Genomic DNA, 144,179 nt, shown 5'->3' with positions numbered 1-144,179 from the left:
GTGTTGAGAAGCATTTGATGACCAGCATGAAACACTGACAATATTGAAACATGAGTGGCTCATGTGCAAAAGAACTCCTGAGTGTACAGTATGTCATTAGGTGTGTTGTTTTTGTGTACAGTTTTTTCCCTCAACATAGGCTAGGCTCATTCTGAAAACGTGCCTTATATACAATTCTGGAGATTGCAAATTATGAAACCAGAGTAAAATGTATGGCTGCATTTCATCTTTAAAACAAACGCTATAGGGCAGTATGTACCATTGCACGCTTACCAGCTGACCGCTTAGCTCTGTATGGATGGCTTTTCCGCTGTTACCAGTTTGTCCAGTGGCTTGTTGCTTATGTCAGAGGATTTGAGATGCAGAGTGGAGTTGATCGTGTACACAGGGTTCGAGTCTGGTGAAAAACGCTTCCAAAAATCAGGTAAGAAAAAAACAGATGCCAAAACGTAAAACAAGCAAATAAATAACAGGGTGAGAATGTGGTGACATCTGAAAACGTGGTAAAAATCAGGCTGCTTCGAGGGCTTTTCTTTTTTTGGATTGCTTTTCAAAACACTATCGGTTGGGTTTAGGGAAGGGTGTGGGTGGGTCAGTCGGTGCTTTTGAAAACACTATCGGTTGGCTTTAGGAAAGGGGTTGGTTGAGGTTACTGGGTTGGTCAGTCAGTCAGTCAGTCAGTCGACAGCAGCCTCTGGTGGATTTATGCAAGAAGAGCAGGCACTCTCTTCTTTGGAGAAATTTGGAGTTGGGTCTGTCTACGGACTGCAAGACAGGAGCGTAACATGAAGGGCCGTAAATTGTGGTATGTTAGAGGCGTAACTTGAAGTTATGGAGACCCACATGTCAAAACTATGTTGTCGGCAAGATGGCACTGTACATCAGTTATTAACGTCTAGACCCACTCCACACCTAAACCCAACCATCACAGTTATTAATGTCTATACCACAACCCTACACCCAACCATAATCGTTATTAACGTCTATACCTTCCCCAAACCTAAACCCAACCAACACAGTTATTAATGTCTATACCTACCACAACCCTAAATCCAGTCATCATCATTAATAACGTCTATACCTACCACAACCCTAAACCCAACCATCAATTATTAACGTCTACATTTACCCAAATCCTAAACCCAACCATCACAGTTATTAACATCTATAACAACCACAACCCTAAACCCAACTATCACAGTTATCAACATCTATACCTTCCCCAAACCTAAACCCAACCAACACAGTTATTAACGTCTACACCTACCACAACCCCCAAATCCAATCATCAGTTATTAATGTTGAAGGACTCGGATTTATATATTCCAATCTGTCTCATAATGGATCAACGATTTATCCTTTTTGCATCATCCTGTTTCTCATTATCTTTATTAAATATGATTATTTGATTATTTAAATGAGTATTTAACTTTGAAATGATTTTAACTAATGAATAAGTTACCACACTGCTGTATGTAAGAATGTTCAGTGCATTTGCCTGTCTCTGTGTAAGTTTTTCAGGAGCCACCAAACTAGGTCAGAGGTCACGGAGACCTCGAGTGGAACTGAGTGCTGAGGACTGGAAGCAACTGTTTCTATTGTTATTTCTAGTAGTTAATACTAAAAAGTCAAAAGTGATTTTGCTGTTTTTACGGTTAATTCTTTTAAAGTGATTCTACTTTTTATTTAAGATAGACTTTGTGTAATAAGGATATTATAACTGCCAGAATGTAGATTATACCGGTTTTTAACCAGTTTTGATAAAGACGGCTGAGAGTACACTCAGCCTTGGATAAGAAACAGATTATACTTTAAGTGTGTGTGTTCTATTTGATTGTGGATCCGTTTCACAGGTCTGGAGTCAGCTCTAAACAGTCTAGTGGATGTCTGACGTTTATGCTTGAGATATTGTTCAGAATTGTACGCACGCACCCCATGTGGAAATTTTCTTATTCTATCTGTGTTTTAACCAATCAGGTTAGAACACCTATATGTGTGATGCAATTAATGACCTTATGTGAGAGTATAATTGTTATTGATTTGTGATTGTAAGCAAAGTGGCCTAGGAACTCATTGCGAGTGTTGAAGCTGGCTTCTGCTGATGAAACTGCAAACTATCTTCAGTAAACTTTATTTATTTATTTAAATCTCTGACTCCGGCTCTTCTTCATCTGACAGACTGGTCATTCTTTGGGTTAAACTGTATACCATCCTTACAATGTCTATACATTTAGCAAACCTAAACCCAACCATGACAGTTATTAACGTACAGTACAGCAGCGAGTTACTTGACGCGCTCATCATTGTACTGTTATTTACAACCACAGTGGGTGACACAGAGTAGGCTGACTGTCATGACAAAACAGATGAAGTCAGCGAGTGGCATGGTGGGGTTGCTAAGTGAATGAATATAATAATATATCAAATGAATTGGTTGTGGATACATTTGGAAACTCATAAAAACATTTGCTGAAAATGTTCTCTGGTAAGTAATTCCGCTTTCTTGCCAACAGCATCTCATTGTGACATCTCGCATGGTTCAATGGGATCTCAATAACTGCAAGTTATGCCTCTAACTTACTACAAGTTTCACCCCTTCATGCAGTCTGCAGAAAAATACACTTGGAAACGTGAGATCTCAAAAAGCATACACAGCAGCCTCTGGTGGATTTGCAAAAACAAAAACAAAAACACAGCTCTTGGGATATATTTGGCAATCTCCAGAAATTTATATAGGGGTACGTAATCAGAATGAGCCTGGGTTGTTTTTTCCTTATAATGGAAGGGGTATTCCCCCAAAAGCTAAACCAAAACCTGTCCATTGATTCACAGACCAAAACCTATTTTTACAATTTTCTACAATACAGCAGTGTTACTACTATTAATAAAAAATTTTTTACGCTTTATACTGTACATATAAATTACAAAAATATTTTATTAGACCTAGTAAAACCGCCATGATTCACCAGTTGAGAATTTAATCTATATTTAACAAAACTGAACTGTCAGAGCTGTGTTCTGCTGTGTCAATAATGTCAAACATTTGACCCAAATCAAACAAGCTTTATATTTGAAGTTGTGAATATTTAAGACTACTAGACTTTGAAGATTTGTGATGTTATGAATACATTTCTAGGAATTTTCTGCTGTCAGAAGACTGGGTTGCCCACACAGGTCAAAGTGCCTTCAGGGCAGAACATATCATGTTCCGCTCAATGTTTGTTTTAACATTTTTTTTTCAGTTTTTTATGGATCTAGACCAGTCATTATACAGTATCCATTTGGCAATGATGAGGTAAATGCAGAAAGAGAACACAATAAGGAGTGCATTAGCACTGCTGGAGAGCTATGTACTTTCATTCAGCATATTCTGAGAATCAAACAGAACTTTCAAAAGCACCGAAGGACCTTCCTGAAAAGTACACAGGTCAGTGCTTATTGTTCAGGCGACAATTGTCTGTACAGCAGCCTATTATGTTGTTTGCCAATTATTTTAATCTTTTTAAGGCACTGACATCTTCCAGGAGTTCTGCTTAGTGCAGCCAAATAAAACCACCTATGCAAAGGTAAGGCTGAGAATTGCTGAAAGAACACTGATTTGGGATGATAACAGCTTTGGGTCATCTGGCGGTCTCTCCCTCCGAGAGCCCCCATCAACTGGGTGCAGCCTATTGCAAACAGACCGTCTGTTCAGAAATTTCAAATCAAAGATGTAAAAGAGGAAAATCTGAACTGAGAACATTAGTAGCTTCTCTGAAATTCTTAATATGTGCAATCTTGCCTGCCTTGCAAAAAAAGGTCATAATCAAGTGCACATAATTGAAGTTAAGGGAACTCTTAAGAGCTGGTTAAGCTTTACCAGAGTACTTGAAACCAAGAAATTGCCTCACACTTGCTGAGTACTGCTAACCTTTGTTTCCACACATTATAAAACAGCCAATTATTAACAATTAAACAGTAAAGTACAAAGGATGTGTGAATAAAATATTACATAATAAAAGTAATTTTATGCACTTGTTGCGTGACCTTACCAATATATTAGGCAGAAGATGTAACAAAAATGTTATGAAAACATACCTGAAAACTACAAAATTGTTTACTCCTGATTTACAAGTCACCATTTATTTATGGCATTTTACTGTTTAGATTGTGTCAAAGCATAGATGAATAAAAAAGAATAAAAAAGCATAACTATATTTTAGATTGTAGAACAATCTATCATCGAGCAGGCAGGAGGGTAGTGGTAGAATGCAGGTTCACAAATGTAAGTTTGTGTTGGATTGTATTTTAACGTTAGCTGTGCGTTACGTGACAAATCATTCTGAACACATCAGTATTCACTGTTAGACTGTTATCTTATTCTTAAATGTATGGAGCACATTTGTTGTTGTGTTTATGTTTTAGAAAAGGAAAAAAGATTGCATATGCTTCATCTTTAGAAGACTTATAATTTTTCTGTCTCCGGAGTGTGTTTGCTGACTGCCTCCTGTCAACAACAGATCAGTCGGTATGACCTGTAATACAGGCTAATAATTATCTCTGTGTGACACCAAAATAACAAGCAATGCCCAGCTCTCCTTTATGACATGACCCATTCTATAGCACAAACATGTCCAGATGTACAGGAAGGAAGCCTTTACACATCCTATCAGAGATGTAAATGTCTGAATGAAGGGACATTGTACTACTGTTCAAATGACAAGGTTTTACACTGTTTGAAATACACTGATCAAAGATCAAAAATATTGATAACATCTCATTCACTAATGTAACCCTCATTAAATGATGGAGAGAATGGATATGCTAGGTTAATGACAGTTTTACAAGATATACTTAAGAAAACCATTGAGCCTGAATAGTAAGGAATGGTCAATAGATATTACAGGACACTTACCATGCAAAACCAACTTTTGGAAGCTGTTTGAACAGAAATCTGTGTAGGAATAGTGTGTACTACACAGCCATGTCAGAGTTGTCATCCAAAACCCAGACTCTGGGTTTCTCATTATGTACCCCTATATACAGATGAAGTCAGAATTATTAGCCACCCTTTGAATTTTTTTTTTCTTTTTTAAATATTTCCCAAATGATGTTTAACAGAGCAAGGATATTTTCACAGTATCTCTGATAATATTTTTTCTTCTGGAGAAAGTCTTATTTGTTTTATTTCAGCTAGAATAAAAGTAGGTTTTATTTTTTAAAAGCCATTTTAAGGTCAAAATTATTAGCCCCTTTAAGCTATATTTTTCTTCGATAGTCTATAGAACAAACCATTGATATACAATAACTTGCCTAATTACCCTAACCTGCCTAGTTAAACTAATTAACCTAGTTAAGTCTTTAAATGTCATTTTAAGCTGTATAGAAGTGTCTTGAAAAATATCTAGTCAAATATTATTTACTGTCATCATAGCAAAGATAAAAGAAATCAGTTATTAGAAATGAGTTATTAAAACTATGATGTGTAGAAATGAAGAACTCTTCTCTCCATTAAACAGAAAAAATAAACAGGAGGGCTAATAATTCTGACTTCAACTATATATTTCTAGAGAGAGCAAAATTCGTTCCAGGAGCTACGGTTTTTGCAGTTTTGCGAATCTGCCAGAGGCTGCTGTGTGTGCTTTCTCCAATTTCAAATTTCTCACTCACGCCTGCTGTTCTTGCATAAATCCACCAGAGGCCGCTGTCGACTGATTGACTGACTGATTGACCAACCCAACCAATAGTGTTTTAAAAAGCACAAATTGACCTGTCTACAAAGAAAAAGAAAAGCCCCCTAATTTTTTAAGACATTTTTAGATTTTACCACATTCTCACCGTTATTTACTTGTGTATTTTATAAAAATAAACATCATTCCACGCCGTAGCGTTCGTTTTAAAGACGAAATTCAGCCATACACACTTCTGGCTACATAATTCGCGATCTCCAGAAATGTATATAGGGCAACGTTTTCAGAATGAGCCTAAATGTTGATTTTCGAGCCACTCTACTTTACCAGTGTCTGTGTTGCTGTCTGTCATTGTGCAGTATTTTTAAGGAAACTGGGTTTCCTTCTGAAGAAAACATGTTTGAATAGTACTTTGAATGAGCAGGGAGATTCAGCTCACTTGCATTTAAGGAAGCAGGTGGAAAAACAGCAAAATCTCACTCTGTCATTAAAATTGACATATTCAGCAGGGTATAATGAGTTATCTGACAGGTATTTTGAGCTGAAACTTTACAGACACATTCTGGAGACATTCTAAAGGCTTATAAATCTTGTAAAAACAGGCATAATTGAAACCTTTTAACAAGTAAAATCTGCATGTGAGGGCACTCCGCAGCACACCATAGATTTCAAGTTTGGTTGAGGATCCATGACATTGCTCAGCATTCAGCTGGTCAAAAGGTGCTTTTAAAAACACTATTGGTTGGGTTTTGGGAAGGAGAAGGGTGGGTCAGTGGATCGGTCAGTCAGTCAGTCAGTCAGGCGTCAGCGGCCTCTGGTGGATTTAGGCAGGTGCAAATGGCACTCGCGAGAGAAATTTTAGATCAGTAAAAGCACACACAGCAGCCTCTGATGGATTCCCGAAAACAAAAACTGCAAATAAACATACCTCCTGGGATTATTTGGACCCTTTAAAATGGGATACCGGAAAAATAATCAGGAAAAGGAAGCTGCAGAGACCTCATCCAATGAAAAAGGAGATAACAAGCAAATCTACAGGCGAGTTCTCTTGCTGGTGAACCTCAATTAGAGAACTCTTCAGAAGAACAGAATGACTACTGCACACATCTTAAGGTGGAGGGTGACAGTCTATCCTACAATCTCTCTCGAACATAGGAGAACACAACACTGATTGGGCAAATCCTCAGGTCTTACCAAGAACAGAATCACTCATTGAAAAAGAGCCTAGCTCCACATTGAGCAAGTAATGTTCTGCAGAAATGGCTGACCGCTGCTCTGGGTGTGTTCAGTATGTGTGTGCACTTGGATGGGTCATCATCCTTGGCCACATGTCATGACATTCCCTTCCAATCCTTTTCCACTCTGGATGGGGAAAGAGCAGCACAGCTTGAGCTTGAAGATAATAGCCTACCTGTCATAGCTGCAATAGACATCTGACCCTCACCAAGTGCCTCATATTAGATGCTCAAGGTGCCGACATAATCTGGCAGCTCGATGGGGTGCACCATTGAAGTGGGGTGAGGTGTCTGGCCTGTGGGCCATTGCCCAGCAGAAAAGTTCAAACTGTGATCCTCAGATCTCCACGAGAATTTCTCACTGATGTGACAGAAAATGGCACACAGATTTTTACAAACTTTAAAAGCTAAAGATAGTCGGGCAGAAAGCATCCACAAACATCTTGGCATTCTCTAACTCCAGACATGTGAGGCAGCAATCATCAATTCTGGGGAGAGTAAACCACTGCACCCATGAAGCATATGGAAAAACACCTTTAAAAAGATGCTAATGACATGTGTTATGAATGTTGTTGTAGAGTAAAGCAGCACTGAAGGGCTTATGCTGTACAATACATGCTGCCATCATCTATTAAAGTATGGAGTACAGTGTCAGGAAAAAGTAGTATTACAATCTTAATTCACTTCTTTTACAAAAAGTAACTAAATGTGTTACTTTTTAAAGAGGGTAATTTGAGTGTTGTTATTTTTTACTCATTTTTGAAAGAGTAAGCTAGGCATAAAATTATAATATATTACTCTTCTTACCCAGTGTAATGTCATGTAATCTTTGATGAACGAACTATTTAGCTGTTTATCCTCCCAGCACACACCCTTGTTCCACAAAAATATCATATCACAATGTTTTCTGGGGAAATCTCGATTCACGATTTTTATCCCGATTCTTTTTCAAGTTGTTTTTTTAAGACTATTTTGCAAATTACAAAGGTACAATACAACCAAACTAATGTCCCCATATAAACATATACTCTTACCGTGTATGTTTAAGAATAGTTTAATCAGGGCTCTGAACCAGTTCAAGGAACGGAAACGAAAAACGGAAATAAATGACATTTTGCATGAACAGACACAAGAAAATGAAAACAAGATCAACTTTAGTCGTTATGAACAGAAACATTTACGGTTAATAAATAACATTATTTTATCGTTCTCTTTATTAGGGTATATGAATTTGGGAGATAAAAAGCATTCATTTAAATCATGTGTACAAATGCGATAGTGAGGCATACAACTTGAAATGCCCGCGAAGCAGACGTCAAAAGCAAGAGTCGTTTCTGATGCTTGTCTTAAAGGTTACCGAAAACCTGCTCTTTCATGTACAAAGGTATGTTTCGGTGATTGCTATTGAAACGTGTATTTATACAAAATGAATTATTGATTGTCGATTGTTTTTAGATGGGTCTCCATAAAGAAAATCCTTTGGTTAATATTTCTCTTATGACAAAACATCTGATAAATCGATCTGTAATATTAAAGGGTGAGGGGCAGATCATAAACATGATAGATAAAGTTTTGAATTATATGATTTATTATTAAACCACCCAAGCATTTTCCATTCGGAGAATTACAGTATTTAATAGCTTAGTCATTATAAACAATCCATTAATAAAATACATTATTTACAAGGCTACTCAAAAAATAAACGAATATGCAATATGATCCGCATCATGATCACAGTAAAATGAGGTAAGCGCTCATTTTAATATATATATAACCAAAAGCAAGTTTATATTATAAATATTTCATTAACAATATTTATCGAAAATTCATTTAATTTTATCCCTCGAATATATATTTTTTAGCTGCACCATTAAGAAATCAGGGCACTCTGGAGCCCTGCAATACTTTGTAATAAAATAACGTTATTAACCGGTATTTTTTTCTCTGTTTTTATTCTATTTCTCTGCTCGGAGCGAACCGAATGTTTTTTTTTTTTTCTTTTCATTTTTGAGCCCTGCTATATACAGAGTTCTTACACCTTTTCCAACTTCAAATTCCAGCACTTTTCAAGCACTTTCAAGATGCATTTTTATGCTTTTCCAGCACATAACAACCAGGGTAAATTACGTTTATATATACTGTATGTACTTTTTCACAATTAAATCCATTATGCCATTTTAAACAAACACAATATGACATTTCAACCTAAATTTATTGAGATGCTAAAAAAAGCTAAATAAATAAATAAAAAAGGTTCAGTTATTGGATGAAGTATCTTTTGGTCTCTTTCTACCTAAAGTTGATGTCTCAAAAAATAGCTTACAGTCAGATTTTGTTTGGGTGTAGTACCAAACTTTCATGACCAGTCGTTCATGATATTTCATTTGCATTGCTATTCAAAACTCATGTAACAAATTAAATCCTTGCCACACAGCCCGAGAATATTCTTGCTGCAAATTAATGAACTGTTCCTATGTCAACTGTTTTGAAAATCAGTCACCAAATATGGAAACCACAGTTTGCAAGCTTTTACAAATATTACTTTTTATTATTTTTTTATTATTTTATTTATTTACTTTATATTACTTTAGGTTAGGACTAATTAAGGTACTGTTGTAACTTTATGCAAATGTCCCACCTGTCAAAGTTAAGGGGTTAAAGGAAAACATGTTTAATGGTTGAAAATGTATCACCTCTCTGTAAGTAGTCTTGACATTCTATATAACCTATATATAAATGACAAATAATCAAGGGCAAGGAAGTGCCCTTTAAAATGTTGAGTTTGGAAAAAATGAATAAAAATAAAACAGTCCAAAAATAAAACTGCACTGAAAAAATATAGTGCATAAATAATAACTAGCTTATTCAGAATTAGGCCAAACATAAAAAACCTAATATTTGCAAACGTTATCTTAATAGAGTGGAGGAACTATGACGTCACCTCGTAGGCGATTCGGCTGCTAGTATAAAACTGGTTCCCTCTATAAAATCCCCATAGGATTTTCCCATAGGCTTTTCGAATATTGCAAATAATAAGCTCTGTGTTCAAACACAGTTTATTACACTTACACGTTCTGTCCAACCGACTAATCCTCACACAAAAATACAACTTTTATTACTTTTGGGTCTTAAATGTGAATGCAAGAATTGAAAAGCTAACATCAGGCTATAAACAGACGCCTGTGACGTCAGCACAGCAGTCCTGCTAACTTTTCAAGCTTATTTTCAGAAATATGCGCCATGACAAAGATTTACTCTCTCGGTTTATTATATTATAATCCCCGCTATATATTATAATTAAATACAAATACGCGAAAACACATAGACCTGCGTGCCTTTTGGATAGTTTTTTACGTGGGAAATACATTTTGTTTTGTTTTGCTTTACGGTTGTTGTAAAAGTTTTTAAACTATGTTTTAATGTGCCTACATGGTATTATCTTAAGACATATTTAAATCAGTGTATCGCTCGTGTGCCCACAGCTGGCTTACCTTAGATGACAGAAATGAGGCATGAGGGACAAGTCTATACACCTGCAAGTTCCATCATGGACACAGAACTACATCAATATTCTTTTTTTGTCACGAAGTACAGCGAAAGCAGCCTATACAATCACATATTTTTTTTACTTTGTTTACTGCAGCAAGATGACATGACGACTGTTTTAAACTGTTCCTGAGAGCTGCGTTTGGCGTTTTAGGTGAAAATATGCATTTTACGTGAATGTATCCTAAATCTGCGCATCCGGTGAATGAATTTCGAGCCCTGCAATTTATTGAAAACACTATATTAAAAATCAAGTATTTTCCAGCACCTGTACGAACCCTGCTTATATTGCGATACAACGATTTTTCTGAAAAAGTGGATCGTGCAGTAATTTTTATTGTCCATGATCAAATATCATGTTATCGCACAGCCCTATAACAAACTTAACATTTACTTTATACTTAACAATACAGTTTTTTCTAAACTGAGTTTATAGTCCAGTGAATCAATACTTTGACCTACTATTGATAGTAATCTATTTTCTAATATTATTTAACTTCCTCCTACTTCCAGCTGAAAAATTACTTTACAAATAAGTAGATATCTCAACTTAACACCTGAACACTGTCTAACTACTCTACAACATAACTAATGAGAGTCACAGATAATACTGTTTTGGTGGTCCAATCAGCCTGCCAAATCTTGACTGTTTTCTCACAACTCACATTTGGTGGTACTATTCCTTTTATTGGCGATGCCACCGGGTTTCGCACTTGTGATGGTGCAAGTATCCTTTCTGTCTCTGTAGCTGTGCTGGTCAACGGTTAATAATCGCTCACGTCTTCAGACCGTTGAGGTGGAAAGGTCAGTTCTCTGGTTGAAACACCTGTAGGTGTTTCCATCTTCTGTCTGAATTATGATTGACCTAGGGTTAATATGTTCTCTCACGACGACTGCTGGTTGCCAGTTATCTTCGACACTTACTCTTACTTTCTCTCCTTCCATAAGCAGTGGTAGCCGTTTTGCTCCTCGGTCAAAGAACTGCTTCTGTTTCAGCTGCCTCTGTTTGATGCTGAGGTGCACATTATCAAACAGCTGTTTCTTTAGTAGCTGTGCTGATGTTGGCAGTCTGGCTCTCAGTCTTCAACCCATGAGCAGTTGGGCAGGGGAAAGTTTCACTCCATCCAATGAGTTCCTATATTCTAATAAAGCAATATATGGATCCCTCTGGCTCTCTTGTGCTTTTTCCAGTAAGCTCTTTACTGTCTGTATTGCTCGCTAACTTTGTCCATTAGACTAGGGGTATCCAGGGCTAGATGTGGTATATAAACACTCCCATCTCTCAGCACTGCCAAATTGTGGACCATTGTCAGACACAACTTCATCTGGGATTCCATGTCTTGCAAACACTGATTTGAGGGCTGTTATTACTTGTCGGCTGGTTGTACCAGTGAGTTTAGCAATTTCAGGGTATTTTGAGTACAGCAGCTAATCATTTTGCTCATAGTGAAACAGATCTACTCCAACCTTGACCCAGGCTCTCTCTGGAATGTCATGGCAAATGAGCGGCTCTTTTGTGTTACACCTCCTGAATGTGTTATAAACAGCACACGTTAACACAACCTCTTCAATCTCTTTAGCCATATTAGGCCAGAATTTAATGTCTCTTCCCCTTTATTTACATTTGACCACTCCAAGATGAGCTTCATGGACTTTCGCCAACATGTCTGCTCTCCGGCTGTGTGGAACAACAAGTTGTGTGTTCTGTAAAAGTAGCCCATTAACACATGTACTGTAAGTTCCTCTCTGAAAGTCCAATATTTTCAGATTTCTGCTGGTACATGTCTTATTTCTGCTGGCTATCCTTCTTGGACCCTTTCTATGACCATCTGCAGTTCTTCATCTGCTACTGTTTGTGCTCTGAATATGTTCAGTTTTTCTTCAGTGAATGGTAGTTGAGCTGCAAGCAGATGCACGTGTAGTTCATCCTCCAGGAGTGGTTCTATTTTCTCCTCCAGGTAAGCTTGACTCATTGTGTCTGCAACGTAGAGCTTTTTTCCAGGCTTGCAGCTGACACACAGATCATACGTTCGAAGACTCATTAGCATCCTCTGGAGTCTCGGTGAAGCCTTCTGGAGTGATTTCTTAAACACAGTTTCTAGCGGTTTGTGGTCTGTTTCCACATGCACTTTTTTTCTATAAACATATTGTTTGAACTTCTCACATCCATACACAATAGCTAAAAGTTCCTTTTCGATCTGTGCGTATCTTCTCTGACAGTCAGTCATCGCTCTGGAGCCATAAGCCACAGCTTGCTTAAATGGATAATGTTACATCCTTTCCACATCAAAATACTTAAGCACTGGAGCTTCGCTGACAAACATCTTCAGTTTTTCAAAGCTGAATCTTTTCTCCTGCTGGCTCACTTGATCTGATTTCTATACTTCCCATAAGCATGACATCAGCTTCTTCTGCTTGATCAATCCATGCACCTTTCTCTCTGTTTTTCAGGGCTTGAACTGATGTTTCAGTGATCTGCACACGCGACTGAAGTGATTCTTTAATTTGCATTGATTGCATATTTTCCCATATGCTGGACACTTCTTTGGTTCATGAACGCAGCCACACCTTTTACATTTACCTTTCTCTTTGTCACTCTCTTTCTGTCAATCAGCTGCTTTCTTTACTTTGATAACTTTTATCTTGTGCATTGCCACATCTGCTTCCTAATGCAGTGCTTTCATATGATTTTGCATTTCTTCACTTACTCGACAGATGTCCACAGCTTTTGTCAGATCTAAATCTGTCTCCCTGAGCAGCCTAGCTCTCACAGCATCATTTATTATGCCACAGACTATGCAGTCTTTTATCAGCTCATCAGTTAGTTGCACAAACTCACAGTCCTTCGTTTTGTTCTTTAGGTCTGTCACATATGCATCAATTGTTTCATTTTGTCCTTGAACGCTGGTAAAGTATACATGTCTCAAATACGTAATGCTCTTCCGGGGCTCACAATAGTCTCTGAACATGTCTTTTAGCCCATCGTATCACACCTTCATCAAAAACCATCGCATTAAACACCTTTATCACTTTGTCTCCAGCAACATGAAGGAACATTGCACATTTTACCTTCTTACTCTTCTCAGCAATGCCCGTTGCGATCATATAGAGATCAAACTTTTGAATCCACTATCGCCAGTTTTCTGCCAGATTTCCATCAAAGCTCAGACTATTTGGAGGCTTTAACTGCTCCATTTTTGACTTCTGACACCATGTAATGTCATGTAATCTTTGATGAACAGACTTAGAGACAGTCTGCTGTAACTATTTAGCTGTTTATTCTCCCAGCACACACACTTGTTCTACACTAGGAGAACCCATAACAGTGGTACCATACTCCACCTTGTGGTTGGAGTCAACCAAGCACATACATTACACCCAGCAGTGAAGGAGTAGCCTGGTATGCAGATTCCACTCACCAAAATGCATTGGCTATTTTCTTACTCTTTAAAACTGACTGGTCTCCTAAGCAGATCCATTAATTTCGTCAGTGACAATACATTGCAGTGGATAACAGAAAGGAACCTTGAGTACATGCAAAAAAAAAAAAAATACAATTATATTGTTAATTATAATGTAATTGTCCATGCATTCAAGTGTTTACAAATACAGATAAAACATGCAGACATACACTACCTGACAAAAGTCTCAGTTGTAAAAGCAACAAATAATAATTTGACTTCTAGTAGATCATTTGGAAAAGTGGCAGAAGGTAGATTTTTCTGATGAATCATCTGTTGAACTGCATCCCAATCATCACAAATAGAAATCAGTCAAGTTTAGTGAAGGAAAAATCATGGTTTGGGTTTACATTCAGTATGGGGGCATGCGAGAGATTCAATTAAATTAAATTCACCTTTATTTGTATAGAGCTTTTACAATGTAGATTGTGTCAAAGCAGCTTCACATAAAAGATCATAGTAAATAGAAACAGTGTCAGTGCAATTTTCAGAGTTTAAGTTCAGTTCAGTTTAGCTCAGTTCAGTGCGGTTTAATAGTCACTACTGAGAGTCCAAACACTGAAGAGCAAATCTACAGCTCTACAGATCCCAAACCATGCAAGCTAGTGGCGACAGTGGCGAGGAAAAAAAAACTTCACCAATTGGCGAAAGTGAAGAAAAAAAAAAAAACAGAGAGATCTGCTGAGTTTATGGCAACATCAACAGCCTGAGGTATTAAGACATTTGTGCTGCCTATTATATTACAAACTACAGGAGAGGGCAAATTCTTCAGCAGAATAGCGCTCCTTCTCATACCTCAGCCTTCACATCAAAGTTCCTGAAAGCAAAGAAGGTCAAGGTGCTCCAGGATTGGCCAGCCCAGTCACCAGACATGAACATTATTGAGCATGTCTGGTGCAAAATGAAGGAGGCATTGAAGATGAATTCAAAGAATCTTGATTAACTCTGGGAGTCCTGCAAGAATGCTTTCTTTGCAATTCCAGATGACTTTATTAATAAGTTATTTGAGTCATTGCAGAGATGTATGGATGCAGTCCTCCAAGCTCATGGGAGTCATACACAATATTAATTCTTTTTCCATGGCACCATGACTTTATATTGTATACTGTAAATTTCTGTTACGTGACAAGACTTTGTCTAAGCAAAGTCAGACCTTACTGTCCTAATTAAATAATTAAAAATCAAGGCATGATTTTATTTTATTTTGGCAAAATAAATGTAATCTAGAAGCCTTTGCCTTTCGTATAAGCCACTTCTGATACCAAATGATCAACTAGAAGTCAAGTTATTTGTTGTTTCTAAAACTTGGATAGCCAACAACACTTTCATCAGGCAGTGTATAATACAATTTAATATAAAAACTCAGAGTTTTAAATTTGCCTATTCACAAAAGCACCACGAGCAAAAATGTGTAAACACAGAATAGATGAGTTTTTATTCACCCGTGTGAGTAGTACAGTAGTACGTGTGAGTAGTACATGTCTACATGTTTATTATCGGTTTGAGGTACTTCGTAAGCTGCTGAAGTCACGTCATTTTCACAAATGCTCAGCCTTTTCTTGAACTATCATGGATTTTCTGACAAATAGGTTGATGTGTAGCAATTAGAGTGATGTACGCTACTATATTCCACTGATGGATGATGTAACCTGTCAAGAAAAGTCAGCAATGAGCATTCAGTGAGAGACCACTTGCCCTGTGGAAGCAATCTGAAATATTACAGGAGATGGAGGTTTGTGGCTATTCTTATCAATCTTTGGTAAATTTCTCTGGTAGAGTAAACATAACTCAAATATGTGAAAACAAATTCCTGGTAGGTCAAATTCAGAATATATCAGAAAAATGTAGCATACAATTAAGTGTTTGGCTTGCCACTGACATGAGTCAAACATAAAAACGGGTCTACATGCATATGAGAAAATTTCCACTCTCTTAAGCAAGGTCATATCTGTATCTCTTTGTTCCTGTTCAGTGCCTGATTTTATTGTTGATACAATTGGCCATGCATTTGATGGCCTGCATTTGATATATTTAATTCCAACCTTGTATAATATCTTAAAAAACACACATTTTACACAATACAATACACATTGTGTATTTTTAAGGAAGCCTACAGTATCTTCATTCGATTGGTGAAAAAACATGAGCACATGATAATAGAAAAAAATTATTTGAATTAAAAATCATTAAACTGCTGGCAGTGGCTGGCAACTTTAAAATAAAAATAACAATAATAATAACAATGGTGTTGGGGAAACAAGCCTTGTATTTCAGAAGTGGCCCCTTTACCAAGGGGACTCTTTAATTTCACGTTGTAGAACCAATCACCAATAGATTTGGCCAGTATAAGTTTTTAAATAGGCTTTTACTTCAGGTAAATTCAATAATTTCTTCAATAATTTCCAATGTCAGGGGAGCTATTTTGAAATCTCTATGTGCACTATACTGTAAAAAGGGAGCAGCATGATGGTGCAGTGGGTCGCACTGTCACCTCACAGCAAGAAGGTCCCTGGTTTGAGCCCCGACTAGGTCAGTTAGCATTTCTGTGTGGAGTTTACATGTGGACTTCCCTACAAGGCCAAAGACATGTGCAAAAGGTGAATTGGGTAAGCTAAATTTTCTGTAGTGTATGTGTGTATGTCCTGGGGGTTGAGCATTGGGCTAACAACCCACCTTGTAAAAAAAATGGTGCGACTAAATATAACTTCGATATAAATGGCCCTGGGAGTAAGTATACTGTAAAAAGAACTTCTTGGTCAGATACAGATCTATTCCTCTTTTATCTCTACTCACAGAATGCACTATCCATCCTCCATTCTTGCTTATCTGTTATCCTCCTCTTAAAAAGTTTTTCTCCAGAAGTTATTCTTCTCCATACTTTATTAAGTCCTTGTTTTTAATCAAATTTCTGACATTTCACACTAACAATTGTACATTCTTTAGCCAGTGTTGCACACTTTTGCATCTGTAACATGCCATTCTTTGACTTTGCATTTCTGACCTCGTATACACCTTCAGTGCATTGAGCTTGCATATATTTAACATCTTTATAGGCTGTATCAATTGCTGAAGCCATTTCTTTCAATATTTCAATGCCTTTTCAAATGCTGAATCCGTCTCTGCCAAGAGTATACAGGACATTGAAAACTGTCATCATTATGCCACATCCAAGTCTCTCTCAAAGCATTTCTGTCACTTTTTCTCCATAATTATAATCATGAGCCAATTTTCCCAACAGTGCCACATATTCAAACAGTTTCTCCCCTTCTATTGATCTTGAATTAAACCCCAATTGTTGTATAATTTCACTGAGCTTTGGCATGAAATCCTCTTTCAGAAATTCCCCTATTCACCATGTCTTTGTTCTGAGTTTCACATGGAGGCTCAGTAAATACACATTGTATGTTTGACCAAGCTCAACAATATAGTTTTTGCTTTACATGGCTGTATTATTTCTTACTTCTGTAATCTCATTTACCTAAAAGAAATGAAAATTCCAAAGTATTCTTTCCAAGCCTAAGACTATCAAATGGTGCAACTGCTCTTACTTTACCATCTTCTTTTCCAAGATCAAGTTTGTTAATTTCCACTTTCAAAAACTAATTTCTTTTTCAAAGCTACACTCACAGCTAATTTATTAGGTACACCTGTCCAACGTTAACCCAAATTTCTAATCAGCCAATCACATGGCAGCAACTCAATGCATTTAGGCATGAAGACATGGTCAAGATGATCTGCTGCAGTTCAAACCGAACATCAGAATGGAGAAGAAAGGTGATTTAAATGACTTTGAATGTGGCATGGTTATTGGTTCCAGATGGGCTGGAGTATTTCTGAAACTGCTGATCTACTGGAATTTCCACATACAATCATCTCTAGGGTTTACAGAGAATGGTGCAAAAATGGGAAAATATCCAATGAGCTGCATTTCTGTGGGCGCAAATGCCTTGATGATGCCAGAGTTAAAGGAGAATGGCCAGACTGGTTCGAGCTGATAGAAAGACAACAGTAACTCAACACGTCCAACCTTGAGGCGGATTGGCTACAGCAGCAAAAGACCACACCGGGTGCCACTCCTGTCAGCTAAGAACAGGAAACTGAGGCTACAATTCGCACAGGCTCACCAAAATTAGACAATAGAGGATTAGAAAAACGTCTGATGAGTCTCGATTTCTGCTGCGACATTTGGATAGTAGGGTCAGAATTTGGCATCAACAACTTGAAAGCATTGATCCATCCTGAGTTGTATGAACATTTTAGGCTCTTGGTGGTGGTGTAATGGTGTTGGGCATATTTTCTTGGCACACTTTGGGCCCATTAGTAGCAACTGAGCATTGTGTCAATGCCACAGCCTATCTGAGTATTATTGCTGACCATGTCCATCCCTTTATGAACACAGTGTACTCATCTTCTGATGACTACTTCCAGCAGGATAATGCTGGAAGTAAAGCGCGTATCATGTCAGGCTGCTTTCTTAAATATGACAATGAGTTCACTGTACTCAAATGGCCTCCACAATCACCAGCTCTCAATCCAATAGAGCACTTTTGGTACGTGGTGGTACGGGAGATTTGCATCATGGATGTGCAGTCAACAAATCTGCAGCAACTGCGTGATGCTAGTATGTCAATATGGACCAAAATATTAGAGGAATATTTCCACTACCTTGTTGAATCTATGCCCTGAAGGATTAAGTTAGTTCTGAAGGCAAAAGGGGGTCCAACTCAGTACTAGTAAGGTTTACCTAATAAAGTGACAGATGAGTGTATATTTCCCATTCTTCACCTCGTGCCTAAAATAACTTCCAATAGAAAAATCAGTCGATTCAAAAATTACTATGGAATTCATACAGCAACAAATAGATATGTATAATCCAAAACCAGGCCCCATGAATGTATATACTTCACAAGCCTTCATGCCTTTCAAGACAATACAAACGATATGAACAAAAATGACATTTTATTCTCTCTATAGTGATTGATGTGAAGGCCAAACATTGTATAGTGACCCTCCCTCAGCTGGTGACAAAAAGAATTTGTCTTTTGCATGACGCCCATTCAGTTGCACACACACATTGTATACCATTTGCTGCAGCACCCGCAGGATACAATTGGAGGTTAGATGCCTTGCTCAAGGGCTCCTCAGTCATTCGAGAGCACTGTTCATTATTTTCCCATGACTCTGTAATTATTAAGCCACAATTGCACCCAGCATTCAACATTACATTTAACATTTTACTTTGGGCATTGGATTATTATTGATTTGAGCATCTTTTCCAATGTTGGTTTGACTGACTTTTTCATTTTTAAAAATAAATATAACATGAGTCAGACTGCTAAATGTAGGCTGTCACAAAGATATGGATTTTTCACTTTAAAGAAATTGAGCCCGTGGCTATATGAAAAAAAATGTGTGGTTGCCTTGGTCACAACTGCAAACAATACAATAATGATTATTTATTTCAGAGCTGTCTTCTTTGCTACAATGGACCAGCTCAGGTAATAAAGTAAATATACAGTATACAGAAAGTAAATACTTGAAATAGGCATTTAATCACAAATCACTCATTACAATAACGTATTCTTTTCAGAAAGAGATGAATTCTAAGTGTACTTTTCCTTTTGTGCATAAAAATATATGAGTTTCTTATAGTTTAAACTTGTGTGGCCTGCTGGAGAGCACTCCACCTATTTCATGTGTCAGCGTCCGAGACTACAAATCCCACAATGCATTGCACTAATCACCAGATCCAGCTGATACTCATTTACTATATATATATATATATATATATATATATATATATATATATATATATATATATATATATATATATATATATATATATATATATATATATATATATAACCCACTCACACACACATATCAGTGTTGAGTCTTGTTGCTGTTGCTCCAATTCAAAGAGTTATATTGTCTTTGCCTTCTCTGTATTTTTGAACTCTGGACTGTTTATTGCGTTTTTGATTGTTTGCTACCTGTCCTGACCTGTTATGTCTGTCCTGACCCCCTAGGCCTGTAATTAAAATTACACTTTGGATTATCTCTTGTTTCGGCTTTGCTGGTGTTCAACCCCTGCCTGTTTCAAAACAAGAACCTCTAATAAACTTTCCTATCCAGCCGAAATCACCATACATAACGCAAATTCAGTGGTATAGATTATATTTCTGCAGGTGGGAAACAAAACCAATGAGGACTATGTCAAGGACTCTATTTCCCTTGCAAATCTTACTCTTATGGACAAGGTATGTCTTGATAAAGTTTCATGTCGATGATGAAGCATTCTGTTGGACGATCTCACTAAACATTGTAGGATTATATTCAATTCAATTCACATTTATTTTTATGGTGCTTTTACAATGTAGATTGTGTCAAAGCATCGTCACATAGATGATTATAGTAAATTGATACTGTGTCAGTCCAGTTTTCAGAGTTTAAGTTCAGTTCAGTTTGGTTTAATATTCACTGCTGAGAGTCCAAACACTGAAGAGCAAATCCATAGATGCGCAGCTCTACAGGTCCCGAAGTATGCAAGCCAGTGGCGACAGCGGCGGGGAAAAAACTTTACCAACTGGCAAAAGTGAAGATATAAAAAACCTCAAGAGAAACCAGGCTCAGTTGGGCACGACCATTTCTCCTATGGCCAAACATCTTGTGCAGAGCTGCAGTCAAGGCGCTGGAAAAGCTGGATGTCAGCGAGACTCGTCTGTCCCGGAGTGTCATAGGAATCAGTCTCATGCTCTCTTCTCCTCCATGACCACCACAGCAGCTGCTCAGGATGCGGCCTGGTCCAGGATTATGGAAACCTTGGGATCATGTAGTCACGGGTCTTGGATCGAATGAGTGGCGCTGCATAGTCTCTTGATGAGCCTCGGGATGAGGATCCCCAGGTGAAAATAGAGGATAAATAGAATAATTAGCGTAGCTTCTGTTCATCGTGTATATAAACAAGATGCAAAAACCTGCGTGGAGCACATTCATGCATCATACCGTTGTGTGATGCATTGAGTGTGTGCTTTACTAAAGAGATGGGTCTTTAAACTAGTTTTGAACTGCGAGAGTGTGCCTGAGCCTCGGACAATATCAGGAAGGCTATTCCAGAGTTTAGGAGCCATAAATGAGAAGGCTCGACCACCTTTACTTGACTTTGCTATTCTAGGTACTACCAGAAGCCCTGAGTTTTGAGATCTTAAAGAGCGGGCTGGATTGAACTGTGGGATTCCACATTTTGTTGGGTATCATGGATGAGGACCATTAATATGCATTATACAGCAAGACCTGCCAATGGGTTTTGTCACTCATGACATCACAGTTTCGATGCTGGGTTTACCTGTGTTTTTGTCCATGGCTCCCAAATTGAGTCAGAAATTGATTTTAATTCATCATATAGGTACCTGGGTGTTTATCTAAACAACAAGCTTGATTGCCAGGTTCTGTTGTGGGGTGTGCGCCCAAAATAGAAGAGATTGCACATGATCGAATGCTGGACAAATTTGTCAATATGATGAACCAAGATAATCATCCCCTTCTTGATACAGTCCGAGTGTGTGCATGTTCTTTTAGTGCAAGATTAATTCAATTCCGGTGTTACAGAGAAAGATACAGGAAGTAATTTTTATCTACAGTAATCAAATTGTATAACCCAAGTCATACTAAATGAATTGTGGTGAATTGAAATAGTTATTAGATATGGACAAGTGTTTACCTGTTGTTTTTGGAACTAAGGTGTGTTGCATAAATGTAATTTTATTATTGTTTTTATACATATGTAACTTATTTTATCTATTTTTAGTATGGGGAGTTCTGCTGTGAAATGTGAATTTCCCTTTGGGGATTAATTAAGTCAAACAAACAAACAAACAAATGGTACTCCCATGGCCTGGCTGCTCCAGCACTCACTCCCATTGGTCTGGAGCCTTGTTTATTGGTCAATGCACAGGCTTCTTGTAGGTTTTCACTTGGATCCAGCAGCTCTTGCAAGTATAGGTCATCCATTGCAACATTCGCCCGGCCTGCAGCTTCTCATGCTAATCCTGCGACTCTGGCGAGTATGCAATGATTGCCATGTCCATGTCTCCTGACCCAAGCTCGCTCTCTTCCCCCATGTTGCAGGTCCCCCTTCCGCTACAAGGACCTGGTCCTTCATCCCTGTTTACCCATCTTTGCTTCTCCCTCCGGGACATGTTCATTGTTGGAGCATCTGGAAGCTGCTTCTAGAGGGGGGCTATGTTGAGATTGCCAGCAGCAGTTCCCTCGTGGCAGGGCCCTCCCTTGTGGAGAGCACTCCACCGATTACCTGTCATATATACAATATAAAATCTGTTGTTGTTTTTTTGTGGGTTTCAAATAATGAACATGTAAAAATTATATAAAAAGGTTTCTTGAAGGGTTATGATTGGGGGTAGGGTTAGTGGATGAAAATAATTTTTTATCTCTGTATAAAAGCAATGAAAGTCCAAGAAAACCCCCTTACAAATACAGCTGTTCAAACATGTTTGTATGTGTGTGTGTGTGTGTGTGAGAGAGAGAGAGAGAGAGAGAGAGAGAGAGAGAGAGAGAGAGAGAGAGAGAGAGAGATGTGGCAGTTCTTAGTGAGAAAACTGTGATTATTATAGTAATGCCAGGGGTTGAGACGCATAATAACTGTGGCCATCGTCCAATCCGATCCACTTGACGCCGCGCTCGATACAGCCTGACTCAAACACGCCGAACTGTGTCCAAAAGTGGACCTGATCGAGCTGCGCTATCCACACTGCACCTGCTCTGGAGAATCCTGGCACGATGACGTTCAGAAACACCACTGTGGATTTATTCTCGCAGTTTTACATCTTGCAGAATTTTTCCACGTTTTTTAATTTCTCCCTGGACTCGATGTACGACAGAGGATCGAATTACGAGTCTGAATCCCACAGACCGACCATCAGAGCGCTGCTCATCGTCGCGTATTCCGTTATCATCATCATCTCGCTTTTCGGAAACGTGGTTGTTTGTCACGTTGTTATTAAGAATAAACGGATGCACTCAGTGACAAGTTTGTTCATTATGAATTTAGCCATTGCTGACATTCTCATAACTCTCCTCAACACGCCTTTTACTCTGGTAAGTTTTACACGAGCTCACTTATTCTCTTATCATTAAGAAAGCAACATATCGATACTGTATCTGTTAAAATATTATTATTATAGATTTACTCTGGTTGGTTTTTATGACATTCAAATAGACAAAAGTCTTTTATGATGAACACACTCAGTTGTTCTTTTAAAAGTAATTATTATTATTGTTGACGATGTTTTTTATTCAAAACACTCGCAAATAATCCACATAATTTGTCAGACCATCAAAATGACCCCTCTAACACCCTGTGACTGTTTTTGAAAATATCATTATTAACACATTCACACACATGTTCATTCCTGCTTCAAGTATTTTAATCATTTACATCACTTAGTCTTTAATGCACAATTTTAATAAAAATGAGTTTAAGATCTAATTTTAAAGCAGGTTTTATGGACATACTTTTTCACTTAACCACAGTAGTTATTAAATAAAGCAGTCTATTAATACATGTATCTAATTAAACTATTAGAAAATAAGAGGGGCTCTCCTGCACACATTCTCTGGTGTGTGTGTTCTCTATCTTTTATTTTGAACTATTCAGTAAAGACAACAGGGAGCAGAAGCATGATTCATCCCTCGGCGAACGTGTGTGGGGGTGTGCATGTGCACACTCTTCAATTCAATTCATGCATCTGGATGCACAGCCATCTGAATACATATGTGTCTTCTTAGGTTCGGTTTGTTTACAGCACATGGGTGTTTGGGAAGGCGATGTGCCATGTGAGCCGCTTTGCACAGTATTGTTCTGTCCATGTCTCTGTTCTCACACTGGTCGCCATTGCCATTGACAGACACCAGGTAAGTGTTCTCAGACGTTTGTAGAATTTTATCAATGAAACCTTTAGGCTGAGTAAAATTTCACAGGGTCATTGTAAACACCTGCTAAATGGATTCACTGTTTCACATTTGCATTCCTCATTATTTACCCAGCTAACGAATAACAATTATGCATTCATACACTGATGTTCTGTTAACTCATAAACCATGATTTATCTTTTAATTTGCAGTGTCAGTGTGATTAATTGGAGGAACACTGGACCAAATTGCATAACATTGCATAAACTGCAAAACATACTAACACGTTAATCCTGATTAGAATTTAATTCTAAAGGGAAACATTATTGTATCTCTTTTTCACTCTATTTCACTATTCATATTTTCCTCCTACATGCTGAAATGCCTGTTAAAACAATGCATGCCATGCTTGGTAGATTACTTAGAAATGATCAATTCTGATCACAAATTACAGCTTCGAAAGCAAAATCTAAACAATGTAATCTGACTACATTTTGATTTCCATTAGAACAAATCTAGCTCTCTGCAACTCTCACTAGCTCTCTGCAACTTTCACATAGTTGCCCACTGACCTAAGCAGGGCTGCACCCAGTCAGTACCTGGATGAAAGACCACATAGGAAAGCTAGCTGCCGGAAGTGGTGTTAGTGTGGCCAGCAGGGGGTGCTCAACCTGGGGTCTGTGTGGGTCCTAACGCCCCAGTATATTGATGAGGAGCTCAGTGAGCGCTGTCTTTCAGATGAGACGTTAAACCAAGGTCTTGACTCTCTGTGATCGTTAAACCCAACCAAACCCAGGATGTCCTTCGAAAAAGAGTAGGGGTTTAACCCCCTGCATCCTGGCCAAATTTGCCCGCTGGCATCTGTTTATCATGGCCTCCTAAATATCCTCATATCATAATTGGCTTCATCAGTCTGTCTCCTTTGCACCAATCAGCTGGTATGGTGTGTGGTCTGGCGCAACATGGCTGCCGTCGTGTCATCCAGGTGGATGCTGCACACAGGTGGTGGATAAAGAAATTACCACAAAAATGTGTAAAGTGATTTGAGTGTCCAATTATTGTCCAGTGTTTTAGTATATAAAAAATTGGTCAGTAATATAAGAAGAAATTAAAATAATGTAAAAATATAACACTAAAAACTTATATTTTGTTTGATTTTTATGTGACTTTAACACAAATGTGTTAGAAAATTATTGACATATTAACTTCAAATTTTGGGCGACGCGGTGGCACAGTGGATAGCACATTTGCCTCACAGCAAGAAGGTTGCTGGTTCGAGCCTCGGCTGGGTCAGTTGGCATTTCTGTGTGGAGTTTGCATGTTCTCCCCGTGTTTGCGTGGGTTTCCTCCAGGCACTCCGGTTTCCCCCACAAGTCCAAAAACATGTGGTACAGGTGAATTGGGTATGCTAAAACTGACCGTAGTGTATGACTGTGTGTATGGATGTTTCCCAGTGGTGGGTTCAAACATTTTACGCTTTGAAATAAATGGTTTGATCCAACAAATACAACCTTATTGTAGTATCCTAGGTAATTTAGATAATTTGCAATAATAGATTGTCTGATTTCAGAACCTATAATTAGTAAATACCACTAGAAATGACGAAGACACAATTTCATGAATATAAATATAAAATGCAATTATGTAATCAATAAAAAAGTAGCTGTAATCTGTGTACTTTCAAATTTAATATAATCAAATTTCAAGTATGCGACACGGTGGCTCAGTGGTTAGCACAGTTGCCTCACAGCAAGAAGGTCACTGGTTGGAGTCCTGGCTAGGCCAGCTGGCATTTCTGTGTGGAGTTTGCATGTTCTCCCCTGTTTGCGTGGGTTTCCTCCGGGTGCTCTGGTTTCCCCCAATATCCAAAGTCATGCGTTACAGGTGAATTGAATAAACTAAATTGGCTGTAAAATTTCAAGTACTTAATTTTTAGAATCTGCTTGCATTCAAATTGCAACAGTTAACACCCAGCACATGAATATGAGGCATGTGATTGGCTGGTGGTTGATAAGCATTAACATTCTAACACGGCATCCTTTCACGCTACACACGTTTGACACCTCAATCCAGGGTTAACACTGCATCAGCTTTGGAGTGGAGTTTTATAACAGTGGAGGGAAGTTTATAACTGATAAAAATCAGTGTTAAGTGTTCCTTTTCTCAGGTATAAAAGTTTGACGTTTGAAAAGCCCTAACAAAACCAATGCACATTTATGACCAGTGCTTTGTTGCTGTCCATCAGGTAGTGATGCATCCAATGAAGCAGCGGATGTCTCGGCTTCAGGGCATTGCCTGGATCGGCGTCATCTGGGTCATGGGCTCCTGCTTCTCTCTACCTCACGCCATCTACCAAAAACTGCTGCGCTTTGAATTTGGGTATGCACGGTCTTTTCTTCTTACTGACAATTAAAATCACGTAAAAAGGACATTTTTTTGTCATTGGATGGAATTTAAAGTGGAAATATTATTGTTAAGATGAGACATATTTACAGTGTAGGGCACAAGAAACCACAGATAAATTTTAAAAAAGCAGGACACCAGGATGCCTTCTAGTCACTGGAAGTGTCTGCATTCATGCCTGAATGGAGAGAGATAAGGGCCTCCGGGAGATAAGTTTTATGCCTAGTGAAGCTTTCTGTTATATTAAACCCATGATTGTAATCTCAGAAATGTTTCTCCAAAAAATAATATGATTTTAAAGTTCAACCAAAAATGAAATGGAATTTCATTAATTTGTTCTCAGTTCATTTCAAAACCATATGGACTTTGGTTTTACTTTAAAGCGGTGGTGCAGAGTTTTTTTTAAAGCTTGGTTATGTTTCTGGGGTAAAAAACAATGTGTGGTCGTGATTTATTTGTTATTAAAAAAATCTTACCTTAATAGCTTACCTTAATTTTATTCTACTACTCAGCTGCATGAAACGACTGTCATATTTCCTCTTTCCTCTGAAGGCCTAAGCAAGCTCTTGGTCAGCAAACTTAATGTGTTGTGATTCGCGAATCTGCTCCACATCACCAGAAAACATCATAGCCATATCAGTCTGAGCCTGAATCAAACAGAAAATAAGGAACTTAGGAATAACCCATGCAAACACCACTCTAGTAAGATGTTTAACTTATCTAACTTATTAACTCAAGTTAATTATTTCAAATGTATAACGAACAGAAAGTGTCCACATTGGGAGAGATTGCACACAGTGGGTGAAGATTATGGGTGTTTACAAGGATTTGACGAATAAATTTGTTTGTACTGTAGCCAAATTGTTACGGTGCCATTGTTAGTTTTTAATGGTGCCAAACAACATTTCCTGTTGTTTACATCCTTGTTTACGTCCTTGCTACAACATACCGTTAATGCTAGATACTATGCATGTAATAGATCAAATAAAAATACTTACAGGTTGTGGCTTACAATCCACAGCTGCTTTTTTATTATTGAAGCTGCTCCTTCTTTGAGAAATTTTTGGCCGAATCCAGCACTGAACTGGGAGAGATTCTGGAAGCTGTCCTATGTCAAATGCTAGAGCTAAATCTTTTATGTAATGCTCTGGAACATAATTAAAATTAAATTGTCAGCACTTCTGTCTTTGTGTCATGTCCTTAGGAAGCCCAAATACTGAAACAGAACAAGCTCTGTGGAAATAGCAGCATTGGACGGCATTTACTTTTCTCTGCTACTAATGTTACAATGCTTCTGTGACCACGCCCCTTTCCTGCATGTTTCCTGGGTTGTAAGCTGAAGGGTTTATGACATCATTAACCCGGATACATTTTTTGTAGTTTCTCAAACTTCGTCCAATCTAGACTTTGCTAAGCTAACTCTGTAAAATTCAACGCTCCCTCAGCATTGAACTTTGAGCATCTTACATTTAAAGATGTTGTATGTTCACACAGCTTCATTACACAAAATCTAAAGTTTAAATTATAATATCGTATTGGACCACCCCTTTAAAATTAAAATATTACTGTACTGTCTATCCATTGAAAGCCTAAGTATACAAAACTGAGATCCTAAAATGTTCTAAATTAAAAACATGGACCCTTGCTGCACGTTTAAGTTATTAACTTTGTTGGTCTTCGTCTTTAACAATCTAAAAGGATCATGTCACACCTCAACAGCACCTTGCATGTTTGCCTATAGCAGTAGTTCGCAGGTCAGTGACGAGGGGTCGCTTGGTGATTTCCAAAACTTAATTGAACTATTAGAATTACCATATTTTATTCATAAACCACAGAAGATAGTTAGATTAAAGAAATGACCACAACAACAACATACAAATAAAAATCCTGGGGTGTTTAGATTTATCCACACAGCAATACTGTCAGCTGCAGAAGATTTTATGGGGCCAGGTTATACTTTCTGACAACCTTTATGGCACTCTAATACTTTAAAAATAAGATATTTGAGGTTAATATTAAAATAAAAACAACCCAGCACTGGGAAACCAGCCAATTTAGCTTATTTAATTAATCTATACCACATGTCTTTGGACTGTGGTGGAAACCGGAGCACCCGGAGGAAATCCACACAAACACGGGGAAACATGTAAACTCCACACAGAAATGCCAACTGGCTCAGCCAGGACTTGAACCAGTGACCTTCTTGCTGTGAGGCAACAGCGCTACCCTCTACCCCACCGTGTCACCCCATATATTAAAATTAAATTAATAAATGAGTATAAAAATATATATATGGTTATTGTTGCATTTTTGTGTTTTCAATATGCTCATGTTTATATAGGCATAAAGTTGTGTGTGCAATGTTTTTGTATTTATAGCCACCTTCAGGGGGGTCAGGGCTGAAAAGTTTGGGAACCCCTGGCCTATAAAGCCATCGTCAGGCTCTACACCTTTACCTAAATTCACTTTATACTTGTGTGTCCTCCTTATGATTGCACTCTGCAGTTGAACGATGAATCAAAGCTGCACAAAATGACTTTCAAAGACTTTCACCTTTACTGACTTGCCTAACTCAACCCGCACAGCTGAATATTTAGCCATTTTCGAAAAAACAGCCAGAGAAATACTTTTTTTCATCAATACTTGACCTTCTAACATGAGCACTGGCTGCTACATTTCTTTTTGATGTGTATGTTCCCTTACTTATACTGCAAATAAAAAAAAGAAGCAAAAAAACTTGCTAAGTGCTCTGCATAAGACTGACTGGGACTCGTCAAAGTACTTGCATAATATATCCTTTATAACCTTTTGTATATTTCATGTTTGCCTTCATAGTTAATGTAAGGACAAAAACCTCTCAGACTTAATTACAAATAACTTAATTTGTGTTTTGAGAAATATCTTACAGTGTTTGTTGGAAATGACATGAAGCATCACAGCGTTTTCATTTTGCACGAACGATCCCTTTAGATGACTTCTGTTCTTATCTCTTCCAGCAATAACAGAGTGCGGATGGTTTGCTGGCCCAGTTTTCCTCATCCCTCCGATCTCTTCTGGAAGTATCTGGATCTTGCCTCATTTGTCCTCCTCTACGTATTGCCTTTAGCGATTATCTCCATATCATATCTTGTGGTGGCCAAGAAGGTTTGGTTCCAGAATGCTGTTGGTGACGTTACACTGGCTCAGTCAGCCGCTCAGCGCAGGAGGAAGAAAACCACTTTGAAGATGCTGATTGCAGTGGTGGCCGTGTTTGCCGTCTGCTGGTTTCCTCTAAACTGCTACATCGTGCTGCTGTCAAGTAAAGTAATCCAGGCTAACAATGCTGTGTATTTTACTTTCCACTGGCTGGCCATGAGCTCTACCTGCTATAACCCTTTTATATACTGCTGGCTCAATCACAGCTTTCGAGCAGAACTCCGAGCTCTGCCTTTGATTGGACGTATAGCCAAAGGCAATGCCATCCAGCAATCCTAAAGAAGCACACAAGATTCTGATGTTCCCTTTTTCTCTTTCAGAATTATATTGTTTAGGTTTTTTTAAAGTGGAAATTCACATGTGAAATGCTGTAGCAGCTCATCTCTCATACCCCACAAGTGATTTCTCATATATATCTATATATCCCTCCCACGGCTTTCATATAATCTCTGCAAAAATGACACATACATCTCCCAAAACAAATCACTGTGTTGCCATGGAGGAGATGACTTAAATAATACACAGTGCACAAATGAAACTTTTCTGTATTTCAAGAAAAACAAGTATTTTTCAAATGGCGAAAAAAAACTTTAAATCTCAATAGACTTTAAAACCCCAGGCATCATACACAACCGAGGATCACACACCACTAGCCTTTAAAGTGGTTTTGTGCATAGCAACATCCATCTCATAATGTGAGAATAAAAAAAGCTCAAAATATCAAACCTTTTTTATTTTTGGTGACATATCTTATTTAGACACACATTTTGAGACAATGCTTTGAATCTTTTAAAAAACTCAACAATACACTCTGGGCAAATTTACTACCCTTTTGTTATGTTAGGGATGACAACATCCACTGAATTAAACTGCTGTAAAAATGCATCAGATAAATATTGTTGTCATTTTTTTTGCATAAATCTGTTAATCAACCTCAGTCCTGATCAAAACTACTAAATTGCTTAGAAAATGACAGGGTTTTAAATTTTTTATATCCAAATTCATAAATGATGTCACCGGTTTGGTGAAAAAAAAACAACAACACACAAAATGATGGATTTTTAATATAAAAAGTAATTGTGGACTGGATTTTTAAAAACCTTTATCACAGTCTTAGACACATGAAACAACATTGCCTTTTTGATGCATCTATTTTGATTGATTTTCATTATTTTCTCCCTAATTTACTGTTGGTGGCTTTTTTAAGTCATTTACTTCTAATATAACCACATGTTTTGGATTACAAAATCATGACACCACATAATCATGCATTTTTGATTGTTGGTAGTTTTCCCTGTTGGGAATAGGTAAAATGTGTCATTTTTACTGTTGATCATCAGTTGGCACCATTAACCCTTTAGATAGGCCTGTGCATAAGAAAAGCTTAGTTTCCGGATTTAATATAGATTATAAAAGCAAATTAGTGAGATTTTTTTTTTAAAGATTTTTGGCAAATTAGTGAAATGAGTGACCTTTATGCACTTGTTTAAGAAAATCTAAATATGCATCTCAGTTCTCAGAACTCAATCATTCATTCATTCATTATTTTTTCAGGTTGATCCCTTTATTAATCAGGGGTCGTGATAGCGGAATAAACCGCCAACTTATTCAGCATATGTTTTACGTAGTGGATGGCCTTTCAGCCGCAACCCAACACTGGGAAAGACCCATACACTCTTGCATTCTGTGATGAAAACGAGCCCACCAGCTCGTCTTTAGGGAGAGAAATGTGAGTTTGTAAGGGAAAATAAAAAGATGTACCTAGTTCAAACTGCATGATTTTCAAAGTAGCCATGTCACGGATGTTTTCAGACTGCATGACTATCTGGGTTAGCATTCTGTCGCTGATGTGTTTACACTGTTGAATGTATTGGTGACAGGGGGTTCCACACTGCATGACTTTAAAGTAGGAAGAACTTCCCACAACTTTGTCCAAACTACGTCTCACAACCAAACAAATGCGAGAAGTGACATGGAAACAATGCGAGGTCACGTAGTATATCTTTCGTTATTAACTACAAAATGGAAAAAGAAGGCTTTAGCTTTAGAAATTGGACTTATTTTGCTCACCTGGCTTTTGAAGGGAATTAGCAATTCCTCTTCAACTTTTTTTACTTTTCGACCCAGTTGTGGTATTACTCAGATGACATGTCAAAAAGACACGGTGCTCCTGCCAAATTTCCACTAGCTTTTCCTTCATTTCTTGGGTCCAAATAAACTAAAGATGATCGCTTTTGACTTCTCCCCCAACCTCCCGCTGGCCTGCAGATACCCATACTAGTGGATCCTGCTCTTTCATTGGCTGCAGGAAATTGTCGATGTTATTTTCAGTCAAAACTCATTTCACATGACATGATTTCATGCCAAAGCATGCCAAATATCTCACAGGCATCGGCTACTCATCGGCTATTCTCTCATATTGCATCCTTGATAGTTCATACTGTGGGATTGTCACTCACGTGAACAAGCACTGATTTGCCTGTGATTTCAGGCATTTGTCAGCAATTTCTCAAAACAGCGAGATCAAATCGGGGCTAACAGTCTAAACTTGGCATTACTCGCAAAGCACTGTCATGCAAAGTGGTGTTTATTTACAATGTAAAAAAAGTCCATTCACAGTGAAGGTATAAACAAGTGCAAAACAAAGAAAAATCCAAAAAGTACCAAAGAAACAACAAACAGGAATATAAATCAACAAAAACATTCTCCAATTATATCTGTAAAAAAATAATAACAACAGGTATCCACAATATACTAGTTTGCTTGAGGCACCGCAGTAGCACTCTTGCATTGACTTGGTAAACAAGCAAAATACACTCTCAGAAAAAAAGGTACGCGAGTTGTCACTGGGGTGCTACCTTTTCAAAAGGTACACATTTGTACCTAAAAGGTCCATATTAATACCTCAATGGTACATATTAGTAATTTAAAAGTACAAAATGGGTTGTCTTAAAATCTTTAGGTACTAATCTATACTTTTGAGGTACCAATATGGACCCTTTAAGTACAAAAATGTACCTTTTGAAAAGGTACCACCCCAGTGATAGCTTGTGTACCTTTATTTCTGAGAGTGTAGTATATTGTGGATACCTGTTGTTATTTATTTATTTTTTTGTAGATAAAAATATTGGAAAAAGTTTTTAATTATTTATTTTCCTGTTTGCGACCTTCTTGCTGTGAGGCGATCGTGCTACTCTCAGAACTACATGGAGTAAACTAAAACAAAGACTGTGTATCAATGCACCATCAAATGTGGTTATAACGGAAGTCAATGGGGCAAAAACAGCCACCAACAGTAAATTAGGGAGAAGAAAAGAACATCTAACAATGCATCAAAGCCAATGTTGTTACTTGTTCACGTGTACAAGACTGTTATAAAAGGTAAAAAAATCCAGTGTACAATTACTTTTGATATTGAAAAAAAAAAAGTAATTTTGTGTGTCTTTCAGCAAATCAGTGACACCATTTGTGAACTTAGCAATTAAAGAGTAAAATCCAGTAATTTTCTAAACTTCTTTTACAGATTCATGCAAAAAAAATAAAAAATAAATAAACTGAGGCATTTTACAGCAGTTTAATTTAGTGGATGTTTTCATCTCTAACATAACCAAAGGGTAGTAAACTTGAACAGTGCACAAGGGTTAATCCAAAACAACAGCAGTCTATGCCTATCATCCACTGGGATTTTCTGTAAAATTGTCAAGTCTGGCTGCCTATAATCTACAGAATGTCTTTCTGCTGAGTGTCAGCTTGTCCAAATTGTAAATTGGAGCAAAATTCAGGCAGTTTACTGCTGTCTCAAGCTCAATTTAAAGTGTCTATTTGATAGAAAACACATCACAGACAAGATCACACAACTGCCAGCAAACACAGAAGTGGTTTATCTTGAAATTATCAGGCTAATTGATGCTACTCAACTGTAAGAGCTATAAAATAATTACATTTTGTCAGCTTATGTTGCACTGTAGAAAAAAATATATATCAGGGTCTTGTTTACATGTTTTATGTGTTTTTATAACACGTCAGCCATATTTGTTTCCCTCATCTGCATGCATGAGCAATTCTCAGGCAGCATCATGATGAATGGATATATTCTACTCATGTTTACAGTATTTTCAAATAGTAATGGTGTAAAATGTATGTGAAGCAAAATGAATTGCAGTTTCATGCAGTTTTATCCCCCTGAATATATTCATTTGACATTGAGTCTTAATCTGGGCATTCCAGACAGCGGCTTATGCAGTAATACTGAATTTTGGGCTGTTGTAGAGATTAAATGAAGCATAGACAGACATTGTCGCCACACATGCTCTCTTCTGGAACAAACAATGTCAGAAAAAAAAAGTTTTTTTATAACACTATCTTAATAACTATAATAATTGTAGATAATTATACACTGTAAAAAGAGAAAACTTAAGCAAATTACTTTGACTTTTTACAATTAAATGAATTAAGTTTGACAAACTTAATTTATGACAGTTATTTTGTAATAAATGTACTTTTAGGTGTAACATGTATAGCAAGTACAAGTATTGCCACAAAACATTGTGTATTATTATTATATTAAAATGAGAATTAAAGTATTTGTACTGTAATAAAAGTATTATGATAATATATACATGGGAAGAAAATGATTTGTACTGTAACAAAGTATTATTATTATTATTATTATTATATTAACATGGGAAGGAAATGATTTGTAATGTAATAAATGTATTATTATCATCTTAACATGGGAAGGAAATGATTTGTACTGTAACAAAAGTATTATTATTATATTAACATGGGAAGGAAATTATTGGTTCTGTAATAAAAGTATTATTATTATTATTATTATATTAACATGGGAATTAAATTATTTGTACTGTAATAAAAGTATTATTAATTATTATTATTATTATTATTATTATTATTATTATTATTATTATTATATTAACATGGGGATTAAATTATTTGTACTGTAATAAAAGTATTATTATTATTAAATTAACATGGGAAGGAGATGATTTGTACTGTACTGTATGTACTGTTTCATTCTTGTTCTCTTAAATGAATGACTAAAACTTGTTACACCTAAAAGAACTAACATAATTTATTACTAAAAACTATCATAAATTAGGTTTGTCAAACTTAATTCATTTAATTGTAATAAGTCAAAGTAATTTGTTCAATTTTTCACTTTTTACAGTGTAGTATACAATATGGCCAGGTCTGAGATCTGAGCTTTTGTTTACACATTCTTTCTTGGGGCATCAAACATGTACGTTATGAATTGAGCTCCCACACACTGCTGTGTGACCAGCTTGTATTCATTATCTCACAAGGTTAATTTTTGTTAATGGTTGGTCTAAGTGAGCAAAACCAATAAATATCACATATTTTACTAATAGGACCTAATTTCAATGTACTGTAACATTGAAGTGACAGCTAAAGATGTTGTACCCTTGAGAAAGACACTCAACCCTGAAGATGTTCCATGCAAATGATGGCCTTTATAATGTGCAGCTTATCAACGTTTAGAAAATATCGACTACATTCATATCTTGGGTAAAAGACGCTAAAGGACAGGGGGTTTTGCAAAGGACATGTGGTGATAGGGCTGTAATATGTACTGATAATAAACATTAGGAAGTGAAGGATGATAGTCAGAGGGTCTAAACTGTATTCTAAACTGATATTTCAGCAATTTAATCATTTTTATGATGTTTGAAGGACCTTCCTTTTATCCCTCATGGAATTTTAAGCATGCAATTTTTGTGAATTGTACATGACATTATTTTACCTCAATATCTGTTCTTACAAATTCCTTTCTGAAATATTTCAGAGAATTACCTCAGCTGCTGCTCATATTATGTGGTGCCATAGCAACAAACTGTGATTTTGAGTCCATGAGGGTTTGTGTCACTATAAAAATAAGATTATAATCAGCTATGATCATTTTGACAAAAAAAGAACAAGAACTGCAATTAACTTAATCATTAGTCTGTAAAACTGCCTTTTAAAATCTATTGTATTGTTCAGAGAACAAAATGTGGTAATGTTCTTATAGTTCATGTTTCACAGCTGTGAGCAAACGGTGTAGCACAAATGCTAATTTCCCAATGAAAATTTAGATGGATATAAAGGGCTGACTATGGGTAGTTACTTCAAACACTCAAAGATGTGTTGAAGTGTTTGAAGTTGAAGTTGAAGATGGTCATACAAACACATTTGCACATCAAAATATAGCGGAAAAGAAGATTTTAGATTTAAACATTTATGTCCAGTGATCATTATATACTGTATATATTAAATGGAGCTCTAAAGCAGTTTAAAAACATTAAAAAGTAGGGTTAGGGTCTTATCTTTCATCCACTGACACCTAAAAATACAACAAAAGCACACTTAGCTTGAAGTAGATTTGTTAAAACAGCTAGAGCTAGAGGTTTCATTGTGTCTGAGTAAAGTCAGACATCGTGTTATATGTCTGTCTGAAGTGATCTAACACAGAGGAGACTTCTGTTGTACTGCATCATCCTTATAGGATACTGTTTCCCAGTGGGGTTTATGTTGCTTTGAACTACTGCAAAATGAGCCAGCCTCTAAAGAATCGAATGTATTGTTGCACTTTTTTTTTGTTAAATCCCTCCGTGTTGCTATTTGATCCCGTGTGACGTTCATCGTGCGTGTGAGGGCGTTTGTCTGCGCCACACATTTGTGAGATATAAATGTCTATTTGGATGTTTCACAAGTTCTTCAACACTAAATTTCACAGTTTGATTTCCCAGTTGCTCTGGGAGTACTTTTCAGCTTTAAGTGTGTTGTGATTTTTATTGTTGTGAAGTTGTGTTGGTTTTAATTAATACACAAATTGAAATGATAAGGATTATACTCATTAATGAGCTTGTGCCTGTCTCCTCTGTGCCTGTCGGTTTAATGTTATGTATATCTTTCAAAGATTATACATTTTATTGATTTTTTTAAACAAATATGTTGATGTTTTTCCTGTTGGTGATCTAACAGCATTCCTTATCAAGGACGCACAACAAAAAGCTGAAGTAACATTGTTTATGTGGATAAGTAGGATGTAAAAGAAAAGTCCAAAAATACCAACAGCACTGGAGTTTGAACATCGAGAATGGAGATTTTTTGAATGATTATGACAAAAAGCCTGTATTTTCTTTGCTATTTAAATAAATAAATAATTGAAATATTTTCTGTGTCTTGGCATAATGTTTCTATATCTGTTGCATGAATTGCGAACATTTAAACTCTTAAAAATAATACGTGCAATGCCACAGATGTACTATTTTTGGTTTCAGCCAACCATTTATTTCTTGAAGTGAAGAACATTTTAATGATCTAACGGGCTATTTGTGGATGGCTCTGTGGCTCTGAGGTTAGCACAGTTGCCTCGCTGGTTAAAAAGCCCAGGTCGGGATGCTTTCTGGTGCTCATGTTTCGCCCACAGTCCAAAGACATGTAGCATAGGTTAATTTGATAAAGTGCAAGTGGCCATAGTGTGTGAATGGGTGAACGTGTGGGTGTTGGTTGAACATGTACCAGAGTAATTGATGCTTCATTCAGTTTTATCAATCCCCTGCTAAATAAAGAAAAACGCTGAAGGAAACTATAGTAAAGAATGATTTAAACTGTAAAGAACTGTAATATTAAATAAATTGATTCTATGAAAACATCTTCATGAAACTGTCAATGGCAATAAAAAAACTTTATTTGAAGAGTGTAATGGATCTCATCTCCATTTATTATGAACGTAAGTAGAAAAAAAGGATAATTGCTGATTTTGTTTTTCAAGAGAAATAAAGTTTATTTTTGATTAATATAAAATATTTTTGTCATTGAAGCATGAAATGAAGTGCAGTCAGCTTTATTTCCTATTCACCCTGTTCTCAAGGTGAAATCTTGTGAAACTTTAAAAACAAAAATTAGACAGCACATTCAGTAACAGGAGTTAAAAGCATACATTAATCATCTGTGAAGGAAATTAAGCTCGTTTGCTTGTTTGATATTCTTAGTTATTCTTAATTCTTAATTTTTTATTTATTTCACCAAATGATTTCAAGGAAAAGAGATTTTATTCATTTATGTATTCGTTCATTTTTCTTCGGCTTAGTTTCTATTTCAGAGTTGGCGGAATGAACCGCCAACTATTCCAGCATATGTTTTACACAGCGGATGCCCTTCCAGCCACAACCCAGCACTGGGAAACACCCATATACACCCGCATTTTCACACACACACTACATACACTACGGCCAATTTAGCTAAACCAAATTCACCTATACTGCATGTCTTTGGACTGTGAGGGAAACCGGAGCACCTGAAGTAAACTGGAATTCATCTGGCCCTGGCATATAGCATGTGGGCCAAACATGGCCCAGGTTTGGCAGAGGTGGTACCGTCTTTAAGGCAGCACACAAGACATGGCCAGATGTCAAATACAGTATTTGGCCTAGATATTAAAATGTATATGTAGGCCACGTAGGTTTGGTCTATCTTGACCCATATTTAAAATCCTTTTAATTATTTAAAGAAGTAAGAGTAAAGAAATATTTTAATACACAAAATAATTTCCATCTTTCTGTTTGCATCTTCTAATCCCTTCATTTTAATCCAGGACACAATGAAGATTGTTTGAATTATTAATCTATTCTTTCCTGTATGTTGCTACTGGAATTGGGCTTCCAGACAATGGCTCAGTTCAGGCCCAGTTATTGATTATTAACCTGGCTAAAACTTGGCCCAGATATGGTCCATATTTGGCCCTTGCCTGGAAGCCAGACTTGGTCCAATCATGTACTGTAATTCACTGCGACATGTGGGCCAAGCAAACGTTGATTCTGTGGGCCAGAGCTGGGGCAGAGACATTTTTCTATGTGGGAAGTGAATAATTTTATGGTCTCGTACCAAAAAACGGTGTGTTTTTTAAATTGAAAACAATACCTATGCCAGATTACATATCCCCTCACTAAAGTCACGACATGAGTGATTAATTCAAGTCATACCTCTTAATGCCACATGCACACGTCACGGGAAAGATAATTTGGCCTGTCCTGCACGCAACATTGGTATTGCTGATACCCTGAAACAAATTTTTGGAAAACGGGTTACAGAGTGAATAAATCTCAAAAAGCCACCAGTTGCAAAACTATGTAGATGAGCAAAATGCCACTTGTTTAAAATGATGACATCAGAGTAACATCTGACCAGCAGGAGGAAAAGCCTGCACATGACCATAAACAAAAACAATGGCAGACTGCAGAGCTGGGTTGGTGCTACAGGTGCTGAAAACAAACTAAATTTGGGACAATCACTGCGTTTGTGTGGGACAATGTGACATTTTACCAACACTAAAACAACCGTAACATACACTCCTAAATAATGTTATAAAAGCATTTACAGCTTATACAGATTTTTTTGGCTTATGAAAATATTTTGTTCTCTAGACTATTGCAGTAAACAACATTACACCATACTGCAACATAGAATGCATTTCAAGAGTTCACACTTAGCTGATGATTGATAATAAAGTGTGTTTGGCATGCTGTGCCAGGAGAGAGCCCTCAGCTCAGAAGATCCTTGGGCCCAGGGCTCCCCTTCCATTTCTTCGGGAGAGAGGGGAGTCTGAGCTCAGGTAAGTACTAAAACTGCCCAGTACTAAAACACATATACCATGCCAATTTGGTTTATTCAATTAACTTATACTGCATGTCTTTGGACTGTGGGAGGAAGCCGGAGTACACAGGGGAAACCCACACGAACAGGGGGAGAACATGCAAACTCCACACAGAAACACCAACTGGCTCAGCCAGGACTCGAACCAGCGAACTTCTTGCTGTGAGGCAACAGTGTTAGCTACTGAGCTGCTGTGCCACCCTGTCCTGGATTAATCAAGGAAAATGGGGAGTAGTAGAGGTGGATGGGGGATTCTTCAAGGTGAATATGACTAAGGTAAGAAAATCTGGTTATTTATGTACGTTTGGATTCGTCTGATTGGTAAATTATATGTTAGCTAATGCGGGACTAGCCGTGGTCAGGCATAAGCACGTGATCCTCTTGAAATTAGTTCAACCTTATCTCCCACCCTCTGCATATTAGGTGACATATCCACAATAGATATAAATAATTCAAATGGTCAATTACTACTGGTGGCTCTAACTATTGCCAAGAAAACTATCCTCATGAACTGGAAATCAAGAAATACCACTCACATCTCATCCTGGAAAAACTTATAAACAGAATACATCTCCATTGAAGATCCTCTTTGCCTAGTAGTAGTAGTAGTTGTGATTGTTGAAGTAGTAGTTGTAGTAGTATCAGTAATACTAGTTGTCGTTGGTGTAGTAGTATAAGAAGTAGCAGATGTTTCGATGTAGATGTTGTAGTAGCAGTCGTTGTTGTTGTAGTATCACTAGTAGTAGTGGTTAATTGTTGTATTGTTGTTGTCAGTCGTTCTATCATTCTATCAGTCATCCAATTGTTCTAACTATCATTACATTACTATCATTATTGCCACTCCTTACCACTGATTGATTTTTTTAATCTCTATTCTACTTATATCTATGCTATTTGTTTCATTTAATGACTGTTATCCATGTTATGTATGTGTACTGTATATATATATTTTTTCCCTTATATATGTACTCCATCTACCATCTACCCGTCCACCTTAACTTGCACGCACACACACATGCACACATTGTTTTCATGTTTTTGTTGTTGTTATGTTTTCTTTGTATGTGATCCCGTTTTTTTGTACTACTTGCATATTCTAATAAAAAACATTAGTTTATAAATAAACTTTTATGCGTAAGTTGGGTTACTACTTCTGAAGTGATATTATATTAGGTGAAACTATGCCATAAAAAGACAAAATAAAGGGTTATAATGCGACATGGGACAAAGCGTGAAAATGCTATTCGGTTGTGGTGACCTGTGTCTGTGTGTGTTTTGGCAGTAGATAAAACTGAAGATCAGGTTATTAAAAACTTATAGGTGGAAAAACATAACACAGCAACTTTTTGGTATCACAACAAGAAAAACCCAGTGATCTCGATCTCCTTATTACTGATTACTAACCAGTCACATTTGATTCCCATCGCTGTCCTCATCACAAGGACCACAGAAAAGCACACTCTTCCGCTCAGTTCCTCATTTGGTCTCCGACAATCTCTGTGTCATTCTTGTGTTCTCTAACATCTGCTCCCTCTCTGCCCACTCTCACCTGAAAACACTTACCTTCCCCGGCGACTGGAACTCCATGATCTCTGTGCTGCACTTCGTGGGTTTCACTATCCCTCATCTGTCATTGATCTGCTCCCCTTGGCACTAGTCAATCACAAAATTTAAGTTACTCATGTTCATCAAAGTTCAAAACAGGCTTTGATTTTTCAGTACTCGCCTGCATTTTCTTTTATATCAAAGCATTCAGTAAACACACTTGTTTGGTTCAATAACATCCTGTCTCTAGAGTCTTTATCTGTCTGTATAGATTTAATTCCTTTTATTTTAGTACAGGGCTGCACGGTGGCACAGTGGGTAGCACGTTTGCCTCACAGCAAGAAGGTCGCTGGTTCGAGCCTCGGCTGGGCCAGTTGGCATTTCTGTGTGGAGTTTGCATGTTCTCCCTGTGTTTGCGTGTGTTTCCTCCGGGTGCTCTGGTTTACCCCACAAGTCCAAAGGCATGCGGTATAGGTGAACTGGGTAAGCTAAATTGACTGTGGTATGTGTGTGTGAGTGAAAGTGTGTGGATGTTCCCCAATGATGGGTTGCAACTGGAAGGGCATCCACTGCGTAAAACATATGCTGGATAAGTTGGCGGTTCATTCTGCTGTGGCGACCCTAGATTAATAAAGGGACTAGGCCAAAAAGAAAATGAATGAATGTATTTTAGTACATGAAGATTTAAAAAAATATACAGTCACCGGCCACTTTTTAGGTACACCTGTCCAACTGTTCATTAATGCAAATTTCTAATCAGCCCATCACATGGCACCAACTCAATGCATCTAGACACGTTCAAGACGATCTGCTGGAGTTCAAACTGAGCATCAGAATAGGAAAAAAAGGTGATTTAAGTGACTTTTAACGTGGCATGGTTGTTGGTGCCAGACGGGCTGGTCTGAGTTTTTCAGAAACTGCTGATGTACTGCGATTTTCACGCACAATCATCTCTAGGGTTTACATAGAATAGTCCAAAAAAAGAGAAAATATCCTGTGAGCTGACAGTGAGCTGACACTCCTGTAAGCTAAGAACAGGAAACTGAGACTACAATTCACACAGGCTCACCAAAATTGGACAATAGAAAATTGGAAAAACATTTCCTAGTCTGATGTGTCTCGATTTCTGCTGCGAAGTCCGATTAGTAGGGTTAGAATTTGGCATCATTAACATGAAAGCATGGATCCATCGTACCTTATAACAATGGTTCAGGCTGGTGATGGTGGTGTAATGGTATGGAGGATATTTTCTTGGCACACTTTGAGCCTGTCAGTACCAGCCTACCGGAGTATTGTTGCTGACCATGTCCATCCCTTTATGACCACAGTGTACCCATCTTCTGATGGCTACTTCCAGCATGATAACGTGCCATGTCATCAAGTGCAAATCATCTCAGACTGGTTTCTTGAACATGACAATGAGTTCACTGTACTCAAATGGCCTCCACAATCACCAGATCTCAATCCAATAGAGCACTTTTGGGATGTGGTGGAACGGAAGATTCGCATTATAGATGTGCGGCTGACAAATCTGCAGCAGCTGCGTAATGCTATCATGTCAATATGGAGCAAAATCTCTGAAGAATATTTCCAGTAACTTGTTGAATCTATGCCACAAAATTTAAAGCAGTTCTGAAGGCAAAAGTGGATCCAACCTAGTAATAGTAAGGCGTACCTAATAAAGTGGCCAGTGAGTGTATATGAAAGTGAGAAACGTTTTTTTTTTTTTTGCCAACTACAGCTGAAATACAACTTCTAGTTTTTGTTACATATTTTAATATTCAACATTTTGTTTTAATTAAATGGTTTTAATTATATGGTCAAACTTTACAACAGGTTTCATTAGTTAATGTATTTAAGAACATGAATTAATCATGAACAATACTTGTAGAGCATTTATTAATCATAGTTCAACATTTACTAATGCATTATTAATGCTTGTTAACATGAACTAAATATGAATTCTTCCCAAAGATGGGTTGCAGCTGGAAGGGCATCCGCTGCGTAAAACATATGCAGGATTAGTTGACGGTTCATTCCGCTGTGGCGACCCCAGATTAATAAAGGGAGTAAGCCGAAAAGAAAATGAATGAATAAATAAATACAGTATGAATGACTGTATTTACATTAATGTTAACTAACATGAACAAATACTGTAATACATGTATTGGTTATTGATTGTTCGTAAATGCATCAACTAACAAACTGATAAAACATTGTAAAGCATTATCAATTATATAATAGTAAACATAAATAGATATAATATATAATAATTCCGGTAACAACACCACATGGCTGCTGTGAAGTGGACAGGAACTGCATTTTCTCCAATTTCTCCTTGTGTAATTTTCTCCTCTCCTGTACTCAGTGCTTCTGGACCTCATCTGGTAATTGGGGCTGCAGTCGCTGTGCAATGCTTCTGGAGGTTTTTATAATAAGAGAGAACAAGACGCAGTTCTGTTCACTGAACATCAGACAGAGGAGGGGCCAAGGTCCTGTGTTTGCTGGTAGTATTTAATGCATGAAGTGAGCTTAAATATGAGCCATTTTCCCAGCAGTCAGACGGTGCTCTGTGGTTTGCTATTAAATGAGCGTTTTAGGTCTTATCATTAGGTTGCATAAGATGCTCGTAAAAGCAAGACAAAAAAACTGTTATGCATTACTTTGATCCCAAGGTGGTGCTTGTCTTCTGTATTAAAGCAACTAAACAGTCAGGGTAGCTTTTCACAAGATGTAAAATATATAATGACAAATCACATCTTATAAATAAGCTCTGCTACACAGGGACATGATTTAAAGCATGAGAATGTGTTTTTAACTAAACAGGATATTTGCAAGCAGCGTGCATTGGCTTACTTTCTTTCGTATGCTAATTCTGTCTGGAAAATTCAAGGCTATTGATCATTAGTGCGTTTTCAGTCTGGCCTTCAAAGATCCCCCTGAAGTGCCTTGAACCACAGAGTCACTCAATGTTTGGATGTCATTTCCACTGAAACAGGAAGAAAGGGTGGGACATCGAAGACCTTTCATCTATGTTACTGGATCAAAACAGATCACAGCACAGTTTTTTTATTTGACTGCCAAGCTTAACAAATTTTTTTTAAAAATCAAACATTTAAAGAAGCACTTTCCCATGGTCAGAAGGACAGATGTACTAAATAAACAGTCAAATACAATGAAAGACAGCTACATTGGGTAATTTTGAAGTTCAGAAGTTTAAGAACTGAAGAAACAAAGTCTCTGAAAAATCACAATTTACAGATTTAGGACCCTATTATACTGACACAATAAGGTGCAAGATGTGTTTGGCATGATTTGTTAATATTTTCAGACCAGCGCAACGTGCCAGCAATGCGCCTTAACAAACCTCCTTTTTTAGACCAGAACACCTATGGGTGCACATATGAGTGCAAATGCATTTGGTATTTAAACAGTGTGGTGCAAAACGCCAAAATGACACTTGTGTCTAGCTGAAACTAGCAAATAACATTTGCGTCGCACCTTGCGCCAGGTGTATGATAAGGCCCATATGCTTTACCATTTGAGGCATAAGAATAGGACGTGTGTTTGGATATAACTCAGTTTATTGACCACACTTTGTTATTTTTGTTCATTTATACGTTTGCTGGAAATTAGAACTGAATTTATAAAAAGTTTTGAAACAAATCTTTGCGCTTTACAAGTAAAACTAATGGGTGTCTTCAGTTGAGTACATACAACACCGCTTCCTTATCCACGAAAGTAAAGGAGTAAAGTAAAGAGTTAAAGTAAAGTAAAGAGAAAGTAATGCGGCCAAATGGAGGAGGCTCGTTTTTATCCTCGTGCTGCAGATGGTCTGTTTAACTGTTTTCTTGCTAGTGAAGAGTTCAGTTTGTCCACTTACAATGTTAATAACAAATGCACCATGGTGCGACACAACTGACTCTTAAATTGAATGGGATATGAGACCCTGATTGGTTTAATGCACATTATACTCTAAACACACCCATAACTCATTAAGAGAATAAGCACAACCCTGTTAGACCATACGCCAGGGCATAAAAAGTATTTTTCCATCCTCAGAATAGCAAAAGTGGATTTGGACACACCTTTAATGCTTTTGTGCCATGTGCTTTAGACTTTGCACCTATATATCATTAAAATAGAGCCTGTAGACTTTCTTCAGCAACAGAACAAAATACACTTAATGCTCAACTTTATAGGTGCGCATGCAGAGTAGATCCAGTAAATAAGAATGGTTTGCTAAGGGTTGAATTTAGACTGGAATTGCTAAGCTCTAGAACATAAATAAAGCAGACGGAAATGTGAGATATGAAGGAATAAAATATCAAAGGAAAGGCAATAATTGCAAACAGAGAACCAGAAGCACACTCACCAATCTGATGAGCAAACCCTTCTCACAAAGGCTGATATATGCATACAAACAAAAGGTGGTGCAAGTACTAAGGTGTTCAAGCAGTGAAGTAAAGAGCTGCTAAAAGAGGTGCTAAAATAAACCAGCATGAGGCCTTAAGGGGTCAGTTTGTGGCACATATCCAGTACCCACTTTGAATATAGTCAGACTGTGGCTAGAAGTGCTCAACAAAAACCCAGCAGGCATTTCCTTTGAACAAAAACTGTTATATTTATTTTCCTTTTAACATTTCTGATGCTTTAAACGTTGCTGAAAGCTGTTCATCAGCAGGCAATGTGTCACTACAAAAACACAATTTCAAAAACAAAAGCCTAAAGAGTTAATGTTTGACTGTTGACCCTGTCTCCCGCTATGATTTTAAAGTACCCTTATATAATGCGTTCACAATTTATGTAGTAATACAGCTGTTGGTGAAGGGTTAGGGTGGTTAGGGTAAATACAATAGATAGATTTTTACTGCCAACTATGAGTCGTCAGTAATTTCAGCTTCATTGCTGGCACAAAACTAAGTTGATTTGCAACATATTTGCATAATACATTGCTTAGGAAGCAATGTATTATGCAAATATGTTGTAAATCTACATATTGGAATAATGAATTGAATTTAACCTCCTCAAACACTAGTTGAAACTGAGTTCTAGAACTTATAAGTGCTGTCAGCATAAGACACCTGTGCTGTGAAACTTTGCATGCATTTCCAAAGAAGAGGACTCCTGCCTAAATGTACAACATTAGCATTGGTCGTATCACTGTGTATTAGAGAGCAGAGGATGCTCCTGCAGCTGACATTCAGACAAGCTTAAAGTGGTAAACCTCTCACAACAGACTAAACCGGCTGACCAACCAATGGTCAATGGAGTTTTTTTTAATTATTTTTATTTGTTTGTTTGTTTGTGTTTTAATGCCATATCAGCAGCATTGGCTATAAGCATAGCGAAACCTATACTAAATATACAATATAACCTCCAATCATATCAGTTTCTTCAACACAATCTCACGGCAATTCGTAACTTTGATTTAGTGGCTAATTCGGATGAATTCTTACGATCTAATTCGTAAAATTTTGTACGATTTGCTCATCCCCCAATGATGGTTGGGTTTAGGGGTGGGGTTAGATGCCACGCCTCCTTTTTAAAATCGTACAATTTCGTACAACTGAACTCATACGAATTAGCCAATAAACTGACAATACATAAAATACTTACGTTTTCTCATGAGATCAGGCTGAACAAACATTCATTGTACAAAAAAACAAACAAACAAACATACAAATAGCAACAACACTGAAATGAGTCACATACAATATTTTAGTTTGATTAAAGATAAATATTGTAAAACTGCTCCAGAAGACACTTTTTCAAACATTTCCCTTAAAATATTTCCTGAATAAAAACGTTTACTAATATCATTTAAAAATGCACATTCTATTAAAATGTTTTATCATCAAAATATTCTTACACAAGTCACAAATAGGTTTTTCTTCCCCTTTTAATAAATATGAGTGTGTTAGTCTTGAGTGTCCGATTCTACATCTCATATGTACAACCTGATCATGTCTAATTTCAAAATGGTAATTATTTCTTTCATTTACAAATGGATTCACTTCCTACAATTAGTTTTTTCCACATTCATTCCATTCCATTTGCCATTTGTCATTAATATACAGATTTAAAACAGGTTTAACATCAGAAGAATTTTAACACAAGAATTTTACATTTCGTTATGTCCAACTGTCAGGCTTAGCTGCTTTATCTGCACATTCATTTCTAATGAATGCCATTTGACCAGGTATCCAGCAAAAAATTTTATCAAAATCTTTTTCCTTTAAAAGGTCCACCTTTTCTATTTTGCTAAAAATCATAGGATGATCAGTTTCCATGGATTCAAGTGCTTGTAAGCAGGACATAGAATCTGTGCAAATTAAAAACTGCTGTTGCTGTGTAAACCAGTGCAGAGTACGCTTTCGGATAAAATGGAAAATGGAGACCATGGGAAAACTAGGCTGCTGTTGGATGTGGTGTTACTGAGGCCAGCAGGAGGTGCTTTCCTTGTGGATTATGTAGGTTTTATTTCACTCCTTAAACATTTATAATGTAATGTACATGGTCATTAATTTTGCTTATATTAGACATTTCTTATTTAACAGTGATTTAAAGACACATAAGAAGCATGGCTATTCAAACTCTACTGTACAAAGCAGCTATTACAAATGAGTAACACTGAATGTACACTTTTACAAAGGTAACACTTTATTTTACAGTATACTTGGTTCAGTTTCATTCAATTACTACAGTAATGCCAATAAATGTTGAATAATTACATGCAAATAAAACTATGCATTAAAAAAAGTATATGACGTTTATTCATATTACTCAGTAATTAAAATGTACAGCTACAATGAGGACATCTTATAATCTACTATAGCTTCTAGACCAGAGGTCTCAAACTGCTGGCCTGCAGGCCATTTACGGCCCCCACTCCTTCTCCATTCGGTCCGCAACTGACGTCAAAGATATAACAAGATTCAGCCCACCAAAACATATGTTTTTGAATCACTATCATTGTTGTGCAGTTGCATACAGCCACTTGTGGTTTTGACCAGCCACCAATTAAAGTGCAATTAAGTACTGTACTATATATGCGGGTTACTTTCAGTTTCTCTAATAATAATAATACTAATAATACTAATACGAATACGAATACTACTAGTACTACTACTAATAATAATAATTCCTTACATTTATATTGAGCTTTTCTGGACACTCAAATCGCTTTACACAATTTTGAGGGAATCTCTTCATCGACCACAGGTGTGTAGCATCCACCTGGATGACGCAATGGCAGCTGTATTACGCCAGTCCGCACACCAGCTGATTAGTGGAGAGGAGAGTGATGAAGCCAATTACGATAAGGGATGGTTAGGAGGCCATGATGGACAGAGGCCAGTGAGCAAATTTGCCCAGGATGCCGTGGTTACACCCCTACTCTTTTTCAGAGAAATTCCTGGGATTTTCAATGACCACAGAGAGTCAGGACCTCAGTTTAACGTCTCATCCAAAAGCCGGCGCTTACTGAGCAGAATAGAGTCTCCATCAATATACTGGGGCATTACAACCTAAACAGATTGAGGTTGATCACCCCCTGCTGGCCTCACTAACACCACTTTTGGCAGCAACCTAGCTTTACCATGTGGACTCTGACGTTGTGCGGTCGAGAATAACACACATGCAGATTAATTCTGAGGCTGATTTTAACATGAAATATATGTCTGTAAGTGCTCTATTTTGACTAAAGCTCTATTTTTGTAAATATTCAAGAGTCATTTGATTATTATCAGTTTTATACCACCTGTATTTTTTTTGTACAAACACATCTTCATGGCTTACACTTTATGCTGGTGGTGTAACAAATATGAAAATTTTGCTAATATTCGATTCAAATGGTTTAATTTGATAGATTTTCCTCATGCATATTAAGAGTTGTATTAAAAATGTGCATTATTCAAATTTTACTGCTGGCTGAATTGAACATGTTAAAGTAAATGTGAATACATACTTTGCCCTACTTTGCTGTAGTTTTACAAAAGAGAAAGATATTGAGAGAATAACAATTGCCAGTAAAGTCACTAAAAACACCCAAACTGCTTTCTGCTGTTCTTTTATGATATCTGTTTAACCTTTGTTTAAGCAACAATTGGTTGGGACAGAATATTAATAATTATTATTATGCCTATTATTATAGTGTGGTATTTTCATAGCAATTTGAAATTCCCCTAAAATATATACAAGAAGAAAGAAAAAGAAGAAGCTTTGACTGCATATACTCTGGGGAAGAATGTCTGAGTGCATTAATAACGTCAGGTTTTCACTTTTTTTGTGTGCTTGAATGTTAAAACGGCCCTCATATGAATTGTCAGTCACTGATATGGCCCCCTGCCAATTTGAGTTTGAGACCCCTGTTCTAGACATTACAGGGTGATGCAAGACAGTAAATTGCAGGAAATATTCTTGAAAAAAAGGATTAGATAAACATTTACTATAGTAATATTTAATTGTAGCTCGTAAATTCATACGTGAAAATGGAAAGGCATAACCTCTGAAGAAAAAGGTATTATTGCAAAAGGCATAACCTCTGAAGACATCACGGTGTGCTGCTCTCAGAATAATCAATTTTACATTTTGTCATTTAAATGGGAGTGAAAGCACTTCAGCCCTGTCTACTGTAGGTTATAACAGTCCTCAGTGCTTCAGCTCTTTTGAACTGTAAATGATCAATGCATCATTGGATTTCAACATAAAGGCTGAGCTACTACATGGCCCTGACAGTGATTTTTTAAAATGTTTCTGAGTATAGTGATCGGCGCTATAGGCTCACTAAAATATTAATCACTAATCCTTGTCCAAAAATGACCATCAATCTTAGATTAAATTTACCTGAAATATTTTCAACTGTCATGTTGTGTTTCCTCTGTGTAGAATAAACAGTACTTGATTGTCATTGAATTGCACTTGTCATGTAATAGATTTGCAAAAAGGTTTGAAATTGTTCATCTAATTCGAGCATGTCATTTACCATTAAATCGACTGGAGTGAGTGCACACACCAGAGGAGAAATTGGATTCTTTGCAAAACAGGAATAAGCAAACTGAATGAAGAGGATATAAAGTATAATATAGTCCATTTTGAGGGATGTAAACAATAACAATGATCCCAACGTATTTCCTGTTTTACATTTTTAATTTCTATAGCTTTTGAGAATCCAAGAAGAGCCACATATTGATAAATAATGTTATGTTAGCTGTTTTAACATTAGGTTATGATTGAATTGCCTCTCGTTACAGTTATAAAATACTTTGATAACAAGCAGGAAATGTTCATGGGCCAATGACATGACCACATTGAAATGCTCTATAAAGAGAGATTGAGGATAGTAATGAATATGTATGGTAGTGTTTGGTCTTTGGGCATATATCTGCTGTGATGCTGCTGCTTTGATTATTGGTGCAGAGCAAGAACTAAGACTTGTTACTGCCAGTATATTTACAAAGACGCTGTTTATAAAAATGTATACAACAGTTCTGTCTGGTTCTTGAATCTGATTGGATTATAGCTGCGCTATATTCTGCAAATAACAGCACTCTTCCAGCCTCTTCACCATTCACATTTGTGTATTACTCCACCCACATACAGCGACAAGCAGAGGACACTCTTTGACAAATATTGCTGCTGTTGGACAGCATAATGTATTATTAAGGCTTTTTAGTCAAGAATGAAGTTGTTTAGATTGCAACTATGCAGTATAGGATAGTGCCTATTTTAAAATATTGATAATTTTGGAGCATCAGATTCAGTGCATCGGGCTTTTTCGGGTGTTTATTATTGTGAAATCCCGATTGCAACAGAGAAATACTGTGAAATCTCTGTAGACTGATGGCAATTCATGTCGTTCAGCCTAATAATCTTAAAATGTGAGCAAAAATCACCTGTTTTGTCATCACTTTAGACATTATGCAAGAAAATCATTTAAATACTATCCAAGTCACACTAGTAGCATTGCGATGTGGCTGTATATCGTCACTGGTGGGGCCACTAAGGCACTCGGCCTGTGGACTCGAGCCAACGCACGCCTCCCACCAATGCCAATATACAGCCACATCACACTGCTACTCGTGTGATATTGCTCATATAACAAACTGCTTCTGCAAACATAATATACATGTAACCCCGTAGCAGATCTATTGACCTACTTCACTTAAGCCATTGGAATCTTTTTGGCTCTAGACATCCAGTCTCATTCACTCACATTCATTATTAGATGTTAAAAAACAGCTGCTTGATGTTGCAAACTGATAGTTCCTTATTATACTATTTTTCTTTTTATATATAGTCGTAAACACACTTGTTTGTAGTCCAAGTAGTTTGACCATTTTCTGACATTTATTATTCCTAGTCAATCCATAGGGAACTGAATCAGAAAAAAAAAAAAAACCTACGCACTTCAGAATAAGGTCAATACACAGGTAGATGAGGGTCTCACAAAATATGCTGCAGATTGCTAACAAAAACAACACTGAGGTATTTAAATGTTGAGGAGCAAGCTTGTTGGCTGCTGAGCCGGAAGCAATCAATTACCTACACCATAGTTTCAGGGAGATAGGATAAATCTGTGCCCAATGAAGGTTAATTTGTTTTTCTTTTGTGTAGCTTTAATATTAAAAGCATAGGAACTAGTAAGTCTTTTGTGTGCACTAGAAACTTTTTACAACCCCAAATCAGAACACTGTGGAAAATGCAAATTAAAAACAAAGTAGTGATTTGCATATTTACTTTGACTTGTATTTCATTGCAGAATATATGAGCACACAATATTTCATGTTTTGTCTGGTCAACTTTATTTCATTTGTAAATATACATCCTCTCCTGTCGTTCAGACCTGCAACACATTCCCCAAAAAGCCGTGACATGAACAATTTAGGGCTAGTTATCAGGTAAATTGGTTAAATAATGATGTGATTTGAAACAGGTGATGTCAACAGGTGATTGTAATAATGATTTGGTACAAAAGCAGCATCCAAGAAAGGTCTAGTCCTTTAGGATCAAAAATGGGTCGAGGATCGCCAGTTTGCCAACAAATACGTGAGAAAATGTTCTTCAAAGAAAGATAGGAAAACATTTCAATATTAATATATTCAATATCGCTTATCTATAAGCAATATTACCACACAGGCTCAGGACTAGAACCACAATACATAGTTACATCCACAAATGCCAGTAAAAACTGTACTGTGCCAAAAGGAAGCCCTATGTTAACAGTGTCCAGAAGTGCCATCATCTTCTCTGGGCTCAGAGGCATTTGGGATGGATCACACAGTGGAAACATGTACAGATTAATCAGTACTTCTGGTATTTTTGGGGAGATATGGACACTGTGTGCTCTGGAGCAAAGAGGTAAAGAATTGTTCAGACTATTACCAGACAAGTCAGGGTCTGTCATGGTATGGGGTTGTGTCAGTGCCCTTGGCAAAGGCAACTTGCACTTCAGTGATGGCACCTTTAATGCTGATAAGTACATAAACATTTTGTAGCACCATACGCTGCCTTTCTTTCCCAGGGACGCCCATGCATATTTCAACAAGACAATGATAAAATCAAATTCTGCACACATTAAAGTCCTGGCTGCGGAGGAAGAGGATACACTTACTTAACTGGCCTGTCTGCAGTCCCAGCCTGTCTCTAATAGAGAATGTGTGGCACATTTTAAAGTGCAAAATGTGACAATGAAAACCCTACCTTTAGACTTTGCAGGAAGAATTGGGCACAATTAGACCTGAAACACTTCATCACTTGGAGTCTTCAGTCCCTGAACATATTTTAAGTGTTGTGAAAAAGAATGGCAACATTAAAAAGTGGTAAATGCTTTACTGTTCCAACTTTTTTTTAATGTGTTGCAAGAACCAAAATTGGAATACGTGAACAACAACAACAACAATAAAAATCACAAAGAACACATTAAATAACGATTGTTGTATTGTCTGCAATGAAATACAAGTCGTAGTAAATTTGAAAATCACTAATTACATTTTTTTTGCATTTTCCATACTGTCCCAAACTTTTTCTGATTTGGGGTTGTAATAATAAAGAGATAATTCATCCTGGAAAATTTAAATTCTGTCACTATTTACTTGTTTCAAATGAGTTTCTTCTTTTAAACACAAAAGAAGGTATTCTGAAAAAAAATATCAGGAACTGTACCATTGACTTCCATGGTATCTGTTTTTCCTTCCATGGAATTCAGTCATTACAGGTTTTCAGCTTTTTTCAAAATATCTTCTTTTGTGTTCAACAGAAGAAAGAATCTCAGGTATTGGAATCAATGTAGGGTGAGTAAATTTTATTTTGAGCGAACTATGTCTTTAAAGCCATCAAAAAGGTATTCAATAGAGTAAAAGGACTAATGATCCACTTGCATCTATGCTCTCTTTTCTCCTCACTGCGAAGAAACAAAGACCATTACAGCCACAGATGGATGCTGAACAGTGTGAACCCTTATAAAGCCTTCCCCACACACAATGGAGAAGCTTAGTATGTTGATTTATTATTAGATGTTTTGTAGTTGGCAAAAAGGCACACTGATTTATAGATATTTGTATAGGTCCTCTGATCTTCCGAGCTGACTACAACTAAAAAATAACTGTAAAACACAGTTATGCAGCTCTGTTTTACTTATTTTAATTATCCATTGTTTGTGCCAGAATGTTCACACCTTTAAAAATAAAGAATTACAAGAATTTTTTATAATTAGCTTTTAAATTGAGTAAATGTAATTTAAGGAAAAAAGTAATCCCATAATTATATTTTTTAAGCTTGTTAAACAAATTGTGCATTTTACTGTCATTTGAAAAGAAAAACAACAACAAATGAAGCTACATATTTTGTAATTAGTACAATGGGAGTAAAATTATTCTGCTCTCTTCTCACTCCTGCAGTCCAAATTACCTCACGCTCAAGTGCTTTGTTGTTGGAAATAACAGGAAACATAACAGAAGGAAAAAACGCAATGCATCATATCAGATTTCTGATACACAAACAAGTTTATGGCTGAAACAGCCAGTACTAATAACATGAATTTCTAAAAAATACATTTTTCTGTACTAACTGTTCACACTAAAAACGATCAATTCTACAGAAACCATATTCTTCTCCTCATTTATTTACTATTTCTTTTCTCATCTAAAAAAAAAAAAAACTGGTCATCAAAATCATCTTAGTTTACCAGTCATGATTATAATTTGTGATCACATGCATCTACTGGGTTGTAAATGTGTATTTATGATCAATCCAAAGGCATGTAAAGCGGTCATAGTGCCGCTCAATCTCCCTTTATTCTCAATATATTTAAACCTAATTCATTTTGAGGATGCTGTCAGTGCCTGAATGTTGCAACAAGTGGCCATGGTCTGGTGGTTGATAAAATTGTGCTACAAATATGTATAGTTTGTTTCATGAAGCAATACGTCAACATTTTTGCTCTACCCCTTTTCATTATAAAGATTGAATGATGATAAATGTATCATGATAATCATTGCCTTACCGAATGTGGTCTCTTCAGCAATAAACCAGCACTTCCTTTTTGATTGTAGTCTGGGTGATGGAGTTGTTGCCAGAAATTGCTATGAACACAAACAAAAGCAATCTCCCAAAATTGTTACTAGATAAGTTCAAATCTTGTATTTTGCAAATTAGATTAATGACATTCAGTGAAGTTAAACCAAGGTCCTGACTCTCTGTGGTCATTAAAAATCCCATGGCACTTCTCGTAAAGAGTAGGGGTGTAACCCCGGTGTCCTGACCAAATTCCTTTCATTTGCCCTTAACCATCATGGCCTCCCAATCATCCCCATCCACCGAATTGGCTCTATCACGATCTCTCCACTACACCAATAGCTGGTGTGTGGAGAGCACACTGGCGCCAGTGTCCTGTGGCTGCCGATGCATCATCCAAGTGGATGCTGCACACTGGTAGTGGTGTGGAGAGACTCCGCTCTTGATTGTGAAGCGCTTTGGGTGTATTGCCATACATGATAAATGCACTATATAAATACACATTACATTGCGATACTTATACACTCAGCGGCCACTTTGTTAGCTACACCTTAATAGTACTTGGTTGGACCCACTTCTGCCTTCAGAACTGCCTTTGTGGCATACTGTAGATTCAACAAGGTATTGTAAATATTCCTCAGAGATTTTGGTCCATATTGACATGATAGCATCATGCAGTTGCTGCAGATTTGTCAGCCGCACATCCGTGATGCGATCTGGTGACTGTGGAGGCCAATCGTGTACAGTGAACTCATTGTCATGTTCAAGAAACCAGTCTGAGATGATTTGTGCTTAATGACATGGCATGTTATCATGCTGGAAGTAGCCACAAGAAGATGGGTACACTGTGGTCATAAAGAGATTAACATGGTCAGCAACAATACTCAGGCTGTAGCGCTGACACAATGCTCAATTGGTACTAATGGGCTCAAAGTGTGCCAAGAAAATATCCCCCACACTATTACACCATCACCAGCCTTAATCATTGATACAAGGCAGGATGGATTCATGCTTCATGTTGTTGATGCCAAATTGTGACCCTATACCATCCAAATGTCGCAGCATAAATCGAGATTCGTCAGATCAGGCAACGTATTTCTAATCTTCTATTGTGTGCATTGTAGCCTCAGTTTCCTGTTCGTAGCTGACAGGAGTTGCACTCGGTGTGGTCTTCTGCTGCTGTAGCCCATCCACCTCAATGTTCGACATGTTGTGTGTTCAGAGATGCTCTTCTGCATACCTCGGTTGTAACGAGTTGCTATTTGAGTTATTGTTGCCTTTCTATCAGCTGGAACCAGTCTGGCCATTCTCCTCTGACCTCTGGCATCAACAAGGCACTTGTGCCCACAGAACTGTTGCTCACTAGATATTTTCTCTGTTTTAGACCATTCTCTGTAAACCCTAGAGATGATTGTGCGTGAAAATCCCAGTAGATCAACAGTTTCTGAAATACTCAGACCAGCCCGTCTGGCATTAAACAACCATGCCACGTTCAAAGTCACTTAAATCACCTTCCTTCCCCATTCTCGGTTTGAACTGCAGCAGATCTCTTGACCATGTCTACATGCCTAAATGCATTGAGTTTCTGCCATGTGATTGGCTGATTAGAAATTTGCGTTAACGAGCAGTTGGACAGGTGTACCTCATAAAGTGGCCGGTGAGTGTAATTACTAGATCTGGCCATACAGAGAAGTGCAGGCCGCAGCCACACCCACAAGAGCTCCTTCACTCAGCCGGTGTCTGACAGCTGCTGTGAGTCATGAATTTGATTCAGCGACATGATTTGAATTATTTTTTCTTTCATAGAATTTTAAATATTATTCATGAACATTTTAAAAAGGTCTGAACTTCGGTGATCTTATAGCTGGATATAGGACCTGTAAGGGTTGAACAGCCTATTTTTTGATGCCCTGTCTGAACTGACAGAGCCAGTCTATATTGTGTTCTTTGACATTGTGTACATGACAGAAGCTCTTATCCAAAATAACTTCACTAGAAATTCTGGGAATCAAATAGTTGCATGCTGTTTGAGTTACTTGTTTTAAAGCAGATTTTTGAGCAAACTTACATTCATTCTGAACTCTACCAAACTAACAAAACATGGTTTACATGTTTTGTTAGATTGTTACAGTTCAGAAAATGAATGTAAGTTTGCACAAAAATCTGCTTGCATGCATGCTGCAGTCTTGGTCTTTTTTTTTTTTTTTTTTTTTTTTTTTACATGTCTCTCTCTCTCCTTTTATTCAAATAAAATACAAACTATTCCAGTGATTGATTAATTATTTAGCTTTTTATTTATTCATTTAAGAATCAAAACCCAGCTCAAGATCTTAAAACCATCTATGAAATTTATTTTGGTATTTAAAAAAGTTAATGTTTACATATCCAACCTGTGAAAGCATTAATAACATTATAATGACACACACTGTGTTTTAAAATATACAACGAGCATGTTTTTTAAACACATGATATCTATCCAGATAAGAAAATGCAACATACATTTCAACTGAACTAGACAAAACAAAAACTTATAAACTCTGTCAAATAAATGAATGAAAGAGTGTAGATCAATTTGCTCTCAACCTGCTGTAACCTCATTTTCCTCAGTATATATAGAGTGATGAGGAACATCAGGATTAAACTGCATGTGAATTAATAACATTAAAGGAAACTTGACATAAACTTGAGTTGAAGATCTCACAGCTGTCTATACATCCCTGTTGTCTCATTTAATGACCTCAGACAGCATACACACTCTCAGCAAACTCAATAAAGTAGATTATTGCGCTTGACTGATGAGAGAAACAGCTGTGAACATTTACAGCTCAGCAATGCGTAAAGAACTTATTCAGAAGAACCAGAGGGGGGGTGGAAAAGAGAATAGCGGCCAAATGCTGGTGGTTCTTTTCATGCTTCTGTGCGGAAGAAAAAGCTGCTTCCTGCTTAAATGCACATCCCACTATTCCCTTGAACCCTTCATTTTACCAGCTCTCTCAATTGACAGAAAATTAGCATCCTTCCCTCGCCAATTACCAGTGCAGTCATGCTGGGCTATCAGCATGTGGAATGTCTTGAACTGAATGGCCAACGGGATATGACATCACTCTCTGTGTCTGGCATCTTTAATAAATAATGTTCGGGTTACTTGCACAGACCAATAGTTTTGCAAGGAGCCATGGATTTTAATTTAGCATTACCTGAAATGTTTTTTTAACTCTCAAAATGACAGTTACTATTATCTATGCCTATAAATCTAAAACCTTCTAAGAAATCAGTCTACAATCTACATGTCGATTGGCCTTGGGGTCAGTAAATTATGAGCACTTTTCATACTGGACAAATTATCCCTTAAAGCAGCATTATGTAAGATCTGACCTTAAAATAACGTCTCTAAAATTGCTCAGTGGCAGCATAACTTTAATGTATTCTGTGGTTGTTTCATAGCCTAGGTGAAGTTAGCCAAAAGTGCACTGTTACTTTTCTTATACTGAATGCAACATTCTTTATTCATGCACAAAAAGGGTTTAAATCTCCTTCTTACTGGACTTTCCCCTTTTTCTGGCAGAACTTGGTTAAACTTACAAATAACAAGAAAAGTGATTTTTTGTGCATTATGAAAACCTTTTAAAGGATAAGTTAAAGTGTTTTCTTTTTTTTTTTCGTCTATTAATGATGTCATAGCTTGATTCATTAATATTACATTGTTACACTAGAGATAGAGGTATAATTATATCTCTTCTCCCTGTTCTCCCTGCTTAAAGCTAACTGTGAGACAAAATTATGTAATTCTGTGTAAAACCAATACCTACTTGAATGCAAAGGCAGACCAACCAAAAAAAAAAAAAACTAAAAGGTTTTTGTCAGAGGAAGCAAAGAAAAAGCAAGACCCAGCAGTCATGCAACGTCATAAGACATTAATATAAGTTTACATTTAAGCCGTGACGTCAGGTCACCAAAATTCAATGTCTAGCCAGCATCTAAGGACAATGTTATTCTGATGTCCAATAACGGTGTCAAATGCCATTGATATTTGGTTGATTTTAGGTTGTGATGGAAAGTGATCAAAATCCAACGTTGAGCCAACATCTTAAACCAACGTCATATTGACGTCAAATACTGACATTTATTCGTCAAGTATAGCAACCAAAATCCAACATCTGATAGACGTCATAGTGGTAATGTCCACACAACATCAAGTTGTAACATCATTAGATGTTGATATTTGGTTGATTTTAGGTTAGACATTGGATGTTGGTGTGACATTGGGTTCTGACGTCAACTCGATTTTCATTTCCAAAAAAAGTGTAACATTCCCACGACATTGGGGTATAACGTCGTTCCGACGTCATGTTGATGTGGAAACGAACGTGGATTTGTATTTGACAGGCCTGATAGCGAAAGTTGAAAGAGGCAACTGGCTGCCATGTGATGATATTTATTGAGTGTAAGGTAACACAGGCTATATTACTTAGTCGTTGGAAATGATTTACAAACGAGGTATCAACTTGCATAGCAGAAAACAGAATTATTTGAACTTGTTCACTCTCGATCATTTCCAGAGGCAGACGAATAAACATTAAAATAATTTAATTTAATGTGTTTGCCTTTTTAAAACATAACTGTATATAACTTTGTAAAAACTGACAGCTACAGTTCTTGATTCGAATTGGTTGATCTGCATCCTAAGCTATTGTAAATTACTTTACACATAAACTATGCATCTGTAACTGTTCCTTGACAGCCATTCCGTCATACCTTAGCTGTTACACAGTAAGTTCACTGCAATTCACAGTCATTTGGTGCTTATTGTTTTAGTATACTGAATTTTGGTCAGACTAAAACATGGCTCACATTCACACTCACAGCTACAGACAAGCGAATATCTCCAAATCACGTATGCTACATAACCATGAGCCAAAATATCAAACATCAACCAACTGTCTTTCACTAGACCTACTCTATGCTCATTCCTGTAAAACACTTCCTAAACGCTTGTTCTTAAATGTACTTCTAACATGTTATTTCTGCATTTAACACAAATCACAGAGTTTCCTTGGGCTTTACCTTTTCCTGCTGCTTCACCTTCGCCTGCCATCTTTGTATATTGATGCTCTGTCACATCTGCTATTTAACCAATTTGGCACCAAAGCACTTCATACCTCCCTCCTCACACTGTGATTACCATCTTGATGACTTCCCCATTTCTGCCTAATGCACATGCTGTTTATACCCTCAATAACAAATTATTTTTCTGTTTTTATCAACTTATCTTACATGCTAATTATGTGTCTTCATTCAGAGTCAGAAACGAACAGCCACTTGGAGAAAAAAATGGCACCAAAATCAGTTTTTCATTTGTATAGTTTACAGTATTTACTATATGGGGGAAAGTTTTCAACACGTCATGTTTTTTTCTGGATAAAAATATTATAAAGGAGCTGTTGACATGGAGTTGAACCAGATTTTGGTAAAAACCCAAACAATACAAACATAAAAATATAAATTAACTGAAAAATGAGTTTGTGTAATAGCAATAAAATGACACAAGGAGAAAGTACTGAACTACTGAAATGTATTTGATACTTTATATAAAAGGCATTTTTGATGATGGCAGCTTAAAGATGACTCTCATATGGAGAATGAAGTCACATGAATTGCTCAGGTGTTATTATTTCTTCAACAAAAATCTTGTAAAAATCTTGGTTCTGTTCGTCTCATCTATCAAATCTGATCTTTATCTTGTACTATATATTGGATTTAAGTCAGGTGATTGGCTGGGCCATTCTCCAGCTTGATTTTCTTTTTTTGAAAGCATTTGAGAGTTTCTTTGGCTGTGTTTTGGATCACTGTCTTGCTGAAACGTTCACCCTGGTTTCATTTTCATCATCCTGATAATGTAGATGTTGGACTAAAGTAGCGAATATTTATTTACACTGACCTAAGGCAGAGGGTTGCTGAATAACTACTAAGAGATTTCAGCTGCAGCAGTCTTTCACTGCCTTTCTACGCCTCCTTTTGTTCATGTGTTCAATACTTTTTTGTGTCATTTCATTTTATTACACATAATTTCATTTGTAAACTAATTATTATTGTATGAATGTGAATTTAAGTGGTTGTTACCAACATTTGGTGAAAATTTCAAGTCAACAGCACCTTTACAAATATATTTACTGAGAAAAATGGTGATTTGTTAAATACTTATTTCCCCCACTGTATTTAAAGCGGGATAGTTCACCCAAAATGAACAATTTATTCACCCTTGACTTGTTCCAAAAAAAAAAAAAAAAACATCAGCCATTGATTTCCAGAGTGTATTTGTTTCTACAATGGATGTCAATGACTGCCTTTTTGCAACATTTATCAGAATATTTTGTTCCCCTTCATAAGGGAACTTCTACGTGTGTCTGTAATAAACAGACTTTTGGGAGTGCGTTAGATGACCAATCACTTCTGAAGATAAGAAAACAGGCCAATGAAATGCCAATTGAATTGGCAGAGCATAGCTCCACAGCTGAAACTGATGAGCCAATTAGGGCTATATCAGTCTGCTGCAGGAGTCAGCTCCTCAGAATTGTTCCTTCAGACCCGATCACATGACTGAAGACACGCTATCTGCCAACCTGATCACAGCGGCGATCGATCTGGGATTTCCTGTCCCCTGAGAGTTTCGCTGGTGTGCACAAAAGAGCAGTTTCCATTTGAAAAGGCAGATTCCCTAAGAGAGCAACAGTCAATCACCACGTCTTTTTTAAGACGCTGTTTTGACTGTGCGTTTCTGGATGCAGTAGTTCCTTTCTCTGGATGATGGGCACGGGTATCCCATGACAGGTCTGGGGGTCCAGCATGTCGATGCGGTGCCCGCGGACAGCTCGTACTCTCACTGTATGGGCGTGGCTGTTGCACAGCAGGCTTTAGCCACCCCCTTTGCTCCCTGTGAAAGCGGTTAGCATGTGGGCAGATCTGAGAATCACAGTGGGGGTTTATCCATTGCCTCTGGGCCTGCGGACCCCCACTCCTCCACAGCGCGCCCCATCCAAGCTTTGGGTGGTTGTGCGGTTCATCCCCCGGGATGCCCGTGCCTCCGCTTGATGACACCGGAGATCAAAGGTCCACCGCGACATCGGGGGGCGAGCTGTTATGCTCAGATGACAGATCGGGCTCGCTTCCACCCTACAGGGTGCAATGCGAGGTCACGGTTCTCGAATCAGACATAATGGCTACGCTTCCTGGTCTGTTTTGACAATGCGGCTGGAGATGGCTGGTCCTCCAGTCTCACCGCCTGACCGACTAGAGGGTGTGATGTGTGGGCTGAATTAAGACGAATCTTCCAGCACCCGTTCCCTTCTTCCCAGGGGTGCATAGCGAGCACACACTGGCATAGAGGGCGTTTTTTTCTTTGCCCGGTCCACGTGCGAGGCGGCCAGTGGGTACAAGCTATTTCCTCAGGTGGTGGGCGCCGCCACCTGGAGGGGTAAGGTGAGACCCCCGTCTAAGGCGGGTGGGTTATCTGTGTCTCTCGTGGCCAGAGCCCACACCGCTGCGGGCCATGCCGCTTCTGCACTGCACCACGGCCTCCTGGCTGTGCTGCACAGGGGCGGTTCTTCCCCAGGCTTATGCGTAAGCTTCGCACGGCAATCAACTATGCTCTCATGACCTTCAAGTTGGCCGCCTGTGCCCTGGGGAGGACAATGGCCACATAGTGGTCCGGAAATGTCACCCTTGTCTATCCTGAAGATATGCGCCGTGCTGACAAAGTATGCTTTCTTAGTGAGCCCATATCCCAGGTAGGCCTTCTCGGTGACACCGTCGAGAGCTTTACCCAGGGATCCTCAGCCATGCGCAATGGAGGAGGTCATCTTTTGGTGGGCTCGGAAAACTGCTCTCCCCATCAGACCTATCCACACTGGCCGTTTCTCGCCGAGTGTGCTCTTTCCGCAGCTCCAAAATGCTCCGCCGTCACAGTCCGTTCCACTGACTAAGTGAACGCGCCAAGCCCCTCCACGGGGAGTTGACGCTCCAGTCACAGGTTGCCGTTAAGTCCAGTACTCGGACCGCAAAGCGAACCTGAGGCAGGCCGTTTGGAGAGGAGGAGAACAGTTCTTTCTCCGGTGGAGGCCGGGGCTCCCCCGCGAATGTATGTAGCAATCCCAAAAGAGCGGCTTATCCTCCCTCTGGCTGTGGAAGCCCAATTGCTGCCAGCACGGGACGCACTGCCTTCCAGCTCTCAGCTTTTGGTGCATTGCGCCACAGGCTTGAGGGTGCCAGAGGATGAGCTCCTTTCTTGTATCTCCAGCCACTCCGCAGGATCCTGGGAGGAAGGTAAGAGTCAACCTCTTATTTTCACCTCTTCCTTGGGACGCTCTGCTTCCCAGGGTGAGCACTCACCATCCCAAAGCTGCCCCTCCTCAGGTAGGTCAGCGATAGTTCCGGTGATGCTGCTCATTCGGACTCTGTCAGACTGGTTATAGGAGCTCACACGGGCAGTCAGACTCAGCTATGCGTTTCAATTCGCTATTGGCCTACCGAGTTCACGGGTGTGTATTTAAGCGATTATTCGCTTTGCCACCCCCTGTCTCGTGTGAAAAGATTGTTGTCCACCTGACTCAGCGGAGGAGTCGAGTGCATGGCTCAGTGTGTTGTCTGGTATGCCCATCTGGTCTACCCACATACTGAGGTGCCAGCTATGATCTAAATATGATCCCCGATCTAAATTCTTATTATTTCCATGGAATGGTAATATTTTGGGCTTAGGGGACATTGGAAGGTTGCACTTTTGGTGATGTCAGTGCGCTCAGTCTATGCTTGGCAAACTACACATCAGGAGCGTGACGGGCTGCTGTGGCGTTTTACTACAGACACACGTAGAAGTTCCCTTATGAAGGGGAACGTCCTGGTTACGTACTTAACCCACGTTCCCCAAATAGGGAACGGAGACATGTGTCTCCACTGCCACAGCACCTGAGTCTCCAGCTGGGAGCTGAGTGATCAGCTCTTCAGCAGGCAAATTCTGAGGAGCTGACTCCAACAGCCGACTGATATAGCCCTAAGAATCTTCAGAAGTGATTGGTCGTCTAACGCACTCCCAAAAGTCTGTTTACTACAGACACACGTAGAAGTTCCCTTATGAAGGGGAACGTCCTGGTTACGTACGTAACCCACATTCCCCGAATAGGGAACGGAGACGTGTGTCTCCACTGCCACAGCACCTGAGACTCCAGCTGGGAGCTGAGTGATTTGCTCTTCAGCAGGCAAATTCTGAGGAGCTGACTCCAACAGCCGACTGATATAGCCCTAATTAGCTCATCAATTTCAGCTGTGGAGCTAAGCTCCGCCAATTCAATTGGCATTTCATTGGCCCGTTTTCTTATCTTCAGAAGTGATTGGATTTATTACAGACACACGTCTCCGTTCCCTATTCGGGGAACATGGGTTACGTATGTAACCAGGACGTTTTGGTTGAGTTTTAAACCCATAAAACTTTAAAATTATTAGAGTGTAAGTAAATGGGTGAAATTTCCCTTTAATGTAAATTGTTTATATTATGAAGATGTTGCAAATACATGTACAACATGTACAAAAACTAGTTCTTTTGCACTCTAAGCTGTTTTTAGGAGAAATTCCTTTGATTAAACTGTTCCTCACATCCCTCTAAGCACATTTTAAGCTTTTGTTTTAATGATAACCTATGAACAAAAGGTCAAGCTGGCAGTTTCGAAGCCTGTTAAAGGGATAACAGACCACTTCAAAATTGTTAGTATCAATAGAGCAGCTTGTGTAAACATACAGAAATGCTATGGCAGATGCTGCTCCTGTTTGCCCTTTGCAGAGTTGGCTTACTGTATATTGACACTAACAAAAAAACACTGCTAACGGTCTACAGTATTCTGCTCAATTTAAGAAATTGGTTAAATGCAAGCATTTGAAAAAACAAGCAACAAACACATTAAGGTTATAATACAATTATAAAAATTTCCCCAGGAAATGAAAGCACTTTCTTATTGAGAGCGGTTTGATGCTATTGAACCTGCTCTCAAATGCAATTCCCTACTTTCACTGAAAACAAATTAGGTTTTGTTTACCTCCCACTTTCACTTCAGCTGTGTGCAAATGGGATGTGTGCCATGCCTGGGAAAATTTTGTTTACCTGCACAGGGGCAATATATTCATTTTTCTGCCTGGCTTTACTGATATTGAGGTACTGGCTCTATGGAAATGTACTCCTTTCAGGAAAGAAAGAGGGAGAAAGATTGTATACAATTTATGGCTGACAAATCTAGCATGTCTCAGGTAAAAGGTATACAGCAGTGATGGAATGATAAGTGTGTGTGTGTGTGTGTGTGTGTGTTCTAAGTATTTAAATAACTCTTTAGTTCATAATAAATTTCTGTCATTATTTTAATCATGAAATGCTTCAGCTATCTTTGTCCACATTTTTAAGTCATAAAGGTTTCATTTTGAATAATAAAGGTTTCAACCTATTGATTGTGTTTGAGGCATCACAATGGCGCAGTGGGTAGCACAATCGCCTCACAGCAAGAAGGCCGCTTGTTTGAGCCTCGGCTGGGTCAGTTGGCATTTCTGTGTGGAGTTTGCATGTTCTCCCCATGTTCGCGAGGGAGTACTCTTGTTTCCCCCACAGTCCAAAGACATGCGCTATAGGTGAATTGGGTAAGCTAAATTGTCCGTAGTGTATGTGTGTTAATGAGTGTGTATGGATGTTTCCCAGTGATGGGTTGCAGCTGGAAGGGCATTCGTTGTGTAAAACATATGCTGGATAAGTTGGTGGTTCATTCCCCTGTGGAAACCTCTGATTAATAAGTTGAAAAGAAAATGAACAAATGATTGAATAATTGTGTTTGTCCAAATTTGACCCAAATTAAATTATTTTGTGTGTTAGGTTCCTTAAAAAACGTTAGAGATGGTTAAAAAAAATCTATCTGCATAAATACGCAAGTAAACAAACATTCTACTGGAGAATTTCTTGCAATCTCAAAACCCAATCATGTTCTTGCACAGAAAAAAACAGTCAAATGTTTTGCAAACATCTTAATAATGCTATATATAACTAGCAGAATTATTGTATTGGCTTGTTCTGTGCCACTCCTCTGTTGCCGGGAAGCTTGATACAGATTGTATGGCGGATATTTGCTGAGGATTTGCTAGCAGGTTTTTGATTGGCCACACTCTGATTAGCATTGCAGTGAATAAGCTTTATACTCCGGTTAACATTTTGGCCATCCCTAAAGTTAACCGCAGGGTTAGTGGTGCCAGTATTACAGCAAGAACTGTGCAGGTCTTCAACTGTGCTCATGCTATGACTAACAAATTTGACGCTCTGAACATTATTCTCTGCTGAGTAACTGCTTACGCCATTGCTAATTTCAGTTGTGACAAGGTTAACTTTAGCTGTATCGCATAAACCTGCATCTGTCTCACTCACATCATCAGGGGGAGTACAGTGTGTTCTCATCTGCACCGGGGGTGTAGAAAGTAAGACTAGCGGAACATTATGACCATAAAACAGTGTCTGTGGTATTTGCACTTGAACTGATTCTCGTACGCTTCCCTCCTTTTCTTCACTGAACCCTGGTTCAACTTTTCGCTGTGCTTCTCCCAGCGTTTTCTTTGTGGTATTTGAGGTCTGATTCGTGGCCTTAGAATGTTTAAGCATAATTCTTCCAGCTGAAGGAAAGAATGTGATTTTCATTCTGCTCACTTTCTTCCCACCTGCGGCCTGCATGTTGGAGTGTGCACTTGGAAGCGTCAGCTGCAGCCGACTTGCTGAGCTTTCTGCTTGGGTTTTGGATTGCTTTTGTGATGTTGTGGAGGAGTTTACGAGGGTTTGTTTCACCTGGGATTCCTTTATCACAGAGTCAGCTTGATTGGCTTGCGGTGCTGTCCACATGATGTAAGGATTCGCTTGTGTGTTAAGGTCAAGACTGGACTCTTTTTGACATTGTAATGGATTCACACTAAACTCAAAGCTGCACACAGTTTCAGAAAGACCCTCTGACATGCTTTGAGTCGCACTTTTAACCTCATGAATATCCCCAATAGACTCAAAGCTCATGGCATCCTCACTCTCAGCTCTTTCTCCATTCTTCACTCCTCTCTCTTCATCGTAGTCATGAAAAGATGCTTCGCATTCATTTTCTTTCTCATTTTCGGTCTCCTGATCCCTCTCACCCCAAAAGTCTTCTTCTTCTTCGTAAGTGAAAGTATTTGTCCAGCTCTTTTTGGATATTTCAGGTGTGAGAGGCCGCAGTCTTGCAGCAGTTCCAAACAGAAACGGCCGGGAGCGTGGATCTTGAGGGCTGGGGATTGGATCAGCTGAGCTGAGGGAAAGTGTACTATCCAATGAGCTGAGGGAAGAAGTGGTAGTAGATGACAGACTTGACATGCTGGCCAATCTCTGTGCAGGATGACGGAAGCGAGTGGGGATCTGCGGAGACTTCCAGAAAGTGTAACGACGGCGTCTTGGACCTATTCCAGAGTTTTGCGATTGCTGATCTGGGCTCAGTCCCGTAGAGCCTAGTGACTGCTCCTTTCTGCTGTCAGTTACAGCAGCATCATAGCTGGACTGGCGGATAACGGGAGTATGATTCGGTGCCAGTGTTTGGGGTGAGGAAAAATACATGGAAGGCTCAGAGAGGCATCGATCACGAGATTGGCTGAGTTGCCCAACCTCCAGCATGCTTACAGAAGCACTGGAACGAGATGAAATGGAATCCAGAGTCCCACAGCTGTAGGTGCCCTCTGATGACGGCATATCAATATATAAGGCCCCGGGTCTCCTCTTCTCTTGCAGAGAAAGTGCAGCCAGTGGGAGAAAAAGGGGATGAACTTCTGGCTGTAGATGGGTGGAAACTGTAAAATCTTGGTCTGTGTCCTCTGAAGAAGAGTGCTGAAGAATAAATGACCCATCTAGAGAAAATATGCATAGTTTACATAGTTAGACATAGCTGAACACTTAGATTATTCTTGGACTCTGTCAAAGTGAATAAATTGCCCTGACCACTTAGTACAGTTATTCAGCGATTCATGTGGAGAACCTGACATAAGCCTACCATCAGTACATAAATCAAGTTTCCATGGTGTCATTTGGAGCAAAAACACTTTTTCAGTCTGCCAGAAATTTGACAAATTGCACCTAAATGACATTAAGAGCACAAGGCAAAAGATTCTACGAGACTAATTTGATAGCTAATGGTAAATTTTTTTCTGATGAATTTTCTAGATTACTCTGGGGGTTGTTTTCAACATCACCAATTGTTGAGTTGGTCTGAACTGAAGAAAAGAAAGTAATCCCAGATGAAAACCTACTGCACAGGGCAAATATTTCTCTTTCATCCTGAGCGTGACCAAACTGCCAAAACCAAACTGGAATGGCTCTGAAAGATGTTGAGAGACTAAATGTTGTATTCTATGCTTACTGAAAACCTCTGCCGAGTTCAGAAAACCACCAGGTACTGTATGTTAAAGTTACATATTGTAGTAAGTGTAGTATGCTGTATTAACACTCAAGGCCCCGTTTACACTGCCAGTTAAATGTGACTTAATCGGGTCAGAATTATTAGCCCCCCAGTTAATTTTTTTTGCCCAATTTCTTTAAAGTTTAACGGAGAGAAGATTTTTTTTTTTAACACATTTCTGAACAGTTTTAATAACTCATCTCTAATAACTGATTTCTTTTATCTTTGCCATGATGACGGTAAATAATATTTGACTAGATATTTTTCAAGACACTTCTATACAGCTTAAAGTGACATTTAAAGGCTTAACTAGATTAATTAGGTTAACTAGGCAGGTTAGGGTAATTAGGCAAGATATTGTATATTGATGGTTTGTTCTGTAGACTGTAGAAAAAATATATAGCTTAAAGAGGCTAATAATTTTGACCTTAAAATGGATTTTAAAAAATTTAAAACTGCTTTTATTCTAGCTGAAATAAAACAAATAAGACTTTCTCCAGAAGAAAAAAAATTATCAGACATATTGTAAAAATGTCCTTTCTTACGAAAAAAACGCCTGCATTAAGATATTCAGAGATCGGTTTTAGGCCTCCTTCATATGTGGAAATCAGATATAAATTGGATATGTGACAATACGTCTATCATGTAAACAGGCATGTATGTTTTGTATGTCATTAAACTTGCGACAATGTGGTACTTCTCTGCGGTTTAATGAAGTAGAAGGAGGAGCGTGTGTGGAGACGCCGAAGCGGTAAACAACAACAACAACAGAGGAGCCTCTGACTCAAAGTCATTTTAAAGTTGGGCATATTTCGCAGAGCTAAAAGCAAGACAATTTCTTCTGTTGTGGCTAGTGTGGTGCAGATGCTAAAACTCACCTTTACGCATGCGCGATATCGTAAATTGTAAATTGTAAACACATGAATCAGATATGGGTCACAATTAAAATAATGTGCAAATGGACAGCCAAATAAATCAGATATAGACAACCAATCGGAATTGGGCATCAAGACCTGACAGTGTAAATGTGACCAAAATGACAATTCACCCAAAAAGGACAATTAATTTACTACTGGCAGATTTCAAACTTTAAAATATCTTCTTTTATTTGCAGCAGAATCTGTCTTTTATTTTCTTCAGTTTCAATTAATTACATACACAATTTGCACTAAATTACCTGCAGGCAGCTTAAAAGTGTGTGTGGGAGCACTGTGAAACTGCACTATCAGAAAGGTTAATTACTGTCTGTAAGTACCTCAATAGGCATTTCATATTAATAAGGTCCAAAGGGCACAACCACAAAATTACCTGCATAATCGTGCGTTTCCTGACCCGAACTCAACTGCCTGATGAACAAACTCTCCAGATCATCTCCAAATATGGCAGGCGTGTTTTCTATCAGGTACTGGATGAGCGAGGCGACCTGAACGACAGATGGAAAAACATGAAACATCATCAATACGGAAAACAGACACAGCTGGCCCGCAAACATAAACGTTGCCTGTAGCAGCACATATATCATAGTGACTGAAGCACTGTACAGAGCAGTCCATGAAGTTTATGACTTGTTAAATCTTTCAGAAAGATTCATCTGTTGTGCATTCATCGGAGCATGGTTAAGGTGGACACGTTGTGTATGCTAGATGAATACCATCTTGTTTCTGTCCATGTTCTAGAGTGTTTAGACATTAGTTTAGAGTTTTCATAGCACGAACCGTACATGACGCCAATGTGTGCGCACGTTTGGCATGTGAATAGAGATCCTCACTTCTCTCATAGAAAGATGGATCTCTTACTTCTTACTCATTTCAGAAACAAACAAGCCCAAAAGCAATGGAAAATTAAAATGCAAGCCAAGAGCATGGAATGCATTTCCATTGCAAAAAACTGTATTTAATAGACACCACGAGGCTCTGCGGCTGACAGTGGATGAGTAACTATGCACTGATTGACTCACGCTGTTCTTCTCCTAAAGCATTTGCATAAGTTCATAAATGCAAAAGCTTCATTGTGTAGTCTGTGACATGATGACCTATTCTAACTGCAATAACAAGGTGATATTCCCTCAAATACTGTGCTCTCACATATTAATTGGTTGGATTAATTGAGATCAAACACAACATGACACACACTGAACATGACACAACACACTGAACAAATGAGTTATTGCCTTTGGTTGAGGAGAAACAAAAGCAACTGCACTCTGGGCAGATTATCAACTGCTCATTTTAGCTTTTTCATGATCCCTGTTGTCATGCTTTTTCATCCATTCATTCATTCTCCTTCAGCTTAGTTCCTTATTTATCAGAGGTCACCACTGAAGAATGAACTGCCAATTATTCTGCCATATGTTTTACGCAGATGACCAATTGCTCATTTTTTTCATGATCCCTGTTGTCATGCTTTTTCATTTATTCATTCATTCATTTCTCTTTGGCTTAGTCCCTTATTTATCAGGAGTCATCACAGCAGAATGAACCGCCAACTGTTCCGGCAAATGCAGCTAACCCCAACGCAGATGACCGATTGCTCATTTTAGCTTTTTTCAAGATCCCTGTTGTCATGCTTTTTCATTCATTCATTCATTCATTCATTCATTCATTCATTCATTCATTCCTTCATTCACTTTTCTTTGGCTTAATCCCTTATTTATCAGAGGTCACCACAGCAGAAACAACTGAAAACTATTCCAGCAGATGCAGCTAACCACAACGCTGACGAGCAATTGCTTATTTTAGCTTTTTCAAGATCCCTGTTGTCATGCTTTTTCATTCATTTATTCATTCATTCATTCATTCATTTTCCTTCGGCTTAGACCCTTGCTTATCAGAGATCACCACAGAGTAATGAACCGCCAACTATTCCGGCATATGTTTTACGCAGATGACCAATTATTCATTTTAGCTTTTTTAAAGATTTCTGTTGTCATGCCTTTTCATTCATTCATTCATTCATTCATTCATTTTTCTTTGGCTTAGTCCCTTATTTATCAGAGGTCACCACAGAGTAATGATCCGCCAACTATTCCGGCATATGTTTTGATGACCAAGTATTCATTTTAGCTTTTTTCAAGATCCCTGTTGTTTTTTCATTCATTCATTCATTCATTCATTCATTTTCCTTCGGTTTAAACCCTTATTTAACAGAGGTCAGAGGAATAAACCGCCAACTATTCCGGCAAAGGTTTTACGCAGCAGATGGCTTTCCAGTTGCAACCCAGTACTGAAAAACACCCATACACTCTCATTCACTAAGGCTAATTTTGTTTACCCAATTCACTTAAACCACATTTCTTTGGACTGTGGGGGAAACCGAAGCACCGGGTGGAAACCCACGTGAACACGGGTGAACATAAAAACGCCACATGCAAAGTCATTAAAATCCAAATTACTACTATTAATAAATGCTTCTGCAAACTCCACACAGAAATGCCAACAGGCCCAGCTAGGACTCGAACCAGCAATCTTCTTGCTTTGAGGCGACAGTGCTAACCACAGAGCCTCCGTGCTCCAAGAGCCTTGGTGCCTAATTTGGTAACCCATTTCAGTGCCACTTAAGTGCTTGAGCAGGAGGAAGAGGATTGGAAACATTTTTCTATTTCCAATTGTAAAGAACAAAACAAAAAGCTGCATTTTAAAGGTATAGTTCATCAAAAACAAAAAAATTCTTCTCATTTACTCACAGTTTTGGGCACAAACCTTTTTAATGTACCTTGTTCTGTTGAACACAATAAAAGATATTTTGAAGAACACTGGAAACATGTAACCATTGACCTTCATAGTTTTTGTTTTTCCTTTTATGTTCAATAGAAGAAACTCATAAAAAGGTTTGAAACTACTTGAGGGTAAGAAAAGTGTGAGTAGATTTTAATTTCTGGGCGCACTATGCCTTTAAGCAGGTCCGCATGGAATCTGCACCCACAGAAAACACCGATTTTTAAGCCCTTCATTGAGTCTATATATTTACTTATGTAAATGTGTGTAAATATGAATATAAATAATTTTAGATTAATTATGTACAATGAAATTTGTAAAGTAATATCCTCTATCTTTTAGTAGATATGTTATAAGAGAGACTCATATGCTAATCAAACAAGTGGTACTAATTGAATATGCACTGTAAATCACTTTAAATCAACTGTAAGTCACCAAGAACAGGAAGCTGAAATTGTATTAAATGTATTATGTACATCATCATTTTAAACAATATCAAGATAGGCCTGATGCATAAGTCAGGAGAGGTGTGTTATTTTGGCAGAGAAAACAAATATTGTCATATTTCTGTCAAAAAAATGCTGAAATTTGAAGCTGCTTTGTTACATATCAATCCTGTTATTAGTAGTTAAACTGTTAATTAGGGTGAAATAATTGTAGCTTTAGCTAGCCAAAACAATCTGACTTTGAATTGTGTTAATTTGAATCATTAACAATTGTAAGTTAACAAAACTTAACATTATATGCCATTGAAAATGTTTTGAACTTGAATTTCTTAACTTGAATTTGAATTTCATAACTTGAATATTGAACTCTAAATCTGAAATTTAAGGAAACAGAAATTTTTCAAGTCAGATTTTTATAGACATTTTCAATATTCAGATTTTTTTGGTTCTGAATTCATAGAATGCAGATATTGGGTTTGTAAAAATATAGTTTTAAGTTTTCAAGATAAAGAAATTCAGAACTTCAAATTCAATATTCTAAAATTCAAAACCAGAAATTCAGATTGTGAAATTCAGATTGAAAGTAGGTCAGGGGTCATCAAATTCAAGTAAAAAAAAATCAAATTCAAGTTTAGAAATTCAAAACATTTTTAATGGCATATAATATTCATTTTTATTAACTTACAATTGTTAATAACTCAAATGAACATAATTCAAATTCAGATTGTTTTGACATATTATTAGCTCTATAGATTAGTTGCCTTAGGTTTAATGTGAATTTATGTAGATTTTTATATTTACAAATAATAATATTATTTATTATTTAAGTCAAATTATTAAAAAAATAAGATCCATAATTTTATCTCATTAAACATCATTTTGATTTATTTTCTACCATTTAGGCAATGGCTCCATAAAAATAAATCTAAATGTAATTTAGTATGCTCTTATTACTACTATAATTTTGTTTTATTGTCAGGAGGACCTGACCATGTAATTTTATGATTTCCATGTACCACTTGCTTTTCAAATGAGAGTAAACTAATTAAACAAACTGACAATTACATTTTTTTTAACTGAACACTAATATTGATTAGTGTGCCCTCATAACATTTACATAACATAACAATTAAAATCACTTGCAGCTGCAACCTCACATCAGATTGCAGCAAGTACAAAACGACCACAAATAAAATAATTAAGAGGTTACTTCACTGGGATAATTTCATTCAGTAAATAAACGGTAGTACGTAATACAAATGGCAAGATGTGGCTAATTTTAGAAGTAAGAATAATGGGTACCAAGAAAGCTTTGTGCCAAACAACACACGTTAAAGTATGAGAATCTCACACTACATGCATGTAAAACTTCGCTCTATTGGCAGTCAAGAACTTACTTCATTATTGATTACATTACATGTAGAATTATGGGAATTCAGTCAACGTTTCTTTCTTCTGACAGTTTTAATCTATAAACTTCAGTGCGGAAAACTCATTTGCATAATCCCATGATCCCTCGTATCTCTATAATTTAATTTATAGACAAACTTTACATACTTCTATAATTGAAACAGAGGCTTATGGAGCATGTTAGGTTGCTCATAATGGAAATGTTCTCAATAATGCAGTGGATTAGATCCCATATGTTGCTGTCAATCCAGCTGAATCGTATAGGTCGTCTGAAATCTAATAAATAATGCTGCTGAGGTTTGGGCACAAATATTCCAGCAACACGAATAACTAGAATTGAGTGAAAAAACAGCCTCCAGCCTGTACAATAGACATAAAGTCTTCAATAGACCCCTGATGGGCTGTCAATACGATACCGCATTTATACTTCCTGCCTCAATTGTACAACTTCTCAGTTCAGTTTTTGCCTGTGCTATGCCATAAAATGTGTTGCTATGGGGACAAGTGTCTAATTACTGTCATCATTAGGTAACCAGGCGACACTCTGTGTTATGCTTTTCTTTCATTCACATGCAGTTCATTTGCTTTCCATGGACTTCAAATCATTGGAAGGGGTGATTTTCCATGACACACATAATATTACATCTCTTATACATTTTTTTAAAGCACTCTTCTTATCATGTGCTGCTAATGTCAAGCATCGTAGGCTCAGCCGTGACAAAGATAAGCTCAGCTAGCTTCCTCTCGTTCTCTCTCATTTTCAATTTCTGTGCAAATAACACAGACAGCTGCAGCATCCATGTAGTCTTTTCAATGGCTTCCTATGTTGTTAAGCTTTGATTGCAGACTATACGAGCAGTGTCCTCCTGTTATTTACAAACCATGACCAAATTCTACCAGCCGTGGCTATAAGCTGTGTGCCAATGAAATGTTTGTCCTCTCCCTAAATGAAAAGAGGAATAAACTTCAGCCAGACATATCTGATTTTTTCATTCAATAAATATTCTATGACCAAGATATAAATATAAAAAATGAAAGAAACTCAACTTTGAACAAACTAACCGACCTCCAAACTTAATTATTTCATTGAGGGTCTTTCAGTTAACTGCTAAATACAGCCTCTAGATTACTCTTATTCTACCAAAATAAAAATATGATTATGCCTTGATTTTTAATGATTTAAATAGGACAGTAAGATCTGACTTTGCCGTCACTTGGCAGAAATAAAGTATAGTATTGAATATAAAGTCATGGTGAAGTGGAAAAAGAATTAGTATTGCGTATGACTCCTATAATCTTGGACAACTGCATCCAAACATCTCTGCAATGACTCAAATAACTGATTAATAAAGTCATCTGGAATGACAAAGACAGTGTTCTTGCACGACTCCCAGAATTCGTATAGATTCTTTGGATTCATCTTCAATGCCTCCACCTCCATTTTACACCAGACATGTTCAATAATGTTCATGTCTGTTGATTGGGCTGGCCAATCCTGGAGCACCTTGATCTTCTTTGCTTTCAGGAACTTTGATGTGGAAGCTGAAGTATGAGGAGCACTATCCTACTGAAGAATTTGCCCTCTCCTGTGGTTTGTACTGTAACGAGCAGCACAAATGTCTTGATACATCAGGCTGTTGATGTTGCCATCCACTCTGCAGATCTCTCAAACGCCCCCATACTGAATGTAATCCCAAACCATGGTTTTTCCTTCACCAAACTTGACTGATTTCAGTGAGAATCTTGGGTCCATGCAGGTTCCTATAGGTCTTCTGCCACTTTTACAACTGATTAACTAGAAGTTATTTGTTGTTCTTACAACTGATATTGATGACAAGAGTTTTGTCAGGTAGTGTACAGTATATACAGTATACAGTAATAAAGTGAGAACTTGTCCATAAATAATTTTATTTTCTTAAATGCCTTTTTTTTAATTTAAGAAACTAAATTTAAAACACAATTAATAAAATACATAAAAAAATAGCTAAGCAACATATTTAACACTTGTGCATCTATTTTATCAAGGTTACACACAGGTTATTTTAAAAACATGTCAAAAAGGCTCATTCATTTTTTTTCCTAATTATAAATAATTAAGATCTAGTGTTTTTCAGCATTTTAACCCTTTAAATACATATTTATCAGTGCATAAATGCTGACCTCTCTATTTATATCAGTACACAAAAATAATTCTTTTTTGTGTATAAAAAAATTATAAAATAAAAATAAAAATAAAATAATATTGTGTAATAATAATTCTTACAATTTGCCTGCAGTGAAACTTAAAAACAGAAAACACAAGGCGGCGTTCGCCCCTTACAGTAGGTCAAAACCAAAGATTACAAATGTTGCTGATTAAAAATGAACAATTTTACTTATTCCTAACATTTTCTACACTTCAGTTCAAAAATGACATAGAACTACAAATACATATATACATATATATATATATATATATATATATATATATATATATATATATATATATATATATATATATATATATATATATATATATATATATATATATATACATATATATACACACACATATATATATATATATATATATATATATATATATATATATATATATATATATATATATATATATATATATATATATATATATATATATATATATATAATATAGAAATATACAAAGGATCCCTTTCCTGAACTCATACTTAGAGATGGGCTGTATACGTAGACCATTCAAAGCTGAAATGGACAAAATGGCTTTGGTTGGCAACAGCCTCATAAGCGCACTCCTCCTGGAAAATAAGGCATAGATGCATGTTCAACACATTCCAAGTGATGTTTTCATTCTGACTGATATTTATTCACCAGCTTCTAGCAATTTCAAAAGGCACTAAAATGCAGCAACTAAGTGATAATTTGTCAACCGGACTGAATCCCTATTGTTGGACCTTGCATTTATGTCTGCTTCTAAAGTGGATGACTCATCATCCCCCTGTCATACAAAGCAATAGAAAATTGTTCAGGAGAAACTGGACTACTTTTTCACTGCTAGTCCAGTGGATTCAATGGCTCTAATGTTTTGTAACTGCACAAAACCTTACTCTCTCTAGGGCAAGCTGAATGAACCCTTGTGAGATTGCAATGAGCATAACAGAAGCTGACTTTGGTCTTTTCACCTATTCACCTTATCCTCCGGGGACGAGCGGGCGCAGCCATTTGAAGCATTTTGGCTCGAGACTTCTGGCCCCAATCACTTCCATTCATTTTTATATGTTAAAAACAGCTCGTTTTGCTGCTTGATGTTGCAAACTGATATTTTTGTTATTATCTTATTCTACTTTGTCTGTATAGTCATGCAAACACTTGTTTTAGAGCAAGTAGTTTGACCATTTTCTGACGTTTATTATTCCTAGTCATTTCTCCCATAGGCAGCTGAATCAGAAGTTATAAAACAATCGCAAAAACGAGCACACTTCCACATTGAAGAATAAGGTCAATAGCATCTATTAGAAAGCTGACATTGAACCTGAACATAAAGGTTGGATAAGAAATCACGTTTAACATGCTTCAGTGTTATTTTTTCTCCAATTAATGGCATGTAAGTTACCTTGCTAAGTACTACAGTATAAAAAAACTCTATAAATTAAATTGTGTGACAAATATGTGGCAACACATACAGTATCATGCTACCAGTATGGTGACAGTTATGTACAGTAGGTCCCTTATGTTTTAAATGCTGAATGCTTTTCCCTGCATATGTTTTGTGTCAACAGCTGTCTTGGTAAACTGCGTAGATTTACAAGAACAACTCATGACTAAGAAAGAAGCCATCAAGATCCATTACAATTTATTATCTGAAGAGTGGAGAGAACCGTTTTCAGCTTTATGCCAATAATAAGCATTGAGTCACATCATTACCTGAGTTTCTCTTGAGGTAAAACCACACACCAGTTACAAATTAATATCACACCAGGTTGTTGCATTCTTCAGCACCTTTATTAGACAGAAGCTGCTTATTTAAATTCGAGTGATTGCATGCTGATGTAATTGCTGAAGCTCAGAGACTTTATACCAGCATGACTACCTGTGGTGACAGTGGATTTAAACTGTGTTTTTTCCAGGAACAATGACTGTGAACAATTCAAGCTGGCATACAAATTAAGATCTTCTTTCCTGTGGCACAAAATCCAAATCTTTGATTGATTCTGACCCTTTATTGACCTCCCAGTTACTAGAATAAAACTGTTTCTATTCCTTAATAAAGGAATAAAGAATAAAAACTTTACTAAGCACTGCAAATTAGAGAGCAATACAAATAAATGTGCTAATGGGAGTGGAAAGTTTTGCAAAAGATCTACTGACAATGCATGACAATGACAATGAACGCACAACAGCGTAAATTCATAATGTCCAAAGCAGCCAGTACCAATCTGCCCTATACAGTGCTCAGCAAACAGTTGAAGTCAGAATTATTAGCCCCCCTTGAATATTTTTTTCCTTTTTAAAATATTTTCCCAAATGATGTTTAACAGAGCAAGGAAATTTTCACAGTATGTCTGATAATATTTTTTTCTTCTGGAGAGAGTCTTATTTGTTTTATTTTGGCTAGAATAAAAGCAGTTTTTAATTTAAAAAAACATTTTAAGGTCAAAAATGGTTGGGGTTGAGATAATAATTCAGGGGGGGCTAATAATTCTGACTTTAACTGTATATGAGTACACCCCTTTTAAAGTACCACCCATGCGTACCACCCATCTTTTAAATTCATATTTTTAATTGAAAGCTATACAATAATATATTTGTGCACATACATTAGATTATTCAGTACTGAATCCAAATCTGGAGCTTATCTGACAAAATAACTTACAATAACAGTCCAAAAACTAGTACACCCAAATATAAATGTTATATAAAAATATTAAACACAAATTTAAAAGAGGAAAAATCAAGAGAAGATAAGAAATTGTCAAATTTAGTTGAAATGTTGTAGGTTGTAATTTTTTTTCAATATTTTGCCTGAATTTAATTGTATTATCTTTCAATTTCTAAATATGTTCGATGACTAAAATGTTATCTTAATAAATATGTCTGTTTAATGAATCTGTTTTGTTTAAATGCACCAAAATACATTGCCTATATTCACTGAGAAATGGATAAAAACATTCATTTTCAAAATGGGTTGCACTCAATTATGCTGAGCACTGTACATAAACTATGCAAGTTATGGAAGGCCCTGCATCGCTCAGGCCAATCCTCACGGGTAGTAAAAATGTTTTTTTTGTAAAACAACAAATATATATGTAGCTGGAAGTCTGATGATTGATAAAATATAAGGGCTCACTAACTTTATCGTTCCTTCACTTTTTTTAATACTCTTTTATGACAGCAAAAATTAAGAAAAACTACTCTGTAGACACGAATCTTCATATAATGCTTTTTATTCATTCATTAATCTTCCTTCGGCTTAGTCCCCTTATTCATCAGGGGTTGTCACAGTAAACTGCCAACTTAACCAGCATATGTTTTACAAAGCGCATGCCCTTCCAGCTACAACCCAGTTCTGGGAAATGTCCATACACACTCATTTACACACATACACTACAGCCAATTTAGCTTATTCAGTTCACCTATACGGCATGTCTTTGGACTGTGGGGGAAACCGGAGCACCCAGAGGAAACCCATGTGAACACAGGGAGAACATGCAAACTCCACACAGAAATGCCAACTGACCCAGCCGGGACTCGAACCAGTGACCTTCTTGCTGTGAGGCCACAATGCGTTCTCCTGCATTTTCACACTCTTTCACAAGAGGCTCTGCCCTACTTTATGTACCTGACGTGCTGTGGAGACCATAAGTGCAGAATGCACAATCTCAATTCGTAACTTTTTGATTTAGTCAGTTCGTACGATCTAATTCGTACTATTTAGTACGATCTGCACATCACACAATGACGATTGGGTTTAGCGGTGGAATTGGGTGCCACAGCTCCTTTTTAATTTCGTACATTTTCGTACAACTGAACTCGTATGAATTAGCCACTAAACTGACAAAATGTAAAATGGTTACGTTTTCTCGTGAGATCAGGCTGGAATGCCATACCCATGGTCATGTGGACTAATGCCATGCAATTAAAGTTTGAATCCAACAACAAATTAGCATGCACAAAGTGTGGGGTTCAAAAGCCTGGCAGTTCGCTAAAATTCAAGCGTTTAAAGCAGAGATGCCCAAACTAGGGCCTGCGGGCCAAAGTTGGCCCATGGTAACCTTTGATTTGGCCCACTATCCCATCTGACAACAGAGGGGGAATGATGGAGAGAGTTTCAAGATTGTCAATTCAAATTTAATGTAACCCTTTGTTTGTTTGTTTGTTTGTTTGTTTTATTGTTTCAATTAAATGATGTAAATTAACCAGATTTTAACCAGATTTAGTTTAAATGTACATTCTGTCACCCGAGAATGCAGAGACTTTGGTGAGCAAATCAAGTCAAGGGCAGATTCTGCATGACTAGTGTATTCAGCATTGAACTGTGTTATAAATGTGATTGTTTATGTTTTTATTGCAATAAGTTATTATTTAAAAAGTGATACTGCATTAATAAATTAGATTTAAATGAACATTTTCTGTTTATTTTGAAATACTATGAATCATTAGGAAATTAACCATGACAACTTTAATGTAACATAGTTTGGTATATTTACATTCGGCCCCCTGCTCTCAATGATATTTGGTTTTTGGCCCTTCATACGAAAAAGTCAGGGCACCCCTCACTTAAAGTGTCATTTAAACCTGTCAGTTACAAAAATGTTTTTGAACATTTGGAATATTTAAAAAAACTTTAATAAAATGTTGATGTAATATGTTAGGTTACCTAGAAAGGAATACTGAAATAAGCAGATCGCTGAGATGTTACCTGCAACACGCCCTGTCCCTCCTTCTCTTGGCTGATTTGGGAGGACCTCCAGAGCATATTAGGTGCGATGCAAAGGGCCAAGTTTGTTGCTGTCATCTGATTTACCTCAGAGTGAGTGTGTATTCTGTGCAGCACTCCAAATAAGTGGCACAGCAAGGTAACATTCTCCTCCGGCAGCTGTGTGAGCAAACTAGACAAAGGCACAAAAAAAATACAGTTTAAACACTGGCAGACAAATGCAACCTGCTAAGCAGTAAATACTTGTTCTGTTAGTGCTGTTTGTTTGTCCTCTAGTAGATATGTGAATTGCATTCCTGTAACAAATATATGCACACAGAGAGACATAGAGAGAGATTCAGATCACCAGCTCAGTAGTAGAGAGCTCCATCAACTGAAACGTGTGTGACAGATAAGATAGAATCACAAAATGTGCGGTGGGTCTCCAGCACTGATATTGATAACCACAGCTCTTTTTTTTTCCAAATAATAAGCAACTGCACTGAGATTCTGCATTTTACACATATTATGTAGATTATGCACTGAGATATGGTTTCACAAGTACATCAAACAGTACATAAAAATGTAAAAAAACGTTTTGATGATAAATATAAACCCAATTAAGAATAAAATGAATGATAAGATGAATCTGTTGTTTTTTTAAGTTAAAAATAAAATAAAACAAATCTTTGAGTAACAAATTATGGCCATGTTTTAGATTTACAATATAATCTGTCTTTAAAGACTTTAAGATAAAAAATTTTAAGACCTTTTTAAGACTATTATTAAGGAAATTTTAGACTTATACAAGGCTAAATGCTAAGAATTTTTTTCGAATATCCCAGTTGGAAAAGATGTTCACTTGCCCTATCAAAAATGATTATAATTTAATACATTTAATTATACAATAATAATAATTGAAAATATATATAGGTCAAGTTAGTATCCTCAGCAGTAAATAAACAGAGAACTTTTAAACAAATGTTACAGTAAGGAAAGTAACCAAAACATTGCTAAATAGAGTTAAAAATCCTTTTTTTAATAATAAGTTTTATTAAGATTGTTGGTGATTGTATGAGTGTTAATGGCCAGATTGGAAAGCTATACATGAAAAAAATTAAGACCTGTTAAAAAAAATTTAAGACCTACAACACAATATGTTAGTAGTTTTAAGACTTCTTAGGGCCTAAAATTTAGCTTTTGAGATTTTAAGACTTTAAGACCCCGCAGATAACCTGGACTAAATACTAAAAAACAGCTTTGAGTGTTGTCTAAATGAGCACAGACTAATAAACCGTGAAGGCATGAAGACATTAATACAAAAAACCCCAGTTCAAATCAACAGAATTCAGTCTGGATTCAGATGGACCTGAAAATGATCATATCAATTAAAAGCGCTCCAGCTGAGATTTCATGCTGCTGTGCTCCCAAGAAACATTTAATAACAGTTTGCTGTTCTTAAAAGCGGTAATGTGTTTGTCAACACATTAACGCTCTTCAAAAACGCAAAAGTTATAATTAACAGTTTAGTTCAAAGCTTAATCATTAACTACATCTTCACCTCATCAAAGGTAGATGTGTGAGCTGCTGACAGATCTGCAACATAGACTGTTTAATGTGTTTGAGATGTGGTGTTATCCTCTGTGAGTACATGGAGTTTCCATTTGTATACATTATAAAATCAAGGAAATATGTCATTCTGCTGTTCTGTATTAAACCTATGAGTACTGTAAGTGTATTTTTATCATTTATTTAATTTTATTTGTTTATTTGGCAGGGACAGTGTACACTAATAAGCTTGAGGGCTATTTTTCATCCGTTGTCCCTGGACAGATGTTAAAACTGTCACCCTAAAACAATACAAAAATTATACAATCAAACACGATAATGGACATAGTTAAATAGATCTTAATGAATAAAATTTATATGAACAAACTGAAAACACCAACATTATGTAATGGAGATAAGATAAGATCATACAGATTATCGGCAGAGCTAATGGTTGGAATAGACAGGTCAAGAGACTGCACTGCTATCCACTGTGTCTGCATTCAGACCCATGGATTGAGGAGGAGAGAAGTCCTCCTCATTTATAGTGTTTAAATAAATACGATTATCCTTATATTAATATAACAAATTGTGGTTATGTGTATATGAAATTACAAAAGACAAATGTAGCAGGGCATTAAATTACTTACTGTTTATTTCTGTGCATTTTAACTTTGTAAACTATAAAATCATGGGCCTCCTCACGGTTTGTGTCTCATTTTGTGAGCCAACTGACAACAGTTGTTCGCTCCCCTCTTTTTCCCCTTCTCTGCTCTCTGCTCCACTTCAACAGAGTGTAAATATCCTGATGGTTCTGTGGGTCTCGTCCATCAAATTTGATCTGTTATTTGTATTTTTCATTGACTTCAAGTCAGGTGATTGGCTGGGTCATTCTCCAGCTTGATTTTCTTTCTCTAAAAGCATTTGAGAGTTTCCTTGGCTGTGTTTTGGATTATTGTCTTGCTGAAATGTTCACTGTGATTTCATCTTCATTATCCTGCTACTGTAGAACTTGGACTGAAGCAGCTGATATTAATTTACAATGATGTAGGCAGAGGGTTGCTGAATAACTACTGAGAGATTTCAGCTGCTGTCTGAGCTTTCACTGCCCTTTTAACACTCTTTCTTCATGTGTTCAATACTTTTTTACATTGTCATTTCATTTTATTACACATAACTTCATTTGCAAACTAATTAATATTGTTTTCTTTGCATATATAGATTTCTTTGGTTGTTACCAACTGGTGAACATTTAAAATCAACAGCACCTGTACAAATATGTTTAGTGAGAAAAATAATATTATGTTGAATATTTATTTCCCCCACTATATAGTGTGCTTGTATGTGCAAGCATATGTAGATGTGTATATTTGTGTACTGTTCTCACCTTCTGACTCTGTTAAGTCTTTCCTGTTGATCTTCAGTCTGCAGCACTTCCATCCAGTCCTCATATAATTCACAGCACAAAACACCACCAGGCAGCTTTCGCAAGAATTCCTAGGCACGCAATTTAATAAAGAATGAAAAGCCTAATGAACACATTTTTCAACATGCTGTAGGGCACAGAGTATTCTCAAACCACTGAACTTATAAGAAGCTCACGAGAGTAGATAAGAAACAATCTGTGTGAAATTTTCTCCAGAGTGTTTCACTAGCTGAAAGGATTGTGTTCTCACTGTAATTAGAGATGCAGAGACGAATACTGATTGCTCATGCATTGAAATACTTTGCCCAGAATTCATTCTCTCCTTCAGGATCCTACAGTTTTTGGCATTTGCTGAACGTCGGAAGATTCCACAGGTTTCGGGACCCTCGCAGAACAGCAGATAAAGCAGGTCCTATGTTCACATACGCACACACAGGGACAAAATAATTAAGCCTGTGATGGACAGATGCTCAACTTGACCTTATGTGACCATGAAATTAATGATAATTTTAAAACAGAATAATAATGAACAATTTATGATGCAACAGTAACCACTTTTGATAGTGGTTCTCGCTGTGAAAAAAGCCATTAAGAATTTGACCCCATCTTGAAAGGGTCAAATATGAAGTCAGCAATAGTCTGTACTGGCAGCTGATATTAATTAAATAGCCATCATATTTATGATGCTAGAAGAACAGTGGTTCTAAAATGATCTACATTTATTTATAAAGCTATGACCAAACTGGCTTCTATTTTGGTTCAGTACACCATGTACACGCTATGCCATGTTTGAATTAAAGAGATAGTTCACCCAAATATGAACATTTCCTCATACTCAAGTAATTCTAAACTTTAATGATTTTTTTATCTTCTGGTGAACAAAAAAGAAGATATTCTGAAGAATGTAAGAGGAAAATAGACACCTACACCAATAATAGGAAAAAATAACCTTCTAGGGAAGTCAATGGCTAGCATTTTTCATCATTCTGCATTATATTTTCCTTTGTGTTCAATAGAAAAAAGAAACTGGTGAGGTTTGACTAAGTAAATAATGACAGAAGTAATTCGATGTAATTAAAATATTTGTGTGTGTGTATGTCTTGTGTAGACTAAAACAAAAAAGTCTGGAGTCAATGCAATCCTTACCATGATGGGCTTTGGCAGATTTCCATCAGAACAAATGGAGGAGAGAGACTGTCCGAATAGCTTGTGAGATGCAGTTTGACCATCAGACTGATTATAATGTCCCCTCCGCAAAGCCCAATCAATCAGAGACCTCTTTCTTTTGTGTTTCAGCAACGCACCTGTCAATGACACACAACAAACCAATCTGTGCATTACTGGAAGGAAACACGGTTACATTAAATAAATCTCTCATTGCTTTATGCAAACAAAAAGAAAAATTGTGTCCACTTTCTATGAAATGCCTCAAAATACCACCACTTAGGCTTCTTAAGTCTCATCTATTCAGCTTAAATCAATATGTCTGAAAAAATGCTTTGATGTCCCTAATTTTCTTGCAGTGGCATTTTGTATGTCCACTCTTTTCTTAGCAGGTATGCTGTGCTTTGATTACAAGGCATCCCTACTTTAGTGAAGTTCGGAAATAAATCACATCAAATCAAGTGGCACTACAAATAACTGCTATTCTCTCTTCCCTCAGTTTGACTGACTGTGCTGTAAATTTCCCGCATGTTTTATTTTCATAATAGCATAATGTTTGATATTGCAGTCTTCTAAAATTGATTAAATGTATTATTTCCTTAAATAAAAAAATAATAATAATGACAGTATGACAGAAGTTAGTTGGAAACCTTTGCACATTTATGTTAAAAGGAAAAGAAAAAAATAGCAACAATATAATAGCAGAAATAATTGCACCCTTGGGACGTTAATCAAGGTGTTGTTGAATGGCTTTACTTTTTCTCCCTTCCCTTTGGTCTTCATATGGACAACCTGCTGTCGGAAGGTTCCTGCCACTTTTACACTGCTCAACATCTTGCAAAATAGAAAATTCTATCCTCCACTCAACCTTCACTTATCTCAAACCTGCTTGACGTTCTTTCTTTTGCAAAATAATTTTCTTTTGTGTTCAGCAAAAGAAAAAAAAACTCAAAACAGGTTTGTAAACAATTGAGGGACAGTAAATGCATAGGAAATTTTAACTTGTGGGTGAACTATGCCTTTAAAAAGGATTTGTCAGATAATTAAGGAAATTACCATCGGGTGCCAGATGTACACCAATAACTAGGCATCAAAAGGCCTTTTACACCCTGTCATTTTAAGCATTTTATCTGAATAGACAGGTATCTGATTTGTGAAAACCATTCCATTTGCATTTGGCCACATAAAAGTGTCTCCGCTAAATACAATCTCCAAATCCTGCGCTATTGTGCAAATTTAACTAGGTTATGCCAAACCACAGATACACTGGATTTTATTTAATTATCATTTTCAGAAATGTAAGCTACACATCTTATGGGGCATACAAATTACTTAATATGTAGGCTACATGAAGCTTTGACATCATGTTCCAGTAAAACATCATCACAAGCATCCTATCATGTAAAGAACCATTTGGTGCTACAAAGAACATTTCGTGCATTGAAAAAGTTCCATGGATGTTAAAGGTTCTTCAAGTAAACATCTACACCAACAAAGAACCTTTAAAGAACCTTTATTTTAAAGAGTGTACAAGACAGGCTCTGCGATTACTATCATTATAGGCTAATTATACTATCTATTTTTACAGATTTGTTAATACAGATTCTCTTACAGATACACATCTCATTAACTGTAAAGGGTGTGCATTCATTTGTGTATAACCTACTCTCCCAAAACATTCTGCTTTTGTAATTGAAAGAAATGCCATCATTTATTTTATTTTTTCTCTCCATTGACAAACTTCTCCTCTTCATCATTTAATGATCAATGACTGGTCAAAAATAAAGTGAAAGAAAAAATCTAATTAAATAAAATGAAACAAACATACCAAACTGTCATCTGTGGCATTGCTGTTTTTTCTAATTGCACATTAAGTGACCAGGAGTAAACAGCCTCTAAAAGGTGCTCTCAATATCTTAATTAATTGTGTTATACTGTGTGTAACCGGTCTGTTAACCTACTGCACCCAACCTGGTCTGAGCTGGGATCGAACCAGCGATTCCTTGTAAGGGAACTGGTTGCTTTAACAAGGAGGCTAAAAATCATGGCCCCTAGCGTCTGTCACTAGAGCACCTTCTGTAACTCGCTGGTCCTACTCATCCCAACCTGTTCTGAGCAAGGATCGAACTGGCGATTCCTTGAAAGGGAGTCATGTGCTCTAACAAGGAGGCTAAAGACTATGGTCCTTAGCGACTTTCGCTAGAGTACTTTTTGAGGTCAGAGGAGTGAGGTATACCTGCATAGCACTTCGCTAGCTGGCCTCCTTCACATGTGATTCTCCACTCCTGGGATATGTAGTGCCTTATCCAACATAATCTCAAGCCAATTCGTAACTTTTTGATTTAATGGCTAATCTATATTAATTTTCAACAATCTCATTCATATGTTTTAGTAAGATTTGCTCTTCGCCCAATAACAGTAGGGTTTAGGGATGAGGTTTGGTGTCATGCCTCCTTTTAAAAATCACACATTTTCGTATGACTGAAATTGTATGAATTTGTATGAATTAGCCACTAAAACAGACAAGATGCAAAATAGTTACGTTTTTTCGTGAGATTAGGCTGACCTTATCATATGTCTGCTTGTAAAACTTATGAAAAATTGAAGGGAAAAAAAATCTGAGAAACAATTTCATGACATTTGCAGAGAGAGAAATGCCATTACCTGTAAGCATATTAATTAATGCTTAAGAGAATTTTTACAAAGAGGCGCTTTTAGTACCTCTATTACAATTAAGGTTAACAATCCTTAGGGCACATGGCATTTTCAGAGAAATGTCAAATTCCTAGGACAAAAAGTGTAAATATCTTAATGTTTCAAAGTGCTACATTTAATCAGACAATGCAAAGCTTCAAAATAAAATCTAACATACATACAGTTTAAACTTCCTTTACCTCTGCACCTCATCTGATGACTCTTATGCCACACAGTTATTGGCTTTTCAACATGAATGTGAGAAATGCAGTCTTCTCGGTTGCACATAAAGGAATAAATGGATGTTGAGTTCAATAGTTCTTAAAATACTAAAAAGCAAGTCAACTAAAAGCACAGACCTGAAGACAACAACCACCTGACTCAACAACATCCTTGAAAACTTTTGAGTGTGTAAGATTACTGTCGTTCTCTTCCAGGACTACAGCTTTCACTGCATTGTAAACAATCAAGGACAAGAAGATCCCATTCTGCGTTGCACTGTCGTCAAGGTAAATCATGAAAAGTTTCAATCATATCAGTCTACGGTCACTAGCTTGAGCATAAATGGCACCTTGAGATTTCGTATGCGTGTGTGGATCTTGTCAGAAAATGTAGCTTAAAATCCTACATGACAGTAATAGTGTGATTGCAGTGTTCTTCAATAATGCATTAATATATGCATAATCCACATCATAATTTAATTTCTGTTTAGTTCAGTTATGACTTTAGCCGCATTAAGGTAATCAGAAATCGCTGTTTGGAGCTTATGTAGGCCTACAGTTCAAAATTCATGTTTAACTCATGTTTAACTGAATAAACAGTTAGTAAACACAAGTACATCTTATTGAACATAATTTATTTTCATCACCAATTTTCATAGTAGAACAGTTTCTCAAGCAGTTTGTGATGCATTTTGGAATCAGATGAGCCCCTGGTCTAATGCGCCACCTGGCTTAAGAAACCTGTTCTCAAAGACTTACTTTTAGTAATTATTTGGGAAGCACACATATTCTGAATTTAGATTAATTTCAAGATTACAGTGAGATTAATCTAGATAAAAAAAATGAAGGAAACATACAAAAGTTTTTGGAGATTCATTCAATAACAATAGTTTTGCTATTGTAAGCAAGTGTGTTTTTTGCTGGTACCTTAGCTGGTTTAGGCCTGTCATCGATAAATTAACATGACAGCAAAAGCACCAGTAGGTGGCAGCCTTGTCTAAATGAGTAAGTTTGAGTATTTGAGTAACTTGAGTAACTAAGCCCCAATCCTAATTCTACCCCTTAGCCCTTCCCCTTAATCCTACCCATCGTTTCGCATGTTCACATGAAGGGGTAGGTGTTTCCCAATTTTCTTTAGCTTGGAGGCGTATGGGTAAGGGGAATAGCCATAAAGCCCTTCAAACTGAGATTTTTCAGGACCACACTACAAATGAAGGGGTATGAGAGTTTAAAATGGGACTGGGATTGGTTGATATTTGGTGGATTTTAGATTGTTTTGGAAAGTGACCAAAATCCAACGTTGAGCCAACATCTCAAACCAACGTCATATTAACGTCAAATACTGACATTTATTCATCAGGTGTGACAAAGAAAATCTAACGTTTAACAGACGTCATAGTGGTAATGTCCACACAATGTCAAGCTGTAGCATCATTAATTGATTTTAAGTTGGACGTTAAACATTGATGTCGACATTGGGTTATGGCGTCAAACCGATTTTCATTTCCAAACAAAATGCAACGTCCACACGACGTTGGGGTACAACAACAATCTGGTGTCACATTGACGTCCTGTGCCTGCTGGGAGTAACCTTACCCGTTGACTTGTCAGATTAGGTCAGTCTATCAGAAAAATCTGGTGGCTGTGATAACACTTTTTACATGACATCTGGTACAGTATGTTGAACCTTTGGTTCCGATGTTACTAGGCAACAACTGTATCAACAGTATTGGTGCTTTAGCTCGTGACGTCGAAAACGTGATGTTTTCATTTTTTTCACACTCTCGCAGTGCATTTAAAGCTCAACTTTCTTATGAATTATTTAAAATGCTTGGTCTGCAGCACTCACAACCTGCGTTACTTACGACATGATGACGTGTGCGTGTGTAGTAATGCTGTCCCATTCCTTCACACTATGTTTCAAGGGCTAAGGGAGATGCAAAGGGGTAGGCGTAGGCATAGATGTATGGGTATAAAATAGAATTGGGATTGGGTCTTAATAAGACCAATCGATTAGTTCAAAAGCAAACTCATTCAAGAAAAAAACGTCTGAGATGCACAAATGCTTTATAAATATATAGCCCTCTCGTTTTTTAACTGGACTCATTTTTGTTGATAGAACACACAAAAAATTATCTAATTGAATCAAAAATTTAACTCAATCATTATTAATTTATTATTTATTAAACTGTTCAGTAAATTAGTATGACAAGCCCTTCTACAGGACATGAAGGACATGTACAAGAAAGACGTGAATCTGAAATGTATGACAAACCTAACCTAAATAACGCATTTCAGATTTGCAGAAAGGTAGACAGCACCCTCTAGTGGATTTATTATGTGAAACGTGAACAAAATGTACCAAGAGCAACATATTTTACAATTTGCAAAAATGCAGACTGAGGCGCATTTTCAGCGAGTGGGCTAATGTGTGCAGCGCTTGTATGCTGATATTCAGGAAAACAGGACTCTTGCTTTGTGATCTTACTATAGCAGATCTCACTCACTCCCCTTTATATTAGTTCCTGCTTCATCAGAGGTAGCACACTCATAAACCACAGCAGTTTTTAAAATCCAGTTTAGCTATTCTGCATGTCTTTGGACTGTGAGGGAGGCATGAGAGCGTTGGGAAAATATGCTTGATGTACAACCCTCTGAGCCACCATGTCGCTTTTATGTTAGATATTACAGATATAAAAACATAAATCCAGAATTGCAGGGGCTTTTTAAACTGTATTCTAAATAGACTTCATCATTCAGTGAATGCTTTTGGACACATTTTTTGTTTGTTGCCAAGTGGGTGACATATTAATAATGTTATCTTCTTGCTCATCATTAAAACAACAATTACAGACAATACAAGGCTCCCTCTGCCCTTGCACACTGACTCTGCAGACCTGCAGACCTGCAGACCTCAGCAGAAACCTCGGTATAATTAATCCTTTCATCAGTCACAAAGCTCTACATGTCCCCTGACCCTTACAATTGATGAAATATTCAAGCGTCAGCTACCTATAAGACTACCACAGCTCCATTTGACACATTTCCATTTCACAGAATTCCACAATAGAGAAAAACGCAGTGAAAGTCACACTGGCCTGACACACAGTCAAGAAAACCCTTAGAAAAGGTACTACTCTTTCTATGCTTTTAATGAATTTTTTTTGGTACCGAATAGGCCATGTGTGTGCTCTGTTGATGAAAAGTGCACTCACCCCTAGGAGTGTGTGTTCTGTTTTTTAGGGTGAAGTGAGGAGTCTTGGGAGAGGCATCTGTCTGCTGGCCAGAAATAAACGCCTCCTGCAGGGGCTCGCTGGGCATGTTCAGATGGTCTTGCTGACTTCTCAAGGAGTGATAGAGAATGAAGAATGGGAGCTCATGGCCTGGGAGAGAAAAAGAAATGAGAGACAGGAAATTGGTATCTTGGGTTGCAGGAAAAGTGCAGGGGCCAAAAAGCATACTATTGTGCTTATTTTATTGCCAACAGTGTTTCCTTCTCTATAATTGCTTGCGCCCGTGCACTCTTTTGAGGGTAGGATTTACCTCACCTCTTACTTCTGAAATATCGAGTCATGTTTGAAAATTAAAAATCACCACCTGTCTGCTTGATCCTCTTGCTATTACACTGATTACTAACATTATTCACACCTCACTGGATTCTGGATCTGTTCAATCTTCACTCAGGGTGTACTCACACTAGGCACGGTTGTGGTGAATCGTGCTCAGGCACGATTGACCCCCTTCCATTGTCTCCCTCAGCCCACGCTCATATTGCATGTTTTGCCTTCCGAGCCTGAGCACGCTTACATCATCGATGATGCGACAGTTCAGTTGAACAGAAGAGAAGCGCTCTTGCTCTGTACAATAAGGATTGCTTTAGTTCTATTCTTTTGTATTACTTTTAGTTGTTTGATATGCAGTGACTGACAGTCAAATCGACAAGCTGCAGGTACAGGTAAAGCTGAATTTATACTTTCGCCTGGCACAGCATCGCTCACCTCCGCTGACTGCGCGCATACCTCGCGAAACGGACGAGGTTTTTATACTTGCCGCGTTCGCCGTTGTGATATTCTTTAAAACGACAGGGGGTGGTAAAAAGAAACTGACCGTAAAGTCAGACGGATAAACAAAGAAGTAGAAAGCTTCTGGACCTACGTCATATCATTAATATCACTCAAGATATTTAAACAAATAATTTTTTTCTGTTCTTATAAATTATTTAAATGATTATAAGGATTTTATAACCATTCAAGATTTCTTTAAAAATCAAACTTTGATGCATCACTTGCTTTGGTTCATATCTCGGACAGATTTACCTATTAAAGTTTATTAAAATATTAATGACAACAGAACATGGGTTGCTCTACAAATATATATATTTTATTATGGCAAGAATAAAAGCAAAAAAAGTACACTTACTAAAAAATTCTAAAGTTTTTTTTAGATTTAGCCCGCTCCACAATTCACACATTACTGTCTGGCTAGTTTCTGTCCACTTCTTATGCTAAAAAAGCAATAATGGTCCAACATTCCTGACCATTGTCACCAATAAAGCCTAGAGAAACAGGGCATCAGTATATTATAAACCGATAGGTTCTAATATTCCTTCCCAGTTATCAAGAGAAATATTTTGTTCCTTAATTATAGTTTTGTAACTACTAAATTGTTTTAAATTCAAAACTGTAATGTATACATCAGTGTAAAACCTTTAAATGGTGGAAAAACATATTTCTGTAATTGTGTACCTGTGTCTCCACTTTTGCCACGATCTCTTTTGGCTTTAACAAACCTATCCCTCAGGTTTTTCCAAACCTTTTAACAAAAACTTTCCTCCTTTCCCACGGCTGTTGCAATTTCTAGCCAAGAATTATTGATCATCTGGTTATCCCTATGATCACAGATAATAATGTCTGTACAGTCATACCTGTTTTAGACAAAATCTCTTCAAAGTGATTTATATTCAACTCAAATCAAACGCGGCGCAGCGCACACTGTTCGCTCGAGTCTCAAAAAAAAAATCATGCACTCCGCCAGCCGAAATCATGTTGCACGCACCCAAAGCGATCATCCGCAAACTCCACGATGATGTCACATTTGCGGTGCACACTCAAGCGAACTAGCTGACGGGTCGAGTATAAACCAGGCTTAATAGGAGGTTTTTTGAAGGTGGCAGCTGAAGTGCATCGAGGGATTTAGGGGTGTCAACATTAATTGTTTTTCTTCGATGCACCGTGATGCAGACGCAAACAATTCAGTATCGGTTCAGTAATAATCATAACCGGTTATTATGTACAAGCTTTCCATGGTGAGGGAGGAGACAGCTAGAAATTAAAACGCTCCAACGGCATAAAAAGCAGATAGCTGTGCACAATTCACTGCTTATGAGTTTGCTGGACAGTCTTTCACTGACAGGCAAGTACATCAGAACCCAGCTAGGAAAAAATGAAAGCTGAAAACTCTCTCTCACTCACTCTCTGCGGCCTCTTTGGCCTGCTGTCATGTTTGTGAGGTAATGTTTTATTTCCTCTCTCGGCTGTTGCAACAATAACGTTACTTGTGGATCCAGACACAAGCCTGTCTGCAGAGTGAGTTTTCTCCACTGCATCGCAGTCTATATAGGATCAGCTGATTGCCGTGTCCGTTTAACAGTGTCCGTGTCACTGGCTGTTTCTCAATTCCAAGAATGCAGAGGGAACTCGTGCTCTTGTGGAGACCGGTCTTGCCAAGTTACCTCGGAAGAACGAACTCGGGAGACCGCGAGAACACAGAACGTGTCCTGTGAGAAATGAGATGCTGCGTTTTTCCCTGGTTCTTCCTGATGATGGTCACATGACCTTCACGCGTTTTTAATGGAAAATTGTTTAAACATTACAGCATTCATACACAGTGCCAGAGCCACGTTGACCGTTAGAGCCAATTGCAACCTTTTCTGTTGAGCGCATGATCAATCATAGGCGTTTATGAACTCGCTCACTAAAGCTTAAAAACCAAGCAAGATAATATTTACATGTTGTTCTGTGCATGCAATTGAGTTTTGTTTGATACATTCAAAAATAGTGTTTTCTTCAAACAATTAAACGTACAATACATATATTTCCTTGTATTAAGCTACAAATAATATATAAATATAAATACATTTATAAATGAAACATTCTAATACAAGAATTATTGTGTTGCTAAGTAAAATATCAAATTGTTTATGGAAAGCATTGTCAATGCACCGTGATGCACCGAGATATCAAATTGAACCCAATCGATGGTGTGATAATCATAACCGAACCGTGAGACCAGTGTGGGTTCACACCTCTATAGGGGGTTGTGTCTTTAATAAACTATGACGTTATTGAAAAGTAAGAATAATTAATAAATCCATTTGAAACAGTGCCTTAAAGGTGACGTTGGTCTTCAGTTTCGAGCTCAGGTGTGCTTTTGCGCTCACACAACAAGCGTACCATGCCAAAACCCACCAAACCGTGCTCCGGCACATCTCTTTCAAATGGGCCAACTGAACTGCACCTGGGCCTGATTCGGAGTGCTCACACTTTTCAAACGAGTCGAGAAATGGGGGTCAAACGTGCCTGGGCATGGTTCGGTTAGCCTAGTAAAACTGCTGTAATCACCATATACACTAGATATCGCATACGGACCCGGAGCATTCATCAATAGCGCCGCCAGATTTGTACAGTGCTCCCAGGACAAATGTCATTCAACCTCACTAGTCAAGACTAAAGCCAATGTGAAGATGCTAGATGTTAGCGCTGTGTACGGGTGAAGTAACGAGCAAACAAAGAAAACAAAGAACAAAGGTAGAACATTTCACAGGTAGGATTTAGTTTTTGTGTTACAAACTTTTGTGCTCAAGTAACGTTATTGATGATAATACAGTCACTTTGCATTCACCATATGGCAAAGGACCAGCACTAAATTCTAGGCTAATGCTAGTTTTTGTTGAATAAAATAAGCAAACATTCATTCATTCATTTTCTTTTCAGCTTAGTCCCTTTATTAATCCGGGGTCGCCACAGCGGAATGAACCACCAACTTATCCAGCACGTTTCATGCAGCGGATGCCCTTCCAGCTGCAACCCATCTCTGGGAAACATCCATACACACTCATACACTACGGACAATTTAGCCTACCCAATTCACCTGTACCTCATGTCTTTGGGGGTACCTCATGACTGTGGGGGAAACCGGAGCACCCAGAGGAAACCCACGCGAACGCAGGGAGAACATGCAAACTCCACACAGAAACGCCAACTGACCCAGCCGAGGCTCGAACCAGCAACCTTCTTGCTGTGAGGCAACAGCACTACCTACTGTGCACCTGCGTCGCCGTAATAAGCAAACAATGTAAATGAAATATGACAACAAGATGCTGCAGTGCTAGAAACTTGTATTATTGTCTGCTAAGTGAATGAGTTCTTTCATAACGCAGATTTATTCACAAACTAATTGCTCCCTTCCATAGAATGAGAAGTGAAAGCAGAAGAGGGGGTGTGTTTCAAGACACAGATTAGATCAAATTTACAGAGAGGGAGATAATACATTTCCATGCACACAAACACATGCTCTTTGTCGGCAGTGCCCGTGCGATCACATATATTGATGTAGAAAAGTGAGGTAAAATTATAATTTTTCATAATTAAAAAAAAATTGCATACTGACCACCGGGAAAAATCCTGATTGTAGATTTATGTATATATGTCTATATATCTGGCTCTGGATGACCAGTCCTCCACTGCACCTTGGTCTCAGATTCATTTCAAAAGAGCGCTACCCTGTACAAAAATGGCGGCTCTATTGACGCATTCCTTTCAATAAACAAACAATAGCGTAGGCGACATCTAATGTAAAGATCTATGTAATCACCCAAGTACTAAATAAACCTAAAGCTGATTCATCTAATTTGGCCAATTACAGACCAATTTTCAACCTGTCATTTATTTTAAAAGCTGACACTAGTACACAATCTATTCATAAATGCAACGTACACTGACACACCTATGTTATCTACATTGTAAAGTGTTGTAGAAACGACTTGCCGTCCTAGATCTATGGATTTGTGCACTTTTATACTGAAAATCCAACTCAAACCTTGAATTAATTGAAGCAGTAGAGCCCAGACTGTGTGTGTGAATGTTTGCAGCTGGCATTTGTACAGAATTATCTCAAGGTCGCCCAGTGCAATATACAGAAAAAAAAACAGACAGACAAAGGGATTTTAAGTTCAACGGAGTTTTCTAAAGCTAAACCTCGGTTATTTAAAATGAAGCTTCTCATATCCTGTTGTCTCGTAGAGTAAACCTTACTTGCATACATAAGACCTGGGGGACTGTGCAAATGCAGACAGCATTTCAGGAGAAAAATCCTATACATGGTTTAGCTTCTCTTATTGTAATCATGAAGTTTGTTTCTATCATGCCTGGGCTTTCATCACAGAGCTGTCAATGTGTGGAGAGAGAAAAAAAAGAGTTTCATCTTTCATAGCTGAGGATATTTAATGACTGAATCATCGCCCTTGGTGGAGTTCAGCCAGTTCTTGGTATGAAAAAAATAAGTAGTGTATAAAAGTTTGAATTTATATCTGAGTGATACAGGAGTACACCAAAATAAAAAAGGTAAAATATTTAAGTCACTTGCAAAAACATAGGGAATGCTTAAGGTTATACCAGAATCTTTAGTTTGATAAAAAAGAATATATCCTAATATAAATTTTTAAATAGAAATATCTCACATTCCCAGTTGTGGAAAAATATTCTCTTCATTATGCATGACAGCCGTAACTGAAACTAGATTAATAGTTAATTCTAGTTCTTTTAAGGTTGGTGAAGCTTTTTTGGGCATTAACAGCAACTGAGAGGTACAATGGAAAATATAAAAAATAAGAAGGATTTCACAAAACTGTCAATTTTTTTAACAATAAACGCAAAGTTTGTCAAGATAATCCATCGCACGGACTTAATGATTATTTTTCCAAAACACTATGGTGCATTTGACTGATGATTAACATAAGTATGCTTTGAAAAAAAATGTTTATCTTAGTTTGACTTTGTGGTGATGATTTGTTTAGACATCTTATTCAAGCTCTTATTGTCCACAAAAACAGCAATTTCTTCTCAGTATTGTTATTTTTAAAATATTCCTTTATTATTTATTTGCTATGTCATTGAAAAAGTTTCTGCTTTAAAAAAAAGAGAAAAACACAGCTGCTACACTACTCTCTGGCACCTGCAAGCATGAGTCAGTAACTCCATCTTAAAATCGAGGTGATCGAGCTTTTGCAATTGCTGGTCCTAAACTCTGGAACACTACCAATTCACATTAGAATTTCCCCCTCTATTTAAGTCTGTTTTAAAAACTTATCTATTTTCTCTCACATTAATACTTCTTTATTACTGCTTTTACATATTAAGGTCACATTTTATTTTGAAGGTGTGTTTGTTGAATTAAGTTACATTGCATCTACATGACAACTAATTCTCATTAGATTGTAAGTAGACTGTTAGGTTGGGGTTAGGGTTAGTGTAAGTTGACATGTACTTGCTGAGTTTCTTATAGTCAGTTAAATGTCTGTTGAAGGAGAAGTATCAACAGACATTAAGCAGACAGTCTACTAATACTCAAATGGACCATCAAAATAAAGGGTTACCGTTGAAATTTAGAGCAGGTAGAGGATTTTATGGCCAAAGAACACCTTCAAATAAAATCAGAGCAACCTTAGCAGATCATGTCATCAACCATGGGCTGATGATGCGTGAGGCTGTACAGAGAGTGCAGCCAAACTTGAGTCGTTTTACTGTCGCCTCTGTCATCCGGTGTCTTAGACTGGTGAACAGGTATGTAACCTAAATTTCATGTAATACAAATGTATCAGTGTATCAGTTTGGTGACACCTGTTTACTTAGTGTATGACATCATCCATTTATGAACTGCACAAGTTTCCTGTACAATGTACTCTACTGTGGGGGAAAATATTTAGCCTGCATTGTCCAAGCCCTATATACTGTATATAAATAAAATAAATATAAACAAAAATAATAAAATAAAATAAATATTTTTTTAAAATTTTGCAACAGCATGTGTGTGTAACTGCAAATATTTCTGTGCATATGAACAATCTGATACATATTTTAGCATTATGGCAAAGCATTCTAAAGTAGGGAGTGCTTTTCATTATGCCCAACATTGTTTAGTTGGTTAGGTAAAAATCTGGAAAAATGAATGAAGTGTGTGCCATTTCATGCAAAAGTTTGATTCTAATAATGCTATGTGTAGTTTCACTTGCATTGCTTAATTTTGCAGGATATATGAGGTATTTTGCAGTTTGGGTGTGTGGTTTTGAGAACTGTGTTAAGTGTTTTGATAAAACCAGACTAGTTTGAAAAATTGTGTGTTAGCAACTGGAAAAAACTGTATGTATACACACACACACACACACACACACACACACACACACACACACACACACACACACACACACACACACACACACACACACACACACACACACACACACAATTGAAGTCATAATTATTAACCCCTCTTTGAATATATTTTTTAAAATATTTCTTGATTGATGTTTAACAGAGCAAGGAAATTTTTACAGTATGTCTGATCATATTTTTTCTTCTGGAGAAAGTCTTATTTGTTTTATTTTGTCTAGAATAAAAGCAGTTTTACATTTTTTAAAAACCATTTTAAGGTCAAAATTATTAGCCCTTTACGTTTGACATCAGTTTTGTGCGATTTAGAGGAAATAATAGGGCGGAGAGTGACGTCGCTGCACCCGAAGTGTTTTGATTAGGCAATATCTAAACAATAAAAATAGATACAGTGTTTATTTTAATGGCACAAACCAGCACAAACGAATGACACCAGTTTTGTGTGATTTAGAGGAAATGGGGTGGAGAGTGAGGTCATGATTCCCGAAACATTTTAATTATATCTAAAAAACGAAAATAGATAAAACGTTTGTTTTAATGGCACAAACCAGCACAAATTTGGCACAAACGAATGACACCAGTTTAATGCGTTTTAGAGGAAATGGGGTGGAGAGTGAGGTCATGATTCCCGAAACATTTTAATTATATCTAAAAAACGAAAATAGATAAAAACGTTTGTTTTAACGGCACAAACCAGCACAAATTTGGCACAAACGAATGACACCAGTTTGGTGCGTTTTAGAGGAAATGGGGTGGAGAGTGACATCACAACTGCCGAAATATTTTGCTCATATCTAAACAAGGAAATTAGATACAGTATTTGTTTTAACAGCACAAGCCAGGACAAATCGAGCACAAACGACCTGTGCTGATTTGAAGTCATTTGAGCAACATGGGGTGGAAAGTGACATCACACGGTCAAAAAAATAATGCTTAATATCTCAGACCTCAAACCAGCACAAACATTCGTTTTTGCGGCACAAACGTAGCACAAACGAATTACATAATTTTAGGGATTATTGGTTTTTATGGGGTGCCAACTTCACGGAGGTCCATAAGGAGGTGGTGACGAGAAAGTTACATAATGAACCAAAGCTCATCATAAATAGCTTTTCCCACAAGCACAAAAGTGTATCGTATAGAAGGTACCAGTATGGTAACACACATAAAATTAAGTCATGAAATAAACATTGTTTATCAACATAACATAAATGTAACATAAATCTTTAATGTACATAAGTGATGGGGAACAACTAAAAAGATCCATAGTAAAGTCAACAAAAAGCATAAAAAGAGATGCGTCATGCAGGGAATTCTGGGAGAGTCAATATATATTAATATAACAAATATATTAAGGAAACATTCTGTTGACCAGGTTATGGATTTTTACTGTAGCATTTTTACAGTTTTTACTGTTGAAATCACGGCCATATTTTATAGTGTACTTCTCACTCTTCCTCCCCCTCTTATTCTCAACATTCCTCTTCCTCTCTCTGCAATGTCTTCAATGTCTTCCATTGTTGTTGTAAAAAAAAAATTCTTAGTCCTTACTGTACATTCTGATTGAAGTAATAATTAACCATTGAGGTGTTTGGCCAGGTGGCACATGTAATTGGTCAATTAGCCCATGTAGTGTCATTTTGAATGGCAAACATGTGACTTTATGTGTGTTGTGTCTAATGCAGAAAATGTGTTTAGACTTGAAAAGAAGTTTTGCTCTCTGTGTGTCATTTTGAATATTTGTGCTGTGCATGTCATTTTAGTGTGTTAGCAATTGGAAAAAAAACTGTAAACTGAGATTGAAATCTTATACAATCAATCAAACAGCACTAGTATCTACATACCCATCTAAATTCGGGGAAATATTAGGCCACAAACTAACTAAGCATTACATAATCTCCCAAAACATTCTTTTTAGAGACTTACTCATTTTATAGTGTGGGTTAGGCTCACATTTGAATATGTTTAACTAATTGTTTACAAAAACAATACAACCCAAGTAAATGTAAGTGTATGTGTTACCAATGAGGGGGTATGTTTCCTCTTCTTTTTCATAATTCACACACAGCTGGTAGTTCGAGACCTCACCCTGCACATAGGAAGTGGTCATTATGTTTTGGAAAGAGACAGGAAACAGGAAGTGGCTATTATCAAACACAGGAAATGCCAGTGGACAAACTTGGCACAATGTAGAGTTACTGGTCATCAGAGAGCAACAGAAAGACATGCACAACATTACATGCGCTGGAAGTCATATCCACCAAAATACTTTACTAATACAACTTACAGGTGCAATAAAAAGCGAATGAACCTCTCTCATTTGGACCAGTTCCTTGTACTTGACGGTGCTTTAAAAGGACTAAATGTGTCATGTGCTGCACTCCTGACAAAAGGCTGAGCGGCATCACTTACTAGTAGTTTGCACTGCTGCATGATGTACTGAACCACATTTTCGGCAGTCGTGCTCACATCCACTGCCACAGCAACAGTCTTCACATCCAGTAACATGAAAACAAACAACAACATTGACCATCAACTCAAGGAAAAGCTTCAGACTTGAGTACAAGTAAGCTGCTCTTATAAACAAAGACTTGAATTGAGCTTCCCGAGGGCCGGGTGTGGCTCGGGTCCAAATTAAACCAACAGGGACTTGCGTACCGCTGAATTGTTGTCATCAGGCTGGCAAATCAGCAGGACATAGAGAAGAATAGCATTTGGCAGGATTCCTTGTCTGGCGTTGCAGGTGTGCCTGAAGATTGAGATATTTCAAACAAACAGCATCAAATGAGAAAGTGACACAAACACAAAGGGTGTCAAACAATTTCACAATATGCAATATCACAGAAAGAATCAAAAGAATCTACATTTGTGATATGGGTGTGAGTCTTTTAATTGTTTCTCTCTTACCAATGAAGAGCATGTAACCACTTCTCTTTAGTTTCCGATGAGCTTAAAAGCACATGAAGAGAGAAATAAAGAGAAACATGTTAGTTTTAGTTTTCCATTCATAAAGTCTTCAACTTTTAAACACTGTTTAGATTTTTTTAGACAGATGCATCTTAAAGGAATAATTCACCAAAAAATACCCCATAACACATACTTTACTCAACACATCTTTTGGTATTAAAAATGTTTAAGAATCACAAGACTAGAAACAAAATGAGTAATATCAAAACTATCAGAATATCATCAAAGTAAATCCCTCATCCAAAACTGAAAATTACCCCATAATTTACTCGCCTTTAAGCCATCCTTAACCCCCCAGTTTTCAATTTTATTCTGGCTCTTCTATGCTGTATAATGATGTTGCTGAATGGGTCTTTTTTGAAGCTTCGAAAAGCACACAAATCCATCATTAAAATAACCCCCACAAGGGGGCTAACGCATGTTTTATGAAGTGAATCAATTTGTAATAAAAATATTTAAAATATATTAAAGGTGCAGTATGTAAGTTTGACAACTAGTGGTTGAACTAGGTATTGCACTCCTGGATCAAAACAAACACAAGTGCAGGTTGCCAGATTGAGGACAGGAGCAAGTGATTTAAATCGTGTTCTAAATACAAGCAACGGCACCCTATAGAAGGAATATTTTCCATATTAAAAGGAGTTTTTGTCCTAACCAACTCCACAAATTAATATATTAGAAACGGCTTCTGTTTCTCACAGGTGAACAACAGAAAACTATGACAATGATCACCTCAGTTAAACTTCATGTGCTTTATTCAGTGTTAAATGCTAATAATGTGAGTTTGAATGCCATTTTACATGACATTTTTGCCATATACTAAAAGCAGCAGTAGATAGTTCACCTCAGATCTTGTAAATAAAATAAACCATTTGGAATTTAACTTTAAAACTAAACACATATCAGTGATTCAGCATGCACAATTAATAATCTTAAAGAGGTTTAATGTCTATTAAAATTATTCTAAACCTTACCATTTGTGACAATGTAACCTGCTCACCTAATGTTTACGCTTGTAATATTTATATTATTTGCTAATTAATAACCACCTCTTGTGGAACTCTGAATCTGTGTCTCATTTCGGAGTCTGCTACTGTCCAGTGTCCACCGGAGGTCGCATTTCGGTCACGGACGCATGCTTTCAGAATAAAATAAGCGTTTTTTCACCAAGGGAACCCGTGATGCTGGCTAAAGTGGCATTAGGCAGGTTAAAATTACCAAAACAAAGACAGCATCAAAGAGTCAAAGAGAAGAGTCAAAAACGTACATACAGCACCTTTAATTATAAACTCAAATCACTGATTTGTGGTAGCTGAAATAATTTGTATTATTACTAAAACATTGATTTTTATAAAACTTCTCTTTCTTACTATAAACATCATCTTTAGCAAGGTATATGTTTCATAATATATGATATTACAAAAACAAATATTATAAGAAGGGACATTCAGAAGGCATTCATCTGCTTTTAAACATGTGTAAATCCTGGCTCTAAAATCTAATGCTCTGAAAAGAACTGAGTGTCATTTGTGACGAAGTGAGCCTTGAAGCAGGAAAAAAAAAAGATAAAGCCTGGTGTCTGGTTAGCCTGTATCACACTCTGCAGCAACCGGTGTTCCTGTATGATTGTCAGACCTATATTCTTTGCAAAGAATAAAATCTTTTTGGAAATAAACCACGTAAGACTTTGCTTTTTGATCAGTGATCAGAGTCTCTTTATTTGAAATTGTCACATTTTTCAATGACTTTACAGTGGTCGCACAAAATATTCAAATCTTTTTTACAATAAACAGAACAGATTCACCCTTTCGACTACATCATGGCCCCAGCCACCAAAATACTAGCATAAAACTAGGCAAAATACTAATATAAAAGATAAATAAATAATAAATAAATAATAATTAAAATAAACTAAATGAATGCAAGGTATAAATACAGCCTGCAAATCACAATAAACGTAAGACATACAGTAGTTGCGCCTAAGTCATTGGAGATCACAAAATCAGGTTATAGCACATTAAGTTCTGCCATCTTTAAGCCTTTCAGTCAGTTTCCATGGCTCTAGTGTTACTTATTCTAGCTGTGGAAAACTCTAATATCATATCATGAAATTGACGTAATCAATGCGTACCAAATTCCTATATCATGCATCATAATTTGAGTCAGAGGCCAGCAAAAACGATGTCGAGAAGGTGCAGTCACATAATTTAAAGAAATATTTTTATTACAAAGACACATCTATCTGCTTCATAAAGCATCCGTTAAACCCACTAGCGTCATATGAGAAGACAATGTACGATATATTTATGCGTTTACGCACTATTGAAGGCTTCAAAAAAGAGCCATTAACCAACACAATCACACAGCATTGAAGAGCCAAGTAAAACTTAAAACTACTCAGACTGCGTTCGTCTGATAGAAGAAAGCTTATAATATATTTCAATACTTATTTTCATATTAAATTCGATTTTCTTTTATCAAACTTATTTAGATAATATTTGGCAAATATTGCTGAAGAGAATAAAGACTACACTGTAAAAAAAATATATTTTAAAGGGCACCTAGGTTACCCCTTTTTTCAGATTAAATATGAGTCGTTTGTGTCTCCAGAATGTCTCTGTAAAGTTTCAGCTCAAAACACCCATCAGATTTTTTATTATACCTTTTATAAGATTCTATTTTATACATTTTTGCACCAGGAGGCTGTTTTGTTGTACTGCACCTTTAAAGTTAGTCCTTGGTTAGTCCTCCCCACCTACTGTTTCTACGTGCCCTGTGAGAAATACTACAGTAAGAATTTTACTAATTGGTATTTGATGCATTAGTTGTGTTGAGTCAACTTAACGATGAGTCGCACACAATGTCGTTACAAAGTTCACGCGCACACACACATACCTGGACATATGTCTGTCCAAACAGTTCGAAAAGTAGATTTTTCACCATAGGTGCCCTTTAAATTTTTTTCCAGCAAAAAAAATGTGCCGGAAAAAAATGTAAAATAACGGCTGTTAAATTACAGACATTTACCATAAAATAACAGACGCTAAATTACAGAAGTTTACTGCAAACTTAAATTTAAGGAAATTTCTGTAACTTAATGTCTGTTATTTTACGGTAAATTTCTGTAATTCTGTAACGGCCATTACTTTACTTTTTTTCTCGGCAAAAAAAAAAAAGGTAAAATTAATTTTTTTTTACAGTGTATATGGTATTTAATACTAAAACACATAGATAAAACTGCGCATTAAACCAAATAATTTTTTTTTTTTTTAAACCCAGACCTGATCATATCAGACTGGCAAGGACAAAACCTGAAGACACTTTTCTAAATACCAACAGGCAGAAAGCAACACTGTTCTCATACAATCTTAAAAGCACGTTTGAGCCTGCATGAACCTGTGCTTGTTGTTTATTATTTTCTTTTGAAAGCAAGTGAATCTGCCATAAAACATAAGTGCAGTCTTTTTATCCCTCACCTCAGCTGGCTTTTCCAGCACCCTGTAAGTGCATTCTGTCTTCAAAGCACTTCACAATATCACTCAATAATATATATATTTATTTATTTATTTATTTACTTATTTATTTATTTATACAGATCTTTTTATTAACATTTTGATCATGAAAAAAACATTTTAAAAAGATTTGAAAAACAGAGATAAATTATCTTTGCTCCAACAGAACCCCCCCCCCCCCCCCCAAAATTAACTTTAAGCGCAAAACTGGATTATCACATTAAAGACATGCAAATAAAGCAGCGTTTCCATCCAACGAGTCAAAGCGAACAAAATCCTCACTTCCTGATTAACTGACGCCAAATATCATCAGTAAAAACTGAATTTGCTGCGGTAGGAGAAGCTGCGTCAATCTTTTTTTCATCTAATAAATGACTTGCACCTCAGAAGGCAATCCTGAAACGCAGTGAACGCGCGGTGGCATTTGAAGGTGTCAGACGCGGAGCACAGACAATCTTGATTCTGGAGGTTATTAATATAATAACACTAAGAGTTAAACGGTAAGGTGTTTTAGAATGACCAAAACAACAGTTCAGATGGTTGACAATGTGCTCAGCCTGCTGGTTTTTTCCATTCATACACATTTACATCATCACATGATCTCTTATAACAAAATCACATGACCTTTTTTAATGCGCATACTGAAATTTGTTCAGTAAAAGTGTTTCCATCATAGTTTATGCGTATCTTTCTCATCGAATAAAAAGTTTATCCTACTCAGTTATGCGCATACGTTTTTTATGTAAGTATACGTTTTTGCATAAGCAAAATGCGCATAATAATAGGTGGATGGAAACATAGCTACAGACAAATTGAAGTTGACTGAATCTTATTTATATTTCAAATTTCCTCTGAGAAAATGAACTCAAGTTCACTTTCCCATAGTTGTTTTGACTTTGTTAATAAATTTAGATTAAATAATAAAGAGAAATTCACACCTATATTACCTTTAAGAACTGGGTTGGTTTTTAAAATGGTGTCTTATTTATTTATTTTCTTATTAATTTTTTATTTACTTTCTTGCATGTACAGTAATTAGCGAGTATAATCAATAAAAAAAATTGTATATATCCATTTTTTACTCATGTTTATGTATATGTTATTGGTTACATTTCGTTTGTGCTTCTTAAATAATGTAATATTTGCTTCAGTTATAATTTCCTGTTAATATGTTAGTACTTCATTCAATAAAATGACAATGTTAATAATTCAAGCCCCCCTGAAGTAGTTTAAATAGCTATTTCAACTAAATGATATGCTTTATTTAGACTTTAACAGATATCTTGATGGAAAAGAATAATATGTCACAGTATGTATTTGTGCATCATATTATGGATTATGAATAAAAAGTAATTTTGTGCATTTTTCCAGCAGCTGGATTTGTAAATGAAGTGCATGTGAAATCAATTTGTGCATTTGTGAATGGATGTGCAAATTCCAATCAGAAATGAACATGTTTTGCTCTACTCACTCTAAAGGGCAGAGCTTTCAAAACAGGCACTGATAAGCAGGCTAGGCAAGTTTCTTTTAAAATGTGCTTAGTAAATGTAGAAATGAATAACAAAGATTTGCTTAATTACCTACATCTTAAACCCCATAACAATACCGAGTAGCATTCTCTTTTTTAATTAAATTAATCTTTCATTATTGTTAACGAAGAGGTTGTAATAACATATGCATTCTGTAAATAATTATTTTTTCTAATATATGTTGTGTGTGTGTGTGTGTGTGTGCGTGTGTGCGTGTGTGCGTTACCTTTACACTACACTGTAAAACCTGAAAAGTAGCTCAAACTGTTTGAGGAAACTGATTGCGGCAAACCATTTAAGTTTTGAAACAAAATGGTTTGAGTTCAGTAAACTTATATATTGTGTCACATACGTTGATATCATCAAACTTTTAGAGTATTAGTAACTTAAAATTTTTAATTTCAGTTATCAAATCACTATTAGTTCAACTAACTTAAACAAATTAAGTTAAATAACAATGAAACAATGTTAAAGCTGCTCAAATGGTTTGCTATTCCTTCTAGCATTAGCGTTATGTTAACACAAAAAATATAATTCATTCATTTATAACTCATTCGATTAGAGTTCTGCTTAATATAATCAGTTTATGAGTTACCATAACTCTTTTTCATTCACTTCATTTAGTGATTTTCACTGTTAGGTTTTACAGTATACCAACTTGCTACCTTGTTTATCTTGTAGACACAATTTATTTCTATTATTCACTCACTCACTCACTATCCTTCAGCTCATTCCTTGCTTTATCAGGGGTCGTTACAGTGATATGATACGTCAATTACTTGGCAAATGTTTTATTGGCGGATGCCCATTATTAGCTTCTGCAACCTAGAACTGAGAGTATACAACCCACAGTGCTGGGAAACACCCATACGCTCTCCAATTCACACACTATGTACAGCAAACTTCTTGCTGTCATTTTTTTTTTGCCTATAAAACATTATATGAATGTAAAATATCTGCATTATGGCATTGATGATACAGTTTTACAGGTTGATAAACAGATGCGATTGTGCTAGATTATTAAACTGTCTTAGCCAAGAGACAGAAGCAGGAATGTAACTGCTGTCTCCGGTAGTCTCAACATTTAAACAAGGTGTACTTGTATTTATTAGAATTACAGTGTGAATTTTTGCTTGACTTGTATTTTGCAAAAACATGCAACTTGCAAAAGACATCAAGGATGTTCTACAAACAGCATCTGATGTTAAGTTTTAAGCAACATGACCATGAAGAATGAAGAATTTATTAAAGCTAAATAAGAAGAAGACTGAGGCAATTGTGTGTGGACCATTAGTCGGCTCTGGTAAGCTGTAGGGCTGTGCGATTAATTGAAATCATATAGAAATTGCGATTTGGACATGCACAACTTCTAAATCGCCTTACAACACGATACTCCTGGTGTATGGTATTTGAACCAATCATAACACAGAAAACAGAGCGCGAGAACAGGAGACTAAACAGCCTGTCCATACAGGGATGATGAGTTTAGCACAGGAGGACTTGGTGCTAAAAAAAAGTCAACATCTGTGGTATGGGATTAAGTTACTTTGGATACAGGTAGGTTGATGTATGGCAGAACCAGGTAATTTGTAAGTCAGTCATATATCGTGTCTTAAAGCGCGTGGAAAGCATGAGCGTGTCGGTTGCTCCTTCATCGTTGCACATACATTTGTGCACACAATCCACGCGGCTCCATTGGAAATGGAAACTACTTCTGATATTTAGTCTAGCAGAACATAGGAGCCTTGAGTTTGACGGCGCGTGTGCTCACACACACATACACACATTTGTTTTGCCATAGGTCTGTTCTAGAGACAATTTGTTACAGCTTTATTAGGTGATTTTTATTTTATGTCTGTTTTAACGACATGTTACAGGTCTTTGATAAAGATTGAACTGTTTTTCTTTTAAAATATGTTTCAGATTCACACTGTAAACACAGATTCAGTCTGTCTGTAACAAAATTCCAATAGAGTAATACTGTTCAAGAAAATCATGATAGGTTTCTTTTGCCCATATCGCACAGCCCTAGTAATCTGAATCAAATGCTGGACAATCTATCTGATTACATCAAACCATCTGTAAGAAACTGCTCTGATTCTGCTCTTCGATTTGACAAACAGGTAAATGCAGTAGGTAAATCTTGTTTTTACAATTTTTTCCAGATTATTAGCCAAAGTGAAAGGCTTTTTAACTCATGCAGAATTAAAGAGATTAATTTATGCATTTATATCATCACGCTTGGACTTTTGTAACTCAATTTATAATAGTAATGGCTAGGCCCACATGGAATCTGGGCGTGCAGAATTCTGCAGATTTCCACAGATTTTTAGCCCATCATTGATTACATTACTTGTGTAAATGTGTGTAAATTTATATTTATTCAGCTTTTAAATTTATTCAAGTAATATTATTGACTAATATGAAACTTTTCATGTGATTTTTTTACAATACAGTTTGTAAAGTAATATTCCGCAGATAATCCGCAGATTTTTAACACAATTCTGCGTAGAAATATCAAAAAATGTCCGCAGACTCCGTCTGACCCTAGTAATGGCCAATTACTTTATAAATTGCCTACAAATCTTACTGGCACCTGTAAGTTTGAACACATTACCCCCATCCTGTGCTCTTTAAAACTGGTTGCCGATATGTTTTAGAATAGAGTTTAAAATTTTTACAGTATGTTTTTAAAGTATTAAATGGTCAGGCACCGTCTTGTCTTTTTAACCTTGTTACTGTTCAAATTTCTGGCAGATGTTTAAAGTTGTCAAACCAGAAAATGTTAAAAGTCTCCAGGTCCAAACTAAAGAAAAACGGAGATCAAGCTTTTTCTGTAGTAGGTCCCAATATGTGGAATGGGCTACCTGTGTCTATGCCTATCTTCGATGTTTTGTGCTATGTTGGTTGTACTGTCTCTTGTTTTACCTGCTGTTGTTTTTTTTTTTATATAATTTATAAACCAAGGTGTGTACAGTACTTTTTAAATAAGTAAATGACCAAGTGACATTCAAATCCATGCAAAAGTATTGTCCAGAAATGCATTTTCATTATAATTTCAAACCATGCACAAATGTAGCTTGAAACTTGTAGACACTTGAAAATGTAGCTTTTTGTTTATGTTTTTGCTTTTTCATTAATTCTTTCATTTTCCTCCGGCTTAGTCCCTTAATTAATCAGGAGTCGCCACAGTGGAATGAACCGCCAACTTATCCAGCATTTGTTTTACGCAGTGGATGCACTTTCAGCCGCAACCCAACACTGGGAAACACCCATATACACTCATTCAAAGCTTATTCAATTCACCTATAGCGCATGTCTTTGGACTTTGGAGGAAACCGGAGCACCAGGAGGAAACCCACGCCAACATGGGGAGAACATGCAAACTCCACACAGAATTGCCAACTGATCCAAACGGAGCTTGAACCAGCAACCTTCTCGCTGTGAGGTGATTGTGCTACCCACTGCACCACCGTGCCGTCCCGTTTTTTGCTATTTAAACTCGCTAAATATTCTGAACAGATAAGCATACAAAATGATTTTGGATTGAGAGTCTGTGCAAGGCTTTTAGGAAAAGATTCAGCCATTCACTTTGATTTGAAACCCCTCTACAAAGAGTTCTCCATTCCCAAAATGCTCTTAAAGGGTGTAAAAAAGATTTTGTAATTATATATTCCATTATGTATTCTAGCCACTCACAAAAGTGAACATGACATTGTAAATTATCCCACTACATTCAGATGCAGATCTCGTATTCATGAGCTAGAGCATATAAAAGACACAAACCCTTTCCTTCATTTCCTTAAAAAGTGTTTCATCTGTCAAACTAATGCAGATTAGACTTTCAAAACTTTCATCTTACTTTCTCACTTTTTCCCTCATAATATACTGCAAAAAATAGTAAAATGAATCAATTTAAATACGTGTTATAGAGTTATTTTTAGGGGTGGTCCACTACAATGTCATATTCTAGACTTTAGTTGATGTGTAATGTAGCTGTGTGAACATAAACAACATCTCGGAATGTAAGACGCTCAAAGTTCAATGCAAAGGGAGACATTGGCTTTTACAGTGTTAGCTTAGCAAAGCCTACAGTGAACGAAGTATGCTGACTACAAAAAAATGCATCAGGGTTAGTGAGATCACAAATGCTTCAGGTTGCGTGCATTCAAGGGGCGTGGCCAGAGGCACTTTAACGTTAATGCAGAGAAAGCTAAAATGCTGTCCAAATGGTGCTATTTCCACCGAGCTCGTTCTGTTTCTGTATTAGAGCTTCCAAAGGACATGACATGAAGAGAGAAGTGCTTACAGTTTAATTTTAATTATGTTCTAGAGAATTGAAAAATATATAGCTAGCATTCGACAAAGGACAGCTTCCAGAATCTCTCTCAGTTCAGTGCTGGATTTGGCTAAAAACTTCTAAAGGGAGCAGCAGCTTCAACCATTATAGGAGAAGCTGTGGATTGTGAGCCACGACCTGTATTTTTATTTGTTTAAATTGATCTATTACATGCATAGTTTCTAGCGTTGATGGTATGTTATAGCAAGGACGTAAACAACATTTGGCATCGTTCACAATTTAGCTACAAATTCATATATATTCATCAAACCCCTGTAAACACACAATCTTCACTAGCCCTGCAGTGTCTCTATACGTGGTCATGGGAAATAATCAATCTGACATCAAACGGGTCTGCCATGGTGTCCCTCAGGGGTTCCATACATTTTAGCATTTATATGCTTCCACTGGGGTATCCCGGTCCACCAAAGTGGTATCCCAGTGCATATTTGCTGATGATACCCAAATTTATATCAGCTCCAAATCCAATCTGTCTGTTACTGCCTCAATCCTTTCAGAGTGTGTGCAGGAAATTAAAATGTGGATGGACCAAAATTTTCTAAAATTGAATTGTTCTAAAACAAAGGTACTCCTTATTGGCACACCAGCAGCCACTCTCAAAGATAGTGAGTTTAAATTGAATTTGGATAATGCTGTCATCTGTCCGTCAACCAAAGCACGTAACCTTGGTGTACTTTTTGACACTCATCTGTCACTAAACTCATTGCAAAGCATTACAAAATCTGCTTTTCGTCATCTGAGGAATATTGCAAAAATTAGGTTTTACCTCACTCAACCAGATGCGGAAAGGCTCATTCATGCATTTGTCACTTCCAGGATTGACTATTTTAATGCACTCTTTGTTGGTTTACCCGCTAAATTAATCAAACGGCTGCAGTATATTCAAAACTCAGCAGCATGCATTCTCACACACACTCCACCATGGCAGCACATTAGTGGTGTGCTTTATAGCTTGCACTGGCTCCCAGTTCAGTCCTGTATCATTTTTAAAACACTCACACTTGCATATAAATCTCTACATGGGACCGCTCCTTCCTATATCTGTGACATTGTCTCTCAGTACACACCTTCTCATTCCCTGCAGTCTGCTGATACTCTCACCCTTTAACAGCCACCCTGTAAACTAAAATCAATGGGGGAGAGAGCCTTCTCTGTTGCTGGGATGCTCTCCCTTATTCTGTAAGAAATGCTTCCACACTATCTAGTTTTAAGAAGATGCTAAAAACTCCTCTTTTTAAGAATGCATTTTTAGATTCTTGATTATTCTGTGTTTATATTTTAGAACCTTTTTATGTATACTTGTATTTTATTGCATGTTTGATTTCTCTGTTGTTGTAGCACTTTGGGTCTTAAAAAAAGCGCATGATAAATAAAATGTATTATTATGCGGCTGCTTTCCCTGGGTTCTACATCTCAAATAACGAACTTGCAAAAGATATGTTAACATTATTACTTACACATAATTTTTCCAAATATATGTGAAAGACACTTGTCAGATTGTACTTTAGAAAGCAGGCGTGAGGTTCAGCTGTGTCCTTTTCATTATCTGTCTGATTCAGGCTCAAACTGATATGGCTAACAGCTACTCTAGGGTGCATTTCCGAAAACCATTGTTAGCCAACTAAGGTCGCAGGGTTCCATCTTTTCAAACATAGTTAGTTCATTTGGCGTTTCCCAAATGCATCGTTCCAACGAACATTCGCAAACTGCAATCTTGGAACTCTGGAGCTGTAGTTAGAAACATAGTTTCTGGCTGTGTTCTATTCCTAGTTATACCCCCTATGCCCTATTCGTTTAGAGCATTATCATAAGCATTAAAGTCATCTCTCTTAGGTGTAATTTGCTTTCAAAGTATTTTTGCAGTTCAGTTTTAGCGATCTTCATGTTTACAATTGCACTTCCTTCGCAGTGAACTTTGAAAACATTGATGTCATTTTGAACACAGCCATGACGAAAGCTATAGGTGACCTACTATTTAAAAGTGGAATTTATATTACGTCTTCAAAGCTTGTCAAAACAAAAAAACATAGCAATGCTTTTAATTTATTGCAGGTTCTTTATTAAGTATCTGTACTGTATATGACATGGGCTTGTTGGTAAGAACATTTCTGCAGTGGTTTGCATGTCAAATTGTAAAAGTAGACTTAAAAAAAATAAAAAAACAATATCCTACTAATATCTACACATTTCAATTAATATGAAATAAAAAAATGAGTGAATGTTTTTACCAAAACTAATATTGTATTTTTTAATGAGTGTGCGTGTAAAACAATATAATTTGCACAAAGAAATGATGGGGTTCTTCTCTAAAGAAGTTTTTACCACCCCATTTAGAGCATCACTATGGACGTTTTACATGATAACTAATGCGGTTCAAACTAGGCATAGGCCGGTATAAGATTTGGACGGTATGATAACCTTGGGTAAAAACATCACGGTTTCACTGTATAACAGTATTATGACTACTGTTCTAAAATATATTCTTTTTTAGTTTTTGAAAGATTTATAATTTTTTGGAGCAGTAAACATGTCAGGCTAAATAATTAAAAAGATTAATTGACTTCTGCTGTTTTTATTCGTTTCAAAAACACTGATTTCTTGACAATTTAAAACGGCATCTTTGGATATAATTTCTGCTGGAGCTACTGCTGCGCTAACAAAAAAAGGAAATAAAAAATTTTACACATACCTTAGGAATGTATTACAGAAAATTTTGGCTGTTTTAAAACCTTGACTTTTCCAAACCGCGGTATACCTTGAAAACGATTTTCATCCCATGCCTAGTTCAAACGATGGATCTGCCACAGAGAAACTCTGGGTTTAGGGAAACACTTGTCACTACATTGCTCTTTTTCCAAACGATGCATCGTACTATGATAGTTCAGCCACGAGTTACATGGTTGTTTGGGAAACGCACCCCTGACTGACTGTTTACACAGCGCAAAAGCACATTCTTGTAGCAGCGTGAAGCTTTTCCTGGTGACGTGGAGCCAGTCTCCGAATCACAGCACATTATGTTAGCTGACCAATCAGAGTCTCTTGAGGGCCGGCATTTCAGAGGAACTAGGGAATATGGCAGTCGTTTTCATGTTAGCTGTGTAGCTGTATATAGTTAAAGATATATGGAAAATTTACGTGATTATTTTACAAATAAAGCTTGAGCACACATTGCTTTGCATCTTATAAACACAACCAAGCCTTAAAAATACACTCTTGACCACCCCTTTAAAAAAAGAAGAAACTCTGAAACCAACTTCCTTTTACCACTATGTCATTTTCTCACTATGCCATATATAGTTTTGAACACAATATACATTAGAGGATTGAAATGGTCACTACTTCACTCTGTCTGATATTAAATTACCAACAGCATTCTCAGTGTTGTAAAGTCTCAGTCTTATATTTGATGGCTAATTAATTTCATGGGTTTTGACCTACTCTCAATAGACAAATGCACAAGAATATGTCTACTTAACATGCTATTCTTTTATTCTTATTTATTTATTTTTTAATCCTGTAATTGGTGGTATATTATGTGTTCTACCTTGCATGGGCTTTGACCTCCATAACATCCGCTAAACAGTATTAAAAAAACATAATTAGCTCTGTGAAGAACAGAGAGTGGTGCTGAGCTTGGAAGAGTGTGTGTCCATGTACATTTAGGCCAGAAAATGTGAACTTTATATGAGGAGTTTGCTGCCCCTCATCACTGTGTTTTATGATCAAATCAGTAGCAGTGTGGGTGGATCTCAATTCTTCTTCCTCAGCACATCTGAAACACCTAAAGCTCTAAAGCTTTCCAATAAGAATATCTCTCTTTTAAAGACTGATTCTTCATCTTAAGTAGAAAAAATCTCATAAACGCATCAGTCTGGTTTGATATTTTCGATTTTGAAAGAGATTTTCAAACCCTACCTGAAAGTAACAACGTAATTGGTGGTCGGCCAGCCAATCACGAACGAATTCTTGGAGGTCAGCTTCCTGTCTGTGATGCAGTGGATACAGGATGCCAGCCATATGTCTGAGAGACTAATCTGAGCCTTCAGTTTTAGATACAGAGACCTGAAACAAGCAATACACACAATGCACCCTTAACGAATTCTAACACATGAATACACATACTCACACCCACTGATACATTTACATACTTGGTTTTGGCGATGATAAGCGAATCTGTGAAAAGCAGCAGAAGTCTCTCTTTTGACTGCAAGCCGCTGGTAAGGTGAGCGTGGGCTTCCATCAACAGCACTGCATCTTGGGATATTTTGCATGGCCCATAGTCATTGCTGTAGAAAAAGTAGGAGGTTAAAATCCTAATGCACTAAAGATAACATTCATTTTCATCATATTGAAATGATTAACAATCAGGGGCCTGACAACTTTAAGGGTCAGCTAGATACAGCTCTAGGAAAAAAATTAAAAGACCACTTTAAATTTATGTTGGTTTCTTTGAATGTGCCATTAATAAACATATATAGACATATTTCATGTAAAAAATAAATAAATAAAAACTTTGTGCTCAATTTTATAAAGTACCTACAGTTGAAATCATAAGTATTCACCCCCTTTGAACTGTTTTCTTTTTTTAAATATTTGTCAAATGATGTTTAACAGAGCAAGGATTTTTTTTTTTTTGCCAGAGCAAGGTATTATTTGATAGTTTGGTTATGTTTTTCACTAAATTTGGCAACCGTCAAACATCATCAGGGAAATTATTTGAATTTTAGCTTAGTAATAAAACTGCTAGTGTTTCATTTGTGATGACACTGCATACATATACTATGCTGTTGAGTGTGTAAGTGCATAAGTACAAAGTACATAAGTGCATGGTGTCTAGTGTGCCATTTGGGACGCAGCTGTTGTTTCCAAAAAACAAAATTTGTCACTTCCTAATAAATTGGTGCCAAATAATAAAAAATAAAAAAATTGGCTGCCTTGAGGAAGCCACTGTGGGCCTTTTTACTTACATAATAAATTACTTGCACCTCAGAAGACAAAACGCAATGAACACAGCTATAACTGGCTTTTGAAGGCATGAGACCTCTCTTTAGGAGTGCAACCGCTCAAGAGTGGGAGGTAATGATACTGAAATTGGATACGGTTTGTTTATTAGGGCCATCCCATCGTGCCCATCTTCACAATACTTTTTTGTGGCACATGCTTGAATTTATTCCATAAATGTATTACCACTGTAACTTGGTAACACACATTCTTTATTATCGGATAAAACGTTTATCCTATTCAGCGCATACACGTTTTTATTGCCCTTTCTTTTCATAGATATGCATCTCAAAGTTTCAATTAAGCATTTTTTTATACAATAGTTCAATATGCGCATAAAAACAGGCAAATGAAAATATGGCTACTGACTACTTGACATACTGTACTTTGCATTAGTCTTTCCCCAGTCTGATGACAAACATGCATCAAATTAATTAAGCTTGCTTTCGTCATTAAAAGGCGACTCTGAACCAGTTCTCTGACCACACAACATGCTCCTCAGAAAAGACTAGCCAGTAGAATTGTTCTGCTGATGAGACATTTGGTCACTGCAGACTGGGTGTTCAGCTAAATTCTCTTTAAGACACTGCATGCAGAGACAGACACAGATCTTTACCCTGTTCAGCACTGCAAGCAATATTGATGTTTCAAGAGTTCACACTTAGCTGATGATTGATAATAAGCAAGTTTGGCATGCTGTCCCGGGAGAGAGCTCTGAGCTCAAAAGGTCCTTGAGCCCTGGGCTCCCTCCCATTTGCAGGGCGAGAGAGGAGCTCTGAGCTCAGGTAAGTCTCGAGAACTCCCCCTTTTTTTGATAAGAGCTGATGACAGAAAATGATTGCTATGAAGAGATATGCTGCTGGATGAGAGTTTGACTGTAGTGCTAAATTTAGATTGATCAATTTACTTATAGTGCGTGTTTTTGGAATGTGGGAGGAAACTGGAGAACCCGGGGGAAACCCACGCGAGCATGGGAAGAACATGCTAACTTTGCACAGAAACGACAGCCAGCCTGTCTAAGACTAGAACCGGGGATGTTCTTGCTGTGAGGCAACAGTGTTAATCACTGGGCCACCGTGCCGCCCTATGAAGGAAAAGGTGGAGGAGTAGGGGTGGAAAGGAGGATTCTTCAAATCGAAGATGACTGTAGTGAGAAACCCTGGCTCTTTATAGTGGCTTAGGAATCGTCTGATTGGTGGATCATACATAGTTAATGCAGAACCAGCTGTGTTCAATCATAATCACATGATCCTCTCCAAATTAGTTTATAAATAAACTTCACTTAAACTGATTGCCCTTTGAGATTCTTCCAATGCAATCTCACAGCAATTCATAACTTTTTGATTAGGGGCTAATTTGTCATTTCAGAAATGAATCACATGAATTTTTACTTATTAGTCACTTTTCGAACAATATGGTATTTCTTTTAGACTTTTATACTTGTATGAGTGAAAATGTACACTTTAAAGATGCAGCATTCTAGGAATCACAGATTTGGAGAAATGATTTATGTCTTAAAAATGATAACAAGTACAAAGCAGTGACCTTAAAATTGTTGTTTTATGGAAAAAGTAGGTCTCTCCTTACTAATCCATTTTTTATAGTGTTTCTTCACTAGGGTCAACTTCTGTAAGGTATTCATCTGTGTAAAACTCATTTGGAATGCTTGTTGCTACACTAACAATAGGAACTATTCTCATGCACGGGTCATTTCCTTTAACAATTTCATCCTCCTTACACTAACTGCCTGTTAAGTTTTGTATTGACTTTAAAATATTAATTCTTACCTGTAAAGCTTTAAATAATCTAGCTCCTGTTAATCTAATCAACCTCCTGTCTCGCTGCAATCCATCCAGCTCTTTAAAATCTCAAAACTCAGGGCTTCTGGTAGTGCCTAGAATAGCAAAGTCGAGTAAAGGAGGTCGAGCTTTCTTATTTATGGCTTCTAAACACTGAAATAGCCTTCCTGATAATGTCAGAGGCTCAGACACACTCTTGCAGTTCAAAACTAGATTAAAGACCTATGTTTTTAGTAAAACATACACTCAATGCATAGCGGTTTGACGCATGAATGTGCTCCACGCATTTTGTTTATATACACTATGAACAGCAGCTACGCTAATTATTCTCTTTTTTCTCTATTTCCACCTGGGGATACTCATCCTGAGGCCCCCAGAGATTAAGCAGCACCACTGATGCTATATTCAAGACCTTTAAAGAGATGATCCCAAAGTTTCTGCAATCCCGGACATAGTTCAGGACTTGTAGAGCTGCACATCAATGGATTGTTCTTCAGTGTTTGGAATCTTAGCAATGAATATTAAACCAAACTGAACTGAACTTAAACTCTGAAAACTGGACTGACAGTTTCAATTCACTTTAATCTTTTATGTGAAGCCGCTTTGACACAATCTATATTGTATAAGCGCTATAGAAATAAAGATGAATTGAATTGAATAATAATAAAATATATGATATTTCTTCACCCCATACGTTTATATTTACCATAATACATATAAATGAACATTGTAGATATTGGCAAGATCTGCACTGTTTCCTTGATCTACCTCATTTACAAATAATGCATTTCGCATGACACTGGATCTAAAAAGACTTAGATAACAGCAACGTATAAAACATGGAAATATACTGATGGCTTACGTTGGTTCACTTGAATGAATCGAATGTCTATATTCAAAACAGAACCCATGCAGAGGTAAAGGACTTCACAAGTCAAGGTTTTACCTCTAAGCACAAAACATTCAGCTATGTTTCTGACACTACACAATGTTGTCATTTTCACTGAAGGCTGAAGTTTTCTTTGTGTAACCTGTGTCATTGCCACAACAACAGGCTGAAGGTTACACTAGTAAAGAAAACACCTGTTTCTGCATTTGTGTTCATGTTTAAAGTGAGCTTATATCTTCTACTAAAGGAAACATTTACAAAATTAAAAAGTAATAGTTTACTCACAAACGAAAGTTGAATGGCTATTCACTCACCCTCAAGTGGTTTGAAACCTTTATGAGTTTCTTTTTTCTGTTGAACACAAAAGATCTATTGAAATATGTTATAAACATGTAACCACTGACATCCATAGTAGAAAAAAACAGCTATTCAGCATTTTACAAAATATCTTCTTATGTCTTCAACTAAATAATGTAAATCATAAAGGTTTGTGACAAGTGAGTACACTTGTTAACGCAAATTTCTAATCAGCTAATCACATGGCAGCAACTCAATGCATTGACATGGGCAAGACGATCTGCTGCAGTTCAAACCAGCATCAGAATAGGGAAGAAAGGTGATTTAAGTAACTTTGAACGTGGCATGGTTGTTGGTGCCAGATGGGCTGCCAGTGAGAGGCAGTTCTGTGGGCGCAAATGCCTTGATGATGCCAGAGGTCAGAGGAGAATGGCCAGACTGGTTCCAGCTGATAGAAAGACAACAGTAACTCAAATATCCACTCGTTACAACCAAGGTATGCAGAAGAGCATCTCTGAATGCACAACACATCGTACCTTGAAGCGAACGGGCTACAGCAGCAGAAGACCACACCGGGTGCCACTCCTGTCAGCTAAGAACAGGAAAGTGAAGCTACAATTCGCACAGGCTCACCAAAATTGGACAATAGAATGAGTCTAATGAGTCTCGGTTTCTGCTGCGACATTGAGATGGTCAGACTTTGCTGTCAACTACATGAAAGCATGGATTCATCCTGCCTTCATATCAATGGTTCAGGTTGGTGGTGGTGGTGTAATGGTGTGGGGGATATTTTCTTAGCACACTTTGGGCCATTTAGTACCTATTAGACATAATTGAGCATCGTGTCAACGCCACACCCTACCTGAGTATTGTTTCTGACCATGTCCATCCCATTATGACCACAGTGTACCCATCTTCTGTTGGCTACTTCCAGCAGGATAACACACCATGTCATAAAGCACGTATCAAGTCAGACTTGTTTCTTGAACATGACAATGAGTTTACTGTACTCAAATGGCCTCCACAGTCACCAGATGTCAATCCAATAGAGCACCTTTGGGATGTGATGGAATGGGAGATTCGCATCACGGATGTGCAGCCGACAAATCTGCAGCAACTGTGTGATGCTATAATATCAATATGGAGCAAAATCTCTGAGGAATATTTCCAGTATCTTGTTGAATCTGTACCATGAAGGATTAAGACAGTTCTGATGGCAAAACAAGGTACAACCAGAACGAGTAAGGTGTACCTTATTAAGTTTGCCAGTGAGTGTAAATGTGGGAATAGATGCAACGTAAATGTAAATATTCATTCTGTACTGTATGTTATTAAAAATACCAGCTTACAGTAAACACATGAAACTAAAATGACATGAATACTCAAACTAAATACACATTTTTCCACTGGATTAATGTTTTCCGCTGTATTTAATGATCATTGTGCTTTGGCATCTAGCCTGTCTCTCTCTCTCTTTTTGCTCTTAATCTGAATGACGCATGTTGCCAGCTTTCTTGTTATGTATGTGTGTGTTGCATTCCTGCCTATATAAGGCAGAGTGTGTCTTCAAGCTAGTCCCAAGCTCTGTGTGTGTGTGTGTGTGTGTGTGTGTGTGCGTGCGTGTGTGTGTGCGTGCGTGTGTGTGTGCGTGTGTGTGTGTATGTGTGTTTTGTGACATATCAAGATACAAATGTGTATAATGACATAGATATGACACAGCTATTACATGGAGAAGTTGACTTATGAGGACATTGCTGATATGCCCATTTATCAAAGGGCTTATAAATCATAAAGCAATAGTTTTCATTTTTTCTAGAAAATAAAACTGTCCAGGGTTTCCTGTAAGGGGTAGTGTTAGGTGTAGAGTATGGCAATAGAACCTACAGTTTGTATGGGGAGAGCGGGAACGAAAGTACCATTTTAAAAGATGTTTTAGACATATATTTTTGCTGTGGTTACTAACTGTGTGGTCTATCAATATGGGGTGGTATCTTGAAAAAATGTAGAACAACTTCAAAATAGTTTCACCTTAAACATAAATGGCGCATTGTTACTTTTGGCCCCGTCAGTGGGGACAAAAGTAACACAACAATATTTGCTAGATTTATTGGCTTAATCTTGTTTATTTTAAATATATCTGACTATGACCTTGTTAATGTTAACTGCAAACATGTTTTGTCTTTTATTATTTAAAAAAATATTAAGCTGCATTTTTCTATTAAATTTCAGCTCCATCAAATGTTTTAAAAGCAATCCAACAATGCAATATGTTCAAATTTTCTAAACTTTTTGAATATTTCTTATTATTATTGGCAATATGCATTAATATATTAAAACATATAAATCAAAACACTGAACACTCTAATATAGAAGTGAAAAATAAGGTTTGTCTATTAGCAGTCAGATATAAATAACAGTGTTTCTTTCATCCCCTCAGGAACTCTTTCCATTTAAACCAGATTTATTTTTTAAACTGAAAAACTCAGAGGTTGCAAACTTAAGAATGTGTTATTGCACTAAATAACCTGTAAGAAAAAAAACCTAGAATAATTTACTTTCTGACTTAAAAACCAAAATGCGGACCTAACCACATGGACACATTTCCGAAATCAGCTGATATTTGGCAGCTCCATCAAGGATTGCATGCAGAATGTGCTGTTATAGTTTGGTAGCAAATGTTGTCAAGGCTTCGAGAAAATCACTTAGTTCATTTCGTCCCATGTTACTGTCATCCCCGCTCTCCCTTTCACTATATAATCAATGGAAATCTATGAAATGGGTTTTTAAACAATGATATTGGTTATGGTCAAAACCATAAAATAACCCACAGACTACAAAGGAAAAAAAATATTAAATGGACAGCAACATTATGGGCTCCATTTTAATGATCTAAGCGCAAAGACTAAAGTGCAGGGCGCAAAAGCATTAAGGGCATTTACGAATCCACTTTTGCTATTTTAAGGATGGAAAATATGCTCTGCGTCGCGGCGCATTGTCTAACAGGGTTGTGCTTATTCTCTTAATGAGTTATGGGTCTGTTTTGAGAATAAACCAATCAGAGTCTCATTTCCCATTCCCTTTAAAAAGTCATTTACATGGCAGACTTTGTAAGTCCACAAAGTGGCACAAATGGATTTGGGGTTTAAACAACATGGCAGAAAATGGAATAATTAAGGTTCCGCTGGTCTAAAAATAGCAACACGTCGGGGCAAACCGGGGCAAACCGGGGCAAATATGTTTTGCTCTGGGTGTATGATAGGGCCTTTCTGTATGATAGGGTCTTTCTGAATACTCACTATGCCATACCTACATACTGTATAGTTTATGTTCTTCTGGAAGTAAAATAGGCTATTTGAAGAGTATCGTCCACACTGGAAAAAATTGTTCAAAGGTGATTCATTGGATTTACTAAATTTTTTTAAGGTGTGTGATTGTAAACAATTTATTTGAGCTGAATTTAAACAAAGAAGTTAAGTTGAACATTACAAAAAGTGCAGAAATCATTTTTTTCAGTGCACACAATAAAAGTCTATGGTTTCCAAATAGCCTGGCTTCCAGCAATCTTCTACTGAACATTGTTTTGTGTTGTCTTCTGTGTAACACAAAAGAAAACACGTAGAAGCATGTGGGTGGTTGGTTGGTGATCCCAGAGACTATTTTTTATTTTCTTGTTTTTTTTCCAGAACCGTAATGGTTTAGTTACCAACATTCTTCACAACATTTTCTTTTGTATAACACAGAAGAGAGATAAGCATACAGAACAAGCAAAGGATAAATATTAAGCCATGTAAGAAATCAAGCCACACAGTCACAGAAGAAACCAAGTCATAGAGTTTGATATGACATAAGGCTAAAAAAAAAACTACAATATGTGAGAGTGAGAAAAAGTAGACGGATAACTAAAGAGACACATCAGACAGTATTTTTCCTAGAATCGTATTGATCAGACAAGCACACAGATGCAACTAGACATCAAAAAATTATCCCTTTCTTTGAAATGTCAGCATTTACAGGCGAGACAGTGGTGTGTAGACTTCTTCCCACAGAGTCTGAAACGTTCTTTGACTCTCTGATTAAATGTTGTTATTGAATGAGCCCTGCATATAACTATAAAAGTGGCAACTGGAGTATTATTTGACCCTACAGACCTCGGATACACACATACAAACACATAGGGCAGCGGAAATTTCTGTTAATAAATATGCCATTTACTGTAGATTTAAATCAGCTACACACACACACACACACACACACACACACACACACACACACACACACACACATTAATTTATGTGAACAGACTAAAATGAGAATAAGAGCATGTGTGTATGCGTTAGGGGGCGTAAAATTAAAAAAGAAGAAATACAAAGAAAATAACTTTTATATTAAATTGCAAGGTGAAAAGTCTCGTGAGTTGTGATGTTAGGATGGAGCATGAGGGTTAAATTATCATTGAAGATTGGAGGCAGTATTGGATTTGAACTGCAAAGCAAGTGTTTTGCACACACCTGGCAACCCAGGCTGCCTCTGAGAGGCGCGTGTCACTCAGTTGGGCAGGCGGGTGTGACGTAACTGATTTTTTAACGGCTGCTGCGTCCAACAGTGGCTACAGCTGCAGCCATACACATTATGGTTCGTATCCACATTACCATACACATTATGGTTCATGCAATGGAACAACACTTAAATTGTTTTGCATTTTGTGATTTAAAAAAAAAATTCTAGTTTAATAAATATCTAATTTCCATTCATATATTAGCAAATATTTTGCTATTATTTAAAATTATAAATAAAAGACTATTTTTCATTCACATAGGCTGTTAGCTAAATATTTTGCAGTGTTTGCATGTCCTTTTCTGCATAGAATTCATTAAAATAGAAGTAAAATAACTAAATATTAAGTAAAATAAGAAAATAAGAAAAATAAATAAATAAATCAAAGGGGGACGAATAGTTCTGACTTTAACTATATATAAATATATATATATATATATAAATATATATATATATTTATATATATAGTTAAAGTCAGAACTATATATATATAATACATACACAGTTGAAGTCAGAATTAATAGCCCCCCTTTGATTTTTTTTTCTTTTTTAATTGATTCCCAAACGATGTTTAACAGAGCAAGGAAATTTTCACAGCATGTCTGATAATATTTTTTCTTCTGGAGAAAGTATTGTTTTATTTTGGCTAGAATAGAAGCAGTTTTTAAATTTATTTTAAGGTCAAAACTATTAGCCCTTTTAAGCTAATTTTTTTTCTGCAGAGCAAACCATCATTACACAATAACTTGCCTAATTACCCTAACCTGCCTAGTTAACCTAATTAACCTACCTAAGCCTTTAAATGTCACTTTAAGCTGTATAGAAGTGTCTTGAAAAATATCTAGTCAAATATTATTTACTGTCATCATGGCAAAGATAAAATAAATCAGTTATTAGAAATGAGTTATTAAAACTATTATGTGTAGAAATGTGCTGACAAAATCTCTCCGTTAAACAGAAATTGGGGGGGGGGGGTAAATAAACATGAGTGCTAATAATTCAGGTGGGCTACTAATTATGACTTTAACTGTACATATATATATATATATATATATATATATATATACATATATATATATATACATATATATACACACACACACACACACACACACACACATACATGCACATTTTTACATTGTACCTTCATTTCAAATTCTGTCTGAATGTAGTTACATCTGTAATTCCTTTCTACATGTAATTTCATTCCTATTTACATTGTTGAGCCATCCCTTAAACCTACCTTAATGCATTATGAACACAATAAGCGCATTGGACATATTGTTGATGCACTGTTAATGCATAGCAGTTAAGGCCATTTAATATAAAGTGAGACCAAAATATCCACTGCAGAAAGAAAATAACTAAATACTCCTGAAATGATGCCTGTGTGTGTGTTTCTGTATGTTTTGTGCATGTACCTTTGTTTGGTTTTGCTGAAAGCTTTAATAACGGCCGTTTTTCTTCTTGGAATTGTAGATTTCATCTTCTACAAATAAAACAAACACATTTGCACACAAATTACATTTACACATAATAAAACAACTGAAAATTACCAAGCACACACATCAGAAGAAACAAAGTAATAAATGGCAGATGAAAAATAACATTTATGCTGTAGCTATAGCAACCACCAGTCCAGAGGAAAACTATTCATATCTTTCAGATAATCTTCCTTCTCATGACATCTGGTGTGAAAGCCTCCCTGACCTTTCCATCACTTCATGGAGGAGGAGGTGGCAGAGCATGTCATTCAACATTTTTATTTATTTGTTAGTTTGTTCATTATTTACAAAACCCTTAGTTTGGTCATCACAGGTATGGTAATTTTGTGGCTTGAGTCCATCCTTATTGGAAGATCTCAAGGTTTTATAGAGAGGAAGAATGTCTGAGTCACAATCTAATCTAATGAATCCAACGTTTCCCAAACCTGTTCCTGGAGCCACACAAACACCTTTTCAAACCTTGATCCTAATCAAAGACAGTCTGATTCTATTAATCAGCTTGGCAAGACCTAAAATGATTGGGAGAGATAAGGAAGATATCCAAAAAAAAAAACCCACCGCTGATAGTGTGCATATACAAACAGGGCTGGAAAATACGGTGCTAATCACAGGGGTTCAGCAAGATTCTGTGCTTGTATCCCTTCATTTTTCATTCACACAACCTCACTGGGCAAGATCATAAAGGCACACTGTTTCTCTTACCATTGCTATAAAAATGATATAAATCTTTCATTTAGACAGTACCTGATGAACACACTCTCTCAGGTCACATATCTGCCTCTGCTGAGTCTGTATCCTACATTGTATACTAGTAAGCACACTTATGTCATCACAACATAAAAATCTGAAAAGCATTTCAGTCCTGTTGTGGCCAGACACAATCTGCAGACACACTCCTAAAGAACAGGTGCTCTTAAAAATGGCAAAAATGTGAGAAAGATGGCCGGACTATGTGTACATGTGTCATTTTAGTCTTAGTTTGTATTTCCGTCCATCTCTGCTTTAATTAAGAATCATCATATGCAGCTCAGTTTGTAAAGACAGAGCTCCTTGTAATCCCTGCAAACCCATTATTCGACCATATTCGAGTGTGAAAGAGAGAACAGGTTATCCCCTCCCCCTCTTACAATCCCTGCCGGATCTGACACTCAAACCCCCAACCTTCAGGCAGAGGCGAATATATCCGAGGGCCCCCAAATAAATACCTAGAAGTAGGGCTGTCCAATCAATTGAAATCGAATTGCAATCACAATTTGAAACTTTGCGATTACTTAATCGCAAGAGGCTGTAATATAAAATATATTTGTATTAGTTAATTTCCCCCACCCAAAGCAAATGCGTGACTGCCGTCTGTGTGTGATAGTCTTACTAGCCAATTGAGTACACTTTCATTCTCACTAATCAGATTTGCGCAACCGAACTATGCAGAACACCCACAATAAAAACAAAAACAAAAAAACAGGAAGCTCGGACAGTTGCGATAATGGTGTCTGCTGCTTCAGAAGAATTAATAGACAAATTAATATCAAAGAAAAACAGGACATCTGTTATGCCGGATTGTTTTGGTTTCAAAGTCGCTGACACAAACAAAAACAAGTCATTTTTAAGAGCTGTCGCAGAATTGTTGCCACGGCTTACAGATTATTGACCTGAAGCTTGACTACCAAATTAAATCGTAAATTAAATCGCAATCGCAATACCTGTCAGAGAAATCGCAATTAGATATTTCCCCAAATTGCACAGCCCTACTTAGAAGTATAAATTATACCTATAAATTATATATAATATGGCTGGAATTGCCCCCAAATACACCCCTGCCATCACATTACAAGTCTGTGCTTCGAACCATTAGGCATTATTGTGAATGGAAGGAGCAGTGTACTCCTCTTACCAAAACTGTAAGAAACCTGGGGCAAATGTTAGACAAGCATTTCAACAACAGCACTGCTGTGAAGGTTAGTGCACTCTAACATTATAAAAACCCACTCCTTCCTAACAGAATATACAGCACAGATACTCATCTGAGCACTTATAATCACTAGACTGGATTACTGCAGTGCTCTTCTGTCTGGCCATCCATCCAGAACAATTAAGCTTTTGCAGAACATAGCAGCAAGTATATATATACATACATACGTACATACATACATACATACACGCATATATACATACACGCATATATACATACACGCATATATACATACACACATATATACATACACACATATATGTATGCATATACACACACATGCATACACATACACACATACATACATACATACACGCATATATACATACACACATATATACATACACACATACATGTATGCATATACACACACATGCATACACATACATACATACATATATATATATATATATATATATAAAACATAATATATATATATATATATATATATATATATATACACACACACACACACACACACACACACACACACACACACACACACATACATACATACATACATACATACATACATACATACATACATACATAGAGTTGAAGTCAGAACTATTAGCCCCCCTTTGCATTTTAAATATTTCCCAAATGATGCTTAACAGAGCAAGGAAATTTTCACAGTATGTCTAATAATATTTTTTTCTTCTGGAGAAAGTCTCATTTGTTTTATTTTGGCTAGGATAAAAGCAGTTTTAAATTTTTTAAAAGCCACTTTAAGGTTAAAATTATTAGCCCCTTTAAGCTATATTTTTTTCGATAGTCTACAGAACAAACCATCGTTATAAAATAACTTGCGTCTTGAAGTGTCTTCAAACATATCTAGTAAAATATTAATTACCATCATCATGGCAAAGTTAAAATAAATCAGTTATTATTTATTAATTAAACTATTATGTTTAGAAATGTGTTTTAGAAAATCTTCTGTCCGTTAAACAGAAACTGGGGGAAAAAAATAAACAGGGGGGCTAATAATTCTGACTTCAACTCAGAAGTCAGTGTGTACAGTGTGTGTGTGTGTGTGTGTGTGTGTGTGTGTGTGTGTGTGTGTGTGTGTGTGTATGTATATATACATTCTGCAGCAATAATTCCTCACTACCCATGTCAGACAATCCTAAAGGATCCCAATATGCATCCTACAGTTTATAGGATTCTAAACAGAATTTCAATAAAAATTTGGAATTGTTTTCTATTATGTTGGGCCTCTTATAGATGATTTTAATGGAATAAATATTGGAATTCAATACACATTTTGGGAATCCTACATGTGCACTTTACCACAGTTTATTAAAAAAAAACATTTCATTGTGTTTCACATTTTGCTTTACCATTACCATTTGCTACCATTATCTTAGTTGCAGATAAGATTTATGTCTTTTAATTCCAATGTAGATTAGTCTATCATTCTGGATGACACAATTCATCCCTATCCAGAATAACTTAAATAAATTATTTCATGATTTTGAAGAAATCCATAAGGAGCTCGAACTAAACATTAAATTATTTCATAATGTCCAATAATAATAAAAAAGATTTCCCAAAGCTTCAAGTGTCAAGTCTGTATCAGACATATCCCAGTAACATACTGTACATACTGCATCACCAAGACATCTGTTAAATATCTGAAATGCACTGAATTCTAATGACGACAGGGAACAGTTTGGAGACATACTGCAGATGAACAGATGCTCTTTAAAAAAGAATAACAAAACATGAAATGGATATGCATAGAAAGCAGAGACCTTGTGGCAGAGAAAAACTGGGAGAAAAGTATTGTGTGTGTGTTATTCTGCATTCCTCACCCATAAGAAAATCAATCACTGAGTTTAGATCACAGAATCGTTTCTTTATGAAGCCTATGAATTGAGAAGCTTTATCCAAGTCTTCTTAAGTGTCATAAAGATTCTGTACAGTCAACAGATTTAATAGCAATGGTTTAATAGTTTAATTTTAGATTTAAAAGTGGTGACCCATGAGCAATTCCATGCAAACGTTAACCTTGCCATGAAAAAAAAAATGTTTTCACCAAAAAAGTTAAACCCTTTCTAAGTTTTTTTGAGTAGCCTTGTATTTTACAGTATTATAAAAATACTCACAAAATGTTTCTTAATGTTCTCAAACAATTATTAGTACCAATTTCACATCCGTCACATCCATAACGGAGAGGAGTCGCATCCATAACCAAGCTTTTCCTCATAAATGTAAAAATGTTCAATAAAATAAAATCAGTCATTTTTGTTCTATAGAAAGCAACTCTTCTCCTTTTGATTAGCATTATTTCTTTTAGGTTGTGTAGTTTAATTCTCAGAATTTCTACAAAGTATGATGTACACTGTAAACTTTTTGGTCACATTCATAACGCATGTTTATTTCCCACATTTAAAATATAAAAAATGTTTACAGATTGATATTTTTCTGCTCCCGTAACTCTGTAGTGAGTTGTTTTGGAAAATATAAACCGATGTTTCAATATACAGTTAACATATACTTTTTATGTGAACTAGTTTTAAGATCTTACTGCAAATGTCACATCCATAACACTGGAATTGCTCCCATATATGCACTGCAAAGTTCAATAATGGTTGATTGACTCTAAAACCAGTAAAGTTTATTCAGCATCAAGCAGGTATTTTCTTCTGTTTATGTCTAAGTTCATAATCATAAAGTGTCTTTTAGTGGAGGGTCAGAAATCTCTGATTTCATTAAAAAACATCTTACACTGTGTATGAACAAAAGAACTTGTATGGGTTTGGAATGACATAGGATAAGCAAGTGAATACAGTTTCTATTTTGAAGTGAACTTTAACATTAGTACCTCTTTTAGCTTTAACAAAAAAGTAGTAGTATTTACTGTTAGACCGTCTAAGTTCTATTGACCGTATTTTTCAATGCGGAAGTGCGCTTGTTTCTGCGAATGTTTTAGAATTTCCAATTCAGTCACCTATCGGAGAAATTACTAGGAACAATTAACATCAGAAAATGGTCAAACTACTTGCTCTACAATCAAGTGTTTGCATGACTATACAGATGAAGCAAAATAATATAATAACAAAATATAAGTTTGCAACATCAAGCAGCATAACAGGCCATTTTTAACCTCCAATGAATGGAAGTGAATGAGACTGGAAATCTCAAGCTAAAAAGATTTGAATGGCTGCGCCCGCTCATACATGAAGAATAAGGTGAATATATCCTTTCCAACTTTCAACTTTTGAAAGCACAAAAAAAAAGAGTTCCAAAATGTTGTTTCTCATCACTTTAGGACACATGCAAGATATTGAATTCCTCTAATATGATTTCACTAAAGTGTAATGATGCTGTTTGAAGATAAAACAGCATCTTCAAAGTTAGGATGTTCAAAGTACAGTCATGCAAAGGGAAATATTTTCTTTTATAGAATTGGCTTTTTAAAGTGGAAGTAAAGCAGCCACTTCAATGAAAATATATTAAAAAAACTCTATTAATGAAACCATTTTGAAGAAAAACGCATGTTTTACTATAGTCTTTGGAGCTAGGGTGCTGCCATCTTAGATTATAGCTGTGTTTGACGTCACGAGGTTGGTTCCGTTCCCTCAGCTGAACAGACACAGGACTGAACACGAAGACTGAAAAGCCTAATTTAACCCAATGTGTGAAGTTGTGAATGTGCATCGCAGAGCTGGTGCAAATACAAGCACCAAAGTTATGTCTAATATATACAAAAATATTGATACATTTGCTATTTTTCTCTTTTTAAATACCTTTCGTTTAATGCACTTAGGTTCACTCTCTCACGTTGAATTTACGTTCAGACTAATGCAACTAAAATCATACATGACTTCACGCTTTACGAAGTCACGTCTTTGTGGATTATGTCAAAACATGTTCTCTTATCATCGGTCAACTCGATCTCTCAACATGTATGAAGGACGTAAAAACCTGCCATGTGAAAAACCGCACCAATCTTAATTTGGTTTGAACATGAACAGAGGTGAGCAGATGTAAGTAAGTAAGTAAAGGTTTATTTATATAGCACCTTTCCCAGACATTGAGTCACAAAGTGCTTTACAATAAGAGAAAACAAGTAAAAGAACACTTAACATTCAAAGAAAACATGTTAAAACATATTAAAACAACTTAAAAATCCAAATACAGAAACACTAATACCAAAAAGATTTGTCTTTAACTGTTTTTTAAAAAGTTCTTAGTGCTATAGGGAGAGTGTTCCAGAGCCATGGGGCCACAACACAGAAGGCACAGTCACCTTTAGTCTTAAGACGAGTTCTGGGAATGGCTAAAAGGTCTTTGCCAGAAGACCTCAGAGACCAGCTACATGAGTGACTGCATAAAAGATCTTGAATATACAGTGGTGCTTGACCATGCAGAGCTCTATACAGTATGTAATGACCAGAATCTTAAAATTTACTTTAAAACTAATAGGAAGCAAGTGAAGTGCCTTAAGCACAGGAGTAATGTGTGACCTCCTACTGGTGTTAGTTAAAAGCCTCGCCGCTGCATTCTGCACAACTTGTAATCAATCCGAAGAAGATTTGTTCAGACAAGTGAACAGAACATTACAATAATCCAATCATGAAGAGATGAAGGCATGGACAAGCCATCTCTCCATCTCTTCCTTTGACACAATATATCTGAATTTTGCTATGTTTCTCAGATGAAAAAAGCATGTACGAACAACAGACTTAACATGGCTATAAAAACACAGAGCTCGATCAAAGATGACACCAAGATTCCTAATATCACTGCAATTTGAAGATGACAAACCCCCCAAAACTTGCCTTATAATTGGGGTGATGCTATCTGGAGCAAAAATCAACATTTCAGTTTTATTAGGGTTCAGTTGCAGAAAATTGTTTGCCATCCATTTGTTAATGGAGACTAGAAAATCCTAGAAGAGAGACAGTTTGCCTAGCCTGTCAGGGCTCAAGGAAAAATATAACTGTACATCATCTGCATAGCAATGGTAAGATATAACTTTAAAACTACGAATAATCTTGCTGAGAGGGAGCATGTATAAATTAAAAAGAAGAGGGCCTAGGACAGAACCAGAAAAACTCCTGTCAGTAAGATAGGAGGTTAACCAACCCAGCGCTGATCCAATAGTAGTGAAAAGTGAAAGTACCAGCCCCCATTATGTGAGTATCGGACCTGGTTGAAACCATGGTTGAAACCCAGACAGGCAGTCAGCATAATACAGAGAGTGGACCAAACCACATCAAACAATCGGTAAATAAAAGGGAAAAAGATAAATAGTATAAATGTATTTTTATATATTAGACACACATCTGAAGCTTGAATTGGCACCAGCGACACAACTTCACACATTGAGTTAAATTAGGCTTTTCAGTCTCCGTGTTCAGTCTATTACTTCCACTGTATCTGTTCAGCTGAGAGAACAGAACCAACCCCGTGACGTCAGACACAGCAATAATCCAAGATGGCGGAGCCCTGGCTTCAAAAACTATAGTAAAACATGTCGTTTTCTGCTAAATGAAACCATTAATCAAGTTTGTTTAACATATGTTTATTAAAGTGGAAATCAATTTACTAAATAAGGGTACATTATTGTCACTGAGTGCTTCACTTCCACTTTAAGGCCTAGAACAAATGGCTGGTACAGACTACAATGGCTGTCTAACTAGGTTTGTGACATCACAAACAATAATATTTAAATAAAGGAATTTAGACATGGAATTTCTGGATAATGTGCACTAGATGGTTAGTCAAACAGAACACAGTGAGCCAGCTGACCAATTAGAGCCCACAGCATATTTCAGAGGAAGGGGGCTTCAAAGAACCTGGACGTCAACAGACGACAGTAACAGCGTTGAATAAAAGTAAAATATGTGAAAGAAATAAAAACAAAGTATAAACACATGAATGTGCACCACATAAACAAATAGCTGACTGACCACTTCTTTAAAACAAGATGATCAACCGGATCAAACTCCAGCATAATCAACCAATCCATTTTTCCTTCTAGAAATAGGTGTTTTGTCAGATAATTGTAGATTTAATAAACAACAATTTATTAATTCCCAATATGTGCTTTCATAGCATCTCAGGAAATTCAGATTTATGCCAAAAAGTGTTTCAAGAAATCTTTCCACCATTTTCAATGTAAATTGAAATAATCTTCCTGAACTGCAGACGAGTATTCTCTCAAATCACTCTAAGTAAATCTTTAACACTGACATATGCAATTTCCTCCAGAAACCAGAGGTTATTTTAACTAACAGGCTTGAAAATATTAGCAGATAATATTAAAAGCATGCACTACCACTTAACGCATTTAGTGGTTTAAGTAAAAGTCATCTACATTTTACTTCCACTCAGATTTGAGGTTAATTCCAGAAGACCTCATGTTCATTCAGCTGTTAAGCACACACATCCATGTTCAAACACCAATTCACTGCTGTAAATTCACCTTTTCCTCTGCAGGCCTGGTTCCCACTCCACCTCTGGTAGTTTGAAGGTCAGCGCTGTTCGAGACCCTCTGATGTGGACTCATTTTTATCCATCTCCTTCAATTATCCTCGCCAACGCTGCTCTTAATCTTCCCAATCACAGAAAACAGAGCACATGCATCAGTTCCCACAAAAGAAAAGAACATTGGATTGTATTTTGAAAGTATTTTACTCTCTTTCTCCAATCATAAAAGGATTTGACTTTATCACCCAGATGAGAACTTGTCTATAACTTGGTGTGAAGAACCTTAGCCACACGACCCATCTCCCGCCCCCCACAAGTTTTTCTTTTCCCTTTGATTTTCATTACTGTCCTCTTCCTTTTGCCCTCCCTCCTTGGCAAGGTCTTTCTCATTTCTATCCCTGTTTTTCCTTCTCTCTCTCTCTCTGCCTCACACACATTCTTTCAGTCTCACTCTCTCTCTAAATAAGGATATGTAGGTCCAGTGTTCCACATTCGCTGAAGGCCCCCCGCTGGATGCTATCGTCACTACAGAAATTATAAGTGCTGCTTTGCAATCAACAGCAATTCAGTATTTTAAAAGCAACTTTGAAATAGCTTGTGGAGACTGTGTTAACGTTCCAGCTTCACAATGAACATTCAGAGCAGAACTAATGGCTCAAATGGAGTTTCACAGTGGTGAGCAAATCTCACCTGGAAATGGCAGCTAAACTAGCCAGTGGTTGAATTGGAAGCTGTCAAGCAGAAGATAAATAGAGGTAGGAAATGACAAAAAAATGAAAAATCTTTTCAGATTTAGACTGTTTTCATTTGTGTGTCATTACATTTGGGGTTGAAAATCTGCCAACCGATCCAAATAAGCTGTCTGACAAATCTGAATCACAAAATGGCACTTTATCAGTCAAAATACACTAGTTGGTAGTTATTTAAAATTATAGTTCACCCAAAAGTCGGGTCAGGTCAGGACTCTTTTCTTCAGTCCAACATTAAAGAAGATTATCAGCTGAAATCATGATTCTTGATGATACATAAAAAGCAAGTCAATTGTAACCATCTGTTTGAGAGTGAAAAACCATGTACACGCTTTGTACAGCATGTAAAGCTAAATTAATACCTGTGGTTCCTGACAAGGCACTGAGGTCTTATGAAATGAATCAATCTGTCTGTGCAGTGAAATGAACATAATTTCCAACAATAGTCTTTAATCCAGTTTCAGACAATGGTCCTGAGTGCATTCCTGACAATCCCATTACTGTACTTATCAGAATCAGAAAGAGCTTTATTGCCAGGTATGTTCACACACATACGAGGAATTTGTTTTCGTGACAGCGCTTCTACAGTGCAACAGAATTACAGAGACAGAACAAAAAACAGATAATAAATATATTTTAAAAAATACAAGTAAGTACTGAATGCAAATACACAAATTGACAAGTGTATCTAGAGCTATATTTCTATATACAACATTATATGTGCAGCTGTTGTGTGCAAATTGGCATGTAAAGTGTGTTGGTAAATAAGTGTACATGCCAATTTGTTTGTATTTTATTCAAACTAAAACAGGATCTATTACATGGTTACTTTTTTATTATCTTGCACATAATGTATATTAAGAACAAATTAAGCCTGTGTGAATTTTTTAAAGGGGTAAAATGTGATTTTTTTTAAACACGTGAAGCACCAAAACCAAACTTTTTTATATATCTGCTATTGTTACTAGAGTGTTTAGTTTTGTTCCCATTTCCCTGCGATGAGAGCACAGCTGGTGTGTGGACCCACAAGTGTGAATTACAGTGGTCTGCTAACATGCGACAAAAATATGTTTTTAGGGAACATTTTTTATCCAAGAGCTTTTCGAACCTGAAAATGGAGAAATCTGGATTTGCCACTCGTTTTCTTTAAAAAAAAAAAAGACACGGTTCCCGTTTGTGTTGATAATACTGTCTCTATGGATTTGCTAAGTGTGCTATCAATGTTCATTGCTTATGTTTCTCCAGATGGCAAAGTTAGTTAGCGTCGTCAGCAGTACTCTTTCAGTTTTTAAAGACATACCTTGGTGAAATGACTGAAGTTACTAAGTAGTTTACAGTAATATTACTACAATGTTACAGGCTGAAAACGCTTTGTTTGGTGTCTTTTTAAAAGGTTGTACAGCAGTTACCTCTGTCCTCTGAACCCGAAGTGTGGTGTGAGGTGGGATGCCAGACCAATGTTTTCACAACAGATGTAGCATGCTAAAATTACAACAGAGACAATTAATAATACAACAGTCCACTTTTTCAGTGCAGTGAAGTATTTGTGCTAGGCACAATGGCGTATTCATTAGTTATTTGTTTATTTCAACAAATACAGTTGAGAATAAGAACTACCATTGTGAGACTTTGAAGAGAAATCCTCCACTTTCACACAGCTCTCAGATCTGCTGTAAACGCTGTCCATCTCCCTCTGTGTTTGGGTTGCCGCATGAAATGAAAGTCCCCTTTTCATGCAAACCCTTCCCTCTTTTGCTGCTGGACACGCGTTCCTAAATAAAGCTGGACTCACCCACTTTCCTTACTTTTTTCAAACTAGAGGTGTAAAAAACACCCTGCTGAGACAGGGAAGGGTTTCATGGCCTTTTAAATGAAAAGCAGCTAGTTTCCCCAGCCCGCTCTCAGGACATTCATATCGGGAGAAGTATTACCAAGGTCAGGTGTCAGGATAAAAACAGCAAAATGACAGACAGAAAATCAAACACGATAAATCAGAGACATACAGTCACAAAGATCAACGAGCTGCAAACAAAAAAATACAACACGTTGTGCTGCTTTTGCTCATCTACCAGGGATGGGCAAAAATACATTGAAATTAAAATACCTCAGTTTTACATGTATCAAAATAAACTACCAAATACAACAGCCACAAATGAATCAAAATAAAATACTGTATTTTGTATTTTGAAAATACAAAATACTTTTCCAAGGGAGCATGACATTTCTTCACAAATGTTCTATCAATAGGCATACTGTATTTGATCAATCCCTTCACCCTTAAACTGACTTTCCTTTTCATTTTAGCATACCTTTTGAACAAACTTCATACAGAAAGTTCTGTCTTGAAGATGATATCTTTATTCCCTGTAAAAACCTTCTAATGCAGATAATGAGTTGGAATAAAGTACTATATCTCTTTATTGTGTTTCCATACATTGCGTGGCAAAATGAAATTGCAACAATCTCTTAACAGTCTTATATTATAAAGAGTGATATATGAAGATGTTATATCATTTATTTTTGTTCAATAATTGTTGTTTTTTTTGCCATTGAAATCTTCAATACTTAAATGTAAATACACAATGTCTGAAAACTACTAAAATCTCCAGTTTTAGTCATTTCCATAAATCATATTTTTGCAATTGTATTCTTCAATGCACAAGATAAAACATGATCTCTGAAAAATTTAGTTTTTTTAAAAATCTTTTTGCAAATAAACTCCTCATATACATCCTGTTGCTGCCGTATTGACTAGAGTATTATTAAATATTTGTGTCTCATATACTGTATTGTGCCATTTTGACGTCTCTTCATTAACTGTACAGAGCACCTGCAGATCAGCAACTGGCATTTGAAACAGCCAATGAAGTTTTGAAGGAATCGCCACTGTAAGACGTATGTTGTTTGTCTTATTTTCTTGGCATCTACATCAGCAGTCCACCTAAAACTACAATTATTTGTACAGTATACTCATTATTCCAATATGATTTCAGTTCTTCTTTGACTGGAAGAGTCTGTTTACCCTCTTAGTGGACACTAGTCCACAGTCTTTAGGTGTTTTATATTTCTAATGTTCCTCTGCATTTCCACCTGCAGCACTGAGACTGAGAATGATTATGTGCTGAAGGCTCCATATCCTGTTCTTAAGGACTGATATTTTATTCCATCTCATTTCTTAAGCAAAGATGCTGATGCCAAATTGTACATTAAACTACCATTACATATTACTGATCTTAGCACTGTGCAGTATACTATTTTCATGGGTGTGCTGGTCTAGAAAAGAGGGGTGTTAAGGCGCATTGTTGGAGCGTTGCTATTTTGAGGAACTAAAATAGACTGCGCAATTGACCAGCTGCAGTGCAGAGCGCGTTAGTTGTGCACTTTAAATTCGTACACATTGCTTAATACACACAGGATGTACAGCAATACGCAAATATCTTTACAAATGAAAAAGAATTAAAGTATTACAATGTTACAAAAATTACAATTTTACACATAAATATAAAAACCACCGCCTTCATGCCTTCATCACCTTTTTTCAGTTTATCGATGACAATCTGCATTAGTATGATGTTATTATTATAAGCAGTATTATTTATTATATGCATATTTATATTTGCTTTAATAAAAACAAATTTAGATTTGTCCACCTGTAGGGTTTTGGAGACGTCTGCATCACTGAAAATTTAACTTAAAATTGAACTCTTTATGTATGTTGTATGATTAACGTAAGAATTGACCACCTCCTTAATCAATTTTCTGTTCAGATCTTAAGCTTAGGCAAATAACTGAGAAAGCACCAAGCTGAAGCCCCATTTTTGTGATGTCATCATGCCGACTTCTTACAAAGTATTTTATAGTATTTTAAAATACAAAAATACAAGGCACTAAAGTATTCTGATACAAAATACTAACCCATTTTCATAAACCCCATATAATACAAATTACAAAATATTATTTTGTATTTAAAATACGTATTTTAAATACATGTATCATAAATACTGCCCATCCCTGTCATCTACTCATGGCAAATGTGACAGATTCATTATAGCTAAGTTACTGTAATAAATAACCCTGATTTAACGTTGTGTGATTGAAGTGTCCTCATTTGTGTACACTATGCAGCTGTTGTGATTCCAGCGGTTATGAATTAGGTAACTTAAAAGGTTTAGTTCAAAATGCTAAAAAAAATTACAAAATGTACCCCTTACTGCGTAAGTTGGTTCAGGGGGGGTTTAATCATAGTTTCTTTGCAAATCCTGTCATGTGTATCAACATCAGTGATGGTGGAAATCCACATTGATTCGTCACATTATGGTTGGCCTCAAAATCACTGGAATTTGGATCCTAAGGAAATTTTTAAATATGTAAGGAAATTTAAAAAAGAGAGTTGTTGTGTTTATATTACTCCAAAATTACCGTGAGCACACTATACCCACACAATTTCTGTTAAACAGCTTGTAAAAGCATATTTGCATTTTCCCAAGTTAATGACAAGAACATGCTAAATCACTGATCTACAACCCCAAATCAGAAAATGTTGAGATAGTATGGAAAACGCAAATAAAAAAAGTAGTGATTTCCAAATTTACTTTGACTTGCATTTCATTGCTGGCAATACAACAAACATTATTTAATGTGTTCCCTTATCATTTTTATAGATGTTTGTTTTTTCTAAATAAACACTTATCCATTCATTTTCTTTTCGGCTTAGTCCCTTTATTAATCAGAGGTCACCACAGCGGAATGAACCGCCAACTTATCCAGCATATGTTTTACCCAGCGGATGCCCTTCCAGCTGCAACTCATCACTGGAAAACATCCATACACACTCATTCAATCACATACACTACTGCAAATTTAGTTTACCCAATTCACCTGTACCATATGTCTTTGAACTGTGGGAGAAACCAGAGCACCCGGAGGAAACCCATGCAAAGTGACCTCCTGCTGTGTATTCAAAAACAAATAAACAAATAAACACAAATAAACAAAAAAAATTGAAAAGGTTGGAGCAGTATAGCATTTACCACTTTGTAATTTTGCCATTCCTTTTAACAACACTTAAAAACATTTAGGGACTGAAGACTCCAAGTGATGAAGTGTTTGAGGTGTAATTTTGTCCCATTCTTCCTGCATCAAGTCTTAAGGTCGGCAACAGCACGGGTCTGATATAGGTCGGGACTGCAGGCAGGCCAGTCAAGTACCTGTATCCTCTTCCTCTGCAGCCAGGACTTTATTAATACACAAAATTTGCTATCTTGTTTTTATTTAACTTTTTTATTCATTCATTCATTAATTCATTGATTTTCTTTTCAGCTTAGTCCCTTTATTAATCTGGGGTCGCCACAGTGGAATGAACTGCCAACTTATCCAGCGTTTTACGCAGCGGATGCCCTTCCAGCTGCAACCCATCACTGGAAAATGTAACTTTTTTAATACTTAGTACTTAAACCCATCCCTTAAATCAATATTACTCATTTTTAATCACAAGTTTCCGACTGTAATTATTTTCTAATGGTATAAGTAGACTGCATGTGTGCCAATCAATTTTAACAATGCTTTAGCAAATCTCTATCAAATAAGCTTTTTTAAAAAAAAAAAACTCTTCGGGCCTTGGTCAGCAATAAATAACAATAAGCACATTAACGTACAATGGATTAATAACTATCAAAAAATAAATGAATAAAAAATAATGCAAATTGTTGTAATGTAATTTAAGCACATTATGTTTCTTTTTCAGTGTGTCCTTGGGCGTCTTTATGAAGTGTAATTCTAGGTATGCATGTGAGGGCCTGGTACACAGCTGGAAGAATTTCCAGAATTAGACAATCAAGAGCTTAACCTCACGCAGCGTCTGAAGTATTCAACCTAGACAAAGTTCACATTTACATTCAAACTCTTTCCACATTTCTCCCCTTATTAAAATAGAAATAATGTTCCACTTTGCATTAAGAAGGCAGCGCAGAAGAGGCTGATGAAAACACTTGCCTAAGATGGATCATGAAGTAACAAAGCCAACTTCTCCTTTAAGACAAACTGAATATGAGTACTTCCCCTTTAAGAGATGGGTGACAACTTAAACCGGTTGAGTGTTGAAATGATGATTGCACACACATCTGATTATTTACAGAGATACTGAAAACTCACACCACAGACCCACACAAACATACAGTGTGCAAACACAAAATCTCACAATGAGCAAAGAGAACTCGGTTTTGTAAACTATAATTTATAATAAGGTGCTACAATATCAAGCAAGCAGAACTTCTGCCTCATGTTCATGTTTAATCCGGTTGAGGATTTAGTTTATCACTTCTGTAATTGCTGGTGAAATTGACTTGCAATATTCTTGAACAGTGTATAAATATAATCTACACACATGCTACACAAACACACATATAATTATGCAGCAAACTAGTAGTGTCCGGACACACACTACTACACTGTAAAAAATGGCCGTGATTTCAACAGTAAAAACTGTAAAAATGCTACAGTAAAAATCCGTAACCTGGTTAACAGTATGTTTCCTTCATTTATACGGCGAATGACCGTAAATTGACTTTCCCACAATCCCCTGCATGGCACATCACTTTTTATTCTTTTTGTTGACATTACTGTTAATAAACAATTAATGTTGATAAACAATGTTTATTTCATGACTTTAATTTTATGTGTGTTACCATACTGGGGTTTAGTAGCTGTGTGAATGACACTGAGCACCTTCTATACACTGACACACTTTTCTGCTTGTAGGAAAAGTTGTTTGTGATGAGCTTTGGTTCATTATGTAACTTTCTCATCATCACCTGCATATTGCTGTGTTATCATGTCTATCTGTGTAACAAAAGATGTGTAGACGTTGATCATTCAAAATACAGACATATTACATCCATAAATTAATGAAATACGGTAGTTTACTGTAAAAATGAGAAATTACTTTTAAGGTTTGTACCGTATTTTTAACGGTAAAACACTGGCAACCACAGCTGCCGCTTTTTTACCGTAAATTTTACGCATTTATTTTTTATAGTTTACTACTACTACTACACAAACAGAGCTGCACATTCAGTAGTATCATTATGAATGTTGAAAGTGGCAAACTAACCATATAAATGTTCATTTTATTTCTGATGCTTTGATATGAGCAGATAAGAACACGTCTGTGTGAGTGTGAGAGTGTGATATGAGTGAATGTGAGTCATCATGACTTGTGTGGTTTAAACATTTCGCTGATCTGTATCTCCGTTTAGTCACTCTCAAAAGCTGCAGTCAAGATCAGATCCAAACCAGAACTAAAACCAGCACAGACTAAACACTGATCCCTCCAAAACCAAGCCTCTGATTAAGCTAATACCTCCTTTCTCTTATTCTCTCGTGCCTTGCTTTGGTTTTTCAGCTAGTACAGCTCAATGCATGATGAGCAGAAACCAGCGAAGAGGTGTCACTTGAGTTGTGAAGGTGTAACTGTAGTTTCTTTCTATTTTCTCTCTCTCTCTCTTTCTGTCTCAAACGCACTCTGTGAGTGTCAGGCCTGAGATGTTGCTGCTTTTGTGACACGCTGTCAGCCGCAGTGTGGAGGGGTGGTGGTTGTGAGTCAGAGATCACTGAACAGAGCCTTTACTGAATGCCTTAAAAAGACAAAATCATCTGCATCGCCATGCATATTGTAAACTTGGTCCATTGAAATAAAAGGAAGGGTATGAGTAATGCTCCATGTGTTTGTATGGTAATTTCTCCATCTGCTGTTTTTCTTAACATCCTTTTTTGTGTGTGCTCCAAGTCACAATATGAATGTAACTGCACATTAACAAAATAATAATCTTCCGTCTGGAACACAACTACTTGCCTCCATTCAATAACACACTAATTGCTATCCTTTGTGGTAAAATCAAGCTCCTTTTCTCCTTTTAGACCAGATAATATATTTCAACAAACGAAATCAAACTCAGATGATCCTAAAAAAAAACTAAACTGCAAGATGTTGTAGGAATGAAAATTATCATATTATTTGTTCAAACATGTCTTTCACCAAAGAAGGTCCATATGGACTCCAAAGGCAGATACTGATAAGATCAGGGCCTGGTGTGTGGACTTTGGGGGTTTTACGATGGTCACACGTTGATTGGTCTGTTTGAATGTCTGAGTATTTGGGCTTTAGTCACATGGTCAAGAAAGATACAAAATAGGTGGTAAACTCTGCTCTGCCTCTTTTCCTGGCCTGTCTTTTCTTGGTCTGTGCTTTCCTGCTCTGCTCCTCTCCTCCTCAGGAGTCTATCTTCTCTGACTCTACTACAATCAGGCTAACTTCTGGGCCTGCTCTCTTTGTCTCTCTCTACCTCCCCCTGTGTCTCTCCTTCTACCTCTGGTAACTTTAATTTTACATTTAAGCTGTGTACAATTATTATCACATGTTTTTATTTTTATCATTTTATTCAGTTATTATGTAATTAATTTAGTTGTTATCATAGAGAATCATTATCATTAAATCATTTCATTTTCAAGTATTTGTGAATTACTTCTGAATTAACATCAACACATAATGCTCCATATTGCGATACAATACATTCACATAATAACAACGCTCTCCCACATTTTAAGCGATTAATATTGCCCTTATTTCCGTTTTTGGTATAAGATTTCAGAAGAATGGTTTGACTAGAAATGTACAGTTTTTTACCATCATGCTAATAACTTTATAGTCATTTTGCAAAACTACAGTTCGTGTGGTTAAAACCCATTCTTACAATGTTGTGGTCTACAGAAGCCGAAATCATCAATATCGACACCCATCCTCAACGCATAGCAAGAGTTAAAGAAACAGTTCACCCCAAAAATTCCTGTTAATTTAACCCCCCACAGGTCATCCAAGAGCATGTAAGTGCCTTTCTTTTTTTCAGAAGAACATTAAAGATGTTTAGCTGAATCCATGATTCTAGGTGATTCTTATAATGGCAGTCAATGGTGACAGTCTTTTGAGATTAAAAGTAAACGAGTCTAGGGCCCCGTGTACACTAATACGACAAAAACAAAAATAAAAAAAAACTATCCACGACCACACTGCGTTTCATCTAGCTTTTCTGAAAAGATATTCGCCCACACTATACCGCTGAAAACGCACATCACGTGATTACACAAGCCGTCTTTCCACTAAACACAACATTTTGACACGACTGTCGGAATATGCCCCCTTGTGGCAGTAGCACAGAATTTTCAGTTTTGTCGTGCACCATGGGAGAGAAGCTGATTCTCGCAGTGTCCAAAATAAAGGAGTGCAAAAGCAAGAGCCTTTATTCTCTGTGAATTTACCATGCTTGAATGAATGCAATACTAGAAACTCAAGGACCGCTAAAAAATGTGAAGGGAATGTGGAGACAACATAAAAAATAATAATAATTTTTATTACTCATTTATGAATAAAAAAGTTTTTTTATATAGCCTTTCTGATTCAAAAAATAATGAAATAAAGAGTATTTCTCATCTTGCGCACAGGGAGCTGCTTGGACATCACATCCAAGGAGTGCAGTGGAAAGGCGCACACTATGTCATGCGCTTAAGCGTATGCGTACGTATGATGCCCAGGCAGTCAGCAGATGCTTTGAGCACACCTCCCCAGGTGAAAGCAGCGCACGTCAGACAGTTCATCAAGGATCTACCGCTGGATGTCAAATCACTAAAGTTGTTAAATCTGATATTCAATCTTGTGTTTACTTAATGACTTTTTGGTCTTTTGAATTTATTACATGTTCCCAGGTAATGTGTTTGGTTGAGCGCAAAGAAAAGTTAATATATTTATTTATTTTACCACGGACAGTGATTCTGCATATTGACTAATTGCTTGCCTTTATTTCTTAAATTGTATAAACTTATTGTACGTTATACTTTTATAATGGCCATTATTGATTATTAAAACTGATATTCAGAGAAAGAGACAGGGTGTGTTTCATATTTTTCAATGAAAATGAAAGGAGGCAGTTATGTTATAGACTCCGTTTTGTTAAAAATATGCATAAAGTGAAGATGACGGTCTTATAAATATGTAGTTACTTGATTCCTTAAAATTTTTGGTGTCTGTTAAGCTAATATCACATTAAAAATAGGCAGTTCCAAGTTTTTATTTTATTGTAAAGATAGTGAAACAACGTAGCCAGGGTGATGCGATTGACATTATAAAGTAGCCTATACTGTTCCCTTTGAAGATTTACCAGACGTGTCCTCGGGAGTTTGTTGTCCAAATCAAACTTGCAAAGTCTGAACTTACAAGGAAAGGATGCGAGACGTGCTTAATATTGAGAAAAAGGCCCAATCAGATAGTCAAATGTCTGCAGCCATGCCTTAGTTTTCAGATGCCTACTTAGTGTAAACGGGGCCTAAATCAATAGCCATGGCTCTTGATCACACATTGAGGCCTTGTGAAGTGAAATACTCGGTTTTCAGCACATGTGCAAATGTGGTCCGATTGTAGTCCTGTTGTCCAAAAATGAAATGACTCTCCCTTCACTCGTCACAGACCTGTTTGAATTTCCTTCTTCTGTTAAACACAAATGGAGATATTTTGAAGAAAGCTGAAAACCTGTAACCATTGACTTCCATGGTATTTGTATTTCCAACTACAGGTTTTGAACTTTCTTCAAATGTCTTCATTTGTGTTCAAAAGATAAAAAAGCAACTCATAAAGGTTTGTAACTACTTAAATAGTGAGTTACGTTTCATTTTGGGATGAACTTTACTTGATAATTCTACCACTAATAAAGAAAAGCTGCTTTTAAACCACTCTGAAAACAAATAGAAATAAATCAACAGTAAAAACCTGTTATTTATCACTCCAGCACTTTAGAAACATCTGCCAGACCTCACCTTATTGTTAAGCAGTTTACATGCAATTTTATATTTCAGTTCAGCTTATGGTTGGATCTATAGTGATTAATATGTGAACTCCTTAGGCCACTGGTTCTCAATTCCGCTCTTCGTGCCACCCTGCCCTGCACATTTTGCTTGTCTCTTC

The 144,179-nt window shown here is 36.8% G+C and overlaps 3 protein-coding genes across 3 annotated transcripts in view; 1 reads left to right on the top strand and 2 right to left on the bottom strand.

Moving 5' to 3' along the window:
* The window catches only part of rpl36a (ribosomal protein L36A), a 168,102-nt gene extending 143,703 nt beyond the window's left edge, over positions 1-24,399 (bottom strand). Inside the window, exon 1 of the mRNA XM_056457624.1 lies at positions 24,395-24,399. Coding sequence (XP_056313599.1) covers positions 24,395-24,396 — 2 coding nt within the window. The 5' untranslated portion in view covers positions 24,397-24,399. The remainder of the gene's footprint in view (positions 1-24,394) is intronic.
* Positions 22,582-30,161, top strand: gpr83 (G protein-coupled receptor 83). The gene is made up of 4 exons (XM_056457622.1): positions 22,582-23,025; positions 23,716-23,841; positions 26,084-26,217; positions 29,238-30,161. The coding sequence occupies exons 1-4, from the start codon at positions 22,708-22,710 to the stop codon at positions 29,713-29,715; spliced, it is 1,056 nt and encodes a 351-aa protein (XP_056313597.1). The 5' UTR covers positions 22,582-22,707; the 3' UTR covers positions 29,716-30,161.
* A 26,332-nt stretch (positions 30,162-56,493) lies between these two features.
* On the bottom strand, positions 56,494-132,681 carry arhgap20b (Rho GTPase activating protein 20b). Its single transcript, XM_056457615.1, has 15 exons — positions 132,421-132,681; positions 123,932-123,999; positions 114,119-114,256; positions 113,886-114,032; positions 100,510-100,551; positions 100,261-100,351; positions 100,015-100,092; positions 99,625-99,691; positions 90,373-90,540; positions 84,225-84,382; positions 83,329-83,490; positions 83,040-83,149; positions 80,108-80,297; positions 68,952-69,066; positions 56,494-67,095 (listed from the first exon to the last, which is right to left on the bottom strand). Exons 1-15 carry the CDS (start codon positions 132,502-132,504, stop codon positions 65,246-65,248), a joined length of 3,468 nt encoding a protein of 1,155 aa, XP_056313590.1. The 5' UTR covers positions 132,505-132,681; the 3' UTR covers positions 56,494-65,245.
* Between the last annotated feature and the right edge of the window lie 11,498 nt (positions 132,682-144,179).

This window comes from Danio aesculapii, chromosome 5 (genome assembly GCF_903798145.1).
Source record: "Danio aesculapii chromosome 5, fDanAes4.1, whole genome shotgun sequence".
In the NCBI taxonomy this organism is placed as follows: domain Eukaryota; kingdom Metazoa; phylum Chordata; class Actinopteri; order Cypriniformes; family Danionidae; genus Danio; species Danio aesculapii.
This window is presented reverse-complemented; position numbering and strand designations above follow the sequence as displayed.

What these genes read in the sequence shown, in the direction of transcription:
- gpr83 (XM_056457622.1), top strand. Translation starts at nt 22,708, where the DNA reads ATGACGTTCAGAAACACCACTGTGGATTTATTCTCGCAGTTTTACATC. An exon ending in TCAACACGCCTTTTACTCTG is followed by an intron (nt 23,026 to 23,715) that starts GTAAGTTTTACA and finishes GTGTCTTCTTAG; the next exon opens with GTTCGGTTTGTTTACAGCAC. An exon ending in TTGCCATTGACAGACACCAG is followed by an intron (nt 23,842 to 26,083) that starts GTAAGTGTTCTC and finishes GCTGTCCATCAG; the next exon opens with GTAGTGATGCATCCAATGAA.
- arhgap20b (XM_056457615.1), bottom strand. Translation starts at nt 132,504, where the DNA reads ATGAGTCCACATCAGAGGGTCTCGAACAGCGCTGACCTTCAAACTACC. An exon ending in TCTCTGCATCTCTAATTACA is followed by an intron (nt 83,150 to 83,328) that starts GTGAGAACACAA and finishes TTGCGTGCCTAG; the next exon opens with GAATTCTTGCGAAAGCTGCC. An exon ending in AGACTTAACAGAGTCAGAAG is followed by an intron (nt 80,298 to 83,039) that starts GTGAGAACAGTA and finishes GCCTTTGTCTAG; the next exon opens with TTTGCTCACACAGCTGCCGG.